Source organism: Amphibalanus amphitrite, unplaced genomic scaffold (genome assembly GCF_019059575.1).
Source record: "Amphibalanus amphitrite isolate SeventyFive unplaced genomic scaffold, NRLGWU_Aamphi_draft 000104F_arrow, whole genome shotgun sequence".
NCBI lineage: Eukaryota > Metazoa > Arthropoda > Thecostraca > Balanomorpha > Balanidae > Amphibalanus > Amphibalanus amphitrite.
In genome coordinates, this window is record NW_024881599.1 from 565,787 (window position 1) to 696,540 (window position 130,754).

Sequence of the window (130,754 nt, forward strand, 5' to 3'; positions counted from 1 at the left end):
ACCGGACAGCTGGCTAAGGAAGTAGCCGACAGCCGGCGGGCCGCCCGACTTTCCCGGCAAAGAAACAACCCACTCCGCGCCTCTAACAAATGAGTTGCCCCCGCGAGATCAAAGTTGGCCGCGCCGCCTCCCAGAGAACCGGGCAGCGTCGCGCTCCTCGTCTGCGGCTAATAAGACAGAGTGGCGACTATTTCGCAGATTGCCTCGGCTGCCTGAAGCCGTTTGATACTAATAGAACAAGCGTGTACAATTCCAGCGCTGTGCAACAAAAACGAAACAAGAAACAACGTCATAATTAAGTTTATCGTGCCACGATTTATCAAAAATGTATTAAGACATAATGCTATTTCATTATGACCATTGCAACACATGCACACACAGCAGCTTAAATTTACTTGACGCACACGTCGGGGATGCTGTCGTTAACGATTCGACAATAAACTGCAACCCTAGCTGCATCTTCCCAGCCGTATAACCCTCCCACCGGTCATATACGCTGCGCGCTCCCTGCACGGCGACTGTGCCCGTGACGTCGACACTTTGACGTTTGTGGGGCTGTAATGAGCACGACTGGCTCGGCGGTCCAATGCCAGGACCCCTCCCCCTCCCCTCTCTGCAGATATCCTGCTCGCACAGCTGATGCAAGGAGCCACGCCGAATCTCCCGGCGATACCCTGGGACGATTGGTGATAAAACTGAACACTGGTATGCCAAGAATGAGCGATAACCGGGCCTACCTGAGAAAGGCGGCGCCATTGCCCATCGGTAGGCAGAAGAACAATCCGATTACGTGGGGAGAATTGTGCCACTGCAGCGTTTTCTCAAGAAGTGAAGGAGATTTTGGTTTGCCAGCGGCGTTCTTGGGTTATGCCGAAGTCCATAAAATAGTTCCAGTTTAGAAAGATAGCAAGTTAATGTGATTAGCATAAAGTAATGAGATTTAGCGCTGCAAAATAGCATACACGCTTGACTTGCATGACGGCCACTGATAAGTTGTGGACAATTCTGGCAGCGCCGTTTTGCATAAAATGACGGGGAATGATGACGCAGGAGCCCACTGTTGGGTCAGAGTAAGACAGCCAGACGGTAATACATTTTCTTATTGGACTTTTATAACTGTATAATGACTGCGATAAGCCATTCTCTTTAGTTAGTAGATGGTTTTATCCTTTGCCTCTGAAGAATCGCCTACGATTTAACTTGCATAATTAACTGAAGCTAAGTAACTGAAGTTAGCTATATAAACATTTTCTTTTCGCTCGAATGGGACCGCTCCACTGTGAGCTTGACAAAGTCTCACATATATTTTGCAACGCACTTTTATGCATGATAGCGAAGTTTTTATTTGTTGCTGACGTTACCAAATTAAGCTCACAGGAACCAACTGTTGTTCCTAGCCCAGCATTCCAGGCATTCGTATACGTTGCCGGATAGAAGCAACATGCCTAAACTTGCCTATAAGTTGATCTACAACCACTCCTTAGTTCCCTATTGTGACCCTGAACTGCCCCTCCTCCCCCTCTCTGCGGCCTACCTTGACCAGGGCGGCCTCTTTGATCCTCACCTCGGTGACCTATGACCTTTGGCGACCCCCCCCCCCCCCCCCACCGCCGTCACCGCTCTCTAACGCCCTTCCCGATATACCACGGCAATTCACGAGAGATGGACCGGCGCGGCGGCCGGCCCAGAACCGGTCCTGAGGCAATGACTCGAGTAATGACTCAGTCAGAGTCGGCAGAGGGCCGGCAGAGTCACGAGTGTGTCTGAGTAGCTCAGGGCCGCGGGCTGGTGAGCAGCGTCCACCCCTGGTTCTGCGAGCTGCCCCGTGTCTCTGATCCAATTGGAAAGGCACTTTATGGCCACGGCCGATGCTGGAGACAAATTTACGTCAGCCTGGAGACGACCGTGTCACTTGAATGGTCTGAACTGGCAACTGCCGAGTCAGTTTCAGATCCGTTATATGACTTTCCAGTTTCCTTGTCCCTAAAAAAGGAGAATGGGAAGAAGGTACAGTTACAATGTTTGCGTGGCAATTGTCACGACAGGCTCGTAGTAATGTAGGACCATTAATGCTCCTATCTATCATATGTGCTAGCAAAAATGCATTCGACATATTGACATTCGGCGAATAAGCATTCGGCAAAATGCAGTTCGGCAAATTGTCCTGTAACCGTGCTAGCATTGACATGTATGGTGTTATAAAATTTAAAAAATCTAATTGCAATGTTCATGTTTGGTTTCAAACATCATAAGAATACTTGTACTACAGGGTGTCTCAAAACTTCGTTGGCAGGTACCAGCCATCCTTTTTCGTCAATAATTCCGAATCAACAAGAAATTATGTCGAAATTTTGCATGGGCATTGCTAAAGACCGTCCTTATTACGGAGCGAGCGAAGCGAGCGGAGTCTCATACTGAATTAAGGGAAAATCCTGAGTATGAGCGGCCGGCCGGCCGGCCGGCCGTGGGGACGCTCTTCAAAAGCTAATATCTTAGGAACGGGACATCCGATTGACAAGCGGTCTTCTTTACTGAATGTCACTTGGACGTAAAAGTTCTGTGGTGTGATGGCCATCATGCGTTCTTGCCAACCACCGCACGTGGCGCGTGGTAAAGTTGGACATTTTTTAAGAACCCCCAAAATTGCAACCTCAATAACGGCACAACGGTTGGGCCGATTGAATTGAAACTCGGTACACAGTTAGGTCTCCATCAGATAATTCATCTGCATGTGTTAAGGTTGGGGTGCTACAGCACGTGCGCACGTGCAGGGGGCGCTCCCAGATCTCGAGAACGGCTGGGCCGATTGCGCTCAAATTTGGTACACGGTTGGGGACCAGTTAGTAGGGTGCCGTGCAAAAGTCAGTTTGGACCCCGCTTGCACGTGCGCACGTGCAGTGTGCCGCTTCCAGATCTCGAGAACGGCTAGGCCGATTGCGCTGAAATTTGGCACATCGCTAAAGACCGGTTAGTAGGGTGCAGTGCACAAGTTAGTTGGAGGTACCCCCTCGCAATTTCGCACGTGCACGTCCTCTCGCTCGCTCCGTTGGTCGCCCCAAAAGGCGTTTTACTGGTTAAGCAGTGTCATTGTTTTCAAATGCATTCGACCCTTCATGAGCTCACAAAAAGGGTTCACCTCTGACCATGGGTCAGGCATAAAAATGGATGTCGCAAAATCGGGTCTGTTGTGAAACGCTCTGTTTCAGGAGTAATGGGAATGTATAAGTCAGAGCGAAAACATGGCAAAATGTCGAACAGGATGAGTACAACATGATGATCATTTAAAAAATGATGGCAAAAATTTTTGAAGGGCGAGACCATCCGAGACTAACAGCGTTTTGATCGACCCCCGTAGGGGAGAGAGGTCATATTGCGCCATGTTCTTAAATGCGCCACACCTTCCTCCTGTCCAAAATTCGATTCGAATGAAGGCTCGAATGTGTGCATTTACTTCACCACCAATAACTCGCTCTTATTCCGGTCCACGGGGGCAGGTGAGGTGTCTCAGCTTTCTCGCAGACCAATTTTTGTGATTTCCTCTATTTTCTTACGCGAAACAGTCTATTTCGACCTTTGCTAGTGTCATGGTTTATCTTAGAGATAGTGATTCAACTGATAATCATTGTTAATTGCTCGTTTAATGGTAGTTTTGAAAGTTTATCACCACCGTGGCTTCGCTGTCCTCGCCATATTTGAAGCTCATGAAAAATGTGTTCCATTCGTAATTGCGCCCACCCTATTTGCGCCCTATTCTTCAACCCAGAGAAACAGCATCTGGTGGTTGGGACACATTTCATTGAACACTTTGATTATTAGAGCGCTCACCTTACCATTACCTTAGTCTTCACAGCATAAATGGTTAATGGGCTGACACGTTCAAATAGGCTACTTAGTTAGGTATCAAACCGTTGTTTTTAATAGGGCGCTTTTACATGAGAGGCATGGGCAGAGGTGCACAAATAGCCCAGTCTGTCTCCTACACGGTCTCCGATGGCTCCGGTTTGTCTCACCGATCATCCTTAGGTATATCCCAACATATCTATACTTTCAAGTAAAGCTGGTTATTTACATTACAGTTATTAATATTTACAGGACGTAAACGCTATTCCTGAAGTGTTTTTATTTCTGAAGCTATCCGCAGATATATCGTCATTTTTTAAGAAGCCGACAGACATACGGTATGCGCTGATTTGGGCAAAGTGCGAGGCAGGACTTGGTACACCTCCACCTGAAATGCATACTGGTGGTGTATAAATAGACTAGAGTGAGGCGGTCTGGTTGTTGAATGTGTCTGGAAATACTGGAAAGTCAAGAACTACCCTCATAAAACCACCGGGACGCTCAATTAATTCCTCTCATCCAATGAGGGTTCAGTTCCACATGGACCAGACGGGCGTCCATCTGCCGTCCCATAGCGTCCCTCTCCCGTTTTGTGGGGCAGTTACTACTTGGCGGGCTGAAGGTGAAGTGACGTAACGCTGCAGTGTACGGTGCACATCAGTGTTTCTGTTTAGGAATATGAAACTTTAAGGAGTGTGTAACAAGTTTTTTCCTGGATCAACATTACTTCATTTAGGTAAGAAAACATTATTTGAGGACGATTTTGCAATATTTGCTAATGGGGCGAAGCCCATCAAATTGCTATGGAATACCTATCATATTGAGGACCACAAACGTTCAGAAAACGTTTTGACTGTAGGCTTTAAGAAGCGGCTTTAAATCCTTTTATAATCCATCGCTGACTACATCTATACTGCAATCTATACACATTTCACGTGCATCGCTAATCTCTTCGCTTATACAGATCCTGGTCTATTTTTCTTGCTTAGCAAACCTCAGCTGTCTTGTAAAATTTTCACGACGCATTCATACATTACAGTTTAGAGGCAGATAAATCCGATATTCCTGTTTTCTGCGTCGCTCTGTGAGGTCGGTCCCTGCCATGGATGGTGTGAGACCATCCATGCTGCCGATCGTTCGACGCGCTAGTTTTATTGGGGGTTATATGACCGAAGGACATCGACGGCCGACGAAACTGCCTCGCCTGGCGGGGTCACCAATGTGGAACACGCTGCCGGTTTTCCCGAAGTAAAACTGGAGATTTGCTAGACAAAGTTAGACTAAGTGAATTAATGTACTTAGCCATATGTAAGCAAATGTTTGACAGAAAGTAAGCGGCCATTTTGTCGCTGCTGGAGACAACTGCCGGAAAACTAACTGCATTCCCGCAACATCCAATTACTCATCGATACGTATCAAATGAAGCAGGGCAGATTACCATATTATTTTTCTTAGGATGTCGGAATATAACAACATGTTAAGATACCAAAAAGGTGCAATATCCTTGTTTATAACACAGCCTTTGTTCCGAGTCTGTGCCTTTGGATGGATCTCATGTGCTTAAAATCTTTAGAAAAATGCACTAAGTATCCATTTGAATTATTACTTATGCCAACATGAATGTTAGAAGAATAATCAATTGTAATTTGTTGTCAAGTCTAGATGTGTTTTCTCCACTGTCAATGACTGATTTCTTCTTGCTGAGTAATGTTTTGCAACCTATTAATTTCTATGCCAGTGGTGGCTCAAATATTGCTGTTATAGCTATGCAATGTGTAATCTTATATTGTTTAAATAAAGTTAGGCAAATTCAACTGAAATCATGACTGTAATATTTGAAATATGTCATCTGATTGACCTTCATCATACCAACATACCTATAGCCTGGGCAAGGATTATGTCAAAAATGGCAAGGCAAGAGGAAAATAGAACAAGTCAGATTGTATTGCCACTCCTTTAGTCAGAGAATGAGGACAAGTTATAAGCAAAAAGCACAGATCACCTTGAAATCTTGAAATCAATGTCAAAGCCTATACCTACCTGACAACTTGTATGGACTCCCTCTTTTTAAAGTAATGCAATGCATTAGGTAGGGACGTTGCTAGGTGTGAAATTTATGGAGAACTTCACAAACCCCATTACAAATCAGTTTTATAAGCATATGCTTCAAATTTCTAAGCTTCCCACACTAACTGAAAGGTTTTTGAGCAAAATCATGAGCAAACTCCATGCCAGCATATCTTGTTATTGAGTAAACATGTTGACTTCTTAACTGACCATTCCTTTTTCTATAATCATATTAATTACAATTCTACACAGACCTGTAGACAATTCGTGACACATTTTCCACCCACAAAATTATTATATACACAACTGAACACAAAGCCTATGTTTAAAATAATAACATATCTGTTGCATTTTTGCTGTATAGGTACCTGTCTATAAAACATGAATAATTTGATGTTGTGAGCCTTGTGCCCAGATGAATGTTTGTGGTATTGGTGTTACAACAAGGAAATTGAAAATTTGTCATGCAGTTTAGGGAAGTTATACCTAGGTAATGTTCAAAATGAAGTGAGATGCCTTCAATTACTAATCTCCAGTACATTGAAGAGCCATAATATATTCTTTTGAAGGAAATTATTAGGTACCTATTTACATTAGAGCTAGGTAGGTAGTTACCTGCATGTTAGCATCTTTCAATGTTGTTCTTTATCAATCAAAATGAATGGAAAATTTAAAAAAATAAGTAGAAGTGATCAGATAGGATAGGTAAAGCAATTTCACAATTCATTTGACTTTCAGTTTCAGTTCTCATCAAGCCAATTAGGTTGGGTACCTACCTACTCGCTCCCCAAAATGCCCCCTGCCACGAACCTCTTATGAAGACTTTATAGAAGTGCAGGCTGCAGATTTCCGGCCCATGCAGAGTTTTCATTTCTTTGGCAATTCCTTAACTCCACTTGGAGCTCACAACCTTCTATTACCACACCATCACATCACAAAATATAATGTGAAAGTCCTTATACACTTTGCTTACACTGCACAAGACACACATCCACAGCACAGTACAGCAACTGAAGCGAGCTGTTCACTGTTACAATTATCTTTCAAATTCAACTGACACCGATAGCTGGTTACCACGCAACGCGCTAGCAAATGGCGTCAGCTTGTCCCACGAATTGCGGTTGCTATGGAAACCAGCTGACGAAACTTTACCAGAGCCCATTTTCGAACAGGAGTTTTGTTAAGGCGCCCCAAGAATTTGTGCGCCGTTTTTTGAAACATGCCCACCACTTTCGCAGTTTTTCATCCTACATTTTACCTACACGGTGTCTCATGAGACACAATGTTAATCCAATGGGAACTGTCTCGTGGGTGTCTCATGGAGGAGATTTGTAGGAACTGTTTTTGAAGACACGTAAAGAAATGTAATGACCAAATGCCGTTGACAGCTGATTGTACCGACCAATTGCTACCAGTTAGCTGTTTTTATAGTCATTTTTGTACAGAAAACACAAACTGAAATCTGTCTCGCGGCTACCCTCTTCGGCTCTTTCCTGTCTCCTACATTGTAGGCAAGTAGGAAGGTTTGTGCACCTCTGGGCATGGGCGCTTTTTGATGGGGTAGTCCGTAAATGCGCCCTTTGCAGGTGTGTCGGAAAACTTTTCTCTTGTTAATTTTTATGGGTGTGATACAAATTAGGAGTTGTAATTTGATGCCAAAATAACTGAGGTACAATTTGAGATATCATCAAGCATGACAGCTGGTCAAATTTAGCCGCAATAGGCCGATATCCTTAACGTGGCGCAATATGACCTCTCTCCCCTACGTCAGCTAGGCTCGTGTACCAAAAAGCAGCCGAAAATGCGGTTATAACTATTGAGAACTGGCAAGAAGCTCACAAGTAAAGGCTACCCAGTATCAAAAATAGTAGGTCATCGTAAAATAAAGACAAAGCATCGTTTAAAATTCTTCATAATATCTAAAATGCCAAAATTTTTGGGAAAATAACACGAAAATCGTTAATGTCGAGGACACTTGGCCCCCAAAAAAGTTAAATAAATGTAAAGCTTGATCCTAGGAAGTTTCATGAGGCAGATCTGGAGCGAATAGCTTTCTTTCAGACACGAAAACCCGACAAAACCACATGATAGACAGGCTTGGGCCGTTTACAAAGCAAAAGCTCTCTTGAGGAAAACGCTCCGCAACCCAGCGAATGTTTTGGCATGGGGAATGTTGAACGTTTGGAATTTGCAAAATTTGAACGGCGTGTCTCAGAAACAGATGGCCAACACATTCTGCTACGATATTATGCAAAAAATTTACCCCTGGCAATTCCCGTTTGTTCAGGAATGGGGGCGTTTTGAAAAGGGAAATGGTGCTTTGGATGTCGGCGCCAGCCTTCGTGAAGGAGTTGGCGCCAGAGGATACCTACAAAATACTCATGAATGGTGTCGATGCAAGCTGTCGGCTTTCAGGGAGAAGCAAATGTGGCCGGGGAGCTCGTTAACCCTCGCATGTGTGTGGCGTTTGCCAGCTTCTAATGTGTAGGGGGGGGGGGGGGGGGTCGGTTGGACCCCCCCCTTGCCGTTTGGCCCCTGATCGAGCTAGAGCTTCGCGGAAAAAACGAGCGTGTTGCCCGTGACACGAGGAAGCCGATGATACCCAATTTTAAGGTCCTAGGTCATTGGTTGACCTTCCAGGTCAGGTCAATGACCCAAAGTCGGGAAAATCGGGACCTATTAGAAAGTCCTTAAGGGTGGCTGCTAAGGGGTTTTTCGGGGTGCTGATCACGAATATCGTGTTAGTTTTTCACAGATGATGTCTTGAAGCATTTAGACCAGGTCGGGTCAGGTCAGGTCAGGTCAACCAGTAGGCGTCGTGACGGGTATTCGTAGTACGTGTCAACCGCCTCTGACAGCTTCGTAACATGTTACGAAGGCACCAAAACTACTTCGTAAATGTTCAAATGGTTGCTAAATTCGAATTCAGCTCCAAAAGCTAGCCTAGAAACATGTAAAACTCGAAAAAGTGAACCGAGGTCACCAAAGGTCAATGGCCTGACCTGACCTTCAGGGGACTTTGACACCCACCCTAATGCATGGGAGCAACATCAAATCACATGTTTGAACTTTTGAAACCACGAAAAGCTTGCAAACGCGCGACTAATGCGAGCCGACATACGCGGAATCGCGATTCCGGCCAAACATGTTCTCGGAAAAGAGGTCACAGGTCAAAGGTCATTCGGGTCAGGGTCATTAAATTTTCAGGGTAGGTGTAAAATTGATCAATGCGAGGGTACTGAAGGTTTCGTCGCGATCGGCCGCTTTTTACGCGAGTTATTTGCGAAAAACCATGGGGGGTCCATCCGACCCCCCCCCCCCTACACATGCGAGGGTTAAACCTAAATTCGACGAAGAAATTGCAAGGGCTTTCTCAGCAAGAGCTTGAAAGCAGGCCACCTTTTATCAGCCTCTGGCAGCTGACGGAGCGACGAAAATCGGTACCGGCAAATATTTTTGGAGCTACAGCAAAGGGTTTGGTTTCAAACATACCAAATTCGTTGTCAAAGCACGTGCATTTGTCTAGTGCACACATAGGCATCAAAACCTTATATTTTTGGCTTGTTCTTATATGCTTTATCAGGGGCGCGGGAACTACTTTCCGACTGGGGGGGGGGGGGGGGGGGCACATCATAATAGAGATCAACCTAGGGTACCCCCAAATCTAGTTTTCTTACCGGTTTTAGGCCACTTGTTTTTCATCCCTCGGCTTTTTCAACAAAAAAGAAAACATTTGCAAAAAAGTGTGGTATTTCGTCTCAAAGCTGTGGGGGCACCGCCCCCACGGCCCCAGAGTTGGGGGGGGGGGGGGGGCAAGCTGCCCCCACTGCCCCCCCGGCTCACGCGCCTATGTGCTTTATTGGCACTGAAAATGTGTCAACGAACTTTTGAGACACCCTGTACTGTTTGTCTTAATGCTTATCCATTCATAAGCAACATAAAAGCAGTATCGCTGCTCATCCAGGGGCGTCGCCGACGGGGGGGGGTCGCGGAGGTCGCGACCCCCCCCCCCACTCATGAGAACCGGGGGGGTCGACCCCCCCACTTTTGGCGATGCTGAGTATGCCTTTTTGAGCTATCTTGTCATTGAAGTTGGCGTCAGCAACATCACCAAATAGAACGTCAGATTCAGAATCACGCTTCAAGAGCTCCCTAGTCCCTATATTGCTTACAGTTCAATAAGCTGTGGGGGTTGAACATCAGCATGACAATATTTTAAAGTAGCCACTATTCTAGTCCCTTTTTATCCCTCAAAGGAATGGGCGCGCCAAAACTGACCCAAGCGTTCGTCTGAACTCTGATTGTCAAAATAATGGTTGCAGTCGATTCGTCGGATGACGTATCAGCAACTACGAGGTACCTACCTTAACCTAGCCTCAGCCCTGGCTACCCTCCGACCTGACTGCATAGAAGGAAGGGGGTCAGATGGTGGACCCCTCTCGGGCTTTCCCAATAAGACGCGCAAAATGAGCCTATTGCAACGAAACTTCCAGTGACCTCGAGTTAATCAATTTTACACATATTCTAAAATTTATTGGCCCTGATTCGAATATAGATAACCTTGGTTTACTTTTTCGAGTTTTATTTGCTTCCACTTACAAGTGCAGTTTTTGGAGCTGATTTCGAGTTAAGCACCCGTTTGAACATAAGAAGTAGGTTTGATAAATGGTGGTTATTACGGAGCGAGCGAAGCGAGCTGAGTCTCATACTGAATTAAGGGAAAATCCTGAGTATGAGCGGCCGGCCGGCCGGCCGGCCGGCCGTGGGGACGCTCTTCAAAAGCTAATATCTTAGGAACGGAACATCCGATTGACAAGCGGTCTTCTTTACTGAATGTCACTTGGACGTAAAAGTTCTGTGGTGTGATGGCCACCATGCGTTCTTGCCAACCACCGCACGTGGCGCGTGGTAAAGTTGGACATTTTTTAAGAACCCCCAAAATTGCAACCTCAATAACGGCACAACGGTCGGGCCGATTGAATTGAAACTCGGTACACAGTTAGGTCTCCATCAGATAATTCATCTGCATGTGTTAAGGTTGGGGTGCTACAGCACGTGCGCACGTGCAGGGGGCGCTCCCAGATCTCGAGAACGGCTGGGCCGATTGCGCTCAAATTTGGTACACGGTTGGGGGCCAGTTAGTAGGGTGCCGTGCAAAAGTCAGTTTGGACCCCGCTTGCACGTGCGCACGTGCAGTGTGCCGCTTCCAGATCTCGAGAACGGCTAGGCCGATTGCGCTGAAATTTGGCACATCGCTAAAGACCGGTTAGTAGGGTGCAGTGCACAAGTTAGTTGGAGGTACCCCCTCGCAATTTCGCACGTGCAAGGCCCATCCTCTCGCTCGCTCCGTTGGTCGCCCAAAAGGCGTTTTACTGGTGTAACATGTTACGAAGCTATCGGTGGTGGTTGTCACCCACTCTCGATGGCCGGCAGGAAGCCTGATGGTCGGCCTGACCTGACGCGACCCGATCTACCCCAAATGCATGGAGTCATCATCTTTGTTCAAAACTAACATCGAAATCGTACTCGGGACCCGATATCAGCTACGGCTCACAAAGTTCTAGCAGGTCCCGATTTTCCCTACTTTTGGGCGTTGACGTAAGATGACCCGGCCAAGACCTTGAAATTGGGCATCATCGGCTTTCTCTCATCACGGGCAGCATTCTCGCTTTTCGGCAAAGCTCTACCTCGATCAGGGGCCGAAAGTATGCCTTAGCGTTACGTTGGTAAACGTTTTACCTTAGCGACCCGTAAAACACGAATAAAGGCTGAAACAGACTCTTTCCGCGTTCAGGAAATCGCATGCGAGAGCCTATTCAAATACATTGTAATTCTTCTCGCATCAATCGCTTGCGGAGGTGCGTGCGATTGATGCGAGCGTGCTTCCATGTATTTGAATAGGCTCCCGCATGCGATTTCCTGACTGCGGAAAGAGTCTGTTTCAGGCTTAACCCTCGCCGGCCGAGGGGGGGGGGCGGGTGCCGCCCCTCCCCATAGGGTTTTTTCGCAATAGCTCCGAACACGCTGGCGATAGAGAGCTGAAACTTGGCATACCTGACCTTTGATTCAAGCCGGATCTTTTGACATCAACCGCATTTTTGGGTCAGGTCAGGTCACTGACCTATGACGTCATAAGTGAACCTCTGCACGGTCTTCAGATGTCGCAACTTCGCAACGCCCTCACTGCCAGAGGAGATGTCACAGGGAAATGAAACTTGCAGGATCTAGTATCCATTATGAGTCTCACAACTTGTGTATCTCGGATTTTTCCTAAAGGTCATATGAGGTCAGGTCATTTTCGTGACCTCACCATTATAAGTCAATGGGGAAAAATGAAAACTGCTATTCTGGCGCCGGGAACGATCTCCAACTATCTCAAGCACACAGAATCGTGATTTGATGCACTTCTTGCAAGGTTAGATGCGTCACTTTTGCAATGTTGACCTTGCGTGACGTCATTTATGACGTCATCAAGGTCATATTCGTTTTTCGTCAATAACTCTTGATCAAATTGAGCTAGCGAGTCGGGAAAGCCACCAATGGACTCAGGAAGACCTGCCGAATCGAATGATATGCGACATGACCTCTTTCGACCAACTTCGTGACCTGGGGGTGCTGACCTGACCTTGACCTGAGGTCAAAACCCTAAGTTGACCTGACCCGAACAAAAAGTATATCATTCGACGCGCCTGAGCGAGGCAAACACGATGCTGCCAAAATCGCGGCTCTGCGGCCCTTTTTTGCGAAGTTATTCACCAAAAACTGAACCGTACCTTTGGGCACTTGACCTGACCTCAGAGGTCACCGGTTGACCTAGGACCTTAAAATTTGGTATCAATCTCTGCGTCTCGTAACGGCGCACACGCTCGTTTTTTCCGCGACGCGCTAGCTCCACCAGGGGCGAAACGGCGAGGGGGGGGGGTTCGTACCCGCCCCCCCCTCCCTCGGCCGGCGCGTATGTAGAAAACCAATAGGTCCGGCGAGGGTTAAGAGCTACAGCGGAACATACAGCGTATTCGATAGCTTTTTTAAAGCTCTTTCGCCAACTTCGCCTCAGATTTGACTTCGGGTCTATGGCTTGTGTACCACAGAGGCCAAACAGATAAGCGGACGGATTTTGCCGAAACATTTGTTCTGTGACAATCTATGATTCAAAGAATGTGTAGGTATGATATTCATGTTATCACCATTTACCATCGTGTTTGTTTCGTCGAAACGCGTCGCATGGCTTACAATTTGAACTTAAAAACTTAACTATAAAATTTGACACCAGGTAAAGGTCATGTCGACCTGACCGGAAAAGAACCTGCTGCATATGGATCGATCTGTGTTGCTGAGCTGAACACACTCCAGGCAACCTGTCATCGCTCTACAGCGTCTCCATCAAAAGTTGTCGAAAATGTGTTAGATGACCAAATGACTGACCATTCGAGTCATCATTTTTGTCCCCCTTGTCGCTAAAATGAGCAGAGGTGCCATGGCTATAAAAGTATCGAGCTTTTTTAGCATATTTATTCGTTCAAAACAAAGGGCATTCGTGCTTCATCCCATATCTTATCATGATGATTGGTGAGGTCACATATTTGACCTGACTTCACTTCTCAGATGTAAAATCCCAGAGTCATGAACTGTTGGCACTTATAATCCCATTCATTACACCAAATTCAGACTTATAGGAGATAATCTATAGGAATGACAAGATTGCAGTTTTTAGAGGCATTAAAACTGAACTTGACATGACATTGTGACCTGACTTCAGGTGACCTGTGCTTTATTTTTATTTCCGATGCAAAATTGATATGCAATAAGATATACCGCTGTTTTCGTGGCGCTCCGCGCCGAGGTTTTTCTCAACACACGAAAAAAAAACGGGAGTGTGGCTAAAAACACCCCTACCCATCAAGACGAAGACCGGGAACCCGACCCCCCACTCAAAAATCCGTGGCGACGCCCCTGTGCTCATCCATGGCCATGGTGCCGATTCTTCAGAGGCAAATGTGAATAAATTGGCAACAAGCTGGCACGGCTCGATTTACCGTGTGAGAAACTACCAGCATCACTTTACGGCAGGGTGATGATAGGCTCAAAGTGGTGGACTGCCTGCTTTACTGATGCATGTCTGCCGAGCTGGATATTTAAGGAGACAACCTTAATTGGAGGGATCAGCTCGTCTCAAAATGAATTCCTCATAAATCTGGCCGGATTCCCCGGGGCACATCGATCAGTATCAGAACTAATGGCGTCATACATAACCCGCGATCCGGCGTAATATTTTAGCTCGTTTGACACACGTTTGAAATGTAATCCCGATCAACTATCCGATACAAATAAATATCGGAACAATTTAAAAAAGACCGACCACAGCCCAAATCGAGATGATACTTCGAATTCAGCACATAAAGACCTATCGTTGGGACATCTTGATAGCATATGATTGAATTCAGAGAACCCCAATTTTGACAAAGCTACGGCCGCCACACATGGTGTTCTGATCAGGTATCGACAGGAGACTGCCAGTCTCCACCGTTTAAGGTCGGGTTATATGACGCAGATGAGATTCGGTCGTCAGGTTTACAGATGTGAGCCGGCTCGATGGCCATCACCCGATCTCTGGCTGACAGGAGGGTCGATCCCTCCCCCCCCCGTCCCCCTTCGATGGCCTCCCCCAGCGCGGACGCAGCCTGCATGCGAGAGCGGGCGAGTGGCCGAAGTGAGATATCTCGGATAGGATTTGTTGGACATTTGGCGGGCGATGGTCGGGCGCGACACGCATCTCAGATACTGCCGCCTTTGTCCTTGTGTCGCTGCGAGAATGCGCTATCCCTCGACCTGTACACGAGTCGAATTTATTTGTGAACAAAGTTGATGCCAAGTATGTGACAATGTGAAACAAACAAAGCGATTAAAATATATGAAATTGTTAAAAAAACATTTGGATTTTATGCCAAGACTATATATACATTATACATAAAATGTTCTTCAGGATGCTACGAATAAATTCACTGTATGCCAATAGAAAATATGCGCGTCAGTGGCACGGGCTAATAATTTTCCATTCTCGTTATCGTATCACTAGTTATATATTTGTCTTTGACTCTGACTCTTTTTTTGGCAATTAAACGATGAAAGGAATAATATCGACTGAAATAACAATGACGTCCTCAAAGCAATTTGAGCGCCACCATTCGTGATAGTAGAAAATGATTAGGTATTCTCAGCCAATAAATGTAGTTATAAGCTGCGTGGTAACGTAACTGTCTTTTTGCATGCGCCATCATTCATAATACCTTCCCGATTGCACACTAAATCTCTTGCGTTGCCACAGACACTTGCGTTGGACATTAACAATCCAATAACAATCCGGTATATCTCAATTAGCTTTTTAGTGCGCACCTCTGCACTTTCACCCCATTGTTTTGTGACGCGGGTGCACAATTAAGTGTGCTCGTTTACGTACAAACAACAGCGCACCGCCATCCAGCCTTAATTAGCTTTACGAAGTTCCGGTCGTCGAAAACCTGAGGGAGGGATTCTCCGCCAGCGGGTCCTCTATCACTTCTGCTCTCTCCCTCTCTCTCCCTCTCTCTCCCTCTCTTCCCTCAACTCTCACACTTTTTTCTCTCTTCCTCTCTCTTCCCCTCTCTTTTCCTCTTTCTCACTCCCTCTTTCTTTCCCTCTCTCTCAACTCTCTCTCCCTCGTCCATCTCTCACTGGCCAGTGTTTATTTGGCCAATGACAGCGGAGCGCTTGTGTTACTTGGCAAACCTTTGATATGCAGATGGTGCAATCACTAGCGCTTAGCAATTTCCATGTGTATCGTTCCCGTAATCAGTTTCTGCCGGCGTCACTTTTCAGTTTGGCTCTCTCACAGCTTGGGCCGCCGTCTGGGGCGCTAATATGGTCCGATCAATGGCAGACGCGCTCACGATACCCGCCAGCTGTCACTGGGACCCTTTGTTTAACGGCCAATGGTAAGCGATCAACGACTCTCCCGCTGTTGCGTTTGCAATTCAATTGCCCACCAATTCAGGCTGGGATAATACCGTCGTTTTGTTGCTCGCCACTCTAGGTGATTATGGGCCCCAGCGATTCTCGATTGCGATGGCACTGGTAAAATCCGTCACAAGCTCCCACGGGGTAGAGAGGCGTCGTAAAGCGTATTGTAAGCGGCTAGCGCTCCCCGGCCGGCGGATGGCAGATGAGGTCTACCCACATGGTGACGCCTCATATACGTCATCGCTGGACGAGATGGGGTCACCTGGGGCGTCGGCTGCCATCACCGAGTCCGTCCTCATCGGTCACACAGCGGGGGTACTATCGGTCTCACTAGACCGACCGGTCTCGGCGCGCGGCCTTCGCGTGAATAGACGAGTCGTCCCCTGCTGAGTCGCTGACGATGACTCTGTTAGCGACTCAGCACCCGCCGTTCGACACATCCGCAGTGGCTGCCGGTATTTTTCGATGTCCGTCATCGAGTTAGTTAACCGAGCGGCGATGTCTCGCGCCGCTGCGCCACTTTAGCAGCACATAAGATCGATGGCTAGCCAGACAGCGGTGAGCAGCAAACATCAGTGTCTTTTCTGTGCCCCTGTCCGCCACCATGTCGCCATTGTTTGACCTCATGTCCGGGCGCGCTGAATAATGTTTGGTGCGAATAAGGCCGGGACAATAACGCCGTCACATCAACGAGGCTGGCACAAAACAAGAATCCATTAGCTTCCGCCGTAAAAAAACCGCAGGAACGATACAAATGAAGAGCACAAAAAGCAATGCGTTTTCGTGTCATTGCACTGGCGGCAAGGCAATCTTTACCCAGTCTTCAAAAAACCTTTATTGTATCAAAATCTCGGTTAGTAGCAAACGACAAACAAAAACAAACAAACGGCAGATCAAAGTTTCGAAACCTTCTTTTGAAGCAACCTGGAAAATTCGCATGGAATGTGCGTGAATATTAATGCAAAATTGAACATCATATTCTTTTCTTTCTTTGCGGTGTAAGCAACTTCCACAACATCTTATGAGGCAGCGGGTACAGAGGATGTTTACAGGAACTGTGTTATCGATGCATTACAGAACCGCGGTATTTCCGGCACCTTTATCCATCGGCCCCTGCCACAGTGTTCTCCTATCGGGTGGTGCAGGCGGCGGGCGGCGCCCCTCCCCTGCTCTCCCTCTCCTCCCCTGCTCTCCCCAGCCGGGAGGGTGCTCACTCAGGCACACGGGAGCCGCAATCTGGTTTGACAGGCGCTCAACGGGCTCACACCGCGCTGCCGCGTTTGCCGCTTCACTGGCTGTAGGCGTAGCGGGATTTAACACTGGCGACGACATCATGGGAGGGGGAACATATACAAACAGACGTAGCATGGAAAATGAAATAGCGGTATTACCAAAGAGGGGATAATTTGCATACCAGACCCCGAGACTTGTCCGGTGAAGTGTTGTGAGGCGCGGGAGGAAGGCAAAGTGATTTGAGAATTACGGAAAATGTGGAGTGGGTTACCGGCGCAAAAGCAAAGCCGCTGGTACTTGAACACTTGAAACTGCGAAGGGCCAGGGTGTTTTGGCTTTTGGTTTTCAGGTGTTGTGGGTGTTATGGAGCGTTAGCTGACTCAATAACTGATGTTAATTTGCCGCAGTGAGATGGAATTGTAAAACAAACACCCTTTTAGTGGTCTCTTCATCTAACTATACGTCGACCGGGAGCGTGCGAAGCTGACTGCGTAACGCTACATTTTTTCTCTCATGCTGAAGCCTGTAGCATGATAAATCTAATTGCCAATTAATAACGCGCTTTTTATCAGGTTTACGACTGTTTTCGTGTAATATCTTTTGTAATCTTAAAAAGAATAGCTGATTTTGATTAAAAATGGATGTAAGAGAAAATTATGACTACAATTCTGGTTATCTCTGTCATGTATAATTTATTTTACGAGTTCCGGGGTCCTCTGCGCGCACTATCATTGCAGACGGTGACGAAAAAAGGCAGTTAGACCTCACTGGTCTAACAATGCCCGGATCGGTACCGTACAATCGTGGCACAATCTGCACATCGGAGGCACTATCAGCCGTGGAATCGCCAGGCCGGGCAGGCGCGACGCGCAGGAAAACCGCGGCTCTGCCGCACGGCCCACGCAACTTTCACCATAAGGTGCTGGTGTGAAACGATGCTGCTTATTCAACTTTTAGCAGCAGCAGGACAACTTATTTAGCGGTACTCAGCCGCGGGGATGATTCATACTGTGCTTTTCCTGGGAAGTTGTCATTGTCATATAACTCGTTTATCAAAATACGCCAAGTTGTAGTAACACAACACTACTCACAAATTTACGGAGTGTCGAAGTTTTAATTGTTCGATGATGCGTCCAATACCACAGCCTGCGTAAGTTTGTGAGCGTGTCATCATATCCGTGACTGATCAAGTTCAAATGGCATGTGGTGATAAAATATCAGATGGATTATGCTCACTTGTCTTAGGTAATATGAGTAAAATGAATGTAACTAACATGCCTACGGGATTTGTTAACACGTTTCTACCCCTTTATCGATAGATCATTTCCTGGAGGGAGTGCCAATTTCTAAACATCATCATGCCATGTGCGCTCGCTGAATTGATGTCAGATACGACAGCGCCGCCGACGCCGGCGCCAGTCATCCAGCCGTCTGTCACCCATGTCGGATGTGTGTCAGATGTGTCAGACGCGTGTCAGATGTGTCGAATGTGTCAGGGGCCGTCGTCGGCGCGTTCGGCCGCCGCCCAGCCCACCATTGTTCGTGTGTCTCCTGAAGAGACTGCCGTCCCGTCGCTGTCCCTCGCTGGATCTGATCTGATCGTGGCGGCGCGGGCTGTCTGTCTGTCTGTCTGTCTGTCTGTCTGTCTGTCCAGGTGTATGTATGTGCACGTGCCAGTGAGACCGAGATCCTATCGGCGGCACGGAGCAGCCAGCCCCCTCTCTGCCGTTCGACCTCGGGACAGTGCCGCTCGCCTGGGCCTCAGACTCCGCGGAGGCCTCCATTACAACCCTACAGCTTCCTTCTGCCACGCTCACCCCTAACCCCGTCCATCCCAGCACCTGTTCCCCAGCCCATCAGCCCAGAGAGCCGGTCCAAGGTCAGAGGTCAACCTCGGCGTCGGTCAGGCCATCGGCAGATCATCGATCGTCTCGACATTTGGCCTTTCCGCTGAGAAAAATCAAAACTGATGAGAGAAGCTAAAAAAACAGCTATTACACAGGGCCGCGGCGGGATGAAATGAATGGTTTTATGGGGGCGGTGCCGGCATGGGGCGAGGACCGGGGCTTCTTATGCACCTGTAATTGGGGGTGGGTGGGTAATTTTAGCACGCGTGGGCAGCACGCAGCCAGACATATCACGATAGAGCTGCAACGGGAGGGAGGAGACTGGGAGGGGAGCGGAAGTCGTAATGAAAATGTAATGGATAGATAATGAAAACAGACATTGGCCTTCGTTATTAGGAAACGTAATAGACAATATGGCTACATTTTGCTATTTTATATTGAAAGGAAGCCATTATGTTTTTCTCTTATTCCAGTAGGTTTGTCTATGCAGATTGTACATATACCTACCTATGGAGAAGGTATAGGTATCCCGCATCAGGTCGTTTTACTAATTACAAATGAGGAAAAATCCATATGTCGCTCCATGGAAACTGAAATCGATAACAATATCAACAGAATTAGGGAAAATAAATCTGAGCTGGTGCATATTCCTATAGGACATGTTGCGATATAAACATGTCTTTAAGATTAACCCTAGAACGCCTAGGGGGGGGGGGTTGTATCAACCCCCCCCTGAGGTTTTTTCGAAGTGCACGCTAAACGGCTTGTCGTAGCGGGCTGAAATTTTCAATACCCTCTGGGGCAACCTTTGCGCATCTTTTGCCGAAAAAAAATTGATCGGGTCATGTCAGGTCACGGAGTTATGACGTCATAAGAGGTACAGCCTCCGGCCGACAGTTACCAAACGTGTGCGCCGAATCCCTAGGTTTTCTGCCGGTGATACCCACATTGTTTGATGGATCATGATGAAACTTCCCATGCATGTTGGGGCAAGCATTGGCTATCGTGTGGTGCAAGAAAATTGACCGGGTCAGGTCAGGTCACGGAGTTATGACGTCATAAGAGGAACAGCGTCCGGTACTATTTTTGAAAAGCGCCCGAACCACTATTTTGCTAATTCTTGTCACCTCAATGGGAATATGCAGCAATATTAGCTTCTATAGGGAGCAAATGGACCTCCCAAATCCGAAAATACAATCAGATTTCAAAAATTTAAATTTTGATTTTTCGAATTTCTGCCGCCGACTGTGACCTTGCCGACTTCCGGCGCTCCCAACGCGCCATTTTTAGAGCTAGGGAAACGAAATACATACCAAACGATAGAGAATTGATCAAGGAACACGATAGTGAAGGTTTCAAGTCGATATCTCTCACCGTCTTGCCGCAATCACCGCGGAAAGTTGAAAAAGTCTATTTTTCCGAAAATTTGACCTTTGACCGGTCAAAAGTAGGTCGAATGTTGACCTAGGACCAAAAAATATACCACTAATCGCGAGATCTCGTTGAGAGCAATCCGTTGGTTTTTTCCGCTAAGCTCTACGACCTTCCGTTTCGAAACGCCAGGGGGGGGGGGGTCGTAACAACCCCCCCCCCCCTGGTCGTTCGTGTTATGAGAAATGGCCTGGTCGTGCGAGGGTTAACATCACCACCCAGGAAGCAAGTAAAACAGGACAGTGAACTGAAATAATGCGCCATTAAAATGTCCCAATCCAGCTTATCACTGCTTCAAATGAGGTATTTCATGACCCTGTAGCTGTAAACGTGCCATATTCACACTATTTAGGTGATTTGCAGCCTTCTTATAACACTTATAAGTAGCGCCAACGCTTTGGAGGCACCTCCAAATGCGCCGATCGGATTTCAGCATTTTGTCCGCTGTTTTGCAGTGTGTTTTTATCGAATGCTTCTCATGTGACACGCCATTTCTGTTTTGTTCCAGGTAAGCAAAACAACAGATCGCGGCCTGCCGCAGCGCATTGTCTACGCTGAATCACTCTCTAATCAGGTACCGTCGTGAACGATTGTTGATTCGCCCGTGGCTATTAGAGAGGTCGGAGGTAGAAAGGTCACAGCTCCACGCAGGCGCTAACTCATAATGACCTGTGGGCTGGACCGGGTTCCCATTAGTGTATGTATTCACAGGTCACCGTGCTAACGTTATGGGTGAGGCAGGATGCTCTTGGATGTGCATACCAAATACAGGTACCTACAGCTGTTGGACATCCTTCAAATTTCTAGCTCCACTTCTGTGGCTATGGATTGCTAAAGGAGTTTTTCATGGTGAGGCCGCTGGATATTGATAACGCGGTCACCCGGATCGCTGCTAAATGGAGCGGTTTAGTCGTTGTTACGTGGTAAAAGAATGATAAGTTCTAATCACCTTACTAAAGCACATAAAATAAATCGCTAATTTCAAGGAATTGACTGCTAATTTGCAATGAATAACACCTTTCCAATGAAATTGGTGTGCCGTACGTCTCCCACCGAGCTCTTTGCTATTCGTGCATAATGAAGTTATTTCCTCTCACCTTCATTATTAGCTAATGTCATTCAAACTGGTCTTGGGCATGATCACATGGCCATTTCAATCATGAGCTCTTGTAATACCCCACGAAACCATTCCACATTCTACAATAACGGCGTCACAATTATCGCACAGCTACTTAAAGCGGAAATTCGGCTCATTTTCAAATCACTCTCGGTGACAAGTCATCACCACCCTCAGTGAGTGTCAATTACGCTCTAAATTCAGCTCTCACCGATCCGTATTATCGGCGCCAGAGGCGTGTCGCTGACAAGGCCGACACACAGCCCCGGGCGGCCCACCGCGGCGGCAGCGCCGCGCGGCTCTGCCCCGACCGCCCACCTCGAGCCGCGCTGTGAGTGGTGTGCCGACGACCCGCGCCTGTCAGCAGCTATTTCGGACGAATCTCTCATTGCTGATGGCCAGGTCTGCTCTCAGCTATTTGAAAAGCCGCCCCTCGGCGCCGCTCTGCCATTACTACCCCGGCCGACACCCCATCGATCGATCAGGTCATGGTCAGGGGTCAGGGGTCAGCTCGGCACGCGACCCCTGATACCGGGTTCGTACATTCGCTCCACGCAACCACACGGGGTTCTTGTTCATCCGCTTGGTGCATGCACTTGTCTGCTGGTGCCCTGAGGGGCATTTGATGGAAGGCAGCCGAGGGGGTGGTGGTGAGGGAGAGGGGGGACGCTGCGTGTACTCAGGTGTTACATTATACTGCAATTTGACGGCGTTTGAGCCGTGAAACACGCGATCTAACGCAGATCGGCCCATAAAACGCCTGTAACGGTGTCTGCGCCGTGTCGGCCCCATTTTTAACCGGTATCTACGAGACATATGTCCACCCGTCAAATGGAGATGGACACGCCAGCCGAACATGTGTTTTCAATTCGCTTTTTGCCTCGTTCATTGCAATACGGCGTAGCAGCTGTGCGGATTACAGCTCAGTGACACGCTTTCAATTTCCCGCTTCATTTGAAATGGGCGATGAATGTACCGCCGCTGTAGTTCTGCTCAGCTCGAGGGCGACGCTGGTGGCTTTGAAGACCGGTGCGGGTAGCATTGCGTCAGGATCCTCGGAGGGTGATAGCGTGACAATTACATACATACCCGGAGCGCCGGACGTTTTCAGTGAGAATGGCAATCAGCCAGTGTAAACCCAGACCCGCACGCAATATAAGGACGTTGGCATTACATTCGAACTCGTGGACTGTTAATTAAAGCTGAGGTGCTGAATGACATGCCCACACGCCAAGCACTCGTGTCAGTGGCTTGAGTCGCTGTTAAACAGCTACTAAGCCGCTACATGCCTACGTAATGCCCTCTCATTGATCTGAGGGGTGCTGTCGGGCCGACCTGGCTGATAGTACTCCGTTCGCTGGCAGTTCATTCGCCACACCTTACTACTGCCGTCATGGTCAAACTTCCCAGCCGTTCGTCACCCTCTGAATGACTCGGGGAGCGAGATAGTCTTAGTTGAGCTGTAGCTAGGAGGCTGCCAATAACAACTCAGGAGTTGAATTAGCAGCGGGAGAAGCTCAGAAGTTGAGTTGATAGCGTGTAGTGATGTCAATTTCAGAAATTTTGGAAACCAATACCAAACCGATACCGACCAAAACCACTGAGAGTATACCAAAACCGAACCGATTTGCAGAAATAGGGTGAAATACCGACCAGGTACCGAATTCAGGGAATCATCAAACAAATGCTTCAAACTTTTTCAAAACAAATGATAAGCATTGAAAGGTAATACTTTAAAATAAGGCAACCAAAACAAGTCAGGAAATCTCTAAATTATTTGCACTGCAAAAAAATATAACTGAATTGTGTAACTATGAACAAATATTCAGGTCAGTAACTTAACTAGGATGTGGATTCAAGTCATCTGCATGAGGTGATATAGGACAAGAACTTGAACCCTGAATCTCATCCCTGCCTGAACCATCAAACGCCCTTTCAATTCAAGTCAATCAATTCAAGTCCAGTCAAGACAGGGTTACGTGTGTTATCATGATCCAAAAATGGTAACCAAATGACAATGATGGGCTGGGCTATACCACTAATGTAAACAAAATCCATGATACCTAGGTACAGTTCAACTCAAGTAGCGATGGTGACGATAGTGACGCAGCCAATTTTTCATCATAAGCAAATGTTTAACACAACAAATCTTGATAAATAATTACTTACGAGGCACACTGATAGATAGCAGACACCACTGTAATGATATCGCGATGAAAGCTAAGTAAAATGTCCATAATTTTACGGAATCATTCACACGTGTCACGTGGCATCTCTTCCACAATGGCAACCTTGCAGGCGGCGGCCATTTGCATTTAAGCAGGAAACGCACGGAACTGCATAAAACAATGTTTTTTCTTTTTTGCTTAAGAACACTTAAGTTATAAATATGATGTTCATATTTTGGCATTTTAAAATTAATTCAAGAAAGATTGTAGGCTATTATTGATAAAAAATGAAGAACCAGAAAAACAAAGTTGCTTAATTATTTTTAATTAGTTCTTGAGATACATCGGGTTTTGGCGCAGCTCTGACATTAAAAGTTCTTAGTTGTGTTCAGTTTTTGAACTGCTATTTGCGAATCAAGCCAAGACCCAATTATATTTTAGGAATGCTTTTGATTACATTGTTAGCGATTTCTATCTGTTGAGGAGAGCAGGAAAGAGAACACTAATTAAAGAAAATAAATTATCCACAGGATCTCTTTGAAGTTGAGCGAAGTTGAGAATTTGTGGGGTGATGATAAAGTGATAAATGCTGCCTTCAATATTAGATGATAATGGTGAAGCTACTGCTATAAAAAACAGGGTTTTGACTTTTGGATAACAATAATGTAACTGCATTGCAGTGAAATGGAGAGCAAGACAAGGTCAAGATCAATCACAGACTCATCAAAACAGTCAAATTTGTTACTAATGAATGCTTGGGAAATTTTGAGTAAGGTAGTTAAAGTATGTTTTCCAGTATACAGTGAGTTAAACATTGATACATGTTTATGTCTTGCACATTAGTTTTGTAAGATAATTATCCTCATGGTATTGGAATTTGCTAGCACTGATAAGTTGCCATTTAACATTGGTAGACTGATGTGTTTGATGTTACAGTTAACGTGTTTGCCCATTTCTTATGACATCATGCATTTGGGAGAAATGTGTCATGATTGTCCTTTTTCTTCATCCAATGTCATTTAGCCAATCAAATTTGAGTTCAGAAGGTTTATAAAAAATGTTTTCAAATTTTTTTTTTATGACAGTAGTTGACTTTCATAATACCGACAAAATACCAAATGCTTTTGGTATAAAATACCGAATACCGAATCGGTATTGGTTCGGTATCGGTATACCGAAATTTTGGTAACCGATTGACACCACTAATAGCGTGCCAGGTGCGGGGCTCTCTCCGGCCGGCAGAAAATGCACGCGCCTGGCCCAGCGGGGGTCTGATGGCGACTCGCGGTCTCTGACAGACACTCGTCTGATCGGCTGTCGAAGCTGTCGATGGAGCCACCTGACTCAGCAGGGCCACTCACGACACGGAGCAGGAGGGGGAGCAGACAGGAAGGAAGCCAGAAGGCCGCCGTAACGGGACATTGGCCTTGATACCAGGCTGCAAGACACGCCCGAGCTGAATACTTGCGCTGATCGGTGTATAATGTAGGTCACTGTAAATGACCGTCGGATCAATATTGTGTAAAACATGCCTGACATATTTAAGGGAGAAATAAAACTGAATGATATTCTCACTATCAACGTACCAATGTGAATCATTAGTAATTCAAAATTGCTTGAATATCGTGATGTGGATATGTTGTTTCGTTGTTTGTCGAATGTGGTCTTTGGGTTTTGCTCGCTTCATACGGCTAGTTTTACAATTTAGCTTCGAATTAAGTGGTAGACAGATAATCCCAGCAATTGGCGAGTTATATAAGCGCAATAAGCATACATATCCTCACAGCAGTTACTTACAGTGTCGACTGGGCGATGTGGATCGGCCGCCAAGTGGGGCCCACGCCTTTAAATGAGTTCCTGATGTAGACCCGAGGGCCCACGTGTCCGAACGTACGCCGATCGTGTCATGATTCTGGTGACCTGAATACAAAATGGAGCTATCTCCCCTCCTAACGAGCTGCTGGGGACGCCGACGAGCCTTTGCCCTACCAAATAAGTGTCCTTAAAGACAGGTGATAACCTGGACTTCACTCGAGTATAGGGATATAATTGGCGCATTGAATCACCGCGCAGCGTTTACATAAGTCAAACGTGGGACTTTGACCTCGCCTTAAATCTAGGTGGTAACAACTTCGATACTATTTTTTGAACTACTAAACTGGTCCAGAAAATTTTACTTTTAGCTGAAATGTTGTGGGCTTTCTTTGCGTCTGATTGATGGACTACATTAGGGCGCTGTACTATCACCATCCGATGCGCACCCGGCGACCACGCAACAGGCGGAGGTGTCGATTTTTCGCCTTCATACGTCAGCTGCACTGATGACCGTCGGGTCGAGGTGCGCCTGGGAACGGCCGGCGCCGTCAGTGCCCACTGCCGGCATGCAAATCAATGGGAGGTGTGCCGCCGCGGCCGGCCCACACATCATTCATTGCTGCCAAAATGGCAGGTCATTTGTTTGGCTTTGTGGTGCCACCATAAGGGGCCACCGCCGCGAATCATTCATGAATGCAACGTCCGCTCGCCGGCCGATCAGCGCGGAAGTGAGCACTCATCGTGCGTCTTTTCACTGGGGCCAAGGGTGGAGTGGGGAGCATGCATCAGTAGCCATAGGTACGCCACTAAGTGACGCGCCAGGCTCGAAGCTGGGCTTCTGGTTATCGATCATTCGAAACAGCTTGTGAGAGAAGACTCACTATTTTAGAGCGCTTTCGTTTGTTTTAGTGGGCTTCTCATGCTTTCTCCTTTGTCGCGGGAAGTTTTGCTTGCGATGGATGATCCTCCTCGCTGAGAAACGCAAACATGCAAGGTTTTTCTGGACTAAATGTGAGCACGGCTTATCAACAATCCCTGCTAAGCCCACTCCGCACCACTATCCCGCTGTGCCGCCGCGAAACTTGGAACATCGTCTGCAATTAAACACACGCTGCGAGCTGTATTAAGTCGGATTGCAATGATCAACTCAGCCATATATCGGGTAGTCTGCACGCGCAGTTACCAACTCATCTGTCCAGCTCGGCCAGACTTTGACAAACTCCGTATCCGTGTAAATCCAGTCCGTCGCCCGGTAAATAAACCCAGACAGCCCTGAAGCCATTTCCACCGTCTCACAAAGTCTCTTCATACGGCCTCGCAACAACACATCAGACCCCCGCTGACGGTTTAATTGGCCGCTCGATGTTGACACAGGGCTCTGCCATACCAACCCCCCCCCCGACCTTGGGGGGGGGGCTGACCGACATCGTCCACGACGTTCTCTATCGATGTCCGTCCGCACACATTGCTCAAGTACAGAACGAGGCCTAAATGACGCCTCATTACGCGTCAGCATTTATTACATGTTACCGGAACAAGGCCGGCCGGCCGCCGGGGACCTGCGCTGGAATTAATGACGTCAGATGGCGTTCGAATTAATGACGTCATCTATGTGGTGAGGCCGGTGGGAATATTTGCCACTCATCACCTGCCGCGGTCCTGATGAGCGATCTGCGGTGCCGTGGAAGTGGCGGCGCCCGGTGAACCGAAACAAAAGACGACGCGTGTTGGCCAACGGGCCATCGCGTACGGCGATATTTACGATAGCCATGCAGTGCGATGTAAATGAGTTCTTTCTTCGTCTCTATTATAATCAGCTGTTGGTTGTTGCTCTAATGGAAAGTAAATGTGCAGACGGCGTGTTTACAAAGGGTTTCGTATGAAGTATTGACGTATGTGTCATTAGTGCATAATAATTGCTTGTCTCAATGTGTCAATTAACGGCAATATCGAGTAACAGCGTCGATAAGTATCACATTTCTCGTCTTAAGTAATGATTATTTTAACAAAGACTTCCAAATACATCCAATATATTTACTTCAGTACACATTAACGGAGCAAAGCTCTGATGCCTTGGCATTGCATTTCCCCTAATCAATACATCTCTGCGCGTGTGTACCTAAAAGGTGACCATCACTTTTTTCTGTATTCGGCCTCATTACCCAATCGAGCGAGAGCCTACCGCTGATAAGACGGGATCGCTTTCTGCAATCATCGCCCAAGCACACACCGGCGTCTCGGGTTACTAATAGCTGTTTGTACTGTCCCGCGAGACCTCACCGGGGTCCAGTTTCATCCGCTTGCAGGTCGCCTGGGCTGACCGCAGACCAACAGACCTCCCGTAGAGATCAGCACACCAGCAGACCAAAAAGACTTACAGGCAACGGAGGAACAGACTATTAAACCAATTTACCCACAGACTAATAGCATACCATCTACGGACCAGTAGATCACTCACCTAAAAGTTAACCCGCTCCCCGTTGGGCTCTGCCGAGCAACGTGCCCTGTTGGGGGGGGGGGGGGAATTTGCCCCCCCCCCCCCCCTAAGATCTCGAGAACCACGCAACCTAGCGACAAGCGGCAAACGGTGTTGGATAGCCCTATCAGGGAACTACCTTATGACCCAATTTTATTGACCTAGGCCAAACCGATGACGTCACAGGTCAGGTCAAAGGTCGAATTTTCACCGTTTACAGGCATTTCAAGAAATGCGTTGTACAATCGAGTAAAATGCATTTCATTGAAAATCATCGATGGGGAAGTGTTCTTCAAACACATATTTTGCTATTTGAGGTCACTGATACCAGGTCAGGTCACAGAGGTCAGGTCACTGGGGGGTCACAATATGAAAGTGTCGTGTACCTCATACATGTTTTATGGTCCATTTTACATGACAAATGCGATTATGTGGGTCAGGCAGCGTTTGGGGCCAGTTTAGGTCACGTTTTGGTCAAGGTCAGGTCAAGGTCAGGTCAAGGTCAGGTCAAATTAGGTCAAATTTTAAAGTTGATATGTTTGCATAAAATGGGTATCAATTCGATGCAGCTCGTCACGGGGAGTTCAATGGTGGTCTTTGTTTTGCCATACGTGGTCTAGAATCGCTAAAAATTGAGTTCAAAAATTTGACGTTATCATTTTTGAAGTTTTTTCGCTATAACTTGGCCAAAAAAACGAGATATCGATCTGAAATTTGGTATGTATATAGACGAGCGCAGGGGCTATCACATCTACTAGACCATATAAAGAACTTTGAAATTGCTTGGTAACTGTACATTTGGTGAGCGTTTTAAGATTGAATGTTTTTTGCTAATTTTTGGTCGAACATGACCTCAGTTTGACCTCAATAACTCTTGACCTAAGGTGACCTAAGACTTGAAATTTGGTTTGAAGGTGTCAAATTGATGCCCGGTAAGGTACTGAAAATTTGGCGGCGCTGCACGTCGCCGTTTTCTTGCTATTCAGGAAAAACCACAGGGGGGGGGGGGCAAATTGTCTCCCCCCGACGCACGGTAGGCGATCGGGCCGGTCTAGCCTCGCGAAACCTCAAAGACACTTTTTTCCGAAAATTGGAAAACAACGCATACTAGTCGACAGAAAAATCGTCAAAGATTACGATTAGTGCACTTGCATGGCTCAGGAGACATTTTTTCGTAGACAAAAGTATCGTTAAAGACAGCGTTCCGTAACACTTCATAAAGGGGATAATCACAGCCGATTTTTACGCTCTTTGAATATTTTGCGGAACGATGAAATTGCTAGGTGTTGAGCGTCCATTTTGCATGGAAAGTGAAATTTAGGTGTTTAGACGATTCCGCCATAGAAAGCAAGTAGACAAAATCAGTTCAAAATGTCTTATAATTAGGTTAACTTTTTATATTTTTTCTACCACTGAACATTACGTTCACTGAATTAACCAAGCCCAGCAAAAAAAGTTTTACGAGGATGAACTGAAAATAATGCTGTATCGCATGCACTAAGACATTATCTCTTAGGGGAGCCAGTGAAAATTTGCAGCCACTTGCAGCCCTGGCATCCAGACACTTTTTTCTTCTAAGGGTTGGCCGTGGCTTGGTGCACTTGAGCACAAGTGGTAAATGCGCCAAAGGGTGTTTTCGCGATAGCTCAAAACACCCAGGCAATAGAGAGCTGCAACCTGGCATACCTGACCTTTGATGCACGCTGGATCTTGTGACACCAACCGCACTTTCAAGTCAGGTCAGGTCACTGACCTATGACGTCATAAATGAACCTCTGCACGATCCTCATATGTCGCAACCTTGCAACGCTCTCAGTGCCAGATTTTCCTAAATGTCACATAAAGTCAGGTTGGTCACGTGACCTCACCTATAAGTCAATGGAGAAATATGAAAACTGTTATTTTGGCGCCAGGAATGATATTCAATGGTCTCAAATACATGGAATCGTTACTTCATGCACTCCTTGCAAGAACTGATGCTGCATTTTTGCATTGTTGACCTTGCATGACGTCATTTATGACGTCACTAGGGTCATACGAGTTTTTCGTCAATAACTCCCAATCAAATTGAGCTAGAGAGAGTCGACAAGGTCACCAATGGACTCCGCAAGACCCGCCAAATCGAATGATATGCGATATGACCTCCTTCGACCAACTTCGTGATTTGAAGACCTCTGACCTGACCTTGACTCGAGGTCAAGGTCAGGTTGACCTTACGGTGGCCTCACCTAAACAAAAGTATACCATTCGACGCGCCTGAGCAAGGCGAACACGATGATGTCAAAATCGTGGTTCTGCGGCCATTTTTTGCGAAGTTATTTACCAAAAACCAAACCCGCTGCTTGGGTCACGTTATGAAATCGGGCCTTGCCGGGCGAGATTTACGCTGTTTCATGATATGTACAAATTGGTAGGGCATGATCGTTTGAATAAAAAATTGGTTTGGAAGCAATTTTCTATGGAGGTACACACCATTTCAATGTCCTACCCAGCTCATATCGTCATAAATTTCGACCTACCCTCAAAAGTATTCATGCGTTATTCGAGCAGCAATTAGGCAAATTGCAAGCTCGCCACAGACCACAAATCCTATAAGAGATAGTCCTTATTTAAAACATATGCTCATTGGATATTTAAGAAGGTTGCTTCTAAATATTGTGGTTCTAGCTTCAAAAACATGGATGTTATGAATGCCGATAGGTTTCGCGAGGCTACACCGGCCGGATCGCCCACTGTGCGACGGGGAGAGGGTTAACCCTATTAGTGGCAGGGGGGTTGTTTTCATCCACCCCTCAGGTTTTTCGGGAATATCTCCGAAACCGCTGAAGCTACGATGCTGAAATTTTCTGACTTTTCCTAAAACTAAATTGGGCACATTCCCTGAAAATTTCAAGTTCATACCTTTACCAGGGGCGGCTCCAGAGCACTGGGAATTGGGGGGTCCTATTCGTGAAGCGAGTCATTTGGGCGAAGATCACGATGCTGATGTATTATATAACTGTATGCACCAGTTTTACGAACAGTGAATGAAAGGTATCATGTGATAACATATACAAAGTTATTGTGCATCCTCTTTTGACACGTTTTTGCTATAATAGGCGGATCCAGGCGTCCAAAAAGGGGGGTTATGTTTTACCTCCCAACATAGGTGCCCTGACACCGCCTATGCATGACCAATACAATTGTAGTCGTTCTCTCATAAGAAAATTGTAACATAACAAGACCATTACCACCCTTTTTAGAAACAGCACCAACAAAAACCTTATTTACTATACTTTTTGTGTACCCCCAATCTCAATGATCTGTATCCGCCTATGATTTTTGAAAATGCATATTTTTTTAGGATCCATGTGAATTCCTGGTTCATTCTCTATCGATCGGCAAAAGTTGCGTTAATGCCTGAAACAGACTCTTTCCGCAGCCAGGAAATCGCATGCGAGAGCCTATTCAAATACATGGAAGCACGCTCGCATCAATCGCACGCACCTCCCGCAAGCGATTGATGCGAAAAGAATTACAATGTATTTGAATAGGCTCTCGCATGCGATTTCCTGAACGCGGAAAGAGTCTGTTTCAGCCTTAAGATTGGTTCAGAAACCTGGCCGTGATAAACAGTCTAAAATGTATCTGCAATTTGCCCGTTTTTACCCCCCTCTACCCCCCTATTGACATTTTTTAATTTTTATTTTTTAGAAATGTAGATCACGTTGAGCGAAATCGAATGCCGTTTGAATTTTGAAAATCGGCCCGTTAGATCTCGAGATATCAGGGGGGGGGGTCGTAAACAGCCCCCCCCCCTGCCACTAATAGGGGTAGCCAGGAGCCTGCCACTAATAGGGTTAAGCCATCTAACCAGCCAGCAGCCTATCTGTGGACCAATAGACCATCCGCCGTTTCAGGATTCCGACGATCATGGCCGGGGACTGTCACGTAATGTTTTCAGTAACCACAGAACATTATCATATACTACAGAATAATGCACTTTGCGCTGATAGAGCGGACACACCGGTACCAGGGAAAATTTGCATGTCATGTGTAGAAATGTGCCGGGGACAAGTTTTTAACTTACTGACGGGCACAAAACGCCAGTCTGCGTATGAATAAATTTACATGCGCAAAACTTATGTACGCTATTCTGCGTATGTAAGCTTGCAACTTGGATTCATGTGCTCAAGTGAGCAGAATTCTACAGGATGTTCTTCATGATTTCAGTGCGTGTCTTTAGTACATACATGCGCAAATCAGCAACACGCAGAACGTTTTTCAATTGGGATATTCCCTTTCTATGACCTTTTAACCCGCGCCGGGCCGGGGGAGGGTGTTTGAACACACACCCCTGCGGTTTTTCACCGCTATCTCAAAAACGCTGTTTGTGCATCTTTTCCGCACGTGTTGTGAAAATTTCAGACCCAGGTCGCTCAAGGTCAGGTCACCAGGTCACGCCAAGTGACCTCACCTCAGATAAAATTAGAATACTCGCCATAGCTACACCGACTGAACGATTGCCTTAACCCGCGCACCGACGGGGGGGGGGGGCGGATATCCGCCCCCCCTGAGGTTTTTCGCGAATAGCGGGAAAACCGCGGCGCTACGAAATTTGGTACGACTATTCCCTCATCAATTTTACACATGGTGTGCAAGTTTGAACCTCCTACCTTTTAAGGTCAGGTCACCAGGTCACTTTGAATGACCCAACCTCAAGTCACTTTTTTGCAACTTTGTCACCGTGCCAGAGTTACAGTAGATGTCGGAGGCCTTTGAAAGTCGCAGGATGTTATAAGGTCATTAGTAGCTACAATTTGTATATCTCAGAATTTTGATATCGGTGACCTAAGGTCAGGTCAATTTCGCGACCTCCCCATTATAAGTCAATGGGGGAAAAATCAACTCCCTATTTTTACCACTAAAACGGGTCGGAATGGCCCCATATACCATACATGACTTCATATACGATCAACCTTCACTACCTGGAGGTCTGTTTTGCTGTTGGGCAGCTGTGAGGTCATGTGACGTCATCAAAGGTCACCAAAGGTTTTTGGCCAATAACTCCGTACAGGAACAAGATACAGCCGCGTGGATGGTCTCATTGTGTTCAGCTCGTCAAGACGCATCGAATGATATACATGATGACCTCGAGGTCACGTGACCTGAGTTCAACCTTTGACCTTGACCTTTCGAGGTCAACATATATCATTCGATGCGGATTGACGAGAGGATCACGATGATGCCCTTAGTTTACTCCTATATTGACTAATTCGAAAGTTATTCGAGAACAACTCTCTCCATATCTAGCGCCGCCATTTTGAATTTTTCGACCCCTGTGACGTCATCTTTGACCTGACCTGAAAATGACCTTAATAAAAAGTGTAGATCTTGACCGTGCGTATCCGATGCCGTTTACCGCTTGTCGCTATCTTGCTTCGTTCTCGAGATCTCAGGGGGGGCGGTCATCCGCCCCCCCCCGTCGGTGCGAAGTTGGCGCAGACCCCCGTCGGTGCGCGGGTTAAAACTTTCAGCGATTGACAAGAGTAACAGTATCTATAAAACGCATATCTCGGAATTTTGATATCGGTGACCTAAGGTCAGGTCAATTTCAAACATCGGAATGCAGGTAAACTTGACACACTGAACCAGAAAATGGCACCTGTGACCCCTCGTTATGTCCAGGAGGTCACCTCAGGTCACAAATGGTATCTAACAGTTTTTCGCGAATAACTTCTGATAGAGGCATGATAGAGTGATGAAAACGCCTTAGATGTGTTCGGCTGGACGATGCGGATCGACTGATACGCAGTATGACCTTTTCCGGTCAGGTCATGACCTTGACCTGAGGTCAAATTTTCAAGTTGACCGTTCAAGGTCAAATTATAGTTCATTCGACGCGTCTTGACGAAAGAAACACGATGCTGGCAAAAGTAATGTCGTGGCTCTTTTGAGTCAAAAGTTATTGCCGAAAAAACACTTTTCGGCAAAAACGGCTATTTTTGGAGTTTTTGCCCTCTGGACGCTAAACCGTTGACCTGAGGTTAAATCTGAGACATGTCGGCGAAAAAACCTTAAAGGAGCTATCGAATGCGCTTTTTCGCGGCGCTGTAGCTCTATCGGTTCCCGAGTTAGTCGTTCGCAGTTTCCAAAATGTTGAAATAGCCAACATTTTACCTTCGGTGACCTCTGGTGACCTGACCTTTGACCTGAACCAAAAAATGGCCGAGTGTTTTCGTCCTTATTTTGGACGTTCTTTCGATTGCCGCTTACCGCATGACGCTACGTGGTCCATGAGCCGAGTTAGAAGGGGGGGGGGTGTTCAGACCCCCGGCCCGGCGCGAAAGTCGCGGAGCACCGGCCCGGCGTGGGTTCACTTGAAGCTGCTCTCTTTTCATTCCCTTCTTATTCGTCTTTAATTGTTTTTCTTAAACTTTTATTCTAAGTTACATAAAAAAGCTTCCAAGCTTGTCAGCAAACGATCATAGAGGAGAAAACAGTCCCAACAAAACAACTTTACGGATTGTTACTGAATATGAACTTTTTCCCATTTTGCTGGTTTGCCTCACTTGGGCTATTTTGATTCGGCAATTAGATTGTTGTTGAAAAAAAACAACAACAGAAGACATTGGTCATGCAGTCAATATGTAGCATTGCATGCATTTGGTTGTCTTTTTCTGTAATTAATTTCCTATCATCCTTTGCATCGACCGCAGCTATACGCTGCGCTTCATTTGAAGTCGCCATTTTTCGCTCAGACTTATCAGTTGTTGTGATTTCTCGTAGCGATTGGATATCACATGCTTGAAATAGACCACTGAATCAGTTAACTCGTGACAAAAGGGAAAAGGACATACCGGTTTTCTCGAATTCCTATGGTTTCTTCTAGAGCAATGTATTGTAATGTATTGTATTGTAATGATAACCATCAAAGTTTCAAAGCGCTTCGCCTCGCTCATGTGTCCCCCATTCACATGACTCAAATGTCTCCTCCATGAGACTGGGAGTTCGGGGGCTAATAGTCCTGCACGTCTTGAAGAAATGACAGATAAAATCCAGTTCATTACCTAATTGTTTTATGAGTGGGTTGGCGGGAACGTCGACCAGTTCAGTAATGCTTATTTAGGTATAATATGTTTTCTGCATGGATAAAGCGGATATCGCTGGACTTTTGCGTCTGCTGGTTTGTGTCCATTTCGTGTTTGCTTTCCTTAGATAACGGCTCATCAATTGTTCGCACATCTTGTAATTGGTCTTGATTATTTGATATGAGATGCTGACCCTGGATGCTAACAAGCCGGGTGTGTCACATGTGGGCTGGTAAAAGAGACGTGGGCGTCAATTAGACACGTCTCCGCCCTCTAGGAGTCTTCTGAAAAGCATGTCCATCGTTTTTATGTGTGGTGACATCCGTCTGAGGTTTTAACAGAGCTGAGTTTAGACTTGTGAACTAGTCTGCTGTGAAAATATGGCTACTGCGTAGCTAAAGCTGCTTAGCCGAGTGATTAACCCGCGCCGGGCCGGTGCTCTGAGATTCCGCGCCGGGCCGGGGGGGGGGGGGGGTGTCTGAACACCCCCCCTTCTAACTCGGCTCCTGGGCCACGTAGCGACACGCGGTAAGCGGCAATCGAAAGAACGTCCAAAATAAGGACGAAAACACTTCGGTCATTTTTTGGGTCAGGTCAAAGGTCAGGTCACCAGAGGTCACCAAAGGTCAAATGTTCACTATTTCAACATTTTGGAAACTGCCAACGGCTATCTCGGGAACCGATAGAGCTACAGCGCCGCGGAAAAGCGAATTCGATAGCCCTTTTACAGACCTTTCTGAATAATGTTCTCAGATTTGACCTCAGGTCAACGGTTTAGCCTCCAGAGGGCAAAAACTCCAAAAATAGCCGTTTTTACGAAAAACGTTTTTTCGGCAATAACTTTTGACTCAAAAGAGCCATGACATTACTTTTGCCACCATCGTGTTCCTCTCGTCGAGACGCGTCGAATGAACTATAATTTGACCTTGAAAGGTCAACTTGAAAATTTGACCTCAGGTCAAGGTCATGACCTGACCGGAAAAGGTCATGTTGCATATCAGTCGATCCGCAACGTCGAGCCGAACACATCTAAGGCATTTTCAGCGCTCTAGCACGTCTCTATCAGAAGTTATTAGCGAAAAACTGTTAGATTCTGTTCGTGACCTGAGATGACCTCGGGGACATAACGAGGGGTCACAGTTGCCACTTTCCGGTTCAGTGTGTCCATTTTATCTACATCTCGATGTTTGAGAGTGTCTAGAATAGCGTTCGTGCAAAACAGACGCTTTTCAATTTTCTCCCATTGACTTATAATGGAGAGGTCGCAAAATTGACCTGACCTTAGGTCACCGATATCAAAATTCCGAGATATACATATTATAGATAATGTTGCTCTGATCAATCGCTGAAAGTTTCAAGGCAATCGATCAATCGGTGTAGCTATGACGAGCATTCTTATTTTTTTCTGAGGTGAGGTCACTTGGCGTGACCTGGTGACCTGACCTAAGGCGACCTGGGTCTGAAATTTTTACAACATGTGCGGAAAAGATGCACGAACAGGTGTGCCAAAAACGGCGGCGCTCCGCGCCGCCGTTTTTGAGATATCTGCGAAAAACCGCAGGGGGGGTGTTCAAACACCCCCCCCCGGCCCGGCGCGGGTTAAGGCTGTTTTGATTAGCAAAACTTCATGTTAGCTCGTCTGCTGGATGGGAGCCAAAGCTACGAAGAAGAAAAAAATCAAACATCAACGGAAGGTACTCTTTAATTAAGGTGTTATGCACCCTTAAGGTGCTATGCACCCGCGGCATAAATTAACTGTGTTGCACTTTGACCTTCACTGAAATTAGTTGCCCTTCGGTCAATACTGATGCATCATTCAGCCGATGCTTCAAGGAAAGCTGAATGGCGAACACCGGTAAGGGTCTACATTGGGCTCGTAATTGGACTGTAAGAATGTACTTCACCTAATGTCTTGGATTGGAGGTGGAAATTGTTCCAAATGCTGGAAGTGCTATTTTTTTTTTTTTGCTCGATGAAAAGTGAAAAACAAAAGCTCTGGTATAGTTGATCTAAATCGGTACAGAATTGGCCAAGCTGTTTTTTTTTACAACAGCCTAATTTTACTCACCCGCAATCCACATAGTACGACATTACTTATAAAATGTCGACATCAGTTTACCGATAATGCAATGTAGAGTCACTCCTGATATTCCATCCATGTTCCATAGATTATTCTCTATAACCAGCATCGATGAGATGCTGCAGCTTATGTAAATGCCATGCAAGAAATCGTTCAATTAATGTATTAAAATGTACGAAACAAACCTGACCCAGCCACCATAAAAGACTATTAGATCGTTTCATTCTAACAGGCGTTGCTGTCTTAGTTCGGCATTGCGAACACCGTGATCACACGTAGCTGCTGCATAGCTTCGACATGGGCCGTCTTGGGTGGTCTTCCATTCACGACATTCAAAGCGTGCTTCCCGTCGAGACATGCATGCTAAATGTCCATTGCATGACAGGCGTGAAGGAGCAATGACAATATAATTATGACTCATGATATCCCATTACGGCACAGCGGCGCTCACAATTCCTGGTTAAGCTGCTGAGCGAAACGCCCGTTGCATTTATCGTCGCGTTTGTCCGTCTCATTCCTCACTGCACGCAGTTTGTCGTCAGAAGTTCTCCAGCCAGTAACCACGATCGTTTAATGTTGTCGGCATGCTATACAAAATAATGTTATTGTAAGCGAGCTGAATAGAAGACCAAAACAATAATTCAGAGGCATAATGTATAAGCCCGCCGGGTAACTGTTCAAGTTGGCCAGCTGAAGTCTTTAGCCTGCAACTTTCCCGAGTAACGAAAAGTTCTGGCTTGATGGCGAGATGCCGACGCCTTACTTGACGATGTCGCCCATCAGACAAGTCCTCCATTGGACATGCCATGTGAAAAGTCTTCCTTACAGTCGCTAGGCCACAGACTCGGGAGATGCCGACCACGTTAGCCACAAGTTTTCCAGAGATACCACTGTCTCGGCGTATCTCGGCCCGTTGGCCGAGCGACAGAGGCAGCGGAAGTCCCGTGCTCAGGTCACCAGAACCGTTCCCCTCGCGCCGATCCGCCCCATTCCCCTAATAATCCCTGCGTCGCGAGCAGAATCTCAACTGGATCGGGAGCTTGGGAGGAACTTTGGCAAACATTGGCTCAGCCTATGATATTACCGGTTATTTCTGGCGAGAAACTGGCCAAATTGACCCAAAGTCAAGACTCAAGAGGTCCACCGCGCGGGGCTGGACAACGCCCTTCAGCTGTCGATTAGATCACGTCACGTTCTCCAATAAAGCCGGATAAGCCAGAACAGGATGTCTGCATGAAGACCACGCTAGGCGCCCTGAGGTCACGAGAGGCTGGTGCGCCCGACGCCCGCTCTTTAATTTAGCCGTTTGTCCTGTCGGCAGAGCTGACACTGTGCCCTTGAACTGCCTTGAAGATGTCAGTGAGCCCGGATACATATGGTCGTTACGGCGACGGCTGTACGTACTTACATGCATGCTTTTTCGCTACACAGAAGACAAAACTGTCTTGTAGGCTAGGTCTTGAAGTAGCGACGTACAAAGCTTCACCACAGAATAGTTAGTTACTTCATCATTCAAAAGACTGATGTAGAGATGTTGAAAGAACTTCTGAAGAGCTGCTCCTCGAGGAAGGTTCGTGGACAAATGTCGTTGATTAGACATGCCCATTGCCTCAGCAAAGCTGACCATGTCATGACGCTGGACCGTTATTGCCACTCACCGTCTAACTCGAGCACTTTGTTGTTAGCGGGATTCCCACCGCTGCAGTCTCATTACCAAACGCCCTGCATCACGCCAGGGCGATTAGCGTTCCGGCGACTTTCTGAGGCGGATCTCGGCCCGCCGGTCCCGTTTGACTCCAACACTGTGTCACCCGGCCCGATCACTGGTCCGCTGCTCTGCAACCATCACAGATCTATCGCGCCTCCTCGGAGGACGACAGGTGACTGTGAAACGTGCAGAGCGTCCGCGTGCACTGCATACCGAAAAGGACCACTCCGTGACGCCCGGCCGCGCCGTGCCGCTTAATTGACCGTCTGCATAATTGAGCTGGGTCACCCGAGCTCCCCTATTGGGAGCGACAGCATCTGAGTCCGATGAAATCCCCAGAGAATTGCCAGGTCGACAACCTTTCTCATAAAGGTCGGACTTAAAGGCCACTGTGGACGGCGATTGTGTTATATAGGGTTCGTGGAGACACTGCCCACCGGTGGTCCTGCCATCGGTTACTCCGGACGCTCGCCGGACCCTAGTCAATAGGGAATGCACTGGTTAATTCGTGTCAAACCCGAATCCATCATAATGGCAACATCTTGATCCCTGGGCTAAAAAAAAAAACAGCAAGCGTATCCTTGGCTCAAAAGTCAAACCCCTAGCAATTGTTGTCCACTAATGACTTACTGGCACGCAGCGATAAGAGATAGCTAGCTCTGTACTCTCACACATGGACCATCACAGCTTAATTTTCATACATGAGTTATACCACTTTACCATGACACCAACATCACAGCACATTTAGCATTCAGGCCTATGTTCTGCCCATCAAATAATCATCATTCAGTGTCCGGTGCATGTGAAGCATCATATCGATGACATCGCTCACACCGCCGCCGGCTCACACCACATCAGGAAGTCATCGGCAGCCAACGTTCCTTGATATTTTAACCCGCTCAATGCTGTTACCCTCATCCGGCCGGTGACGCCTAGTCGCATCGATTCCGCCGAATATCGACAGTTACCATCGTAACTGTCTTCCGGGCTTTCAAACCATCTCAAAGGTCACCAGACAGGGTTCGTCATCCGCCAGACAAGCTTTCACACCTCTGGAGACTGCCTGCTTGCCTGAGCATCGACGAACTCCTGGAGCTGCCTCAGAAGCCGCTATCGGTCAGCAGCGCGGCGCTTGGAAACCGGGCCAACTTCTGGCCGGTCCACTTTAATAGCTGATTCAGGAGTCCCCGGTGGCGCGGTGGCGATCGAACCGGCAGAGGGTCCCGCTCTGGGAGTGGGCTGCACTCGAGGCGGCTCGAGGTTTACCGGCCGCCGCTCGGCTGACCGCTCAGGAGACCGCTCAGGAGACCGTTGCGGTGCTGACCGCTCAGGTGACCGCTCAGGAGACCGTTGCGGTGCTGACCGCTCAGGTGACCGATCGACTGACCACTCCGCTGGTCGCTCGAGTGACCACTAAGATGACCCCTGTACCAAGCTCAGGCGACCTGTCGATTATCCGTTCAGGCTCTGCCGCTCAGGTGACCGCATGTGACCGCTCAGGTCAGGTGATCACTCGACTGGGCACTTACTATGCATTTCAGACCCCATGAGACCCTGTTTTTCAGCGATAATTTCTTCAATTTTTGTCTAATTAGCTTGAAATTTTGGCAGACAATGTTTCAGCTCAAGCGCCAATTTTTGTCAATATGGTCTCTTAACAAAATATCAAAATTTAGAGCACTTGTCGTTGCCTCGTAATGTTAAAATCGGCTCCGTAAATCCGTCAGTGGAGTAGAGGCTATCCGTACGTAGGCGTGACGTCAAAAACACGTGACCATTAAGCTCCGCCCTCCCGGCGGACGGGGCGGTGACCTTGGCCGGTCAGTCGGCTGCGTGGAGCGGGCGGGGCAGTAGCTGCCGCACCGGGGCGGCTCGCATGGAACGTAGCTCTGCCGTGCAGTTGTCGTTGCTGCCGTAACTTCGTCGAGCGAGCTAAATAGCGCGCATAAGTAACGCATTAGCTGAAGCCCTCGACTTTGTATTTATCATAAATGTACGTACACCTTGTTCAGTCACAAAAAAATGTATACCTATTTCCACACAAGATTCGGGGCTTGTGAAAAAACGCACCTAAAAGACGCTGTTGATTTCAAATGCTTGCGTAAAATTATGTATCACGTCAGACTACGTCCAATTTGCAAAATAGAATCACCATTAATAGGTTGCAGTTTATGTGTTTGATATATGAAATTTGATTAGAAATGTATGCCGGCGTGATCGATTTATATCATCCCGGTGCAGCATAAGCATTGAACACCTTCAGGACTAACCCATGTTATCATTGACTTAGGTTGAGGAGGTCGCCGGACTAACCTTACCCCCAGATCTTGTGTGTTGAAATGCAAGCATGAAAAGTAAAAGCCTATAGATAGTTACCTCACCATTGAGGGCATACCTACTGTTACCTTAAGTTTTACAAAAAGATACGTGTTTCTTGATGATCGTTCTCGTGTAGTGCACAACGTCCGCCTGCCACATTCCTATTTCTTTCTGTGCACGTCTTAACAATATAACACACACATGACATTCTACCATACGACACATTACGCTTCTGCCCCACCCGGCGCCCCGCACCGCTTCACGAATCACGAATACGGTCGTCTCGCTGGAGCGATGCCCCAGGCAATCGGCCGTGCCCGAGACTCTTCATCCTACTTTGTTGCTTTCTGCGCCTTCCTCAGAAACATTTATTGACGCTGCCAAATATATCAATATTTTTAGGTCATGCAGAGGCTTACGCATGATCTTATAGGTAATCGGGTAGTGACCTGACCCAGCCTGACGATGAGATAGGTGCAACTCCGGCTTAAATAAGTGTTCAGAGTCCAAGAGTTCATCTATCTTTCCTTCTACGGCCGGTTCCGTTCCAATAGATCCTACCTTGATTCTGATAATTCTAAATATTCTGAGCTGGTTCGACGTTTAAATACCAAAAGAAGGAAAAGACTAAGAGGACATCAAATGCCCTCGAACGGATAATTTTTTGGCTTTCGTCCCGAAGCAACTTTGCCAGCTTCACTTGTCTCCAGTATGTGGTCCCGCTGCGACCTCTCCGCGGTGCTGACACCGACTGAAGCGGCATAGACCCATCGCGGTCACGGCCAGTGGGCGGAGTCAACTTGAGCTCGGCGTAACGTGATTGGCCAGCGCTCCTATCCAATCCGGTGCGGTAGCGAGCGAGCCTCTATCCGGGTGCAAAAACTGATTAACATTACGAGCCAACGACAAGTGCTCTAAATTTTGATAATTTGTTAAGAGACCATATTGACAAAAATTGGCGCTTGAGCTGAAACATCGTCTGCCAAAATTTCAAGCTAATTGGACAAAAATTGAAGAAATTATCGCCGAAAAACAGGGTCTCATGGGGTCTGAAATGCATAGTAGGTGACCTGTCGACTCAGCTGTTCAAGCTCGACTCGATTGACCACTCGATTGACCGAACTGACTGACCGATCGGTGCGCCCGTTGGGTTCCGGTCCAGGGAGCTTAGGAGTGGTCCGTCGCCTCGTGGAGTTCCCGCATCGTCACTGCTCGTGCGGGGGCGGGAGGTGAGTGGGAGGTGCCCGCCGCACCGCCGCTGAGCAGCAGTCCGGTTTGTGCAGACATCATGATGCGTCACGGCGAATTCTTTGCACGCCGGACGTTGACAAGTGGGCGTTGCGTCGCCACCTTCCGTTACTCGATGTTCCGGTTGGGTCAAGAACGAACGCCCACGCCTTCTGATTCTATAACGGGCTGGCCATCAGCCTGACCAATATCGCTCTGCGCACGGGCAATCAGCCGAAACCACCTCCCGCAACTGAAAGTTGAGGCAGCTGTGTCCCTGGTGGGCCCTACGGCCACTCTCCTGTCCCTTATCTGAACACTTGATCACCAAACCCTCGACGATCGTCGTTCCGGGACGCGTGGCGATGTTTGCGGGGTCAGAAAACGCATCGGTCTCGGGCACATCGGTCAAACGTCACCAGATGGAGGCTGGTGCGAGGCGCAGCGACCCGATCGGGTTTGATCGGGAGTGACCTCGACGTGCCGCGCGCACCATGAGGAGGCCAGTGCCGCGCTGATGGCATTGGTGTGGGGAAGGGAGGGGTTTACCAGGTCGGCGCGTCGCTGGGGCTCCCACGACCTGCGGGTGGTCTTAGTGTGAGCTGCGCTGGGTCAGTGTGGTCTGTCTTTAGTGATTGATGGGTCTAAATTGATGTGATCACATGAGCGAGCAATCAACATGAGTTGATCTGTGACTTAAATTTACCCGATTGGTATTTGCCAGTGTTTAAAGTTCACTAGCCGAAATGAGTGAAATGGATCGTCTGTGGACCGTAGCGCCTTGTTGAGCTCCGTGTGCTGAGTGGTCAGTTGGCGGTTAGGTTATTAATTTTCACTGTTGTCTTTTTACTGGTCAATGCCAATTTTCATATGACCAACGACCAGTTCGTATTGACCAATGACCATTGAGTGGCGACCATTTACCGGCGACTTGTGATCCAGTGACCATTTTCGGAACCTCTGTATCAGCTAGAAGTGATCGGTGATAAGCAAATGGGATTTCAGGCACCTTATTCCTAACGAACGTTTCGGCACATACTGCCAACAATACTCCTTACTCCTTCACCCAACAAACTTGTGTTATTCATTCATTCCTTTCTGGCACTGCTTTCTGTGCCATATGCCGCGCTGTTAGCGGCAATACAATGAGGAGCCCGACTCTCAAAATAGGTCCGACAGGCAGCGTATTGCGTGCACTTATCACTTGAATAATCCTGTCACAACGAATTTTGGATATGAGTGATGAGTCACAACATACTGTGCCGTTTGCACGCGAGGGCGACTGCATTCAGCGAGTGTATGGTCAGGGCGGACTGCACAGTGAACACTGAGGCCTCTTGCACCAAAATCCTCTTGCACCAATGCTCGGATTATTTTGCATCGTATGCCCAGTCCGAGTCTCAAATGTAACAATTAACGTGCAAAATTTAGCAAGCACATGTAGGATTATGTATTGGGCTATTGCAAACAAATTTACCACCGTTAGATTAGCTTATTCTGAAACCGTTTTTTTATTTTACCTGGCTAGGTAGTTTGGTGCAAGAGGCCTCTGCACAGACTATCAGAAAGGAGGTCTGCGAGTGCGTTTCGCACACGGGTGAGAATGGTTTGGGGATCTGAAAGCACGGTAGTATGGGACCTTTTAAATGAAAACCCCAGTTTTTTTTTTAGAAAGTAAAGAATCTCCTTCATTTGGCCTGAACAAAAATAATATTTGACTACTTAAACCATAGGTATCCATAAGAACAGGCACCAAAATGTTCGCTGAGTTTATTGCTTTCGCTGCAGGCAAATGATAAATAAATATAGGCACCTCGATAAGGTCAGCCTAATGCACACAACAATTAGAGGCAAATAGAACATTCATAAAGCTGGAGCCTAAGAAGGAGGAGATTGACGAAGTGTCACAATATTACAACCAATAGTTTACAACTGCGATTCAGTCAAATGCGAAGACGCTGGAACAGCATTTCAACGTTATCAAGCAGCATCCCCGAGTTAATTTTTGACGTCCTTTATAACGTTCCCGGTCATCTGTTTCTGCCGGCGACCCGTGGCAGCCCGAGGGAGCTGGTCCAAATCGGACCCGAGCTCGCATGCATACCAAACGGCACATCACGGCTCCGGACGAGTCGGCTCCTCTAAAGGGTAGCCGGACACGATGGATGGCCCCGTGGCCGGCGGCACTCTGTCAGTATCCCGTTACCGTCTCCGCTACCTCAGGGCTGCCTTCTGGCATCCGGCGAGCGCCCACCGACGTCCAACAGCCACCGGCGGGCGCCGCGCCGTCCTCCCGGACACCCGATAGCACCCGGCCGGCTGTCTGTCTGTCTGTCTGTCTGTCTGTCTGTCTGTCTGTCTGTCTGTCTGTCTGTCTGTCTGTCTGTCTGTCTGTCTGTCTGTCTGTCTGTCTGTCTGTCTGTCTGTCTGTCTGTCTGTCTGTCTGTCGGTCTGATTCTCTCTCTCTCTCTCTCTCTCTCTCTCTCTCTCTCTCTCTCTCTCTCTCTCTCTCTCTCTCTCTCTCTCTCTCTCTCTCTCACTCACTCACTCACTCACTCACTCACTCACTCACTCACTCACTCACTCACTCACTCACTCACTCACTCACTCACTCACTCACTCACTCACTCACTCACACTCACTCACTCACTCACTCACTCACTCACTCAATCAATCACTCTCTTTCTCTCTCCCTCTCCCTCTCTCTCTCTCTCTCTCTTCTCCCTCCCTCCTTCTTCCCGGTCCCGTCCCTTGTCTCTCTTTCTCTATCTTTTTGTCATGTCTCTCTATATCATTTTCTCTCTCCGTCTCGTTCTCCGTCTTGGTATCATACATCTCTGCGTCTATACATCTGTTTTCGTCTCTCTCTCTCTCTCTCTCTCTCTCTCTCTCTCTCTCTCTCTCTCTCGCTCTCTCTCTCCCTCTCTCTTTTCTATCTTTCTCCGTCTCTGTCGTTTCTGTCCTAGACAAACTGCGTCCGTGCCCGTCCCGTGCTTGCTCACACCGTCCCATAATCCTAACTTCTGCTCTGCTCTACGGCGTACTTAAGCTCATCTGTTGAGGAAGTTTCGTGTCCCGGAAGCGTATACCGCGGTGCGGGCTTAGCCGAAGAGCTGGTGAGATGTGGCGCGGTAGCGTGCGTTTGTGATGATGCCTGCGGCCTAAAGCACCTGTGGTCGCAGCTGAGAGCAGCCGCCGGCTCAGAAGCTAGAGCGGAATTTAATTTTGCCTGTTCGTCGAAATATTGTGTGGGAAAGCGTCAGCATGAGAGGGAAGGGGAACATGCTGTGAGCTGGGGAAGTGGGGCATGAATATTGATAGCTGGTTAGAGGCTAGTTAGTTCTTTGCTCCCTTGTGTTTCTTGAGATGTTGGTATTGGTTGGATGTTTGCGAAGTTAATCATTTACGTTCCCATAGCATTAATGAATTGCAAGTTTGAATTTTTTAAGCGTTAACAATACCTACGACTGAATGGTTGCGTAATACACAGCTGATATACATATTTGCAGCTGGGCAGGAGACTGCTTTCAATTAACCATAAAAAGGTGCACCAATTACCTCAACCATTTGAAGAATTTTATAGTTATGAAGTCTTTGTTTTTAGAAATAGGATCAGAGTGCTAGGTGCATCGGAATGCGATTCTAACCATTTGATATTTCTGTCATGTGAATCTTTACTGTTTTTCTTCAAGACACGGTAACAAGAGATTACGGCGGATTATGCGCTCATCACTAACATCATCTCACGCTAATCTACCTCACTAGGAAATTAGTCTTTTGCCTACTTAATTATTATAAAATTTTGCTTCTTTGCTTATCTGTTTTGCTGCGTGAGTGTTTGTGAGAATAAGAGACTCGGCAAAAGTTGTTATATACGACGTCTACGTGTTGGGGACACCGGTTTGATCGGACTGGCTGATACACCTTGGATACACCTATTAGTTTCCATTATTACATGGCTCGTATGTAAACTGGGCGTGTGATAATTTCGACTGTTGACCGCAATTTTACTCGTAAACTTTGATTTCCTTTTGAGGGATGACATATTTTTGTTACTGACAACATGACAACTGGCAATAGTAAACCACGCGTGTCTATTTTTTCAATTTTCTTCTAACCGGCTACATATTTAACAACATGTATTAGCATTTTGATAGGCAGCACTTACATATATCCTGGCCTTTTCTAGCAACGGGCAACATCTAAGCAAAGTAATTGTGCCTTCACATGAAAGTGTTATGCTGAAGCCACAATCGGTACAGTCATATAGACAGACGCGTCTTCAGACATTGATCGCGGAACTGCCAAGCCCACTTTGTCGGCTCCTAATGAAGGCAATTGACCGTGTCCTTTAGATAGCTTACACAAAGGACGGTGACGTCTGTTTTGTCCTCAGATCTCCGAAAAGGTTAGTCTCTTTGGTCATAGCCAACACGATGTTCCCGTGCTATTCAAATTCAGAAAGTAAATGAATTACGAGATGCTATTATGATGCTATGAGAGCAATGTTACTCTATCGTTTATTGCATTATAGTATCATTATGTTATATAATTGCACCTTCCCTGTTTTCTGACCGTGCCTGCGCCAGGAGGCTCAACATGTGAAATGATGCAATTTTCCGCGAATCCCTCCCCACCCGTTTCATTATCCTAAGCGCCGATCATCCTCCAGGAACTCAAGTGACGGCGCCTTTTGAAAAGCCTCCGGTTGATGAGCATGAAACACATCCCATGCGTTTCGCGGAGATGAGTCATCCTCCGTTCATTCTTGAGTCATTCTCGGGTCGTTCTTGAGTCATTCTCGGGCCATTCTTGACTCATTCTGGGGCCGTCTCTCTGGGAGGTGACATACCGCTACAGCCGACCTTCTTGCCTCAGCCACATTTCACCAAAACTCAGTGCCTAGCTTCTCCAGACCCAGGGAGCAGTCAACCCTGCGTCACACCGAGCTGAAAACACCCACTTGCGGTCGACTCAGATGCACCCGTGCACCCAGACGTAATGCCGCATCATTCCATATGATTGTAAGGCACCTAACTATTGTTTGTAGACCATTGTGGCGCTCACTCGTATTAATTTGGCGCAATTTCCGGCGCGGGACGTTGAAGGATATCGTGCCGCGTTTCTCGAGATGCGAATGGTGTGGGAGGGACGGGTGGGCGGGCACGGGGGCTTGCATCAGAACGTGCAGAGCGAGAGGGGCGGGGAGGGAGGGGAGGGGCCGATTCAGAAGCCGGCGGGAAGGCGGACAGCCCGCCGTCATTAGCTGTTGCCGGCTGCAGCCGAGGTGGCGGCCTGACCTTGCTCTGCGGCCTGACCCTGACCTTGTCCAGACATCAGCCCGGCGTGGCACGAGCACCCCTCCCCCTGCACTGCTCCGCCCCTCCCCGCGAGTCTGAGCGACTGGGCTCCAAACGAGCCGCCGTTTAATTATCGCAGTGCCGCCTTCCGCCCCACTGGCAGGCGTGAAATGATTCCCGTCCTATCTGATCAGACGCAACGCCAGCCTAAGTGGTTTCCCATTGCCAAGGGCGTGTTGACGAGGCATATTTGTGGGCGTTCAAATTCGTTGGTATGTTGAAGCTTTATGCAATGAGAGATACTATTGAAAAATGCGTTGCGAGTGAGTTTGGGATCACTACCTGTAGGAAGTGGCCCAAAGGCGAATCTGAAATGAGCGAAAAAATTGTGATGATCATAAAGGAAATGATGGAACGTTATCTCTGATAGCTGAACTTATATTTTTATCTATTTTCTGATTTTTATTCTTTATTTATTTACCTGTGATACTTAATGAAATTTTTTCTAACTGCCTGAAAATGAAGAACTCATTTTACGCAATCATCTCATGCGATACTTGGGTATTTAATCCTAGGCGTGCCCGACGAACATTTATGTATATTGAAAATTAGGAGTTTGCCAACTGTCTGGCAGAACTGGGCCGCCAAGACGTTACTTACCGATTCAGTCAATAGGTCACATGATTGACTACCCACATTAACATCTGAAACATTTTGAGACCTATGCTAACGGGCTTGCGCGCGTAAAGCGTTCCTTGTTGCCGATTGATATGCTGATTTGGCCCTCAGCAGAGGTGTGACTCACGCGAGTTTTAACTTTTAACTGGATGTGAGATGACCTCACGCTTTGAAAGCGTTTCGAGATGCCACTACAATTTACTCCTCAAACAACGGAACTGCTTATTCAATTTCTCATCCAAGTGTCGAAATATTCTAAGTCTGAAAGCGTCTCGCAGAAATGTGAACAGATTAGGTCCAAGTTTCGCTCGAGCCGTTGCGATATTGCGCCGACACGTGACACTTTGATATACAGCTTCATATATTTTCACTGGCTATGTTGATGATAGGTGCCACCTTCAGAGCCGAGGCTGGGTCAGCGGATTGCGGCCGAAAGGTGCCGCAAGAGTGATCTTCCGGATCGCATTGCGAGAGCTTAGGCAAAATGATAGAACTTACAACATTTAAGTATTTACAGGTTTCTGAAAATTGTAACAAGCCGGAAGCATTGAAATTTAGGCCTGCCGTGGGTTAGGCGCCAATAGACTCACTGCAGTGATGGGTTGTAACGTGCTACCATCAGTCAGTGAATCCACAGCTCCGGCCGGCACGATGTCGTTTATTAGGCGCGGCTCGTTCAGCTCAGCGCGCTTATTATTCCGCGCCTGCACTGCGTAGCGCGCGCGTGGCATAATAAACGGATGCATGACATGACAACCGTGTTTACATAGGGTTCCCTTAATCTTCCCCTATTTGTCTCTTAAATGTCCCTTATAAAGGAATCCTCTGTCTCCTTTACCTCGCTTCACTACAAATACGGCGCAACTAAGTCATTCTAGAAGCAGTTTGCAATTGTTACTTACCTTTAGGGCTCTCCCAAATAGCTCCCAGACTAGACACTGAGGTAAAAGTGATAGAACATGAAAGCTCAAAGCAAGAAAAATCAGAAAACTATCTGGCATTTAACATACTTTAAACGGCTGAGCTATTATTCAAGTAGGTGTTATATAATACTGAACGAGGCCGGTGTAGATAAATTTTCAAGACCGAGGTACTTTCTTGATTTTTGACCGAGCCCGAAGGGCGAGGTCAAAAATCAAGAAAGTACCGAGGTCTTGAAAATTTATCACCGGCTGAGTTTGGTATGATTTTTACTGTATGCCTGCACGATGGATAGGTCAGTGCCAGGACGTGCTGTCCCAAACTTTGATTTTGGATTTGACTTCGGTGATGATGAATTTAATGATATCGAAGAGAGAACGAAGAATTTCGTAGATTCCATGAAAAGTGCGGAAACAAAACGTAAATCAAGCATGTGGATCAACAAGCTAAAAGATCATAAAGAGCAGTTGGGCATCAAATCACCAATGCTTGCCCTGAGCAAACAGGTGATGAACAATATTATCTGTTCGTTCTTCATCGATGCGAGAAAGGAGGATGGAGGGCATTTTGAAACCTCTAGCATGAACAACTTCTTCTCTGTCGTGAAGGCATATCTCAAGGAAAATCGTGGGTGGGACCTCGAAAGTGAAGCTGAATTCCAAGGGTCCAGGGACGTGAAAAAGGCGAAATTAAAGCTTCTCAAAACCGAGGGCAAGGGAAATCGTCCAAATCGAGCAGAAGCTTTGACATTTGAGGAGGAAGAAGCGCTATTTGAGAGCGGAGAGTTCGGATTCTCCAACCCGACTTCTCTTCAGAGAACCGTATGGTACCTGACCACCTTGTACTTCGGCCATCGTGGCCGAGATGAATCCAGGCAACTCAAGTGGCGAGATATCGAACTCAAGAAAGATGACAAAGATGAAGAGTATCTCGAGTATCACGAGAGAACAACGAAGACTCGCACCGGCGAAGAGGCTGGCGGATCGAGGGCTTTTGCACCCAAAGCCTTCAAGAACCATTCCGACGACAAACGCTGTCCGGTGAGAGCATACAAGGAATTCTCCGCGCGACGACCGGATGACATGAAGAATCCAGATAGCCCATTCTACCTGGCAGTAAATAACAAGAGAAAGAATGATGACGGAAAGTGGTACATGAGTGCGCCACTGGGGAAAAACACAATCGGCCAGTTCATCAAGAAATCATGTGGTGCTGCCGGCATAACTGGACGCAAGACGAACCACTCGGTTCGTAAAACGTGCGTCAAGCGGGCCCTGGACTCTGGCTGCCCCAGAGAGTATGTGGCTCAGCTTACTGGGCACAAGTCGGTGAACAGCCTTGAAAACTATGCCGATGCCGATGTACACATTCAGAAGGCGATGGCGATGTCTGTTTCAACAGGAGCCAGCTACGCGAAGACGATGGAGAGCACGAAACATACATCTGCAACATCTGCTACAACAGGCTCCACGATCATCTTCAACATCAGTGGGTGCCAGAATGTAAACATAACCAATCAGCACTGATCAGAGAACTCTCAGTGACGATGTCAGTGATCTCAGTGCTCTCAGGACTCAGGGCCCATGTTAGCTTTGTCAGTACATATTGTCGTTGTCCACATGTGTTTGTGCAATTGAATAAGCGGATTACTGGATAATGAGAAGCTGATTGAAATATACGAAGCTGGATTGCCAAAGTCAAGTATTTTCTGTGTGTAGATAAATTTTCCAGACTGAGGTACTTTCTTGATTTTTGACCGAGCCCGAAGATTTTTGACCGAGCCCGACTGGTGTAAGATTTTTGACCGTGGTCAAATTGTTACACCAGATCATTACCACACCTCTGCGACTAATGTTATTGAATAGCCCAGGCATACAGTAAAATCACATCCACGGCAATATCAGAACACCGCACCTGTCGAATTTCCGCCTTGACTTTCTGCCGTTTATGCGTTAATGCCACTTAAAAATCCTCAGTCGGCGCACGTGCGCTTGTCGAGTCGGGGACCACCAGTCGGACGATTCGGAACTGCCGGCCAATCAGCACGCCGCTTTTGTGATGTGGTAGTTTGAGAACCACTGGATATGGTAGCGTAGCAGCTTTTGGAAAGGCGCTACGCTACCAAATCCTCCCCTATTTGTCGCTTAAAGAGGGAATTGAAGGGCAGGATAAAATTACTTCAAAATATGAATTGTTGAATTTCGAGTAGTAAATAAGCCCAATTTATATTGTTTACAGCATAAACGATGCTTAGTATGCTTCTAACAATAATAGCGTCCATAGCAACGTTACACGCGAGCGCTATGATGCCCAAAATTCGATCTGAAAATAGGGGAGAAATAGGGGAAGATTAAGGGAACCCTATGTAAACACGACTACTCCTGTCTCAGAAGCTCGTCCCTTTACCGCCGAAAATGTGTTATAACACACGCATAGCTCATTGACCCTGATCACGTGACTGTGGCGTCGTCATCCATAGCTAAAATCGATCCTCATCTATGCCATTAAATGACCGCGAAGGGTTCAGTGTTCACGCACTAAGCACCGAAGCGCGATTATACCTGGCGTTGATAGCTGTGCTCCGCGCTATGGCCGGGAGCATAGCGGCACGATTTTCCCATTTTATGAGCCTGTCGGACGGAGTCGCGGCAGACGCAGCGCTGTCGGAGCGACGCGGCCCGACGTGGCGCCTTTGTCAGAGTGTCACGTGTGACCTGATTAGTCGTCGTAGTCGACGCGACAATATCCGCCGGCGACGCGGAACGGCCGGCTTCATTCGGCGGTGTCGACGCGCCCCCATAGACTCGACGGCCGGCCGAGTGGCCCGCCTGATGGACCGCCGGTGCCGATGGTCGTCCGGTGACCGCCGGGCCGACGGACCGACGGGCCAGGTCACGTGCCGCCACTATAGGCCGGCGATGGCACCCGGCCCGCCCCCGGACAGGGTCATCACCGGGGCTGTATTCAGCGCGCTGCATGGCCTCGTTGGTCGTCGCGGTGGACCCCCTCGGGTAGTCCGCTCGGTCACGAGTCGGCATTGGGCTCGCCCCGCGGCTGTCTGGGGATGTCTGAGGTACTGTCTGTTGTCTGGGTCTATGTCTGGATATCTGGGGTACTGTCTGGATCTGTGTATGGATGTCTGGGGTACTGTCTGGTGTCTGGATCTGTGTCTGAATGTCTGGGGTTCTGTCTGGTTGCGGGACGCCGTGCCGGAGCGGCGGCTTCCCGGTACCCTGGTCTGTAGTCACGTCTGCCCTTTTTCCAACTCCTAGGACGTGGTGAGTTAGTGACTAGCCAATCCTCACGGACATCTCATTTTCCAGGTTTCTGCCTTCGTTTCTAGCTTATTTTGTTTTAATCATACCTAATCTGTCCGCTTCTGCTCTCTTCTCTCTTCTCTGTCTTTAATTCTGTCTTCTGCACCCAGCACATTCGGTGAGCGGCATTTCACTTTTTTCGGCAGGGTCATTTTTTATTCGTAACCGTCTTATTTCGGCCCCCATTTGTCTAAATCGCTGCCTCGCATAGCCTATCCATTTTGCCATCTTTTCCCATCCCTCCTCCCTGGCTTCTTGGTTCCATCCCCCTGCCCCCCTCGGCGTACCCCTCCCCCTCGGCCCCTTCCCCGGGCGGGTCATTGGTAGTCATATGACGGCGCCGGGCCGAAGCCGGCCAGTCCGGTGCTCCCATGGATCACTTCATGCCACGCCGGCGGCGTCTGAAGCGCCTCATCGTCCTCCCCGCCGGCACCGGGGCAGCGCGGCAGCCATGGGTATCAGGGCAACGCGGCAGCCAGGTTACAGGTTTTTTTTTTTTAATTCAGACTGCCAGCAAGTTCTGGTGTGACGACGTATTTCCTGAGCTGATTTAGGAACGTGGTCAACAGAAGGTCTCGGGGCCGTGATGTGGAGGGCAGAACGTCGAAGAATTGTGATTGGCAATGTTCGTTGTTGTTTCGCTTGAACTGTGAGAGGAAAAATATACGTCCGTTGCTGCGGGTTTTTAAACCTCATCAGAAGAAAATATATTCCAAACGGACCTAAAGACCGTAGACATCCAGTAGACTGTAGACGGAACCCACCATTTGAGGCCCTCGGACCACGGTCTATAGATAAACCGCTAACTCTGAGAAGAAAGACAACCACCCTCCGGAGACAGATGAACCGTCATTCGAGGTCCACGGTCCATGCTCTTGAAGATGGGGGAACCACCATCATAGGTAGACGGCCACCCTCCTCAAGACGTAGGAACCACCCTGTGGGGCGGTGGCAGCCTCCCTGACGTATGGGCTGGGAGCCGAGGGGACGCCACTCCCCTTCACCGCATAAGGCGGTGCCCTGCAGCGGAGCAGTAGGCCATTCCAATGAGGCAAAACATTCCAATAAAAAAAAAAATACTACCGCTGAGAGTAACAGCGGTAGTATTTAGTAGTTTGATGTCTAATTCAAGGGAAGCTGATTTTGTCCATGATACCCCGTGATACATGGAAATAAATATCCATAAAATGGCACGTTCAAAGCACTTTTTCTATGTCGTCATTCACCAGATATATCAGTCATGCCTACCTACTTCCTACTCACTGCATTGTTACTCACTACATTTTCAACAAAATATCTTGAATCATCCACGCATAATGTATGTGGTAGGCATGCCGTTTGGTCACATCATTTACGTCATTTTCGATGACAAATGAAGTCCATTTTACACTGCGCCATCTAGACGCCTTTTTCACCCCGAGCGTAAACGCCACCGTTGAACGATTTTCAGTCCGTCGGCACTCGGCAGCTCAACAGCCCCAGGAGTCAACTGCTGCGTACGTGTCCGTATTGCGAGGTCTCGCCGTGAACTACAAGTTCGGTGGCATTACCGAAGACATGATCAGGGACATGATCGTCGAGAAGACGATCCACCTTCGTCTCAGAGAGAAGCTTCTCCAGAGGTTACAGGTATCAGGGCAGCGCAGCAGGCGGATATCAGGGCAGCGCGGCAGAGGTATTAGGGCAGCGCAGCAGGCAGATATTAAGGCATCTCGGCAGAGATAGGGCAGCCAGGTATTCGGGCAGCGCGGCAGAGATATTAGGGCAGCGCGGCAGAAGAATTAGGGCAGCGCGGCAGCTAAGCAGTAGGGCAGCGTGGCAGAGGTAGTAGGACAGCAGCTAGGCATTAGGGCGGAGCGGCAGTGGAGCAGTGAGGGCAACATGGGCAGCGCGGTAGAGGTATTGGGGCAGCAGCTAGGCATTAGGGCAGAGCGGCAGGGGAGCAGTGAGGGCAACATGGGCACTGAAGCGCGGCAGAGGTATTGAGGCATCGCGGTAGGAGAGCAGGGGCACCGGTGCAGCGCGATAGGGGCACGAGAGAAGCGTTTGTCGGTGACGCGAGATGCAAGCTCCTTGCTGTCACTCCTATTTTAGCTACTCAAGACGACACCGTGTTCGGTTTACATTCTCAGCCTCTCACAACCGCAGACTGTGGCCAGGAGCAGGTAGCAGCGGGCCGGGCCGCAGCAATTATCATGCTGAGGAATGCTGAGATAACATTTTTACCATGATAACAACGCGCATAATCCGCGATCCAATCCATGAATTTCGAATATGCGGTCTGCTGAGGCTGTCAGCATTTGTCTCAGGCTTTGTGTGCTGTTTTCACAACATGCATCAGAAGCCTGCCCGGTGTAAAAACTGCAGAACAGGTTCTGAGGTTTTTGCTGCCTGTTCCGCCTCCGCAGGGGGATTCTCCCAGCCTGATCACTGACTCGGAGCTGTGGCAAAACCACAGAAATGCTACCGCCTACGATTCTCCAGCTACGTATTAAACCGTCTTTGTTGCAACGCGATCGTGACGTTTGCTGCGCGCCGGTGACGCTATCGATGCGTGGTGACGATTATCGCGCCGTCCTGCGCCGCCAGTGCCGCACACGGCCGCTTACGCGGCAATTAAGCCGGCGCGTTCGGCGGTGAGTGTCGTGCACAGGCTCTCGGCTCGGTGATTGGTCGGCTGCGCGGGCGGCGGAGATGGCGCTCCCCGGGATGATTAGGTGGCAGGCGGCAGCCGAGCGGAAGGTATGTCGCAGACTGAATGTGAATTGCTCCTTGGATTGAAGTAAGTGGTCTGTTTTGGAAAACTGGCCGTGGCTGGGAATGCCTGCTACATCGACAGTGGGTTTAATCAGTCAAGTGCCTGCCACTGATACCAGTTTCATTGGACACTCGGTTTTACCCTGGACGAATTCCTGCACTGATTGATTGCCCAACTGGCTTTGCGTTATATTGCCTCGAAACGCTCTTAACCGTTTTACTTCTCGGCTTCTACATCATTTATTTCCTTTGAACTTCTGTCGAATCCCACGCAGCATTTCATGGGCACGATTTCTTCGAATCCTACTCGCTGCTTAGTGCTAAGCTTGGTTTATTGCGCGTGGCGAGCTCCCCCCTCCCCTTCCCCCGACTCGGTGGCAGAAATTCAGCTCGCCGCCGCACGTGCCCGCCGCACGAGGCGAGTCGCAGGAGCGTCTGACCTCCCGGTCGCTCTTTGACCTTATCTGCTCATGGGAGGGTGCCGAGGGAGGCGGCTGGCGACCTAGTCGCAGGCAACTAGTCTCTTGCCGGCGCTCGGATCCAATCAGGCTCGTCCCGGGCCGTGACGAGAGCAAATGGGAATCGCGCTGAGTGGCTCCGACAGGAGGCTTACAGAATGGCTGAATTATTAAAGCACCTAAGTTGCGTGGGAAGTGGCTGCATGGTTTGTTTGCTTCGGCATTAGAAAATAAAACACCATGAGGAGAGTTTGTTTCGACAATTATACGTTAAATTCATTATTGAATCGTCCTTGAAGTGATGGTGACTACTTTTAGCAAAGCCCGTAGTCTTTTTTTTTCTCAATACAATTCATTGCATTTTAAAAGTGCTGTTTATTTGTTTGTCATGGTGACGTCATTATGAACACAATTCCACTTAAACTGAACTGAAACATCTGTGAGGAAATGACACGGCTATGTCAATATCTGTCTCGTCTCATTGTCTGTAGTTGGCAGCTTCTTTCGCCAACAGTTCCCGCCAGACAGCTGAATCAGGAACCGGATTACAATGGCTGACATCATTAAGAACGTCTGGCTAGGCCCAGAGTTGAGATGTTCTGTTTGCAGGATCGATTTTATCTAGATCCGGGGCGGGGCTCTTATGTAAGTGCCTACACCACTCTGCCATAATGAGTACTGTCATTTGTAGGCTTTATTGGACTTTTTCTATTACCTTTATGCTTGTTCAATGTTTATTGCAGTTTTTACCTATCAGAAAGGTACAATTACATACATAAATTAATGAAAATGACTGCTGCGTGACGTGCGGCCGTTCCTGCGTATAATGCCAAATACTTCAGCTGTTTTTTTTCCTTAATGCAGGGGGAGGGGGTGTTCTTGTAGACATATTGGCTGTGCCATGCATTTATGTTCAACAAAAAAATAGCCAAATACCTACTTTTTCGTCATCAAAATAATTATGACATATAGCTGATAGATTCAGTATCCATTGCAGGGCGAGATGTGCACTTGCCACCTACCAAATTTGTCGATGCAGTTTAACGATCGGATGAAATTGGGCCGCACCATGCTTTTGCGGTGTACTGTTGTCAGGACATAATAAAAAATAACTACAACGGCACTTTTGAAGTTAAGCATTAAACTGAGCTTTAAAGTGACGGATAACTGAGCCAACCCTGCCCACTTACCTTTTACAAAGTCTTTAAAATAACCGGTTATATGCTGTGTGCATTCAAAACTATCGAATGAAAATATATTTATTTTGCTTGGGTCATTGCTTCAAATCCAGGGGTGGAGACTTCCACTGGCGTCCGACTGGTGTCTAACATAGCAGACGTCCAAGTGGCGTCTAACTTGGCGTCTAACACTGTTGGACTGAGACTTCCAAGTTAGACGCGTCTAAAGTTAGCTGTCGCCAGCTAGACGCAGCCGCCGTCCAGCTAGACGCGTCTAAGACTTAGGCGCGTCTAGCTAGACGCGAAATAGAAGACCATAGATGTTTTAACAAAATAACAATAATTAATGATGAGATACCTTTCACGAAATCTGGCCCAACCGCATAAGTTGGAGAAATATGCTTCTACATGATGTTGCATAGCGGATGAAACACTTTACGAACTTCGAAAAATACACACTTAAGTAAACGCCGCTAAAGTAAGAGGGAAAACGCATATCATCTCGCGTACATTAACAATCGTATATTAGTCAATCGATCCATCTTCCCGAATAGCTTAGAACTGAATCCGACTTCCAAAGAGAGGCGGCATCGATCACAGAAACAGCTGCGGCTCTACATATGGATCGGGTCGATCCGGTTCGCCTCCTCCTTCGGTCGGTGTGGGGGCGTCAGACATAAGTGTGGTCTCAGACGCCCGGGCGGAGAGGTGCGCTCTGACCCGCGGTCCTTTTACGGTCCACCGGAACCCATGTCGGCCCAGTCGCAACCCGAAACGGACTGGGAGTGCGAGATTACATATCACCTCTCATTGTTCTTCGTTCACAATCGCTCCTCACGCTTGTCCTCGCCATTTATGTTCCATTCAGCGTGATACGCTATGGATGCATCGATCATCATCATATTTTTATAAAAGCTGACTAATTCTAAACAATCATTGCTCTTTTTCACTTCGTTCGTCTTTTGCCGTCACTAAAAACAGCAATTGCTTTCGCAGTGATGCTCAGTGCATATAGCACTCTGGTTTCACACTCTTGCTTACTTTTATTTTGCCGGTGTTTCCAATGCAAAACCGATCTATGCGTGCAACACAAAGGCCGTCTTTTAGTTATCTTGCAATGGCCGTCTATTTTAGTTCGTTGCAGAACCTTATTTCACAAAGCGGTCGGTAGACCCTCAATTAATTTCATCACCATTGGCTTATCCCTTTCCTTTCCCACCGTATGTCACAGTCGTTAAATAGTATCTATTCATGCCCGTAATCTGAGACGTCAGTTATCATGTATCGGACCGGGGATCTCACATGCTTGAGCTGGCTGAGATTTTCGACTTGCTCGATTCTGAGCGCACTGCTCGCGGCGACCTTCTTATATGAGGCCGGGTCTTATGTTACGCCCCGACCGGAATTGGTTCGCTGCCGTTCTGGCATGCCGAGTGTTTGAGTATTTTGTGACAGCCGGGTTTTTATCGTCTTATCTACATTCCCATCACGCCGCGGTGCCGTCGGCTCGTTGTTAGGTTCGATAAAGACCGGCTCATGTCAGCACTGGCGGTCGAACGATGCCCCGCTCGTCGCAGTGGTCACTGGGAAGTGGAGCGGCGCCACTCCACTGGACGTGGGTGTGTGACTTTAGCGTGACTTGCAGTGTCGTGACATGAACGGGGCAGGGCGCGTTTTGTCTCGCGCAGAGTCGTGCCTTGCACCGGCATAATTATCATGCTCAATGCTTCTGTTTATTTCGCACCGCCCACTGCCGTCCGTGCGTGTCCGGCCTTGCCATTCGTTAGCTGCACTGTCATCGGGCGGCTGAATTCGCGGAACGGAGCTGGTCGAAAGTTGTTAATAGCCCATCGCTTTGGTGTGAACGCGGTCGCCGAGCGCGGCTCGTACAGTGCTGAGCGCTGCGGGCACAAACGCTCAGCGCTGCGGGCTCGCTCCAAACTGCAGGGTCGACGGGAACTCCACACGGCGACCGGCCGCGCCGGCCCCGGGCACGGTCAATCAGCACGAGCGCAAATTGTAAATGCAGATCGCGGAAAGGCGATATGGTGACTGGCGCGCTACCAGTGCCGCCGGCCTGTTCCCATTCGCCACGCTACGCTTCCAGTTCGCTTGCATGACCAATCTCGATGGAAGGCCATTTGAGAGATTGCAAGGTCCGGCTACGACAGCTGGCAAACGTTCGTCGCCTTTCGAGACGCGACGGACGCTCGCTCCGGCACCATGGGTTGCTGAGAAACGTCGTCGCCTCTGGGCTGTTTCTGACACGGTTGTCGCACCGTGTCGTTCCCGCTGCTCTCTGCCGCTGCAGGCCGTCTCGTCGGCTCGGCTCGGCGTCCTGTGGGCGGGGTGTGCGCGTCATCTGTTGGTTCACACCTGCGTGTAACATCCATGTAAGGAGCCGGAAGAGGTATGTCTTCCGTGTGCGACGTACCACGCAATAGCCAGCTAGATAGGAGCGTCGTCGGAGAGCCTCCCGGATGGCCGGACGGGGTCTGATGGGAACTGCAGCGCCGTGGTGGTAACGTGAGATTTTTTTTTTTTGAATTTTGCTCCCGACAGGCCGAGGCCGGGAGGGGAGGGGGGGGGGGGGGTCACACAGAACGCACCGTGCTGAAAGCTCCATTCTGCTCCACTCCACCGCGCTACTCTGCGCTATTCGACCTAACAGAGGGTGAATGCGGGAGGATGGCGGGAGGAAGGTGGGTGCGGTATAATGATGGCAACCGATGAATAATAGCCACCCGCAGAGTTTGCCGAGTTTGCTGACACGGAAACAAGATGACATATGTATTGCATCAAGCGGCGATAAAAGGGGTTTCAGGCGTTACATCGGCGAATAATTTGTAATCGAAACGGATGCCTTTCTCTTTTATTTCGAATGGGATGCAAATGCTAGTTTCTTACAAGGCATGCCGCATGCCAATTACGAGTTTTGACTCATGCTATTTTAGTGTTACGGCGAGCTGCACATGTCCAGCTTATTTCCAAAGTCGATTAATTTCACCGCCAACGTATTTTGTCACACGCGCGCATTAGCATTCGGCAGCGCTTTTGGCAGCGAGACTGAGCACTCCTGAGGGTCCAGTAGCGGAAAGTGTCATCTCCGGACCACGTCCAGGACTCGTGTGCGCTTCAGGTACTCAGCATTCTACGGGCCTGCGACCGCGACCTCCGTGGAATGAGATGACATTTGACGATAAAGCACCACGGCGGTCGCGGGCCGACCCGCAGCGCAGATCCTGCGTTTCCCGAAACGAGCGACAGAATGTGGGTATTTGTAATCCGGTGACAGTTTTCTCCTGGCGCATGGAGCTCGCATGTACGGACGGCCGAAATCGTCCGGAATCCGGATGGTTGGAATTGTGCCTAAGTCAAATCAAAGCGTGGGAGTGGTCCTTTGTTTTGTATGATTGATAACTCCAGCATTATTAGACTCGAGGATTTGCTTGCGGTATTTTCGGCTCAATTTTCATCAACTTTACCGGCGGAGAAAGTTGTGAAATTGTGCATTATGTATTCTGTGTTGCAACAGAATACATTCACTTCAGCTGCCGGTTCCGTTTGGCGTTTACCCTATATCGCTAAGCCTTCTGTTTCGTTCGTAATAGATAATAAAATCATAACGTGAGGTGTTGTGTTGCCATTCATCAAGTGGCCAGACGTGTTATGTTTAGAGACGGGTTCATCTGTTTACATTTCACATGCAAATCACGCTCGTGACGCCCTCCACAGCCCGGCTAACTGTTTTTCACCGACCTCCCAATGGTATGACGTCATCGACCACCCTGACGGCGGCGGCAGTCGACCAGAAGCCGAACACCTCCTGGCGCGTGCTGTAGCAGAAATAAACTCACCCACGTAGACCGGGAGTCGCCGACTGTCGTCTGCCATGTACCCACACCCTAAGCGCCGTCCCAACCCTCAGTCAGTGTCGGAACTCAAACTAAACGAGCCACGTCACTGCCATGTCATCAGAGGCAGTTCTGGGAGATATCAGATGCCAGGGAGGTGCCTTGGAGTGTGGGCGGAGGAGCTCCGTGGTAGGGGATAATGACAGGGCGTGAGATGGGAGGTCACTGGAGCTGATGGTCATTGATCAATGATGGGCTCAAGACGTTTCGTGGCATGATGCTATGTTGATCGATTTGATGTCTTAAAAAAAGTTCTCTTACGTTTTTTTAAGTTGTGGAGGCAGCTTTACGGCAAAGAAGACGATGCAGATGGCATTATTTTGTCGAACTACCTCGATGTTCTCAAGCGGTTATCATTTGAGCTACATGCTAGTGATGTGGAAGAATGGTTTCGCCCTACTTGCAAAGAATCTGAGTGGAAGGTATCCGGTTCATAATGCGAGGAACTGAGCGGAAGTATGCCACGTTGAAATCTGAAGTCGATGGCTATTGCTCGTCAGGAAAAGACATAGGAAATGTTTTGACCACAGTGTATATAAATAGTTTTGACGACTGCTTTTATAGCAGACGGTGTAGAGACGGCCCTGTAAAGAATCAGTGAAAGACATTGTTCCCCATTCCAAGTGCAATTTCCATAACAGCAGCTCGCCGCGGCTTGCCGGCACGTTTAAAAGAATATTGGTATTCATATCAGACACATGCCAGGAGATTTACCTGCAGCTCTAACAATAGCAAAAACCCGTTTCATAGACAAATAACCACGTGCACAACATTACACAACGGTATTGTACACCACCGCCCTTTGCACATCTCGTTATTAAAACCAATCAGTATCCCGACCACCAGGTCAGCTAATTAACAATCAGTATGCAGCGACTGCTCTCTCGCGGCAGTGCGTCCGCCGCTACGGCGCCGTACCTGCAAAGAACACGGCGTTATCTGATCAGAAGCCACAGGCGGCTTTACAGTCGCTTTCATGGTCTTCTCCGGCATCATGAAACCAATCACTACCTGCGCAGAGGCGGGCGGGCATCGGCTAGGAGATCAGGGGGAGGGCGCGTGGTTGGGGTGGGGGGGGGGGATGATCGATCAAAGACGCTGGACGGCGGTCCGATGAGCGAGGTGATGCATTGTTCTCAGGGCTGTGCCACTATGCCAGCGGTGGGGAAGGGGAGGGGGACAAGGAGGGGGAGGGGTGGGCACGAGCGCCGAGCAATCATTTGATAACAATCGCTCGCGACATGGCTGTGATTGTGTCCCTTGTTACACGAAGGGATTTCTTAGATTGTGTAAACCCTAAACTCAATTGGGAACTGGGAAGGAGATAGGAATTGGATAAATGGAACTACGCAGTACTTCAGTAATTGAACAAATCGACGAACCGAATGAACTTTTGTTTTTGAGGCAGAAATGTGCAGAGCATACGAGCATAGAAAGCAATGTAAAATATTGTGTTAAATGTTAATTTCCCATCCCCCATATTACCCCGTAGCGTTTCATCCCATTACGTCTCCTCATCTCCTGCCCACCATCCACTCCTTCCGTTACCCATCACCGACTCAGGTGTCCACCGCTCTGGAATTCGCTCCAAACAGTCCCACTGCCTCCAGGCCGTCCGTAGGCCCTGCCGTTAGACCGCCACTTTGCGGTTACCGGCGCCACGACGAGCCATGTCCAAGAGCTGCAGGGTCGTCTTCTCAGAAAGCGGCGTGGGGCGGCCGGAGGCGCCGCGCGCAGCACCGAAATGACACCAGTTTCGGCTGCGTGAGACAAGCGGGCACCCAAGGCGGTGGTCAGGTCGTGCAGATGGCACGGTGCATGTGGACGGGCACTGGTCGGTTCCCAGGCCGGCAGTGCACTGTGAGGTCGTCCCCAGGACCTTAGTTTAATGTGGATTGTGGAGACGGTGCGAGCAGCCCCGAGGTCATGCGCTGTCCCCGCGCAGTGGCGCTAATTGTTAATAAGCCTTTAGTTATTTCAGTAGTACGAGCTTGCTATATTTATTTTATACAAATCCGTATCACCCACCTCATTAATTTCTTCCTTTCTCCGCGCCCTCCTTTCTCTCCCCATAGTCCATACCTTTCCTTTTCTTTGTCCATTTAAAGTTTCCCATTTGAGTCCAATTTTAACTCCCGCTCATGCATTGCATACCATTTTCGGAACCTTTTTTGTTTTCTCCGGCTGTTTCTTTTCTTCTCATCCCCTCCCTTCCCTCCAGCCTCTCTTAGTCTTAACATACCTACTATTTTTAACCGTCGGGTTTCTTAGCTTCCTTTTCAGTCCCGCTCGGTACTTTATCCGTTCTCTCTATCTGATTCGACTGCGCTCTGTTCCATCCCGTTCCAAGTGGCCTGATGTGTCCGTTTGTTCTGTCTGTTTTCCATTCATCGTGCTCTTCACCTCTGCTCCAGTCAGCCGAGCCGCCCCAGCGCGCACCCAGCGGGCCGGCGCACGGTGTGTTTTTGTTGTGCCCGCCGCGCCATAGTCGGACGGTCGCCTCGAAACAGGGCCTGGGGGACGAATGAGCGTGTCCGTCCTCCGTTATTGCTCCGACTGCGCGGAACTAGGCTGCGGCGACCGCGTCAAGCCGTGTTACTTGCGGTAATGTGGTGATAGCTCCGGTTTTAATGACGGCGGTCCGTCAGAAACGCGTCCGACTCTGCGGGTGGCCAGGGGTGCGGGATTCATTGCGCACTTGTATAGAGCGATAATCCTAAATTGTGACAACAGTTGCACAGCACGCGGTCCGATAAACCTGATAAATAGTGGGGATGGACGATTGCTTTGGTCGTCATCGGTTGACCTGAGTCGATCATTAATGTTGAATAGATGAAGTGAGGTGCTGAGTTAATAGTTTATTCATTATTGTTTGGACACGGGTGGACGATGATGACGGCAGAGCTGTGAATAACTGCGATCGTAGCTGTTACTGTTGCATCAGTTGGCTTGGACCTCCTGTGATTATTTGCTGTGGGCTCCCAGCGATTAGGTATGGTCTGGTAAATGGTTTGTCTCGTCAGAAAGTCTTCTACAGAAACTACAGATAATTAACAGTCCTTTTATTCCCTGCTCAAAGTATGATAGAATACATTTTCAGGGCACTTACCGCAATATTTATAGTCGTTGGCGTTTAATTCCTCATATTCAAGGTAAGCAAACAATTTCATATTTCCGGAAAGTACGGAGAGCGCATCTGCGTGCCTCTCCGGTCTGATGCGGGGGTTGTCCTAGCTCACAACTATAGCGATGTCCTGAGGCACCACTTTGCTCCGCCGCGCGGCGGCCCGGCGCGTGCCCAAGAGCCGTCGGAGCGGCCCGTCGACACCGTCGAGCCCACCCGGACCTCCAGCGTCGCCGCCGACGCTATGCCATCCATCGTCGGCCGGAAGTGCATTGCCGCGTGTAAACTCCAGCTGCAAGACGGTACGAAAAATGCACCGATGACGATCTTTTTTGAGCCGGCCGAGCAAATATTTGGACTGCGCGTTTCGCCGGAATAAACATGGCTCAGACTCTGGACGGATGTGCGAGGGAAAACAGAGGCGATGCTGGATTGATCTCGGCGGCACAGTGTGCTCCCATCTCTATCGGGGCACGTGACGTCATCAAAATGACGTCACGTTGGCGGACTAATTGTTTACAGTTATTCAGAGGGTGGGATGGTAAGGAAGCCTCCGAAGGCCACTCAGATCATTCGACTTGTCTTCGACCGTCAATCATAGATAGTTCGGACTGAATAGATTACATAGCGCTCCGGCACAGCGGCCACATAACCACTGTGCATACTGACCACAGATGGGCTTTCTGAGCAATACATACATCCAGCCGCTCGGTCAAGTCCCTGCGCTTGTGCGGCCGGCGATCGCACTGATAATGTCAGACATTAAATCAGCCAGTGGTTTTTTTCTGGCCATCCGCCGCTCGCGGGCACCCGGCGCTGCCCTCTCTCCCAGTCGATAACAAGCTCAATGTGCGCTCGGCCGCGACAGCTTAATTGGGCCCGAAGAGCACCGGTCGGCAATCTTCGCGGGTGCCTCGGCGATCCCCGACAACAAAACTGCCTGCCGCGTCAAATTACGGCGGCCGTGCAACAAATTTACTCCTGATCAGTGCCGGCGTTATGATTGAGAGGCACGCAGCCTGAACGGGCCACGTGAGCTGTAAACAACGTTAAACGCCCATCGGCGGCCCTTGCATCGGCGGCCGTCACTGCGGAGCCTGCTTAAAGCCTGTATTATTGCTGATTTATGCTTTCGGTAAATCAATTCACGTCGAACGGCCGCCTTTTTGTGAGAACGGCGGCGCCGATATGGCAGCTTTATTCATCCGCGATTTTTAGTCGCCGCAAACTGTATTTATCTAGTCTGCATCTGCTTTGACTGGCGCCGTTGAAGCAGAAAGCTTTCCTAAAAATGGCAACGAAACTTGGTGACAAAGCTGTCTGAATATGGACAATTGCTTTCATGACATGCTACAATGTTTTTTCCTAGATATATCTTCTGACTTAGTACACGGCAAATCGCTCATTTGTCATCCCTTGCATTGCCCTTTTGAAATAACCTCAAAGCAATTTTGTTGCGAGGCGTTTAGAGCCGCAGTTCAAATAACTGCCACTCCTGTCTCTCTCCACCCATTCACCTCCTTCGTATTCAGTGAACTTTCCGTTCAACTTTTGTAATTATGAAGTCTCAAAGCATCTGACTCTTCACAAAATATAAATGTTGTTTGCTTCGCAGCAAACCTCGGCCCTAGAATTGGTTCCAATCGCCTTTCTTGGTTTGGGTCGGATGCTGTTTTTATTGAGCATCATACAGAACACTTTAGAGGCTTTGATAGTTTGTAAACGTCGTGTTTCGCACCCTCATGAAATCACATGACCCCGCACTGACCGGTCGCCTGTCTGCGCCCACAGGTCACGTGACCGAGGTGGTCGGGGTGATGGGTCGTCCAGCCGACCTGCCTTGCGACACGAGCTCCTCCGACCCGGCCGACCAGGCCACGCTCGTGCTCTGGTACAAGGACGGCGAGAGCATCCCCATGTACAGGTACGTCATTCGATTCAGCATGTTCACCTTCAGCGTGACATCGCTTTCATCTCGTCATGCAGTTCCCCATGTACAGAGCTTCAGTGAGAACCCTGTCTTTGAGGAAGAGTAAACGCTTTACATGTTGGTATGCAAAGAAAATTTCACTTACGCCCCATGCGCATTGTACATCGAACATCACCCCTGTCTTCATTTACATGTATCGACAACTCCGTCATCTATGCATAGATATACAATCTATCCCATCTTAATCCAAAAGCAACGTCGTCCACATTCTTGTGCTGGTTAACTCCTGCGCGACATTCAGTCTGTCCTTACACAACACACACACAGTTCCCATGATCAAGCCGAAGTGCATGCCTGCCATTTTCAGAACTCCTCTGTGTGACCACTGCCCAGGCTTACTTCCATCAGCTCGTGAACGATTGCAAACCCACGCGAATTGCAGAATTAACCAGTGCATTCCATGCGAGGACGACCACATTTACAGCCGGCCTTAGGCCCGACAGGCTTGCTTGCAGTTATGCCTTTAGCTCATGCCAAACCTTTCGCTGGTCACTGACTTCCTTATCTTCCCTAAATCAATATAAAATACTCACGCCATGCGAGACTGGACGTGAGGTGTTATTCAGCCCTCAGCAAAATGTAGCCGTTATCTTGGTACTCGCAATGTATGCATGTTCACCTGAGTAAGTACAACAGGGATAATTGGATAATTGCTCCGATAATTGAAGGACATGCGCTGGCCAAACTAACTGCGGAGAACACCACTTCGAGTCTGCCGGAACTCATGCATATGCATTATGGGCCCAGGGGGTGACTTCAGATGACACAGCGGTGCTGCAAAATTAGTTCCCTTGAAACCTCTTGAAAGTTGCGTGCAACGTGAAATACACAGCTATTGTTGAAGGGTGTCTGGGGAGTATTACATTTTTATTGTTATTCGGGCCATTTCGGGCCATTGTTAAAACGCACAGTTATTGCTGAAGTGGGTCTACGGAGCGTAATTAAGTGTTTTTATGTGCGTATTATTCCGGGGAAGTATCGCTTGGTATGTGCCACTGCACCATTAGAAGACATTGGCGTTTGACGATAGAAAACAGGCAGGAATAATGTCTGATGTAATTTGAAGGTGTCGAAAATGACTCGAGTGCAGCTCCGTCATGAACCTAGCGAGACTAATTAAAAAGTGGAAGATAATTGGTAACGTCAAATAATAAGGTAGGACAGCCATAGACACATATCCACTATTGAGCATTGTACTTAACCCTCGCGGGCCCGGGGGGGGGGGGCGTTTTTCGCCCCCCCTGGCGAATATTTGCGATAGCTCCCGAACGCTTAGGGATAGGAAGGCGAAACTTTCAGTACCTTTTTTCCCATCAATTTGACATCTTCTGAAGTAAAAAATTCGGACCTAGCCCCCTTGATGACGTCACAAGGTCCATTTTTCTAGACCCCCGCACGGCAAACTTTGGCGTCACAGACGCAAACTTCAAATAGCTGCTAAAAATAGAGTTTTAGAGATAAAGACAAATTACGAGCACGGTTGTGTAGCGTTTGACCTAGAGAAAAATAGAAAAATAGTTTTGGTGACCTGAGGTCAGAGGTCAGGTCAACGACCCCGAAATGTGGTTTTAGTTTTTCGCAAATAACTTCGACAAAAATGGTCCTAGAGCTACGGCAGTGGTACCATCGCATTCGCCTTGTCAAGCCGCGTCGAATGATATATATTTTGTTCGGAAAAGGTCAAATTTTATGTTGACCTCATGTGACCTCGAATGACCTCTGGTTGACCTTGACACATGAAAGGTCGTTTATGATGGATTTGTACCCGCTGATCACGAATCTGGCATCTATTTTCCTCTAAGCCTTCATTTAGAGCTTCCGGTGTGCAAAATTGTCTTATTTATTATTACTAACTTGAATCAGTGAAATAGCCTCTAGCAGGGATACTCTTCTGTGACCTTGACCTTTGAGCAGCCTTGTATCGTAAGATGAACCATAAATAGGGAACTGATAAGCCTCAAAACATTTCAAAACATCTTGGAAGTTAGCACGCAAGATATGCGAAAAAGTGCCAAGTTTGAGGTCAATTTTGAGCGTGACCTTGACCTTGACCTTTCACTTTGAGCACATTTTCAGAATTCTTAGATTCTCTTCTTTCGTTTGACAGCCAATTTTGCCGGTTTGATGCAGCCTGCCGTCCTCTAGAAGACTTACTTTGAGATCACTACACATGTGGCGGTTTTTGCCTTTGACCTTGACCTCTGACCTTGAAAATTGACCTGAGGTCAAAAATTTTAGGTGCATTAGAATCGTCTCGTAAGGACCTTTCGTTTGGTATCGCTTTTGTTTCCGTAGCTCCCTTATTTACGGAGTTAGACAGGGGGGGCGAAAAACGCCCCCCCCCCCCCCGGGGCTGCGGTGGTTGGGATTACCCCCCGGGCCCGGCCGGGTTAAACCTGTCAGCACAGAGTGTGTCGCGAATCTCACGCATCTTCCCCTGCATCTGAAACCTTCCACAGTTTAGCCAGATATGCGCATAAAATGTGTCAGTAACGTTGTCATAGTTAACCAGAGACGTAATCCGCTCATAGCGTCATCACTATCGTGTGTACAATCAACATCCTCTGCTTTACTTAAATACTAAAGCACATACTTACATTTACTTTGCATCCTCTTACTTTACTTCGCTTTAACCAAAACTGTCTGCATCCCCCACAGCAAACAGCAACAGTATTCATGGTGGCATACGTAAATGCAATGTTTCTTGCACTGCTCATTGCTCATGTCATCCTCAAGGCCCTGTCCAATTTATTTTGTCGTTGACTGACACTACGTCCAATTTGTTTAATTATTGAACTGCTCGCTTCGATGGATGATCGATGATTAGGATGTGTATTACCATTCAAGCAATGCTGCGAACATTGATTCTGTCGACCCAAACTTCGTTGTTTGAAGAGAGGAGCGCTGAGTATTGATTTTGAGCTCAACTGGTTTCAAATGGTGCAAATTCCTGTAGTCTTGGACTTTGGCGTCCGTCATCAAATGATGCACGTTAATTTCAAATCAAACGGCGTTACAATACTAATCCCTCTCCCTGGCAACGAGTTCAGTCCCTTCAGACCAACTGCTGTGATAAAAACCTGAAATGGCACCAGGCCAAGTGATTATTTAAGTGGATTGGATTAGGATATCTGAGCGCAGTTATGTCATTATCCCACCACGTCGGCCGATCCTCACGTACTTATCTCATTGACCCTGCCTCCTACGCATCACCCTACTCTGAGATAATGGCGACCAATTCTGTCACCGTGACCTGCGCGGTCACACGAGTGACCTCTTGACCTGCGCCCGACCCCTGACGCGTTGGTGTGACCCCTGACGCGCCGCCGTGACCCCTGTGTCTGCGTGTGTCGCCAGTTTTGACGGCCGCGGGGGCCGCCCGCTGGCGGACCGCACAGTGGGCGCTCCTCCGCCCCGTGATGTGCTATTCGTAACACACATGGAGCGGTCCGCTCTGCGGCTGGCGGCAGTGGCCGCTCACGACGAGGGCCAGTACCGGTGTCGGGTGGACTTCCGGAACAGCCAGACCCGAAACTACCGCATCAACCTGACCGTCATAGGTAGGTGAGGGGGAGGGGGTTCATGGCCTAGATAAAAGGTAACTCTCTTGGAAGCTAATTATTGTGTCCGTATTGTATGACGTATAAATGTTCGTTGATTTTTAATTACCTTCTTTCTTGTCTTTCTTCATGTTGTATGTTTATCAGCTTGTGATCTTGATGAGCTGGGTTGTTGTCCGTGAATGTGTTGCTATTCTGCAATCTGCATATTTATCTGTAAATCTCGTACTATACGTTCCGATGGCGTTGGTCTTTCCCCATACGGTAAAAAAGTGCTAGCATTAATGTACATTCAGTTGATCTATACGATTCAGCGCGTATTGCGTCAACTGCCTGAACTGCATGACACATTGTGCGGGCGTCCATTGTCCAAACGCCATGTTCCACTTAAGGCTCGACTCAGGCACATATGCAAAGTCCTGAACAAAAATGCCGGCTCGGGGTGGGCTCATTCATCATATAGCACGTATGGCGCCTGAGACGGCGATGGTCCTGCTATGAGGTCCTGCACAGAACGGTGGGCCCGTGCAGTTTATCTTACACACCTTCCTACTTGGATTGAAACGCGCCTATGGCTCTTATAAGGTGCGCTGTGTCAAGGCTAGTGCGAAACGCACTATGACCTTGACACGACTATGACCTTGACCTTGACCTTGTTCGCAGTTCCGCCGGAGAGGCCAATTATCTTATACAACACGAGGACGGTGACGGGAAGGATCGGGCCTCTGCAGGAAGACGAGCCCCTGGAGCTGGTCTGCCTATCTCAGGGAGGTCAGTCACTTCTCACCTATCTCTTTGGATGCATTTGCTGCTAGCCTACTGCCAGATGGATAGTGGTATCATGCACTAATAAGTGACCGGGAATATCGTAATGCAACTATGCTTATTTCCTGTGGACCTTTCTCGTGCTCAATGCGTTTTTAGCGTGTATACCAACAACTGAACATTGATAGTGAGTACCACAATGCAATGGCATAACTATGCTTGTAATTTTTGGCACGCATGCGACCAGAAACTTCTACTTCAGCGCGCACAATGCCACTTTGACCTAATGGCTGCCTGAGTTTCGCGCTGTCCATCTTCATATATTTTCACCGGCTGGGACCGTTTCCGAGCCCACCGGCACCATTTCCATGATGGATGAGAGAGTTGCGTGTCATGACGTTAAAGCCAACTCGTGTCCCGTTTCGCCGGAGTCTGTCTTTACTCCTTCCAGCCCTCCCACCTTCCCTAAATCACCACCGCCCACTCCTCCCCGCTTCCTCCCCCACTCCCCTCCTCCCCACTCGGTCATTTTGTCATTCTGTGGCCAGTACATCCTCCCACTTTGAGCTGAAGTGCAGTGGCCGCCCACACCCCCAGGTTGAGCGCCGCTCTCGATTCACGACCTCCCGGATACCGTCCGTCCCTCCCTCCGACCGGTAATGTGACGACACGTCTGGAGGCGCCCACGCCGCGCGGTTCGCCGGGGTGACCCGTATAGGTCGGCTGTATACCAGCCACCGTCTGAGGGATTCGCACCGCCGTCTAAGGCCACCCACTGCCCGCCGAGCCGAGAGCTGAGACCCGGCAATTTTGGCCGTTAAACGACACGGATCGATCCAAAGTGCGCCCCAAAGTGGCTCGGCGCTATATCCGGCGGAGGCCGGTGCCGCGCCGCAGTCAATTTCGGTTCGGTCACGGTAGGCTTCTGCGGAGCCGCGGCGCAAGTCAGCTGTTCATCGCGCGCTGTCGGTGCTAGCTCACCTGCAGTGACGTCACACAGGTCGAGTGACGTCATTAATTTGGGGTTAAACTGATCTGGGGCGGCGGACGCATGTATTTATTACTCGGCACCACTGGCGGTCGCAGCCGCTAGCAAAAGGGGGGGCCAAACTCACACTCGCGGGACATAACATTTATCCGTCACCGGAGGGGGGGGGGGGGTGTTCGGCTCATTTTTACGTCCACGAGGCGCCGCGCAGTTGGCCATACTTATGCTTCATCCATCTCATTCTTGCGTGGAATCTTTAAGCTCAATTTAAGGCAAAATCACCAGTTCCATTTCTCGTCCCACGGTGTTTCCACCGGTCGGGCCACTGCACCATGGCGACGGATCGGTGTAGCACTTATACTGGAAGGTCGGGCACGAGGATTCATGACCTTACCACTTAAAACAATTCGGAAAAGTACAGATACCTACCTCTTGCTTTGAACAAGCATGTGAAACCCAGAGAGCATTTTCAGACTATGACATTTACCCATATACGAGTAGTTGTGTGGCGGCGGGAGAGAGTAGGTAGGTACACCGTCCACCGACCTCTGGAGACCAAAGGTTCCTGGCTTTCAAAATTGGCATCTGAGGGCCGCGCGCGACTCCTGCGGGCTTCGCAACGGCTCTATTGGGGCTCACTCAAATGCCTAGGCCTCATGCTAAAAAGACTGGCCCTGAGCCCTGAGGACTTCATCAGTCTCTGCCAGCCCCAGGCCCCAGGACAACGGCTCATGGGGCCCCGACGTCGAAATATGAGTGAATCTACGCGGGACCATCAGGACGTAAAGTGATCTCGATCAGGACCAACGTAAGGCTGTGCAGGAGTCTGCGTAAGCCCTCTGATCTTCAGAAGCCCACCCATGTATGTTTTCACTTAGAGGCCAGTTTAGGGCGCTCAGAGACCAGTACAGGGCCTGCAAACTGCAAAGGCCAGTAGTTTGAGACCATCAGAGACCGAGTTGGGCTCTCAGAGGCTAATGTGGGTCCTTGCTCATTACAGGCCAACATGGGACCCTCAGAGGTCAGTGTGGGGCTCTAAAAGACCGGCATGAGCCGTCGTTGGACCCCAGAGGCCAGCAGAGGGCCCTCGAAGGCCAAGATGGGCCTTCCTCAGAGGTCAATGTAGGCCCTTAGAGGCCGGCATCAGGTCTTTAGCAGCCAGTGCGGGGCCCTCATTGGCACCTAAAGGTTCGTCTTGGGACACCAGAGACAGAAATAAGGCCACCAGAGACCGGTGTGAGACGCTCAGACGCCGGTTGGGGCCCCTGAGGCCGGTTAGGGGCCCTCATAGGCCAGATGTGGGGCTTCAGAGGTCGATGTGGGCTCTTAGCGGCCAACATGGGCGCTTGACCGCCACTGAAGTTCCCTCAGAGGTCAGTGTAGGACGCTCAAAGACCGGTGTGGGAGCTATATTAATAGCTGGGAGTGGGTTTTTTGAGCCTCGTGACGATCGAATAAGGGCCAGGGCCCCATACACCTATGGGGGCCCATCGGTTGTTTGAGAGGGAGGGGGGGGGGCAAATGATATGATGGCCCCCTTTATTGGCCTTTGGGGGGGGGTCATGGCTCTGATGTCCCCCCCCCCGCGACCGCCACTGTGTACACATTACACACAGGCCTCTGAGATTGCATACTTAGTAGCTCATGCAAACTCTATGCAGGCCCCGGAGGTCCCACGCTAATCCTTAAGAAACCAAGCCGGCATACGGCGTCACCACCGGGCTTCTGAGGTGCACAGCACCAACCCATGAGGTCTTACTTTAGTCACTGCCGAAGAGGGTCTCATGCCAGCCATTGCTGGGCCTACGAGAGCCTCAAGTAAACCCACGCTGATATTCCATATAAGATCCGGCCATACTCGTGAACCGGTGCCAGCGACGCTGACCGCCAAATTGACAGAATGCGAAACTGAGCCTACTCATGAGTGAAATTTACGTCCTTTGATGGCGCAAGAAAGAAAATGAAACACACAAAAAGCTTTCTAGGACTTTTGTTCGATCTGAAAGGTGGGGCCAAAAGATAGTATGGCCCTACCTTTCAGCACCAAAGGGGGGGGGGGCATCGCCCCCGTGCCCCCCCTGGGACCGCCTATGCTCGGCACATGCAAATTAGGGGCAGCAAATCGCCATCAAAAGCCATTCCAGTTATTTGATAATACGAAGCTGACAGACTTTGGTATTATCGGTCAACAGTAGGTATGCATTAAATGCGTATGTCTCGACTACTACACCTTTTTGCGTTAGCCTTTGACCATTGGGCAAAACATTTGTACACATTCGCCATATAGGTGGCGCTACAAATGGTCGGTTGGTCACAAAGAATCACCATTGTGCAAAACTATTCGGCGATCTTCCCCTATAACTCGACATTGGACAAATGGTTCAACATTGTGCAAAACAAATCGTCAATGGTCGAAACTATTCGTCATATGCCGAGCGAGCTCGCTCAATGCCGAATTCTGGCGAAGTGTTAAACTGTTTTGCGGATCGCTCATTTCAGTGTTCAATCTGTTTTGCTGAATGGCTGAAATGAAACACACCACGCCGGAATAGTTGTGCTCTATGCCGATTGTCGAAGTGGCTCCTCAAACAGTTATGACGAATGGTTGAATTCAAATGCAAAAAGGTGTATTGCCATAAATGGAATGGACAGGGAATAGAGTACCTAAGGCCTTGCTTTACATGAGTTATTTCTTACAGCCTAATGATAACCTTTACACATGCTGGTAATTGTTCCAGCGATCGGAAACGATTTAGAGTTCATTCTTATAAGACGTCACAGACAGCATCTTAGCGATGGCTTTTTAGCTAAGTCTGTAAATATGTTGCCTTGTTTCGGACACGCAAAATGTGCTGTTATTTTTGTAGTCCGAGCAGCCTGATTTACCTTTGGGTGAAATGGCTTACAACTTTTGAGTAACGAAAAATGTGGTTTGCATTGGAGCTTGACTGACAAGGTTACTTAGCGCTAATCCCATTAGGAGGCCATGATTTCTATGAAAATTACCTCTTCCATTATCAGTTTGGACGCCAAGAGATCATCAGGGTACAAAGTTCGGCAATTTCAGGAGTCGTTAAGCTGGCGTGGACATGCATGTTTCATGCGCTGCGAACAGCCTACCTTATTGGCTGAAAGGATAAACGTGGTGGCTGCTAGATGAACGATGAAACACTGAACAGACTGACGGGGATTACTTTAAAAAGCGCTGAAAGATTTGAGATGTTTTGCTTGTTTAGAAAAGGAAGAGCTATCACACATTCAGCTTTAAAATTCGAGACCAATAATGGAAAATTTCGTTTCCATTTCGAAATCAAGATAGTGCAAGGAAGAGTAATGATTTCGCAATGCTGTATTTCAAATCCTCTCATGTATTTTACAAAATTGCTACTTTTTCGTGCCGTTAAAACAGGCATCACATTTCCAGCACCAATCCGGTTTTTCGATATACAGCGCCCGGATCAACAAAACCGAGTGTCGGGTGTCGTGAGGCACGCGACCCGAGCGCGCACCACGCCTCCGCTCGACGCCCACTGTGCGGCGAGATGAAAGCGCCGAGCGCTCCGGTTCTCACGTACCTACTTAGAGGTGTGTCACCGAACAAATTACCGCGCCCTGCCGGAGAATCCAATAGTGCCGCGTCTGTGTCGAATGTCGCGGGGATGTTGTATCAACTGTAGACGGAGGCTCATGGATAATCCGTGCGATGGCGAAAGATGTCGCATTTGTTGTGATAGATCCTGGAAATTTAGAAACAAAACTCAAGGGTGTCTTTGAGTTGACATTGTTTATTTGACAGTGGGATATGGTAGGCATTCGTGACAAACATTGGAAATGCTCTATGAAACAACATCTGGCGAAAATGCTGAATGAATCTTCCGGGTGGGTCGAATGCTGTCGAGAAATTAATGAATATTTATTTAGAGCGTCTAGTTCAACACAGAAAAATAATAGAAACGACAGTGTGTACCAGGAGCAGCTGAGTGCACTGCAGCTGATAATTTGGATGGTAATATCAGATGACCCGGAACCCCCTGAGAGTGGACGGTAGGTATCTCTCGGAGTATATAGACATCTCCCTCTGTGCGCTAGCCTGCTCAGTGCGCACATCTCATCGAGCTGAATAATTCATGACATCGGCGGTGGTTCGGGTCGGCTCCGGTCGGGAGCTGCGGTCGGCTCCGGTCGGGAGCTGCGTCCGGCTCCGGTCGGGAGCTGCGTCCGGCTCCGGTCGGGAGCTGCGTCCGGCTCCCACGAACTGGGAAATGGCCGAGACTGTCGCGGAAGTGAACAACTCGAGCGTTCGGCAGAATCAATTTGCACCCGAATTGTGGAGAGTTGAGTTGTTGAGTAGACGTCTTGAGAAGTTTGCTGGGAAGAAACTATCAATCTTCGAATGAAAATGTTTTATCTTTGCAACCGAATGTGTTTGGAGCTAATGAAGCATACATCAGCCACATAAATAATTTATATGCGTATTTAGATTAGTGCTGTATTTTAGGCATTCATTACAGGATGATTCGATTTTGTATGGACATACCGCCGTTCGATTTTGTTTATGTTTTCCTGGTGCTTACCTATCCTGCCAAAAAAACTTCCACGTCTCCGGATTTTTTTAAAGCATGAAAATAAGCCCTCATGCTGTCATTTTATAGCAGGACAAATAAAGGATGGCTATCTATAAAAAACATACAGGTGCATAGTGACGAAATTGCATTTCTAGCCATGAAGATAGCATGAACGTTGACAACTGCTACATTCAACTGATAACGCCTTCATTGCGATTGGATGCGTAAATGATACCAGTGATGCTGCAAACTCCCAGAGCAAGGCGGCGTGTGATAAAAGATTTACGAGAGCGGCGGAACCATGGTGCCGGAAACTGCCGTGCGCCGCGTCGCGCGATCCGGTATGGGACACTGCATCTTGACGTGTCCAGCGGCGCGTCATGGCGCGACCAATTATATTTCCAAACTGCCTTTTGATGGAGAATAATCGCCTCTGATTGCAGACTTGCCGCCGTTAAATTGAGCCCATATATCTCATAGATCAAACGTCCCAGCTCAAAAGCAGACTGGCCAGGTCTAACAGCTGGCCGAAATGTTTATTCAATTTATTCAATTTCCGCTCGAATATGACATGCTTATTTTTGGTGCGTGGAGATAAGTTACTTGACTTGACGTGTTTTGCGATAGTGGTGTGGATCTTGTTGCTCACAGTCACGTGAAACGACAAAGCGAGGTGACGAGAACATTTCATTTGATTAAATTAGGGGTACTTAATGGTCACGCTATATTTGGGATTTGCTTCACATGGTCCGTGACAGCGACTATACTTCACAGCAATTTTGAAATTAGTGTAATGACTTATTATGATACATATTCAATGAAAATGAATGAAAATGAGGATAGCACATGCTGAACATTATGTGAAATAAAAATGTATGGCCACTTCTCACGCATTTAGGTGATCCACGAAAGTGGCGTATCCAGGATCTTGAAAAAGGGGAGGCCAAACCTGTTCAAGGGGCCCCACCCTTACCTTAGGGGCCCCAGCAGTGGCGTACTTAACCCACGCCCAGGTGCGGTTCTTTGCCACTTTCACCATGTAAGGGAGCCTTTTTAGGCACACTCGGCAATCTAAAAAGAAGAAAACGTGAAAAAGTCATCGATATCGATAGCTCTGTACGTAGTGTACAATTTATTTCAGCAGTAGGCATACAGTTTTTTTTTTTTGCTTTGGTCGTCGCCGGGACCACTAAAGATTATCAAAAGCAAAATGTTTCGTCAATTTTTTACGATTGTGATATTTTTCAAAGGGAAGATGTTAATCTCTTAGTGTCTTGCGCTGGTGCCTGGTTGAGGGCTGATACCCTTAACCCTCGCCCTGGCAGGGCATTTTTCATAACACGGCCTGGCAGGGGGGGTCGATGCGACCCCCCCCCCCTTCGCGATTGGCTCCTATGGCACCTAGAAACACCAAATTTGGTAGGTAGGTGGACCCTCTGGAGTTCTCGCCCCTGTGCAAATTTGGTTGCTCTAGGTCAGTATTTAGGGGGGTTTTGGGGGGTATAAATGTAAAAATTTCGCTAAAAACAGGTCAAAGGTTTTTCGCTTATAACTTTTGATCTAATTAAGATAGAGCAAAAAGAAAAGCACCAGTGAACTCATCACGTCAAGGCGCGTCGAATGATATACTTTTTAGCTTGCTTAAGTGTACTTAAAGTTTTTCTTTAATTTTAAGTAAACTTTAATTAATTAATTAAGTTCAGGTAAACCAAATTGCATCATATTGCAAATCTTTCGATTCGGCTGATCACCAGGAACACTATGATACCATTTTTAAAGCTCTAGCGTCATTATGTGCCAAGTTATTAGCAAAAACGTCATTTGACCTCAGTTGACCTCATTTGACCTGACCCATGGATAAGTAGGGGAGAGCGGGGCCAGTTGAAACACGGGGTCAGATGAAACATGGCTTTATTTTCAACAATATGCAACATATGGCGTTGCCGACACCACTGCGCATCCGCGCTCGACCACTCCCTTTGTCAACGGCGTTTGGGCGGCAAACGGACGGTAATTTTGATTTGACACTTGTTTTTGTGTTTTTGAGGGGCGTTTGGGAGAAATCGTTTTTATGAATATTTTGTGATATCTCATATACCTTTGTTTGCTGAAAGAAGAACTCTTGGCTCCGGAATAACACCTTATTTGGCCCTTCATTCAGCATGATGCCGTCCCTCCAGCTCGTTTGACATGTGCTTTACGGCGCGTGCGAGATGGCGGGAGCGGATGGGGTCAATTGAAACGCTTCTCTGAGGGTCAGTTGAAACAGGGCCACAGGCCGTTTCAATGGACCCCGGTGACCTTTGCAATGGTTATTGTTCAGGGGCTGTAAACATTAAAGGAAATAGTCCACCTTTGAAATGAGATTTTGAACTGAAATAGTACACTGAGAAAAAAATTATTCCCCTGGAACACCTTTAATGGTGTGTACCAAACTGCACCTCGCTGGGGTGTCAGACGGGTGTCACTTTTGACACCAATACAGGTGTCATTGGGAATGAAACACCGGGTGTCTGACACCCTTTAACCCGGCAGTTGCTGGGGTATTTCGCCACCCACCGTTTGCTGGGGGGGGGCGTTAAACGCCCCCAGCCGATAACTCGAGAACCAATAGGCGCAGCGAAACGCACGGGGCGGCAAACGAAAGAACGCGACGAGACGCTTCAGATGAGTACTTTAAAGTTGAATTTCGAGGTCACAGGTCAGGTCAAGGTCAGGTCAAACACCTGAAATCGGGCTTTCAGTAGCATGGACTTCAGGACTTCGCAATGGGCGCCTCTCGTCATAAACTCTGTCAAAACGGTGCACAATCCATCATATAAGGCCTACAAGAGTGTCAGCTCCATGCAGGGGTCAGTCAAGTATAGGTCAGGGTCAAGGTCAGGTCAACCGGGCAGGCACATATCCCCGAAAATAGAAACTGATATACGCAGCCTGTGACACATGTTTTATGGGTAATTTGGGGCGTAGAACACGATGGTGACATTCATTTTATCATATGTGTACGTGTTTGGCTAAAAAAGTTCAATTTAAGAAATTAATGTATCATGGTCGTGAAGTAGTCACGAGAAATTGCCAAGATTCAGTTCAAGATTTTGGAAAATGCGGATCCATAATCAATAATCGAAGATAGCCATTTGATTGTTCATGGTATTGGCAGTCTAATGGCGTTTACGGCATGTCTATATGTCTATTCTGTGATTTTATAAGATTTTTCGAACATATGCCGTTTTTGGTCGAAAACTCAGAAATCATGACGTCACTAAAACCTCGATATCGCAAAAAAATTTCCGACCGATTTTTTTGAAACTTTGTCACAATAAACTTCAATCAATTCCCTACAGGTACCCAAAATTTGGCGCGCCTGCGGCGCGCCGTTTTTATGCTATGGCCCGACGAAAAAAGTGGGGGCGTTTAACGCCCCCCCCAGCAACTCGCGGGTTAAGGTGTCTGACACCCTTTTGGGCGCACACCCAAAAGGGTGTCAGACACCCGGTGTTTGATTCCCAATGACACCTGTATTGGTGTCAAAAGTGACACCCGTCTGACACCCCAGCGAGGTGCAGTTTGGTACACACCCTTAAAGGTGTTACGAGAGTGTCCATTGGATGCCAAAAAAGGTGTCGACACATTCTTACATTTATTGGTTCAAACAGGCATATCGCATACATACATGGCATTCCTATCTTGTATACAGCAACAAACTATAAAGTACAAAAAATATGGGCTCTATATTTACGGAGAAATCCAATGAAAACTCACCGAAACACATCGGGTCCACTCATAGTGAGAAGTTGCTCGCATTTCAGCAATGATAATTAACCGTCGATTATCTCCAACCAGATGTTATTCCGCAGTTCACTTGCTTTCGTTTCCATGGTGCAATGCTGTGTTGTCATCCTCACTCCAGACTTCAAATTTCACCGAGTACCGCCCGCCTCCTCATTTGAATAAACACGGAGCAAGCTACAAATAAAAGCTAAACATTATCATTAACGCACAATCACTTGAAGAAGTACACTGCGAACAACGTTCGGCGCCACTATATCCACATAAATTCAAAAAAGCCCTGCCATCACTCACACCGCACACGCACCACGTGGCCACGCCGCCGCCAACTGAAATCTAACGGCTTTCCTGCAAGGTGGCGCTTTTTGATCTTCGCATATGGTTGACGCCGCGTGACCGGCACACAAATGACGTCACACAATGCAGCTTGCTGATTGGGTAATGATTCAAACCACTGGACCTGCTGTGGTTTCTAGCCAGTGCTACGGAGTCAGAGTCGGAGTCTGATGGAGTTGGCAGTTCTGGCCGGAATAGGAGTCCATTTTGGAAGACAGAGCGGGAGTCCGAGTCACTGAAAATCCGTTAGACACCGCATCCCTGGTTCCTAACACAAGTGACGTCAGAACAATTTATGTGATGATTTAGGTTCGAATACACGACAGCTTTCAAACATTTCATGACTCATGCTGGAATGTTCCTCAACAAATGACAACACACGTGAAGGTATCACAAGGGTATCAGATCCCTTTTAAGGAACATTTTTTTTACACCTTTTGAAGTGTTGATGGTTTAGGGTGTTTGACACCCGAATGGATGTTGGTGTAGGACACCCATTAATGTGTCTTTCTGAATCCCATTATGGTGTGTTTAAAAGCGCGTTGCACTTGAAGGTTGTCATCGTGGTGTTGTACACCTCCATGATTCCCAAAACAACATTTTTGACACCAATCTGGGCGTTATATATGACACTGCAATGATGTCCGACACCCGTGAGACACCCCATGGGAATATTTTTCCTCATTTTTTTCACGCTGTTTTTGGTGTCAAATCCTTTTGCAAGTGTCAATGTGACACCTCTAGCAGTGTCGGACACTCTTAACATTCCGCTTCAATAAATGGCAACACCTGTGAAGGCATCATAAGGGTGTCAGATGCTTTAAAAAAAAAATTGACACCTTTTAGGGTGTTTGATACCTTAGAGTGTTTGATACCCGGATGGGTGTGGGTGTCGGACACCTATTAAGGTGTCATGCTGAATCCCATTAAGGTATATATAAAACGCTCGCATGCGAACGAACACTTGAAAGGGTGTCATCGTGGTGTTGTACACCTTAATGATTCCCTAAACAGCATTTTTCAACACCAATCTGGGTGTTCGATGACACCTCCAATGGTGTCTGACACCCGTAAAACACCCCTGGGGAATAATTTTTTTTCTCAGTGTAGTTTAATAGAGCTCAATTTTTGACCCCTTTTTCTCCAGCCTTTTGCTTGAAAGCACACTATAGCCTGAGATATTTCTCATTTTTCTCATCCGCCCATTTTACCATAGTCTATGTACTTTATGTCACCTATTACGAGGAACTTTGCACTTTTAGCTTTCCAACGACCTATTGAATGTAGCATTTGGAAAAGTAAACCGGACAAAATATCTCCTTAAGAAAGTGGCCTTAAAGAGGAAAACATCCCATTGTTAAGGATAGGTGCAATTGACCCCATGGGCTGGTTCAATTGACCCTCGCATCGGAGTCATTTGAAACGGGCGTAGAGCTGTTTTATAAGCATGCGTTTGGCAGCAAAATATGTTTGAAACATAATTTTACATATCTTAAAATAAAGCCAAAAGAGCATATTTTTTCATGGCATTGTGCATTTTTCGATATGACAACTAGATCTCGCTGTGCATGTCAATATATAAAAAGTGGTTCAACTGGCCCCGCTCTCCCCTACACCAAACAAAGAAGCACCAAGTGACCTGCTGTTAAAAGGGACCCTCCCACCTTAACATTAGTTTTGGGTTGAGATAGCCAAGTTTGCGGCCAGGCTCAGAAACCACCATTTATCCTGGTCGCAACCCCCGCAGCTTTATGGTGTTCAAGAAATTTCTTCCCTTTACTTGCAGGGTGGGACCAGCGTGGTCCCTATCTCTTAACCATTACGGGAATCTGATGACGTCATCAGGCTTTCGAACGTCCGTTAAATGTTTGACTAAAACGTTTTGTAGCACGCGGTGGTATATGCTGCTTTGCGCGCAACAAATGCCGCACTTTCAAATAAAGTCGCTAGGAACAGCGGAGATCCCAAAAAGTAAACAAAAGTAAAAGTCTAATATCTTGAAAACCGGTGAATATTTTTCGGTGAAATTTGGTGGATATTCGTTTTTGCTCTTTCTGAACCGAGCGACATCACTTTCATGCCAATTCATTAACTTTTTTGAAGGTGGGAGGGTCCCTTTAAGTACTGTGGTTTCAAAGCACAAAAGTGATAGAACGAAGCGGATATCTCCAGTATTTTCCGAATTTATTATTTTCCCATAGGCTTAACATTACGACGTAATGACCTCTAACTGACCTCAGGTCAGTGACCTCAAAAAACCCGAACTATATGTTATACAACTCGGTGAACTTAGCACATCCTGAAAGTTTGCAGGAAATCAGTCCAAAACTGTGAGTTGGACAGGTGCAAAAAGAAAATTGAAATTTGACCATGACCTTGTACCGGTTTTTCTGACCTGGTGACCTGATCCAAGGTCACCCGGACCTGAAATTATCAGGTCATATGTAAAAAGGTTGCCCCATAGGCTGTGCCAAATTTGGCGGCGCGCACGCCGCCGTTTTTACGCTATCTTCGAAAAACCTTAGGGGGGGGGGGGGGTCGGGGGTCGCATCGACCCCCTCCCCTGCCAGGGCGAGGGTTAACTTTAGAAGGGCCCGACTCGGGTTGAGCTCTGATCTAGACTCTGATGGCTCTATGTCGCCCACATTGGCCTCACTCCGACCTCTGAAGGCCCATTCTGGCCTCTGAAAGCCCCCCACCGGCAACAGAGTGAACCACGCTGGCCTCCGGGCCCCATAATGGCCTCAGGAGACCCATGCTATGGCTGACCCCCCCCCCCCGCTGGCTCTTGGAAGTCTTTGAGTCAATCTGACGACCTTATGTCGCCTTCGAACCCACGCCGGTCTCTAGAAGCCCATGATGCCCCAGCTGAGGGTCCCACGCCGGCCTTTAAGGGCCACTCCTACCTCAGGGGGCCCAAACATGCATAAGATCTGAAAAGTAGCTGACGAGGCCCTCGAGGTGGCCTCTATTGGCCCGATGCCAGCCTATGAAGGCCCGCGCTGGCTTCTGAGGGCCCAGCACCAGCCTCCGAAAGTCTGAAGTCAAATGACAGATGGCCCCACGCTGGCCTCAGGGGGTTCACGCTGGTCACAGAGTGCCCCACACTGGCCTAAGAGGGCTCCACATTGTCTTTAAAGGGCCCCAAGCTAGTCTCGGTGGCCAATGGGCCTCAATCTGACCTAAGAAGGCCCCATGTCTGAGTCTCATGTCTGGGGCTTAAAAGACCCCACGCTGGACATAGACGTCTTAGAAGGCCCCACACTGGCCTTAGAAGACCCCAAAATGGCCTTAGAGGGGCCCCACGCTGGCCTTAGAGGGCTGAGCGCTGGCTCCTTAGGGCTCTACACCAGCGTCAAAGGATCCCACGCTCGAGTCTAAGCTTCTTTATGGCCGCCAAAGCGACATCTGAGGGCCCACGCTAGCCTCTGGGTGCGGCCATCAAATGACATTTTAAGATAGTTTGACGCAGTTTGACTTTATTTATGCTTGGGTCAGTACTTTGGATGAGGCCCTGAAGGTCGTTTCTCTTGGGACACTCAAGCAGGCACATACTCAGGATTTCGCCCAGGAGGGGGCCGCCTGCTCTCAAAGGGGCCCACGGATCACCCGGATGCCGCTGTCAACCCAGGCAGGGGCGTATCCAGAGCCTTTCGATGAGGGGATTGGGCACAGTGGGCCCGGTCCCCCTTGCAGACGGGCCCCTCTGTCCGTCTGTCTGTCTGTCTGTCTGTCTAAGCCCTGAGAAAATGTGCAAAATTGGCAGGTAAAAATATCTTCTTTTTTTTTGCTTGAGAAGAATGCATAAAATGCACGGTATTTTATGAGGAAGTGAAGCGAGCGAGCGCCTCAGAGTCACCTGTGTTAGTCCCTCAGAGGTGTCGTGAAAGGCCGTCAGATGCGCTGGTGTGGGGTCCTCGCAGGCGCCGTTGTGAGGGCCTTAGGGCTTAGAGACACTGGTGGGGGCCATCACTTAGGCGTTACCATTGAATCCGAGTGATCACGGCCCGTTCAGGTAACCAGGGGCGTCTCAGGTGACCAGGGACCTTTCAATTGACCAGGGCCTTTCAATTGACCAGGGGTTTTCAATTGACCAGGGGCCCACCAGGTGACCAGGGGACCCTCTGATAACCAGGGGACGGTTATACCAGGGGCTCTACGGGTAACTAAGGGCCTTTATGTGACTGCAGGGGCCCTTCATTTAACCAGGTACTCCCTGGGTAAACATGGGCCCTTCAGGTGACCAGGGTTTCTTCAGATCACTGGCCAGGGGTCACCCAGGGGATCAGGGGCCCTCAGGTAGCTAGGGGCCCCTTAGATAACTAGGGGCCCCTCAGGTAACCAGGGGCCCCTCAGATAACCAGGGGCCCTCATATACCAAGAGGCCCCACTGGTAACCAGGGGCCTCTCAGATAATCAGGGACTCTCAAGCAATCACGGGCCCCTTAGGTAATCAGGAGCCCCTCAGGTAAGCAGGGGCCTGTCAGGAAACCAGGGGCCCCTCAGGTAACCATGGACCCCTCAGATAACCAGGGCCCCTCAGGTAACCAGGGCCCCCGTAGCCAGGGGCCCCTCAGGTAACCAGGAGTCCTTCAGATAACCAGGGACCAATCAGGTAACCAGGGCCCCCTCAGATAACCAGGGGCCCCTAAGATAACCAGGGGCCTCTCAGATAACCAGGGGCCCCTCAGATAACCAGGGACCCCTCAGATAACCAGGGGCCCCACAGATAACCATGGGCCCCTCAGATAACCAGGGGCCACTCAGGTAACCAGGGGCCCATCAGATAACCAGGGACCCCTCAGGTGACCAGGGGGACCCTCAGGTCCCCCTGGTCACCAGGGCGCCCCTCAGGGCCCCCATGGCCCCCCTTGGGTACGTCACTGCACTCAAGTAACCCAAAGGGCCCACTTGCATGTTTGATGCCAAAGGGGGAGACCATGGCCTCTTGGCCTCCCCCCTGGATACGCCACTGATCCACGATGTAAATTGGGTAATCTTGAACCCTACAATCAAGATTATCTTCGTGCGTGTCTTTCAAGATCCCGTGTAATATTTTAGTTGACTGAACGTATTTCGTCTGAATCGACGCAAAACGAGACATCACTCAGCAGCTTACGCTCTATCGATTGGTGGTTTTCTCCGTTGAGCTACAAGCACAGATGAAATTACCGATCCCCACAGCCTGTGACGCTGTGCGTTTGACCCTACAGGTCGTCCGGCGCCGCGAGTGCGCTGGTTTCGCGGCAGTCGCCTGCTGGACGGCACTGACCGGTCAGCCGGGGCGGGTCAGGTCACCAACGAGCTGCGCCTGCCGCCGCTGGGCCGCTCCGACCTGGACACGCGACTGGTGTGCGCCGCCTCCAACAACAACATCAGCCAGCCGGCCGTCAACGACGTCCACCTGGACATCTACTGTGAGTGCAGGGACGTCGCCGCCAGTCGGCTGTGCTGGTGGGCGGGGCGTGCGAGATATGCAGGTGGGAAGGAAGGAATGGTACGCATAGTAAAGACTCTGAAGACATTCAATAATTTCATGCATGCATTTCTAAGACGTCTTATTGCCAAACATTGCTTATGGTTAATAATGTGCTTATTTATCATTTTATACATTCATATTTGCAACGTGTTGTTACTATTATGGTAGGTCCGTTCACTGTTCAGTGTTTCACTGCCCCCTGCACGCATTAGGTATTGCTACGTGTTGTTATCATCTATGCTCAGGCATAACTCGCGGTAGCTATTTGCTCAAGACTGGTATTGTGCGCTCTCAGATGCGATATCAAAGCCGCCAGACACCCAAAGCAGTCCCTCAAATTGACAGCTGAGCCGCTGATAAGGTATTCGATTCCTCTTGTTTGCGTACTCGCTAATTATTCGCATTGTTCCGCGCTCGTCAGTCGATCGTAACACAACACCCTGTCACAATCACTGTGAGGACCACCAGCCGCGATTTTCACAACGCCGATTTCTGTTTGCTTAAATGGGAACCGACAGCCGGCAAAGTTGAGTTAGCGTGTGATGGAAGCATGTTTAATCCAGCTCGGATACGAACCATCTTCGGTGCACTTATCGACTATTGGATGGCGGATAGCGAGTATCCGTGTTCGACTATATTCGTATAGTTAGCCAATTGAATAAACATCAAACAGCCTCCAGAACGTAAAACAAGGGGAAATAATTGGGTAGGAGTTCCGTCTCTGAGTTCAATCAGACTGTGTTTGATGTTGTGCAGCCCTGCATGTAATTGGTGCTTCAGCTATCTGCCTCTTTAACGATAATATGCTTTGAAGCTGGAAACAGCTTATGATAAATAGTGCAAACATTTTGCAGGCGGTGATCGACCTCACTGTTGTTGTTTAATTGTTTTTTATCTTTATTGAAGACCTCAAGATGCAACCCGTTACGATCTTAGAGCTTGCAGTTAATGTTTATTGGTTGATGCCCTGAAGCTTATATTTATCTATAAGAGGCCAATTTGTTCGTTTTAATTGAAGATCATGGTAAGGCGTAAATGACAGTTTGATTTGCTTTGGAATATCCCAGCAAGCTTGTAAACTTCATGACTAGAACACAGCAAGGGTCATTTTCCATTGTTATGGAAACGTCATTGCTTTATGCATACTGATTTTTAACACTGATTCGCAAACGTCATGATGGCTAATTTACTGGGTAGTGAACTTAAGCTGCCCAAACGGGCTTGCAGCTTACAAAATACACAGCTCGGTTCCATTTTCAGCAATATGTAAGGATCTGAGTTCACCCGTTATCACGGGAGTAGGATGTTCACCTGTTCCTTTGTATATAAAACTCGATGCTTTGTATCACCTTTGTTTTGTTACCACCTCGTACCCATCACCTCTCAATGAATGATGTATGTAGTTAGTAACGTGATAATAACGTCAGCACGCGCCGTCTGTTGGCAGTCCGTCCTCTGAGTGTGGAGATCCTGGGCTCGGCGGCGGCGGCGTTCTCGGCCGGCAAGACGTACCACCTGGTCTGTCGCACGTTCGGCTCTCGGCCGGCAGCCAACATCACCTGGTGGATCGGGAACCGGCAGCTCGGCGGCCACTCGCAGGCGGTGAGACCCGCGGGGCAAACTTGGCGCGCTGGTGTCGTTTGAAGGGATCGGTCCGGAGGTCGTGGCGGTAACTACAGAGAAAGTTTGTGAACAATGCGGCACGTGGCGGTATGCAGCCTTGGACTGGCAGACTTGGGAATGTCGTAAAGAAGCTGTTGTCTATGACTTAAGCATATAAGTTATATTGAAATTGTTCTTTCTCAGCATTATAGTGCAAGCTACAAAGCAATATATCGTTAGTGCTGTAGTTGGTGCCAAATTGTCGTAAATAATGATTGAGTGACGACGATCCATCTGCACTTGACCATTTGCCTATGGTACGTTTGGTATTCGCTGGAAGACTATCTTCACTATCCCGGCTGGCTGTGCTGTTGACAAGGTTGGCACGTGTTCTGTGACCATGATGATCTCAAACAACTCGCCACAGAAAGCGTCACACCCTTGTGGTCTTGTCCAGTCCATGATTTACCAGGACCTGCTCAGTGCCAAGTGGATTAAAAACCCCAATCCTTTTATCGCTGATACTATCTACAGTAGAAACTGCCTGCAAGCGTGCCTTCATTTATGAGAAGCAATAGCTTAGTTGCTTCAATAAAACAGTACTCATATATAATTACTGGAACAGCGCTTTGAGTTGGAGTATTGTAACACTAAATTTATCTACTACTAACACCTGGACAGGAAAAGAACAAAGAACGAGCACCGACTCTAGCAGACGTGCGGCTAGTTTCAAAGATTGGCTTACGTAATCCCGTTTTCCAGGCTGTTAGTCACGGAAGTCGCGTCATGGCGAGTTGTGGTCGGAACTAGACCATCAATAAAAATACCGTACATTTCGAGGCATTCGAAAACTGGTTTGTGTTTGCTTTTCTTTACGTTACTCATGTCACTGTTTTAAATTCACGTTTCACCAGAATTCTAAATACGGACGGAAAGGAAATTATGGCGATGAAAACGTCCATTGTATGCGTGACTCTGGTTTGGTTTTAAATTCAGAACTTACACTACGTCGGTCGTCGGCACAGACCCTGACCTATGCTCTATAAGACAGCCTTTGCCGGTAAGTACATTCATCATTCACTGCCTCACTAGCCTGTCGCGGGGTGTTGACACAGTCATAAGTCACGCGCTAAGGTGGGTGTCGACTGCATCCCCTCCCTTCATGACTCATCTCCGTAGTCGGTCATCAACGGGCCATTACAATGCATGGCCCATCCGCGGACTGTCCTGAATTGATGGGCGCACGTGACACGTTTCCGAGCACGACGGCGACGGTGTAAGGTGACGGACCGTCTCTGTGCCAGGTGTCCAACGGGGGCAACATCACCAGCAGCAAGCTGCCCTTCCAGCCGGCGGTCGAGGACGACGGCAAGCAGCTGACGTGCCGCGCCGAGAACGCAATGGTGTCCGCCGGGACGCTGGAAGATCAGCGCGCGCTCAACGTGAGATGTGAGTACCGAGTATATGCGACCATCATACGGTAATGTGCTTCAGTAGTGTCGCTTTGTAGTGTTGAGAGCATTACCATACTGAAGGACGGTGCTTCAAAACATCTTCCATTGTGCTGTATAGAACTCGTGCCAACTTTTACAAGCTCACATGTGGTCTTAACTGATGTGAATTTTACCAGCGAAGGATTGACCCATTGCATAGTAAAGACAAGCCATAAGACGGAAGGAACTCCTCGATCGTTTTACATTGAACAATACACACTAACACATCGTTACACGTTAAGATCGTTACACAGCTCACTATTTACCGGTATAGTACCAGGACCGGTACGCTTTCAAGCCTTCGGAAGCGCACGTTGGCCCGTGGTGGCTACACGTATGCGATACCGCCTCGGGTATTCAGCTCTCGTCATCTGGCGGCTCCTTTGGCGTGCCATTTCCGCTGGTTTGATAGCGGCCGCCGTGGCGAGGGGCCGGGAGAAGGCGGGAGGAATAGTAACAGCCCTCTCCGATACACGTAGCGCACGGCTTTAACAACATAACAACCGCTCCTCCGCAATCTACCGACCATAGCTAGTCGCCAAGATCACAGCAAATGTCGGACATAGACTGCACAATATGTAAATGTTCTCCTGTCTAGGTGACTGGTGTAATGGGGTGCATGGTTTATTTTATGTCAGTGGAGTCACGGCTAGCGTATAAGGTTGTCTGGTCGATTGGATGGTCCATTCACAACAATATACTTACGGGCCAAGCGCGAGTGCGCGTAATGAGCTTCGCGTAACTCATCGGGGAGGTGGGTCCCTAATAAATTATGCAGCTATGAGCGTAACTAAGTGGAGCCGGCTGGTCGCAATTTGTTCGCTACGTAGCCCCATGTCTTTGGCGCGGCTCCAAGTGTTGACAGCTCGAGGGTCGAAACTAAAGCGATGTGGTACATCCATCCGTACCTACCTATTTTGCTTGGGGAGGTTAGGGCTCGGGTGAAATATTGAAACAGCACAATGCATCACAGGTTAACCTATAACATGAAGATTGGAGTGGTTAGTATGAGCAATGTACTCGGTCCTGAAGATATCAGGTGCACACGACATCTTAAATTGTAGGTTAGGCAATGACATCGTTTGTGCATTAGAGTATTCGTCCGCCTATTCGACGCGCACGAAGTCGAGCAAATTGCAGGATTGTGATGTTCGTATTTCTTTATACCGCCCGTCGATTCCTTGTGGATTCTACGAATGCTAGACGAGCTTATATTCCACAGAATGTCTTCGATTGTTCTCCGAACCAATCTGTCACACAAGTCATTTCTTTCGATCGTTATCGGCTTGTGCCACGGGGGAGGTGACAAACGATTTCAGGTGGATGAATGGCTGACGAATGTGATCGTATAATTTGAGAGGATCGAAAAGTGATAAATTGAAGCACGTCCTCTTCCCTAATCACATAACTACCCAGGCATGAAGCCATGAACAGCCCATATTTTGCTCGAACTCTTTCTAATCATATGTCTCTCACAGTGAAACAGATTGTTGCATCCGTTCAAACATTAACCATTCAAAAATACCGAGCAAACACGTGCCTTCTTGGACGCAAACTAATGTCGTCTTCGTCACTGGAGACTTGGAACATATTTCTGAATGGAGTTCGCTGAATGCCTGACAGCTGTTCTGCATCTGAATCGGCCTGGCTCTTAGCTCCGGGCCTAATGTGAACCGGCGCGAGTATGTCACTGCCTGGACTGGCATGCTTTGCATGCAGGCCGTCATTTTGTGCAGACAATGCTGCCGGCGCCCCGGGCAAGATTCGTTAATCAGGCGAAATAGGATGGCAGTCTTGAAAGGCGCAATGGGACTTCCCTAAACTGATGTAGTGGAATGACTAATATGCCATGCTCATCGGATCGGAAGTTAAGGATATGCAGTCGAAATCAATTCTCAGCAGGCATCGGTAGGATTGTGATTGCAGGATTGCAAAATCCTGATTGCATTCCTTTTTGGTGGAATGCACCTGGATTTGAAATCCATTCCAAAAAACAGGATTTGATTGCGGATTGGATTGCATCATACTTCCAATTTTTGCAATCCAATCCGGATTGTGTTTGATTAGTGCTTTGAAATGGTTTGTTGCGATTGAAAATTATGAGATCGGCTTCATCGGCTTAATGTACTTTGCTATCAAGGGCTTTACATCGAAACTTGAAATAATTTAAACGCTTTTAATTTAAACGCTCAAAATAATATACGCTGATGAACTACATAGGAAGGGCAAAATTACGTATTTGAGGGCGAGTTTTAAAAATATAAAACACTGGTTGGGTAGAGGTTAAAATGTGGGGGTGTTTGAGGCAAAAAATATTTCCCATAAAATACCTGTGCCTTAGATAGGAATTGCTCGCAAGACTAGGTACCTACTAGAAATGGGTGATTTGGGGTTGGAGGCACGGCCATATGCCCCCCTCCCCTCCCTCCCCCAGATCCACTAGTGCACATAATAATACAACAGGATTGCAAAAAAGGATTGCGGATTTGATCATAATCCAAGTGAAAAAGGGGATTGCGGGTAGGAATGCAATCCACTTCGGCACTAGGAATGTGGATTGGGAATGCAATCCTTTCAAAAAGGATTTTACCGATGCCTGATTCTAAGGAGCCCGTATGGAAATTTGAAGGTCCTTCAAGCTTCCTATCGATTTCTGAAGGACCAAGGATTATTGTTGCTTGAGAAATATCTATTTATTTTTGCGCTAGGCGGTACTGCAATGGATGGTTTTTCATAAACTTGAATACACGAGCCTGATCTGAACCTGAAGTGGCGTAGGTAATCAAAGTAGCTAACAACCATTATTTTCGCACACAGTGAAAATGAAATGATAGTTAAAACACACGCTCAACTTTTCAGGTAATAATCGATTACGATACCTTTACTTCTTTCCTTGTACCCTAAGTGTTGCGCCATTCGCATTTTCCAACATTTTCCAAATATGCATTTGTGCATATTTACTGCACGAGTTTCCTGAACTAATGGGAAACATGTACTACAGCTGATGCCTGCCATATATCTCGTATCTTCCGAGATTCGACGTGCCCACCGGAACCCCCAGACGCTCTAGTGGTGACTCTTCGGTTGGGCTCGGCTCTGCGAGCTGATGACTGCGAATGGCCATATTTCTGGAATTGTTACAATGTAGTGTTTCCACCCACCCCCAGACGCTCCAGTGGTGACCCTGCAGTTGGGTTCGGCTCTGCGAGCTGATGACATCAAGGAGGGTGCCGACGTCTACTTCGACTGCTCCATCTCGGCCAACCCAGTGGTCTACAGCGTCATCTGGTACCACGATGTAAGTACTGAGGTGCTATGTGTCATATCCAGTGATCTAAGTACAGCGTCGTCTGTACCATGATGTAAGTAGAGGTAGAGCTCATCTCGCCGCGTTGTGAACTCAGCCGAAAGCGGAAGAGATGGTTATGCAATGGCCCATGGGGGCTTGATATTACGAGTCGCTAACGTTGCCCAGTTGATGCGATAAGACCATGCTGCTTGAAATGGCGTGCAGCAAAGTGGAAGGTGGGACAGAAAAGCATTTGTGGCATTTTGGAGAAGCGAACCGACTTCATTATCAAATCCTGAAATATGCATGGATAAAAAAGCAGTAATATCAAGATGATCTGTAGCTTTTTGTAAACATCAAATAAATCATACCTATAGCCTAGATTTAACATTAAGTGTTTATATGAGACAACGTTTCTTTGAGCATGATTGTAATAAGTAAAAATGGTAAAATTTACGTTATGCTCATAATATCGGAGAAATTCATTGATAAAAGGTCCAAACTCCAAATGAACCCTTTTCAATCATTTTGTCCGATATTATGAGCAAAATGTCAATTTCAAGAAAATGGAAAGGCCATCATTGGAAATCTTCTTCATCTTCATGGATCTTCATGGAAAGGTCAATTTTACCATTTTTATTCATTACATTTTTGCTTTATTTCCTCTCGTGATACAAAATCAATACATCATATGCATAATTAACGTGATATTAGATTGACATACGAGTAGTTGATCACATTTAACTAAAACTCCCTAAAAGTGGAAAGTTCAGTGGTTACAAACTGTCATAACTTAAACTTCGATCCCAAAATAAAAATATTGCACCGCCAAACGATTGGATTGGCTTACCGCTTCCCATGCTCAAGTGATTATGTGTCGTCTTGCCTTCATAAACTACCTACCTACTCACGTGGTACTCAACGCTAAATAGCTACATATTTTAATTTATGCGAAACTGGCGAGTTCCTCTTGTAGATGTGTTCATGCACATCTCAATCGCTTCTTTGCGACTGCGCTTTAGTTGAAAAGTTTCGGACACATCGATTTTGAGCTGCTACCCATGCCTGATGCCATGTGTTTGACCATACAGCCTTTGTCATGGTCAGAGAACGTGGTTGACGCACTTTGTTTTATGTTTCATTGTGAATGATGCTAGTCAATGCAGAGGGACGTCATCCATCTCGATAAGTTTCAAGTCTCAATAAAGGCGTGGTGCCACTTGAAAGATTCAATATGGCCTGAGACTGACACAAAGATTGCACTCCGCTTCGAAACATCGTCTACAAATTGACGTCAATGAAGTTGGGAAACACCTGTGGATCTTCTAAAGGTCATGGCCATTGGAGACGTTCGACATTATTGTTCTGCCGAAGTTGCAGCGCTGCAGGTTCAATAGCCTTTTGTGTTTTAGTTCGTAACTCAGCCTAATATAAGCAATTTTGTTTACTGGTGGCCTTGATTCTCCCAAGTTGCGGCCGAATGGTCTGCCCTTTGTGTGCACTGACTAATTCTGGTCAGAGGGGAGAGCCAGTTACTGAAAACAGCCTCGTTTCGTCCGATTATACGGAGTATAGCCCGCAGTATAAACAGCTCTTGCAACGCCAGTACCTTGTTATTACATTCACTTAAAGTTGCATGGTGAAATAAAAACTCATTTTGTATAGCAATGTGAGGCTTGATGAGGAAAACTAATTATTTTTGTTGTTAAATGTTGGATGAAGAAGCAAAACTAGATTAAGTTGTTTTCTTCCGGAAGCTGGTAAAAGCGGGCTAACTGCGTTTCACAAGCAGTTTAGCTAAGTCGCGGCTTTCCAGCGCTCCAACAGCGCTCGAGCCCCACCTGTCGCCCTTTGCACCTTCCGTATAGCCCGTATAAGACATCCAACTGAGTTTCGTACTCGGGAGCCGGAGTTCATTACATGTGTCCGTGGCTCCAGTCATCTTCTCTATTTCTACCTTTGGACATCGACCTGCAGTCCCTGCTCGGGGGTCGCAGGGGTTCAGTACATCTAATGCTCCGTACCTCAACTGCGATGCATCAGATGAGCCTCGGTTTACCGGAGTTCTGTGCCTCTAATGCTTATTATTTCGCAACCCTGCCGTATTGGATATCGACCTGAATATCCTGTAACCTACTCAGCAGCGTTCGCTGAAGCCCAGTACAGCTGACTCTGTATGTACTTACCTTTACTGCAAGGCATGCATCCGAGTCCCGGCTCGCAGGAGACTGGCAAGTGGCACCTCTAACGCTCTGTACGTCTGTACCGCAGTCCGCAGGGTATCCAGCTGAATCCCTGCCCGGAGAGCCGGTACCTCTAACGCCCTGTACCCCACCACAGGGTATCCAGCTGAGCCCCGGCTCTCAGGAGGCCGGCACCTCAGACCGCGTGGACACCAGTGACCGCAACCTGGTCATTCGCAACGTCAGTCGCCACTCGACCGGAGCGTATGTCTGCAAGGCGTCCAACCAGGAGGGGGACGGAGCCAGCCGCCCCGTGATGCTCAGCGTCAAATGTGAGTGCCCTGGGGCTGGCAGCCAGTGTGCAATGTGGGAGACACGGCCTGCGGTTTGGTCTATTCGTCTGCTGATTATCGTGTCTTATTCCTCCCCTGCGAGCGGAGCTGAGAGAAGGACATGTATGTGTAAGGCAAGACATTTATTGAACATCCGAACACTGTAATTTTGTAGGTGATCAATATGGCCACTGTGAAACTCAAATGACTTCGTTGTTCAAAACCAACATCAGACCGACTAAATAAGTTCCTGTATTTGGTACGCCTCTGCTTGACCGTTGCCAATATCAGATGCACATCACCACTATCCTAGGATGGCACTTCACGTTCTTTCTAAAAATATAGGAATTCGTAATTTGATTCATTTAAAATTGTTTTAACATGCGTTATAATATTGACAAAATGTTCTGATGACAATTTTCTACCCAACTCACACTAATACAAATATAACGTTGATGTTCGCGACAACCCTATCATTTGCGGCGCGCTGCAAAGCGTTAAATTTGTTTTCTATAGCCATCTTGCGGTTCTCGGAATAGTTTGACCTTTGCCACTAGAACACAGAGACATAAGATTGCCTCCGTTTTCCACCCACAAAGGCTTTTACAGATTGAGCTAAATGTAAGATGTGTGGGCGCCCTTCGAATGGAGGTTGAGATAAACGAGGACAGTGCTGGTCGACCGCAGACGAGTCCTAAAATGTGGCATCAAGCTGGGAGGAGAAGCCACGCCGCTGCCTGGCCAGGCGAGGGCTTGTCCTCATTTTTCAGATCATTTACCGCAGATACTGAGCCAGGAAATGTGTGTTACGAACGGATATTGTGTTGCCTATAGGCCGTAAGTCTATAGAGACACCATGTACACATTGCACAATTACTTTGCTTCTTTACCTGCGGAAATTAGCCGTGTTGTTTCCTTCTGAGAAACTAAACGGTCGATGCCGGGAACATTCAATCAGAAGCCAATCGAATGAAGCCGCCTTCTACTGTGCACGGTGTTTTCATAGCTTTTGGCCGCTAAGTAATGAGTTTGATCCACAAAAGGTCCGATTAAAATCGCCAGTACATTTCAAACAACTGTAATTAGTACGAAAGGTGATGTCCATGTCGGAATGGAAAGCTATCTTCCTTTTCGTTCTTTTTCACCGTTATAAAGCTGTACGGAGTTCCTCGTGATCCTCCCCTCCTCCATGCGCGGCCCATCCTCCCTCCTCTCCCTCCGTTCTCTCTTCACTTTTGCGGGGTCCTCCTCCTTCACGGACTCCTCTCAGCACCTCTTCACCGGCCGTCCAGCCGTGCTGTGTCGCTGAGACCCGCTCTGAAGACTCTCAGAGACGCGCCGTGAGGTGTGTTCCGGCATACCATCAGTGCAGCGCGGGGGATGAAGTGGTGGGACGCCGCCGCGGGTGTGGCCACTGTGCAGTCTGGAGGTGCGGAACGGGACAGTTGGTAATTGGTATATAGATCTGAATGGTTGCGGGCGACACTACGCATATATTCGATAGGTTATGTATAATATATGGACTTAATGTCCTCTAGTCCTATAAGTATAGGTATCTAATGTTCCAAAAAAAAAATTAAGAGGCACTTATTCAGCCCCCGTTCACGAGCTCCAGAATCCCTTTACCGTGACGTCACCACGGCGGTAGAATCTCCCTTCACCCATAGGCATGCATGCAAATGTCATCATCTTTCGAGCGAGCTGGAGAAAAAACAAGGATTATGTGTCATCAAAAGTTGTACTAATGTAACAATGAGTTCGCCTCATTACGACAAATGGGGCTGAAACTAAAAAATAGGACTATATCGAGCCCAAATGACCCCTTCATTTGAACGTGAAGGATTTCCTCTGATGACGTCACCACGGCGCCTTTATTTCCCTAGTGAACCAACCTGAGTAGTAAAGAAATCTTGGCACTAATTAACTATCAAAAAATTACCTACATAAACGTCTTACAAATAGAGCAGACTTCACTTATTAAAAAAAGTGTAGTGCAATCTTTGAAAGCATAAAACGACACTCATCGGCTTTTATATCAATTGACATATATCCGTTGCTTAATAGTTAAACCATGTTAAACCTTTCTTAGAAAGCACATGTTACCATCAATGCAACAAAAGCCTATTGATAAAATAAAACTAGCAGGAACTATAGTAAGAAAACGTACAGCAATTGCAAGGGAGCAATTGCAATTGCGACCTAACAATTACGACTGAACATTATCAAGGAGTGGCGGATCCCAACTGTCAGAGAAATAACAAAAATTGACGGGGAAAGACCCTCAACTGTTGGGGGAGGCACCCTGCAATGCCGGGCGTCGTCGGAAGTTATTTCCTTGCCGTCCAGTCGGTGAAGATGCCCCTGGACTATAATCAACCCGATTTGCACAGCCCGTATGCCCTAAATTAAACGTAAGCCCAAAGCAAAGCGCATTGTTGAACGTGCTGACGGGCAGAGTTGGAAAGCTGTTTTTTCATCGCCAAATCTGAATGCATTTCGCTAAGTAAATATTTATGAAATAAATCAAAAGGTGATGTATTTTTGTTGAAATAAGGTAGGTAATAGGTATTTTGAATACTAATAGAAACACGCTGCCTTTTCGCTGCGTGTTTGTTGGTTACATTATTACAATTTCTATCCCTTTTAGCCACCCATGTTGAGAAACGTATACCGCAAACGTACAGGTCCCGCGGGTTTTAAGCGTAGGTTTTGCCTTTCCGGCTATATCTTTTTCGTCTTCCGCTTTGTAGGCTTGAAGATGTGACCGATTTATTCGCATGGCTCCCTCCCATGAGCATGGAAAAAGGTTTGATCGTATGCCGGCTAGTTTCGGAGAAATTAAAAGAAAACCTCAAAATTCGCCGTTTGGGGCATTCTGACCGCGGCTTCCCTGCAGTCGCCTATGACTACAGTGGTGCCACCCAACGGGTAGGACGCTGAAACACAGAGGCATGAATGAATCCAGCGCGTGGTGAACGGTGGATAGAAGCGGGACTCGGCAGAGGCTATCACTGCGGCCCGCGCAGGGCGTCCTTGGACAGCGGGCGAGCCTTCGGGCAGTGAGGCCAGAGGTCACGACAGCCAGGCGCTGTTTGGCATGAACGGAGGGGAGGCGCTCGCCTTAGCCAGCCTCGCCTCAGCCAACTCAGCCGGTTTGATGGTAGTGGTGGTGGTGTGGGGGGGGGGGGGCAGGCGAGAGGGGCTAGAACGAACGGGATAAAATAGAATGGAAATTTCGTGCCATGGTCAACTTACAATATTGTTTACCTAATATGCATTTATTAACCTTACGAAAGAACTCACCATATTGAATTGAGAAACATACAGATGTTATTTATCGATGTTACCGTTTACTTTTAATGGAACCCCTACTTTTTATTAGGGGTGATAAAATGAATCCCTCTCCTTGGTTTTTCCTGAATAACTCGTGTAAATAGTGGCGGATAGCAGCGAAGCTTTCTGTGCCGTAAGTTAATTTTCTCCCCATAAGTAAATAAATGCTCATGCGGTCAGGAGTCAGGATAAGTTTGGACTTCAGGCCATCTGCAATTGAAAGCTCACACCTACCCTGAAAATTTCATGAACCTGACCAAAATGACCTCTGGTCTGTGACCAGTTTCTAGAGCCCATTATAGGCCAGAATTCGGCGTGTCATGTCTCATTAACCGTTCGTTTCTAGACTTAAGATTAGAAACGTTCCAACATGTGAAAATGTGTTTGGTCCAGGGCTGCGGAGTCGATGGATTTTCGGCGACTCCGACTCCGACTCCGACTCCGGCTTTCAAAAACCAGCTCCGACTCCGACTCCGACTCCGGGCAGAATTGTCGACTCCGACCGACTCCAACTCCCGACTCCGACTCCGCAGACCTAGCAGGACTGCGGAGTCGACAGATTTTCGGTGACTCCGACTCCGACTCCGGCTCGGGTTTCTAAAATCGACTCCGACTCCGACTCCGACTCCGGTCACAACTGTCGACTCCGACCGACTCCGACTCCGACTCCGACTCCGACTCCGCAGCCCTGGTTTGGTCCCTTGTGTCTTATTTGGCCGGGACCAGCGATGGAACTTGGCCGGTGCCTTCAGGGCTGCTTAACTACAAATTTGCCGATCTGCGGAGCGTATGGAGCCAATCTAGCCAGGTTTAAAAGCATCAAAACCACTAGGAATAGCATTGTAGCACAGCCAATCTTCAAGCTTTCCGCGCCCCTAGAATATCTGCTGTTTAGCTGCCGGTTTCCGTTCACATGGCCTAAAGGCGAGGTCACTAGCGATGGAAATGGAAACACGTTGGGCAGGCTAGCTGTGAGAAGGATTAACGTTCATTTTAAATCCGTGCATTGTCGCTTAATACCTATACCGACCGTTTTCTAAAAAGGCTAATTTCTCTCTCTCTCTCTCTCTCTCGCTCTCTCTCTCGCTCTCGCTCTCTCGCTCTCTGCGTCTCTCTGTCTCTGTCTATGTCTCTGTGTCTGTCTCGTCGGGAAGCCAGCTCTGGTCATCCTATGGAGCACTTCGCACATAGGCGGCGTAACGGAAACGGCACCGGGGCACCGTGCCCCCCCTTTGATTTTGGCATTTTAACATTAGCCCCATGGGCGTTGCATGGAAAGAATGGGACAAAAAGTCGGCAGTGCCCCCCCCCCCTCCCCAATTGAAGGTGTTCCGCCGCTACTGATTTCGCATAATCCCTCTCTCCCTCTCTCTCTCTCTCTCTCTCTCTCTCTCTCTCTTTCTCACTCTCTCTCTCTCTCTCTCTCTCTCTCTCTCTCTCTCTCTCTCTCTCTCTCGCTCACGACAAACGACAAAAACTTCTAGGCAGGTCTAGACCCTTCCGACTATTGGGTCATTAAACTGACTTGGAAGCAGGGCTGCGGAGTCGGAGTCGGAGTCGGAGTCGGAGTCGGTCGGAGTCGACAGTTGTGACCGGAGTCGGAGTCGGAGTCGGAGTCGATATTGGAAACCCCAGCCGGAGTCAGAGTCGGAGTCACCGAAAATCTGTCGACTCCACAGCCCTGCCAGGTGTGCGGAGTCGGAGTCGGGAGTTGGAGTCGATCGGAGTCGACATTTCTGCCCGGAGTCGGAGTCGGAGTTGGTTTTTGAAAGCCGGAGTCGGAGTCGGAGTCGCCGTAAATCCATTGACTCCGCAGCCCTGCTTGGAAGGTCAACGTATGACCTATGATCAACGATTGGCCTATATAATCTATAAATTGGGTATCATCGGCTTCCTCTCGTCACGTGCAACATGCTCCTTCTTTTCAAGAAACTCTGGTTTGATCAAAAGCCGATCAACTGTGAGGTCTGATCCATCCCCGCCCAAACGTTAGCGCTTGCGAAAACGACGATATGGGTGCGAGTTATGGCATATTCCTATATAAACAATGTTGTTTTGCTTTTTTAGTGGCTTACATCCATTTTGTTCTAAAAATAACGCAAAAAGATAAGCATACAGTGGTGTTACTTAAACTTTTACGCCTAGTTTCCTTTTTAATAATGCTGCGATTGCATTCATGCAACATATTTCTTGGTCAGTTTTGTGACAAAGTTTTGGAAATATAGTGCGGCAGAAAGCAAAACTTTGTTGTGAAACGACCTCCAGCCTCAGCAGGTCACGGTTGACCCTCGCCCCGTTGGAGGATGGGCAATATAGCCCCCTGTGTATTTTCCTGAATAGCAAGAAAACGGCGGCGCGCAGCCCCGCCAAATTTTCAATAGCTACCCGGGCATCAATTTGACACCTTCACACAAAACTTCAAGTCTTAGGTTACCCAAGGTCAGGGGTTATTGACGTCAAACTGAGGTCATGTTCGAGCAAAAATGAGCAAAGAAACATTAAATCTTGAAACGCTCACATGACAAAAGCTACAGTTAACAAGCAATTTCGAAGCTCTATATCTGGTCGTGTAGAGAAAAAAAAAACGGCGCTACAAAACCGCTATCTGGGATTTTAAAACTTTTGAGCTTTTGACCCCCAAATTGAAAAATTGGTGTTATAAAATTAAAAAAAGTTTTTTTTCGAGTTTAAAAAACGGAATATATATGATAGTCCCTGCTCTCGGTGATCTACATAACAAATTGTAGATCGATGCCTCCTTTTTTTGGCCAAGTTATAGCGAAAAGCTGTTCAAAATTGATGACGCCAATTTTTAACTCATTTTTTAACAATTCTAGACTACGTAGCGCAAAACAAAGACCACCAATAGACTCCCCGTGATGAGCTGCATCGAAACGATACCCTTTTTAAGCAAAAATGTCAAATTAGAAATTTGACCTGATTTGACCTGACCTTTACCTGACCTTCACCAGAACATAACCCAAACTGGCCCCCAAGGGTTGCCTGACCTACATAATCGCATTTGTCATGTAAAATGGACCAGACAACATGCATCACATAATAGTTATCTTCATATTGTGACTCTCAGTGACCTGTCCTCTGTGACCTGACCTGGTATCAGTGACCCCAAATAGCAAAATATGTGTTTGACGAACAATTCCCCATCGAAAATAATTGTTATTCGTCGATTCCTTATCGATGAATGCCATGCATTTTACTCGATTTTACAACACATTTCTTGAAATGCCTGTAAACGGTGAAAATTCGACATTTGACCTGAATTGTGACGTCATCGGTTTGACCTAGGTCAATGAAATTGAGCCAAAAGGTATTTTCTCGTTGGGGCCATCCAATACCGTTTGCTGCTTGTCGTTATTTTGCGTGGTTCTCGAGATCTTAGGGGGGGGGCAAAATGCTCCCCCCCATGGGACCGATGCTCGGGAGACCATAACGGGGCGCGGGTTAAATGACAGAACTGTTCCCAAGAAATAACATTACAGTCGTCTCCCGGCTTCCGCTAAAACTTTGGACGACTACCTATGAATCGGCACGCTGCCGGCTCACCCCGCCCGCTGGCTACGGGTGGCCTTGACCGTTCAATGCCGATTGGCCAACGGCCGAGGTCGTGCGCTGGTCAGCAGGCAGAGAGGACGGGACGCGGTACTGCACATTGTGAGTGACCTCTGACCTTTCCCCGTCCCCTGACGGCATGCCGTGTCGCCGGCCCAGGCGATAGAAACCGGTTTTAGCCTCTACGCAGGCTGCCACTCTAACCCTTCCCTCCCCACTTTACTATGTGCCGTAGTACGCGCTCGCGAGTAACTGGGCGGAGCAAATGGTCACCGATACAGAGGCGGAACTGGTTGCCCTCCCGCTCGCCGAGCGACCTACCGCTAAAACCCGCGAGACCTGTACAAAAGCTTCCAACTGTATGCGGCTTTGAAGCATAAATACTGAGAAAGCCTAACAATGACTTCAGTCTGTAGGTATGCACCGTGAAAATGTTCTTTGCTTTGCTCTAAATGAGTTGCTCTCAAGCTGAAAGGCGCTTTTACTATGACTGTATGTACAGGTCACCGCTAAAGTAATGTGGGGTTCTACTGTGATCGAACAAAACATAGCGCCATTCCTTGACGGTAAGATATATCGTCAAAAGCGAGGATCCCACAGCTTCGTATTTCAGATTGACAACTTTCTCTAATGTGTCACCATTCTACCTGCCACAGCATGCTCGTTATCATCGAAAAACTGAAATATCGAGCCCCTTGGAGCACCCCGGAGTCATGTTTCTGTGACCGCCACTGAACACAGAGTTGTAAACCTACGCGCGTGCGTACTACGCAATAGTAAAGAGTCATTGCTGGACCCTCCAGTAGAGAGTAGCCGCTGCCATTGATGATCCGGACACCAGCATCGGCCGATAGGAGCTGCTCTCTGACAGGCGAGGAGGGGGAGGGTCTGAGGTGGGGAGGGGTTGACCGCGGGGCTACTGGCCAGCGCAGTGGGAGAGGCTTGGTTGGCGGTAGGCTGACAGGGACACCAGCCTCAGGGCAACAGTGAGCTTTGACCCGAGGCGTGCGAGAGCGATGCCCGATGTCATTTTGTGAAGCAGCCAGCGTGTCACGGATTCACGTGGGAGCTTTGACTGAAATAACTATCAAGGCTACAGTTTTAAAGATAGAAAAAAGCAGCATTTGAGAGAAGATGTTCGTAATGAGCAGTTGTAACTTACTACAATATCAGATTTACCATTTATTTTATTTAAAATATTTGAATGAATTGATGTTTTGCATAACAATAGCCGATCAGAATACCTTAAATTTTAACCACCTGTATAGTCTAATTCTGTAAAATATTTGTGCATTAGCTTCGGTTGTCCGCCGAACTTTTTTGTTCATTGAGGGCCTCATCGACATGACCTGTATTACAAGATTTACGCTGTAGCAAAATCCTACGCTAGCTGTATGAGTAGAAATGCTGTATGACAAAGGCACGGGCGCCCGACAACTGGGTCGAGGCAGGTGGAGGCCGGCCAGAGGTCATGCTCGTATCAATCACCCTTGACCCCGTCCACCGCCCCCGGCGGATACTCAACAGTGCGCTCATTGGCTCATTGGTTTGTCTCAGTGAGCGCCAATCACAGTCAGTTCAGTGTGCGTGCTGCGTGTGAGATCACAGCGAAGCACGATACTGCCATAACCCTATACTTGGAAGAGGCCTTCTGGACGGCGTTGCCAGTTAATGGGGTGGGGGGAGAAATTCGACATACAAATAAGTTTCTAAAATAAAATGGTCAGTGGATGAATAGCATAACATTTCTTTCAACGTTCACTCGTTTTCATAAAAAAAGACGAAGAGAAGAAATAACGTTGAAGCATATGACTAATTGACTACTAAGCGAGCCAATACTTTTTTAAATTTATATTTATGGAAGGGTGCAATGTAATTGCAGTCACACTTGTATTTTTTTAGCGATTGCAACTTGAATTGGTGATCATTCCGTACACGGTCTGAAGCTATCGGGATAAATAATTGAAATACCTGGGTGAATTGCGCCACCCATGTGCCGATGAGTTTGAATTTTTCCGCTTTGCGATAAAAAAACAACTGTTTTGCAAGTAGGACGGCTTCCGTTGACCAAACGTTTATTGTCATCTCAAAGGGCGGCGACCACCTCCCCGTCCCTCCTCGACCCCTCCCCTTTATTTACAGGACGGAGTCCCGTCCCTCACCGCCGACTGGTCACGTGATTGGCTTCGCCCGAGGCCCAGCCGACTGACCCGGAGCGCGGTAGGCGTCATGCCATGCTGCTTTAATCACTCACCACATCGCGGCTACTGTTCAGAGAGCCTTGACACCAGAAACGTCGTGGCGGAGCGGTTAAGCGTTAGGCTATAGATCGCGGGGTCGCGGGTTCGGACCGCGCCGGGGTTGTCCGTTTTCCACAGACTGGTTCTGGCCGGCTCAGGCGAGATGGATATATCTTTTGAGGTTATGACCTCACGAGCACTATGAATACAATCGACATTCGTTGACTCTTGTTCGGTCATAAGATATTAGCCGATTATATGTTTGTGTATGGAAATATCTCTTTCCTAATTCGCAAAAAGTAGCCGACTCACTTTATCATCATATAACTCACTTGACGTCATTGCACTGGCAAGTGAGTTGCTAGAAATGTGACCTCGTCAGAACCATTTTGCAGGTTGTTAAAAGGACAGACAAGTCCATTGGCTGCGGTGACTATGCAACCTGCCCTGATCATGTAAACGGCATTGTGACTAGTTCAGCCACGAACACATCCGCATTTTCCTAGAAAGAACTATCGGCACGCTCGGTGCCGCGGAGCCGCAGTGTTGCCAGGTCTAGAGGTAAACCTCCAGATCTAGAGGTTTTAGGGGAGCGTTTCGGGGCTCCTGGAGGTTTTTGAAAAATGCCGGATTCTAGAGGGTTTTCTAGAGGTAATCTGAAAATGCGAGAAAGGACAATTAGCATCAAGGCCTCTTGAGAACTATTTAGGTACTTAATTTCATGTTATTATTGCAGTATTGCATGCTTAAACACACTTTTTACAGATTGATGGAAACGAAAAACCTACTTTTGGCTTGTTTACTATTGAGGCTCCGGCCACCGTCTGCAGCTAAAAGTTCTCGATATACCGTGGGCACCAAGGCTATGTAAACGTGGGCACCAAGGCTACTTGTTAACCTGGTGCCCACCGTGGGCGGACACCAAGTTATGTGGACAAATATGCGAAGGCATGCGAAGGATGAGTGAATTATCTTGATTGGGGATACAACCGGGTTTTTCAAAGCCCGCCGCCAGCTGCTGCCAGCGCGCTGACGTCACACTTTGGGTCTGTTCCAGTCGCACTTTCTAACAACTCTAAACTCCTCCAAGAGCAAGATAGAGGAGGTTGGAGCAGGGCTCTTTTGATTTGTAGGGGCTAGAGCTGACACTGGAACAGGGAAGCAATCTTGGAGGAGTTTAGAGGTGTTAGGAGGTGCGACTGGAACAGACCCAATTTGGTAGTGTTGGAGCAATGGGCTTGATGATGTCATCACGCGCTGGCAGCGGATGGCAGCGTGCTTTGAAACAGCGCCACGGTTTGTGATACGGAGGTAGGTATGGAGGTAATATACATCATAATCAGCGGCAATGGAACAGAGGTTTCTAGAGGTTTTCACAACATTTTCTGGAGGTATTGGCATCACTCGACCTGGCAACACTAACCCGGTTTACATAGCATATTTAACGAGGCTAAAACTCGTTAATTTGGCGATAATTTCGTTGCAGTTGTCTTCAAATATTTAGAGGGGATCATTTTGTAAATTGTTAAGCACCATTGGCATCTTTTGCAACATCACGGACGGAGATATAAGCTTGCAACAAACCCTATGTAAACCGGGTTACTGCGCGGAGGGTATGCCAACCTAACAGACCCGCACTGCCCAGCGCTCCGCTAGCCCGGAGGCGGTTGGCGAGGCTGACCCCACTGACCTCGCTCCGCGACCAGACTCTCGGTCACTCACGCCACAACCGAGAGGCGCCAGCCTCGACGCAGGGGCATCTGGCGCCATTCATGCTGCCTCCGAACACGGTGATTGGTTTGCTGCAGAGTCACGTGGTTGGGGCATCAGTGGCGTAATCAGGAATTTAGTTACCAATCTCACCAACAGATGGCTCTGACCGACGATTTTTAAATACGGAGTGATCTAAAGGTAGGTGACAATACGAGCCTACAGCTGCAATGATGATGGCACATGTAGGCTACATTCCAAGTTTCATGATAATCTGACAAATGGTTCCCAAGATACAGATGCAAACTCTAACCACTACGGATACCCCACATTAGGTACTTCAGCGGTGACCTGTACAATTGTAAGAACTGGGTAGCATGCGTGATAACCTGCATTCAGTTTACATTAGTCTCCAATATTTTTTTTTAGTTAAAACGAACCTTCATATTGCACGTAGGACAGGTCGATTTTAAAAGCTGCGTTTTCAATTACTCTCAAGTTTATCCCGACATCCTGGTTCGTTTATCTTCTCTAACAAGTCGTTCGAGACTTAACCCGCGAGTTGCTGGGGGGGGGGGGGGGGCGTTAAACGCCCCCACTTTTTTCGCCGGGAAATTGCGGCGCGCCAAATTTTGGGTACCTGTAGGGAATTGATTAAAGTGTATTGTGACAAAGTTAAAAAAAAATCGGTCGAAGGTTTTTGAGATATCGAGGTTTTAGTGACGTCATGATTTCTGAGTTTTCGACCAAAAACGGCATATGTTCAAAAAATCATATAAAATCACATAATAGACATACAGACATGCCGTAAACGCCATTCGACTGCCAATACCATGAACAATCAAATGGCTATCTTCGATTATTGATTGTCGTTCCGCATTTTCCAAAAGCTTGAACTGAATCTTGGCAATTTCTTGTGACTACTTCACGACCATGATACATGCATTTCTTAAATTGAACTTTTTGAGCCAAACACGTACACATATGATAAAATGAAGGTCACCATCGTGTTCTACGCCCCAAATTACACATAAAACATGTGTCACAGGCTGCGAATATCAGTTTTGATTTTCGGGGATATTTGCCTACCCGGTTGACCTGACCTTGACCCTGACCTATGCTTAACTGACCCCTACATGGAGCTGACACTCTTGTAGGCCTTATATGATGGATTGTGCACCGTTTTGACAGAGTTTATGACGAGAGGCGCCCATTGCGAGGTCCTGAAGTCCATGCTACTGAAAGCCCGATTTCAGGTGTTTGACCTGACCTTGACCCGACCTGTGACCTCAAAATTCAACTTTAATATACTCATCTGAAGCGTCTCGTCGCGTTCTTTCGTTTGCCGCCTCGTGCGTTTCGCTGCGCCTATTGGTTCTCGAGTTATCGGCTGGGGGCGTTTAACGCCCCCCCCCCCCTGCAGCAAACGGTGGGTGGCGAAATATCCCAGCAACTGCCGGGTTAATGTGAGAGCACTTAAAACGCAAATATACGTATTTGGTTAACGACGAAGTTTGACACACTAGTGAAGACATAACATTAGCCCCCATTTCTTATCTGTTTTAATGTTAATTCAAGCATTAGTAACGACCATCTTCAGCTCCACATTCCCTAAACAGCCTTGACATCGCTCACTCCCATCTTGACCCACACAATCCTACAAAGTGTCATCATTCGCTGCCTCTTTGTCTGATACTAATCCATTCACAGATTAACTGAATTCCCGATATTTTACGCATGACCTTGACCTTGGTCTGTGACCTTTTTCACAGACGCGCCCGTCTGCCTGCCCGGTCAGAAGATCCGCTACGGCGCGGCCAGAGGCGAGACTGCCCAGGTCATGTGCAAGGTGGACGCGAACCCACCCGATGTGGCCTACAAGTGGCAGTTCAACAACTCAATCAAAGTGTTCGACCTGTCCTACTCGCAGGTCAGTTGCACAGCTGTGTGACCCGTCCCATTGCACGTCAAACGGCGCTCCAATGACGTGGAAGCTCTGACGGAGGTTGCATCATGATTTGACGATGATAACTTTACGAATGTTTGGATCTGGTCAGTCGCGGCATCAGTAAGATCTATTCTCATGTTTGCGACTCAAATGTTTGGCATACAATCTTTAATTAAATTTGTACTTGTTAGCCAAGCCTACTGAGACAGAGGCAACGCCAGATAATGAAGAGATCAGCGATGAATGTTCTGAAGCAATCGGCAATTGGTGATCATCTTTCTGATAGTGGGACGTAATATTGACACAAGTATTGAATAACGTTTGAGCTCCACAATTCCAGTGGTGAGCTTAAAGTTGAACTTGTTGAGGATCATTGCTGTCTAACAGCAGATAAAATAAAGCCGTGCTGATTCTAAACAAGTGTATCCGGCATCGAAAGAAAAAACAATGCTTTAAGGTTTTCGGCTGAACTCAACTTGCCCTGACAATCATTACACAGACTAAAGCAGTGTTTTCTCAATGCAACAATTCTAGCTTTGATTCGGGGTCAATCAACCCTGACAAGTTGTCAATCTCCCCCGCTGCGCTCCTCAGGTACGCTCCCGTGGTATGGAGAGCCGGGCCAGCTACACCCCACGGACCGAGAACGACTACGGTACCCTGCTGTGTCGCGCCGACAACTCCATCGGCCGAATGGTGGAGCCGTGTGTGTTCGAACTGGTGGCTGCAGGTGAGTTCCGAGTGGAGGGAGTGGAGTTAATTGAGCTGAGTTTGCCGGTGAGTTCACTGCTGCAAATGAGGTGCGTGCTAGTTAGGTAACATTTCACGAAACGAGGCTTGCTATTTCATCGGATGGGTGGCTTCGAGGAAGTTTTACTCCAAGTTACTAACTGACTGGATGTGACTCGGGGATTCGTCGATTTCTCTGTATGCTCACGTTTAATTTCATGTGGAGTTTGACTGATGCTACTTGAAATGTTGAAGTGATTTAGTTCTGGCGTCTGCCAAATGACACACCAGCGATTCAAATCACGTCTTCCATAAATTGCATCTGCCAGTACACTCCACAGAAGCGTGATTGGTCCATTTCATCGTGCTCATGTCTGGCCTCCTCAATACACTGATGGGATATGTGCAATATTCATGAAGTTTCCATCTGCATACGGAGCTGAGCGACCACCCCCTGTGGCCGGGTCGGCAGGTCGGCCGGACCCGCTGCGAAACTGCAGCGTCATCAACCAGACGTCCCACTCACTGGAGGTCGAGTGTCGCGCCGGGTTCGACGGCGGCCTGCCGCAGTACTTCGTGGCCGAGCTGTTTGACCAGACGGGCCAGGAGCTGCTGCGGAACTTTACCCGTCCGTTTCCCGACTTTGCCGTGGCGGAGCTGCCGGCCGGCCTCGAGCTGCGTCTCGAGCTGTACGCGGCCAACAGTCGCGGCCGCAGCCGGGCCGTCACACTGCACGGCTTCACCCTCAAGATGCCCGAGAAGGGCGCGTCAATGGGAGATTCAGGTATGTGATGTATTAACCCGGCACCGCCTGGGCTATTTCCGTACCCACGACAGCCTGGGGGGGGGTCGGATCCGACCCCCCCTGTTATCTCGAGAACCAATGGTCGTATCGAGCCCCGCGAGGCGGCGTTCGAAAGGTCTCTACGAGACCTTCCCAAAGCACTCTTAAGATTTTAAGATTGAGGTCAACTTTCGGGTCAAGGTCAGGTCAAAGGTCAAATTCAGGGGTTTGCATGATTAGGCTTACGGACAGCAGAATCGATAGCTGCTGCTCGAAACTCACCAAAAATGACCTCAAAGGCCTAGTGAAGGTACCATGTGCGTATAGGGGTCATACTAAGTACGGGTCAAGGTCAGGTCAGGTCACGAAAGGTCACGGTTTTCACTATCTGCTACATAGGCGTGCGATACATGTTTTATGGCTTATTTTTCACGCCGAATCCGATGATAATGGTTATATGTGACCCCAAGTCACTGTGCTGGTGATAAGTGTGCATTGAAAGCATAGAAAATCGTTTATACCATACATAACTAAAGGAGGGCTGAGAAAAATGTCAATTTTTCAACTTTTTATTTTTGACATAAAAATGCACTTTTCTAGACGAGCTTTGTCCCAGGAATCTAGTGGTGCCATTTGTTTTCACATGCGATGTTCAGAAGTGCCTCTAATTCACGAAAATGCTTATGACGTCACCATGCCCTATGCATGTTGGAGCTATTTTTTACAATTTGGGGGTCAAAAATCAAGATAGAAAGTTGAAATTTGGGGCATCTAATGTTCTTATAGAGCTCTACAACATATATTCCGGTTTTTTTTGAAATTCCCAAAATTTTGGATTTTATTAGCTGTTTCCCAAAAAATATAGTTTTTTGAATTTTTAGGGGTGAAAAATGCATTTTATGGAAAATCCGAGATAGCCATTTTAAAGAACTTGTTGAGCTGCGTCTTTTCATGTCCTTAATTAGCAATTTGCTTTAAACCCTGATTTTTGGCGATTTTTTAAACATTTACCACTTTTTGACTAAAAACGCCATGTAGTAACATCACTAAAATCGATATATCTCAAAAAATTTTGGAAATTTTTTCTTAAAAATTGCACAGGAGACGTCAAATTGATGGGGGAGAAGGTATGCCAAGTTTCAAGTAGATAGCGAAAGTGGTTCATGAGTTATTCAAGAAAAACCGAGGGGGGGGTCGGATCCGACCCCCCCCAGGCGGTCGCGGGTAAGGCGAATTGTTTGTAATCGATGTGGCATTTGGTTTTGGCTCTGGACTCCGGGTAATTTAGTTAAGTAGTTTTTCTATCGGATATCAGTAACGTGTCAAAGCAAAATCAAAGCTGATATTGCAATATGTATGTATGTCATTTAATAACACGCCTGATATCGCCATTTTTTAAGAAAAATGGTTAGATATCAATCTTTTCATCAATCTTATCAATTTCATTTTAGTGAAATCAATCAATTTTGGTGAAAATGTGATACATGACCGGAGTATTGTACATTACGACGAGTTGCGATTACGGCTACACATACCGAATCTGGGTCAATGCCAATAAGCGCACCAGCGCTCCGGTAACTTCTGTACCGTAATGACTTGGTAAATGCTGAAAGTGTGCCAAACAATCCAAATAACTGAAGCTTCTTAATTTATGAACGGGTTATGCCGGACATTAGCCACATAATGCCCATAAAAGCACTAAGTTTCGACAATATGACTTCCGATTCTTTCTTTGTAATGCCTTTAAAGACTCGGAAACAGAATTTATCGCCTTACCTTGTCATCCATGCAAATTTAAGGCACCCGAATGACCACACTGATATGCCACTTAGCAGGCGAGAATACGAACAGCACATGCCACACACCTAACTTATACCTATCCATGTGGCGCATGAGGCTACCGTCATCTTATTTATCGCTGTGTCGTTTTCAGGCGCCACTGCCCAGCCACCGTTCGTGGTGACACCCATCCTGGGGGTGTTGATCGGACTGGTGGCGACGCTCATCATCCTAGCCATCGGAGCAGTCGCCTGCATCAGAAACAGAAGGTGGGTTTGACCCTAGCTGAGGGACAAGGGTGGGTGAGGGTGGGTATAAGTGCATGGTAAGAATCAATACAGCTGCGTCCGCATCTGCTTGCAATCGCTTTAAAGTCCGTTTATGAGGACGGTTGAGTGCCGCTGATGAAATAGAGGACCAGCTAACCTGTGAGCAGCGCTATTTATTTGAATGGTATCCGTTATTTGTGATAAGTGTTATTTACATTCTATAAAATCGGATATCGCATATATCCACGACAACGGCACCCTAAGCATTTTTATGCAATTATTGTTTATTTTTCAATGCTTGCTTTGCTCATCTGAACATCAAAATGGCAAATTCTCCCGGATTACGATATCAAAAGAATGTAGTCAATATGTTTGCGAGCTCATCCTTTTATCATCTCTATGGAAGCGTACCTACTGTCTTTGATCTTTTCCTTGTACGTTGGGCGAAGGTCTCTCTCAGCAAGACCGCCGCAGTTCTTACTTTTAGAACCTTAAAAAAAATGGAAGTAGGGATCTTTCTATGGGGCTCAGGCTTTCTCATCTTCCAACTCACTGAAACTATTTCGTGACCACATCAAAACCACTCCTGACCACCCTCGCCCGTTCTCCAGCGGTCGCTCGCGGAAGGCAGCCTCAGAGGCGGAGCGCAGCCCGGCGTGCTCGGCTCCGGTCAAGGCCGGGTCATGTCCCGGCTCGGAGGCGGATACCGAGCCGGACTCTGCGCAGCTGCGGCCGCTGGCCAACTCGCTCACCAAGGCGTTCGACGCGGACGAGCTGAACCCCGACGTCGTGCCCAGCGTACACGGTGAGAGAGGATGAGTGATGGTAAGAAATTAATATCAATTCAGGGTCCAGTGGCTTTATGTATTTGGTAAGACACTGGCATACATCATAAGACATATAGTTGTGAGGACTTGGTGTTTTTAGCAAGATTGAATTAGCAAACACGAGTGAGGAAGAACTGCTATTCAAACAATGAGTAAACAGAGAAGATGCGTTGAGATTCCATAATACGTTGTGAGAGGCCGTTATATCCCGTGAGAGCCCATTATATCCGGCTCAGAGCTCAGAGTACACAGATATGGGGTAGCTAACTCGTGTTGGATGACGGATGCGATGGCCCGTGCTTGTCACCTTAATGAGGTCCCTGAGGAGGTCCAGCTCGCCTACCCGGTGGCCCCACACACAGTGAAGTCAGACCCGCTGCAGTGAGACCGGTGAGGGGGACGGTCAGTGACCTCACAGTCTACATTGCTCTTTGCTTATAACGTCTATTTTTCTCCGCAGATCCCGGCTATGAAGTTACTGAAGGGACGATAATGTTGAATCATATTACCGACGATATAAAAAAGAACAACGCGCCGCCGCCCGTGCGACCAAAGCCGAAACCCATCAGGGCAAACATATATCAGGTGAGTGCTTCTGACTGACTTCGCTCAAGTCAAGCGTCTTGCTTTAATATGTAACTGGTTCTTTTTAGTAAGTTAGCAATGTTTTTCTGCCGTTGTCATTCCGCTATTTTTCTGCACTTTTATTGCTTTGCTATAATGAAATATGTTTATGACTGTCTAGTCAACATCCTTGAGGCGACACTCAGTATTCAACTCTTTGCACTTTTTCTCTAATATTTTCAGCGTCTCAGAACGGGACAAATCTAGTTAATCATCACATTAATCATAAAAATGATGGGAAGGCGCACTGATCACGGCTACCGAAATGATGACAGCCTTTCTTCCCCATCCCTCAGCGTCCATTGGGGAGATTGGTAAATCCCTAACGTTTTTCACTGTCACTGATCGCGCTCCTCTGTCAGTGATTGCACCGGATGGTTAATGGCTTCCAGTCTTCATAAGTGTCTCTGTGGCTGGAAAACCAATGAAAAATCATCTGCAGGCCTTTCTGTATGCTTGTTGATCAGAGGTGTTCAATATGGCTGTAACCCATTAGGTACTCATTGAAGACAAACTCGAGCTGCAGCTTCATTACATTGATAGCCAATGAAGCTCGCAACATGCAAGCAAACACACTGATGAAGCATTCAACTTAGGGTCGTTGCATGCTCTTCCGGTCACTCTAAAACACGAGACGGCTACTGAAGTACACAGGTCTGGAGGCGTTTGCATCAGTAATGGCGCTCCACAGAGCCCCTGAGAGCGGTGCCAGGGGCAAATGCCAGAGTCGATAGCCCCAGGAGCTGCATTCAAGTGTTCCTTAACCACAAACGAGCAGAGAGCAGAAAAGACGGTTATGCCAGCGTCTCTCTCTCTCTCTCTCTCTCTCTCTCTCTCTCTCTCTCTCTCTCTCTCTCTCTCTCTCTCTCTCTCTCTCTCTCTCTCTCTCTCCTCTCTCTCTCTCTCTCTCTCTCTCTCTCTTCTCTTTCTCTTTCTCTTTCTCTTTCTCTTTCTCTTTCTCTTTCTCTTTCTCTTTCTCTTTCTCTTTCTCTTTCTCTTTCTCTTTCTCTTTCTCTTTCTCTTTCTCTTTCTCTTTCTCTTTCTCTTTCTCTTTCTCTTTCTCTTTCTCTTTCTCTTTCTCTTTCTCTTTCTCTTTCTCTTTCTCTTTCTCTTTCTCTTTCTCTTTCTCTTTCTCTTTCTCTTTCTCTTTCTCTTTCTCTTTCTCTTTCTCTTTCTCTTTCTCTTTCTCTTTCTCTTTCTCTTTCTCTTTCTCTTTCTCTTTCTCTTTCTCTTTCTCTTTCTCTTTCTCTTTCTCTTTCTCTTTCTCTTCTCTCTCTCTCTCTCTCTCTCTCTCTCTTTCTCCCTCCACCCTTTTTTTCCTCCCTCCCCTTTGCAACACCGAAGATGGTTAGTGCATCGTACGAAATATGTAGCTCATAAACCAGTGCGATGTGTCCAGTGCTTGTCTTCTCTAGCAGTGTCGAATCAGCTATCAGTAAGCAACAATAATTGTCGCTCATTGTCCTTTGGATTGATCCTGAGTATGATCCCGTTTCCACACCGTAATCAGTACATCCCACTGCACTTTGCAACGCATGTCCTGCCTCAACCGATTTCCTTTGAATAGGACCTCTTGCATATGACCTCTGACATCTAACATCTGACCTCTGACTTCTGTCCTCTGACCTCTGACCCTTTGTCGGCAGGATGACGTGACGTACGCGGAGCTGACCCTGCCCCGGTCAGGTCAGCAGGGCAAGCAGTGTCGCCCGAGGGCCTCTCCGGCCTCAGGGGTCATCTACGCCTCCATAGACCACGGCAAATCCGTCAGTCTGGGGCCGCACACGGCGTCAGCGCGCAGCGTTCTGCTCAACAACCAGAACGAAACGGTCGTTTGATGACGCTCCTCCGTGGAAACGCGCGACCTAGTGGTGTGTCTGCGGCGTTACAGCTGTGTTGTGACGTGTTTTTGATGACGGCCGGGCGATTGTGTCGGCGCAGCGCGATGACGTCCATGACGTCGGGGTGTGATGACGTGTTTGGTGGCGTCAGTGACGCTGTGATGGAGAGGCTGTACGGCGGTGAGTTGGAAACCATGGTGAAGATCCGCTCTGCTGGAGGCGCCGCGTTTGATGTGATTGGCTTCCGCGAAAGACATCCGTCGAGTTGTGAGCGCCGGAGCGTTTGCATTGGTGCTGAGGTGATTGGCTGATTGATGTGCTGTTATTCTGGGATGTGAGTGGAATTGGTTTTCTGATCAGCGCCAGTAACACAGTATCAATTTTCGCCGCCGCGGCTGGAACAGATGCCATGGACGTAACACGGTGTCGACGGAACGGGAACGCTCTATCAATGACAGTGCTCAGTGCGGACATCGCTCACTTCTGGTTTCCCGGTGAACCCGGCGCCCCGATATGGGTTCCGGGAACGGAGCCGCCGTATCAGCCAAGTCCGGTTCCGCTGGTAATAGGTTATCCCGGCCGGCACGGGTGAACCGTTTTGTAGCCGGTACCTCGCACACGTGCTAAATTCTGGTCGAGGTTAAAAACGTTCACTCCATATTTGTGGGCTGAAAAGTCAGATCTGACTATAAATTCTATAATTCGACAAATATGACTGACTCTGGAAATGAGTCGTGGGCTGAAAACTCCTGAAAACGACGTAATTTGCTATCTGCAGCTCACCTTTTCGAGTCTGAAATACTAACTGCTTCAATTATTATATTGTGTTTAAGATTATATTGTTGTATATTTGATCGCCTTTAGGTGCTTACCTATGAGAAGCCGTAACAGTGAAATAATCGGCATACCTTTTTCTGTTTCAGTGACTTGCGTTAAAAGAAGAGTACCAAGTGATTTTCTCGGAGCCAAAAGTAATCTTTTGAGACCATACATCAGCCCACTAAACCAGCATAATGTTTGCTTGAAATGGTATTGTGCCTGGCTTTGTGGAACATTTCTAAAATATTGACATGAAAATCGATCGTGAGTTGCACATCGTATAAAAGGCAGTACAGAATTGCATGGCCTCTTGGAATCTAGCACAAGTGTAAACTCAAGTTCTCGTCCGTTTAAGCTGCATTAGGTACTCTTCCCGTCCCGAGGTTCATAATTGATTCATGATCTTCTTTTTATCAGGCGCTGACAAGTATGGTAAAAATCTCTCAGTCGCCACACAATAAAGCATTGGTTTATTTGTCATCAGGAATAAAATCCCCGCAATGCAACCAGTTTTAACCAGAGTGATGAAATGTTTTCCAGTCGTTGCAATCGTGCAATGGAACATGGGTTCTCAATTTTATGCAAAACTTCTCGTTTTTATCGGCATTTTTTTAAAATATTTTTAGTCCGAACCTTTTGAATGGAAGGATTCACAAGGACAGAGCCCCAGCTAAGTGAAGTGTGCTCTGGTGCAGAGCAATGTGTGCTCTGATGATCCGAAGTCCATTTCTGAGGCTGTATCGACGCACATTTGTTGAACTGAAATACACTAGTTAATACGCTGGACAATCAAACCTCGGCACAAATTTGCCAGCCTATTAAGACATCTTGCGGTTTACAAATAAAGCATAGTGGTATTTAGTGAACCGTCGATATCCTTTTTGCTCTCATATATCACTTCTAAACGGTTTATGTTATTTTTAGGGGTCGTGCAAAACAGTTCATTGAACAAGACGAAAGATCAGAGCGGGGCAAAATAGATGCTGGTACAATCTTTAAACATTATGTCCGCGACAATCAATTCCACTTCTCAGCTTCTTCTCATAGAAGTGCACAAAAATGATAGCGCTGAAAAACGCTCAAAACACTCGTAACTCGTTGCGCTGTGTGATGTTGGCTCGAACACTTTGCCAGCTGGTGTTGAATGAATGCCTCGCTGTGTTGTGCGCGTGTCTGGCGGCCTATACCGCCGTCGGCCGGATCGTCCATGTAACTTGTATCAAGTGTTGCCAGAACGTGTAGACCGTCTCCTTCTACTCAGCTATATCTGTGTCGATGTGAGCTGAACACTGCGGTTCCTCTCGCCGTGTGGGCTGAACACCACGGCTCATTCAGCTTTACCATGTTGTCTGCTCCGCGTTCCGGCGTAGACAGCCACCTCAGCTGGCAGTCCCGACTGCCGCAGATGTCTGTTTGGTGTTATTTTGTCAGCTATACGCTCGTCAGGAAGCCTATACCAGTATTCGCAGCCGAGGCGGTGTTGAAACGGGCACGTATTGTCCAGCGTAGTGGTGCCCCGTGTTGAAACTGTGGCCAGAAGTCGGTGGTTAGTCGTGTCGAGAGCTCCGCCGCCGATAACCGTATATCGTTGTTCGGAGAGAAATTTGCATTCCATTAGTGTCTTCCTGACAGTGAAATCATGCATGTACATACACTTTGTGCTGTTTTATACTGTAATACACTTGTCATCTGAATTCTGATTTGGTGTAAATTATCGTTGTGGCGCGTATAATTCAGCTAGAGATTCAGCTCGGCATAATCGTTCCAGACAACGAATAACCGTTGTGAAATGTTTTGATAGGCATTAGCAGCACCACAGATGGACTGTTACTCATCTATCAGACGCGCCGAAACCAACCACAACGATGACTGATAGGGATTTATCGTCGACAATTGCGGTCGCTCCGTCAGAGTCTCGTTATGGAATGTTGTACCGCGCAGAAAAACACAAGGACAAGAACACATTCCCATGCGCCCAGCGTCTCTAGCGTCTCTAGTCCTCTGAAAACAAAAGGCGCATCAGCTCAAACCTGCTTCTGCGCATGGCCTGCACGTGGTTGTGCCTGCCAATTTGTCATGTTAAGGGCTGCGTAATTGGATTGGAAACTCATCTAACTCGTATCCTAGCGCATGCATGCACTTATTTCAGATTTATGGACTCTAAATCCGCATAACTCTGGGGTTTACTTAACGCCACTGTCATGGAGATTCGTCCGACCTGCCAGATGCCATAAAGCGTCTTGTAAGCCGTCAGCAGACTGCAACCAAACTGTCTTCATTGTTCCCTTACTTTCGCAGCCCGAACGTTATTGCCGGGACGATAACTCAACACGATCAACTCACTGGTACGAACATTCATAAGCATACATTGCGGTATGTTCATCTAAAGAACGGTGAGCACTCAACCCCCATAAACTAACGGGACTCGCACATGTGCGTTTCAGCGTCGTTAGCCAGTTATAAGCACCCTCATCTGTGATCGTTGCGCTACAGTCGTGACGGTTTCGATACGATGTGGTCAATTCACTAAAGCAAACCAGACCAGCGATCAAATCACCCTATTGTTTGAGCTCTCGCGCCGCTCATAATTGGAGGTCAGCTACAACCTGCTGCATCCGGACAGTAAATTCTAAAAGTCATGGCTAACCACAGACAGATGCTTGAGATGACTTTTGGTGATACATTTCATTAAACCACAGCACGGTCATTTTGCTCTTCCAGCAAAAATTGAGGACAATCTGACATGTCTGATGTTATCGGTATTGTGGTGAGTTAGGTAAGACGGCTCCAAAATGGAATTGAATATAGGAGGTTGGATTGCTATCACGTAGTTTTTCTCGTCCCGCTCGTTCGAAAGAAAGAAAGTAATAAGCTAACTTGCTAAGATTTCTTAAAAATAGAGAAATATAAAATAGAAGAATCTGAATATTTTTTTGGCAGAAAAATGAAGCAGTTTTGTGACCAAAACGCGGAGAAGTGACGAATGTACAATGTACATGACTTTTACCCTGTGATAATGTTTACATTCACGGATGCTTACATTAAGAGGCTTTCAGCTTCACCAAAATGATTCCACACATCATTCAGTTTGATCGCGTCATGGTTAGACATTCGTGGTTATCTGTGTGCGTATCTGGATGTGTTTGTGCTTAATGTATGTTTTCTCCTGTTTGTATGTTTGGCAGAAATGCTAAACAGCGCATCCCAACGCGCGACACGTAACCTCGACTCGACCGTAACTTTTGCTAACCAACTTCGCTGACAGGAAACGGCGCCCAACTTTTGCCTATCTAGCAAATTGATTTTAATTGTGGTGGCGTGGCAGCTGCAGTTTGGCGACCGCCCCGAGCAGCGGCAGCTAATTAACGGCTGCTTTGCCTGCTGTCCGGGACGCTGCGGCGAGACACCCGGATCGATGGTGTTTGCGTGACTGCCGCCGCGTTTGATTTCGCACCGGGCAGCTCCAGCGGGGAGGCGCGTCTGTTCGGCAGCCACAGACGCCGCCCGGTGACAGTTCGGCTCGTTTCCATGGTGATCGGTGGTCTATGTTATGCACGTTAGAGGGCAATTGGCGAGCTGCTGGCGACATCACTGACGATAGTGTTTGGTGATGTACGGCGATCAAACAAACTAACGGCGATTATGGAATGAAATAGCTTACAGGATCGCAGTTACCGCCTGTATGATGTCTAGCGACTGTTACCATGGCCGAAACAAAATGTTACCCTATGTGCAGATTTCTACCAAAGTTACTCTAGTAATAAAGCAAACAGAAGCAAAAGGTCAGATACGCTCCTATCGATCATATCCCTACTTATACCGTAAAAAGACAAGTGACGCCAATAGAAGCAAAACATTCAGAATTAGATAAAAGAAACGCTAGAAATAGCTCGAGCAGCCGAAAGGTCAAACAATTTAATCGCGGTACCTAGTAGATGTTCGCTGTTTGCTGTCCACTGTGGACTGTGGACCTGTGGACTGGCTGCTTTTCGATGGATAAGTGGTTCGTATTAGCCCTTTTCCCGAGATAACATTGAACACCTATTCGATCTGTTTGATCCGTTTGCTACCTGAGAAACTCAAGTAATTGTTCACTCGGCGCGGGCGGGTTTCCGCCTTTCGAATGAAATGTTGATTGTCCTGCTTCTTTGTCTTCAAATTCAATCAAATAGGTACCCAATGTTCCGTGGTGGAACGGACTTGTGTCGCTGTCCGCTTCCAATGTTTCTTGTCACCAGTATACCTGTCAGAGCCATTCAAGCGAAGTTTTCGGACCATCACACCATCACATTGAATTCGATGGCGCCCGAGTGGCGGGGCACGCGCCCCTCATCTTGTGCCGCGGGCAATTGAACGCCCACGCCGGCGGCGCGCGGAGGCACATTTCGCAGAAGCGCGAGCACCTCAACACCGCACCGCGGCAATCGGCGCACAATCAGCCGGAGAGCGTCAGGAATTAATGACATGTTCCATGCTCCATTTACAAATGAAGCGAGCAGCGGCCGGGTGACGGCGCACGGCCCCCTGGACGCCCTAAATCAGGATATGTCACTTTAACGGATGAGCTCGCGACGAATTTGCAGCCTGATGTGACGTAAGGCGTGTCAAGTAGCTGCAGCGGCGGTGATTTGATGAAGGTCAATCGAATCAGAGTAGTAAACGATGTCCAGTGACGGTCCCGTATTTTTCGACATGGGTAATTGTTGGCTTATTGTTGAGTTAAAACATTGCTGGACTCATGAGTCATGCATGCCCAAAGCTGGGCGTGCGTAGTAGGCCAGTTGTTTGTGCCCAAACTAGGCCAGTCGCTACTCGCTACTGAGGTTATAAACAATTAATATCGGATGTCCACATGTAGTATAATTTTGTTGATAAAACTTTCAAAGCTGTAACGTAAAACGATGTCGTGTTCACAACTCAAAATCATAAATATGCGCTAATTGAATCTGATTGAAGAAGTCAAAATGAAGGTATGTGCACTTGATAGAAATAAATAAAGTCAGACTACCAATGCTTTTTCAGTGTTTTTTTTTAAGGTTACCTAGTGCCCGTTCACGAGCTTCAGAATTCCTTTACCGTGACGTCATCACGGCGCATGAATTTTCCTTCACCCATAGAAATGCATGCAAAGCATGGTGTGTTTCAGGCGGGCTAAGGAGAAATCTAAGGCCTACATGTGTTCAAAAGACGTACCACTAAGCCAATGGATTCGTCTCATTACGATAAATGGGGTTGAAATCGAAACATTCGGCCTATATTTATCTAAAATGGGCCAATCAAATGGTCCCTGCAACTCATAATGAAGGATTTCCTCTGCGTTGAAAAATTTGTTTCAAGTGTTTTTTATCAGCGACAGGGGGAATCCTTCATAGTTGCTACCAGATTACTACCATATTCCCTCGCATTTCTGTTGCGCATTGCCTCACAACTCAGAGTTTTGTGAAGTTTATACTAATTTAATTGTCATATTTTGACTGATTTTGGCGATTTTTAATTATTTCAACGCAGCATGGATCACGTAGCTCTCATAGTTTGCTGACGAATGTGGCTTTTGCTTGGTTATTATCAAGTTATGTGATTTGGTGCGTCGTGATCGTAGCATTATGTAAAATGCAAATTATTAAATCAATTTTTGAAATAAAGTTCACATGAAAACCAATAGTTCAAGCATAATAATGGTTTAAACATAAGGATGCAACAAGTGTCTCCGAGATGGAACTCATATTTCAAATGAAAACTGAAAATGGAAAACAGAAGATGGATCTGCGGAGTCACTGAGATCACAAAGTGCTCTTGATTGTTGGTAGTTGAAGATGTTGAGAGAACTTGTGAATCTGCATACCAGGTCCTGACTTGCTTGATTATTCAAAGCTATTTTAATTCTCATAATTGTGTGTAGTGACTGTGCACACTGCGTAGCACATAGAAATGTGCAGGTGGCTGGTGCCTGGTAGGTGGGTTAAACTTCGGAGGTGCGAATTTGGATGTCAGTTTAAAATTCATGGTTATGCCCTGTAGAGTAAGCTCTGCTGTTATTTTTGTCTTTTTATAGTTGTAGGTATATCTAATACAGCTGTTAGTTTCATTTTTATTAAAATGCTCAACCAGAATTTGCACATGTTTCATGCATGAATGGCTAAGTTTGGGGCGTTTATTCAACTCTGACTGCTAAAGTTTTTCAAAGGCACATATGGCACAGCACGACTTCGGGCTAGATCAGCTGGTACCTACCTGTTGACTTTTTTCTATTTTTGGTGGTGATGTGTTTGCTGTTTGTCTTTTGCACGGTGGTCAATGAAATAAAATAATGCATTATTTTGGAATGTTTCCTTAACAGAAGCCAGGGCCCAATCTTACCAATGCCGTGAATAGGATTTGGCAGCACTGGCCGGATTTTACGGCACTGATATCAAAGATGAGCTTTTTATTTACCTCCGGGTAATCTTGTCCAATGATTTTGATAGTGTGAATGATTATGAATGTCGCCAGAACGAATGAATGAGTGAGTGTGGAATAGTTCTGAATGTTACCAAATGCCGTGAATGCGCATTCACGGCATTTGGTAAGATTGGGCCCAGGAGCCGGATTGATGTGTGCTGGTGAATGAGATGGTTCAAAAGCATTATCTGATGTTTTTCAATGTGCACAAGCCATAACATTCCTTTCATATGCTGAACTTTTAAAGAGCTTCTCAGTCTCTGCCATTTTCCTGAAATATTGGTGTAGATAAGAAATATCAGTACCTACTCAGAAGTACCTGCCTTCTGCTGAATAAATATTTCATTGGTTGAACGAAATATGCAGGTAGCCTTATGATGATGTAATGTGAAATTTTATTTCTATAAAACTTAGAAAATGAAGTTCTAATTATCACTATGCAACAAAAAATGAAATATTTTCTGTTCCTGGAAAGCGACCAAATTTTTCTTATTCATTGGGTCCTATCATAACCGAAATGGGCATTTGTTTTGATCTGAAAATGCTTTTCCGGTTTTCAGAGACGATTTTCGATTTTTTGCCCCGAAATTCGGTTTTTGGCCCACCGTGTCCGGTGTAATTGAGTAATCGATTCGGTGTAACTTTCATCGCCTTTCCTATTCCACAAGCTTTCGAATGATATCCGGTTTTGCATATTTGCGTGTAAAAATAACGTCATAAATCTATGTTAAAGTATAAGTTAATGTTGAATTTTTTTAAAAATTTGACATTTTTTTCGATTTCATTTCAAAATAGAGAAAAAACTAAAGACCCTATCCAAATTCTGAGCCCAGTTCCTTAAAGAGCATTCAATTTCCGTTCGGAATGTACTTTTTTTAGTGCATTTTATCGGTTTCCTGTGGCGTCCAGATTGAGTTAACCTAAACACATGTCCTAGGTCACATCACATAGCATTAAAACCTGATAAGGTATGTTAACGCCATAAGGTCAACGAGGGGTCAACTGAGGTCATGTTGTTGACCCCTTGTGACCTTCACACGCAGGAACTTACTTTTAAGCAGTCCTGATGCTCAGAATCTTGATCTGTACCTCCATTTGTTAGAATGGTTCTTCATGCACTGAACACATAGGTTGTCATGGACATGGCTGGGGGCCCGTTTTTCCAGTGACTCAATCTGGACGCCACAGTAAACCGATAAAATGCACTAAAATAGTACCTTCCGAACGGAAATTGAATGCTCTTCAGGGAACTGGGCTCAGAATTTGGATAGCGTCTTTAGTTTTTTCTCTATTTTGAAATGAAATCGAAAAAAATGTCAAAATTTTACAAAATTTCAACATTTCCTTACTTCAACATAGATTTATGAGGTTATTTTTACACGCAAATATGCAAAACCGGATATCATTCGAAAGCTTGTGGCATAGGAAAGGCGATGAAAGTTACACCGAATCGATTATTACTCAATTACACCGGACACGGTGGGCCAAAAACCGAATTTCGGGGCCAAAAATCGAAAATCGTCTCTGAAAACCGGAAAAGCATTTTCAGATCAAAACAAATGCCCATTTCGGTTATAATGACACCCAATGAGTTCAAAAAAATCGGTCGTTACTCAGGAACAAAATGACTGTTGCATAGTGTTATGCATATATGCATACATTTTTCATGACTAAGAAAGTTTTCGACAAGAGAAGGTAATATGAGAAAGTCTATAACATGACACATTCTGAAGGCTCAATGCTGACAGAGTGTTGCCTCAAAGAAAAACTGACTTGCTGGGTTATGAATATTTCTTTATTTTAATTATTTAATGTAATGTACAATACATTGCAGTGAAATAACAAAATAGTGCAGCAAAATAGGATTGGTGACGATCAAACAACACGCGCCATTGATGTCTGCAAAAATTGCTACCAGATTGCTACCAACTCCGTGACGTAGCTACGGCGCCTTTATTTCCCTAGTGAACCAACCTGAGTAGTAAAGTAATCTTGACCTAGTGCACCGGAAATGAGCTAACGACTGCAGAATTAGCTTGACAACTTTGTGCTGTTGATGACAACAGGGGAATTTAATGGGGCCTTCAGCGTGAAATCAGTTCACCAAAGTCAAATTGCACCCACTCAAAGTATCACAAACTTCAAGAACTAACCAATTATACAAACTACTCACTACACTGAATTCATTTCCACCTCTAGTTTATATAATGGCCAATCATGAACATTCTTGCAAACATCTCAAAGTCCGCAAGTCTCCCGACATCCACCATCTCCGCAGAAGCCGTTTATCATCGATTCTGGGCTATGCTTGGCCATCAGGTACGCCTGAGGCCATTCAACTGCAGAAACTTTGGCCAAACCCGCCAGTAACTCCGCACAATAACCGGATATGCACCTATACACCGCCGGCTTCCAACAGCCTGGGGCGCCGCCAGCAGCTGCTGAATTCTACAGCGTGTGCTTCACGTGGCAGTCGACGTGAGCGAACCTCTCATCTCCGGGTCCGTCTCGCAGAGGGGACAGGTAATGGTCGCTTTCACCTCCGTGCCCGCCCGGCGGCCCTGTGTGTTCCCCAATCAGCCCATCTTCTGCTTGGAGCTGTGTGGAGAGTGCTGCACGCCTGTCACTCACGTGAGCCCCGGGTGGGTCCACACTCCACACTCACAGCGAGGCCGGTCGCATGGGAGCGGGGGAGGTCGTGGAGTACCGCGGGGTCACGAGAGAGGGGCATCAAGTGCCGTGGACATAGATAGTAGATAATTTACTGTTTATAAGCCCGTGGGACTGGCGAGGGAGGCCAATGGCATCGTAAGGATATGTTTCTACGGGACGTAAATAGGGACAGAATGCATTGGTTTTGGGCTTGTGTGGGAGATGGCAAAAATAGACCTCCGGGATGAGACATCAAAGGAGAGGAGATCTAACGCAGATGCAGGAAACTTAAGTTCCCGGCAGAGAAGCAACCTGGCAACAGACGTTTGGCCGTGGCATCTGGCTTCTAATCCACCAACTGCACTTCCAGAGGCCTTGATGGTCATGGTCGTCATGGTCTTCAATACGCACACGAGGCCAACTAGGACATCTGTCGAGTTGAGGAGAGCAAGCGGCCTTTGCAGAGTTTCTCAGAGTGACCAGTAGGTACGTGAAGTAATACGAGAACCTCGTAGAGGTTGCGATGTCTCGAGCCCTGACCACACAGCACACCATTCAATGTACGGTGGCTTTAAGCGCCTGGCGATGCATTCACCTTTAGAATAATCGTGGAATGGTGTAACTTACAAAATGTGTGACATTCTACTAGGTCAACGGAAACCCCTGCAGGCATTCCGCAGGGTCATTAATGCCTCAAAGTGGCCTTAAAGTGACCATCCCACCTTAACACTAGTTTTGAGTTGAGATAGCCAAATTGGTGGCCATGGCCTGCAAATACCGGTTTGGGCACTTACAACATCGAAAAATGCTTTAATTCCGAGATTTGAAATTTCAAACTTGCAGTTTTTGGATTCTAAGGGGCTAATGCATTGGAATACCCCCTTAGAATTTGTGACGTCAGCGGAGATCTAACGATTTTTAAATCTTAGATTGAAACCATCGTTAACACGCGGTAGTACATACATATACGCTGCTTTGCGCGCAACGTCTGCCGCACTTCAAGGCTGCCAAATCATTGCTTCCAAATAAAGTCGCTAGAAACAGGGGATGATCCCAAAAAGTAAACAAAAGTAAAAGTCTAATATCTTGAAAACCGGTGAATATTTTTCGTGAATTTTGGTAGATATTCGTTTTTGCTCTTTCTGAACCGAGCGACATCACTTTCATGCCAATTCATTAATTTTTTGAAGGTGGGAGGGTCCCTTTAACCCGGCAGTTGCTGGGGTATTTCGCCACCCACCGTTTGCTGGGGGGGGGGGGGGCGTTAAACGCCACCAGCCAATAACTCGAGAACCAATAGGCGCAGCGAAACGCACAAGGCGGCAAACGAAAGAACGCGAGGAAACGCTTCAGATTAGTACTTTAAAGTTGAATTTTGAGGTCACAGGTCGGGTCAAGGTCAGGTCAAACACCTGAAATCGGGCTTTCAGTAGCATGGACTTCAGGACTTCGCAATGGGCGCCTCTCGTCATAAACTCTGTCAAAACGGTGCACAATCCATCATATAAGGCCTACAAGAGTGTCAGCTCCATGTAGGGGTCAGTCAAGCATAGGTCAGGGTCAAGGTCAGGTCAACCGGGTAGGCACATATCCCCGAAAATCAAAACTGATATTCGCAGCCTGTGACACATGTTTTATGGGTAATTTGGATCGTAGAACACGATGGTGACATTCATTATATCATATGTGTACGTGTTTGGCTCAAAAAGTTCAATTTAAGAAATGCATGTATCATGGTCGTGAAGTAGTCACGAGAAATTGCCAAGATTCAGTTCAAGATTTTGGAAAATGCGGAACGATAATCAATAATCGAAGATAGCCATTTATTGTTCATGGTATTGGCAGCTAATGGCGTTTATGGCATGTCTGTATGTCTATTCTGTGATTTTATATGATTTTTTGAACATATGCCGTTTTTGGTCGAAAACTTAGAAATCATGACGTCACTTAAACCTCGATATCTCAAAAATTTTCCGACCGATTTTTTTTTAAACTTTGTCACAATAAACTTCAATCAATTCCCTACAGGTACCTAAAATTTGGCCCGCCTGCGGAGCGCCGTTTTTATGCTATGGCCCGGCGAAAAAAGTGGGGCGTTTAACGCCCCCTCCCCCCAGCAGCTCGCGGCTTAAGGGCTGGTGCAACGGTTGTAGTTGCAGAGCAATGGGTCCACGCTAGGACCGGTATGTTATGACATAATGTCTGCAAGGCAAACAACCCCATCGTCGTCGTTTGGAAGCGCGATGGCCTTTCCGGGCTCGTAGCACGAGTTGTACTTACCTTTCTCCCTAGTACCTAATGTCCGCTGTTGCCGGGTCTGCTGTGAGCCGATCTTTTTCTGCTGCAGCAGAACAGACAGCTAAAGTCGGACAGACATAGGCAATTTCTGCAGCGGGGAGGCACTGCGGCCCTTTCTTGGCTGCACTTTCTGGTAGAAGATGGGTTTCCCGAACATATTTGAGTACCACCTCAAACGGACACGCTGAGACGCAACAGCTTCCAACCATGTCGGCTGTGAAGGGTCAAGGTCAGGGCTCTGCGTTGAGACAATATTTCGTCTTGCCAGTTCTTTCAATGTAGCGTGACACCTAAAGGCACGACTCATCTATATTCTAAGCCATCTCCAGTGTTACGTATTTGTTTTCAAATTCAACTAATAACATTTCGCTAAACATGCTTCTCAGATTTCACCCTGAGCTCTTAGAAATAACGGTACATAATAATTGTTTACTTGCAATTTTAGCCAAACAACATAAGTGGTATCTTCTAAAGAAAACTTCATCACTGAAATTGCCGCAGAACTGTTCCAAATTGCACCAGGAGGCACACCAACATGTCCGGTAAGCGACACACAAACCCATTGCTGTGGCATTAGTGGCGGCCATTACAGGTCGATTGGCGGGATGTTTCGCCGAATTCGGCCCGGCTCCGCGGGCACTGTGGGGGCCCGGCGCCGCCGACTCGCGGCCCTCTGCTGGCCAGCCCGCGGCTGTGGCTGCCGCAGCTCTCTGTATTGAATGGAAGCCCCGCGGGAAATTCGCCGCGATATGATAATTGGTGCGGCGGTAGATACCCGTGTCGGGATATTCCGAGCCGGTCTAATGGATGACATAGCCCACGGGTGGGCGGTGGTATAACTACTGGTGGAGCTGGAATGTCGTGTTTCGCTGCGACAATTAAACCAATCGTCACATAAAGGTGTTTAAAATGGCACGGTAATGGTATTGGTCGGCGGCACGCCACTGCATCATGATATTGATGAGCACAGTGCTGCAAACAGCAAACACATGCTTTGTAGCCGTAACAAAACACCGAGAACTGTTCGTGTTATATAGGGTGTCCCGACCTACATACTTGCATTGTCGTTGTTGCAGCCGCAGCACATTGATACAAACTGCCGCTACATTGGACTCATTTGCGGGAGGGCCAAACAAACAAATCATTATCTTACCATGTGTCGCCAGCGCCCAAAGTCCTCCTCCGAAGACGGTCAGTGACACAGTCGGAAGTTGGACCAGTATGAATATTGAATACTTACATTATTTTGCGTAGTTTTATCGGCTCAATGCTGCAGTTGATTTGAGTGCTTTATTTACCTGAAAAGATTAATCACTCCAGATCCTGATAATGAAATACCTAATATCATGTAGGATAAGTAATATTTCAGCGCGTGTTATTTAATCTGTGAAAAAGATCGAGAGAGAGAGAGAGAGAGAGAGAGAGAGAGAGAGAGAGAGAGAGAGAGAGAGAGAGAGAGAGAGAGAGAGAGAGAGAGAGAAAGAGAGAGAGAGAGAGAGAGAGAGATAAAGAGAGAGAGCTGCGAACCGCCGGTCGTCACTAACGAGGCTCGAATCAAACTGCCATCACTGCAGGACGCCGGCCGGTGATATCTCCTCTGGCGCTGACGGGAGGCGTCACAAGGGTCACGTCACGTGGTCAGGGTCATTAATCATGCTGCAGTTTCTGCCGGTCATCGATGGCCATCTCAGTGCGCGACGCCGACCGTTTGAGCACCGTGGTTTGAGCCAGAGTATAATATGTATACTCTGATTCAAACATATTATGTTTGAGCCACGTCGAGCCGGATACCGGCGAATCCGCTGCATCGTATACCTACTTAGGGATTTGCTACATGCGTAATGCGGATTTACGAGGCAGATGTGAGTACTGGGAGTGAGGACCCAGGGAAGGCAGTGGGCCTTTGAGAAGGGTGGATAGGGGAAGCCGGGGGAAGCCCGGCATAGTAAGCTCTTTTTCATTTTTATTACATACCATACGTGCTGTATAAAATGTTGATATCCTGTTAGCTAGCTAAGTTCATTGGCCGTGTTTTCCCAAAAATTCGGTTTCGTGGAATAAGTATAAGGTTGAGAAAATATTTGGTATTTCAATCGTAATGTGTTAGGTATTTTGTTGGTATCATGAACCCTCACTAATGTATAAGAGGCTAAGAAATCGGTAAAAAGTTGGTATTCAGTTTCCCAAGTTGGTTTGGTTTCGGTATTTTCCCGTGGTTTTGGTTGGTATTTGGTTTGGTATTGGTATTCCGATTTTCCGTAATTGACATCACTAGCGCAGATCAATGGGGACAGATCACATACATCGCTCTTTTTGCCCGTAGGGTCCTCACGTCCCTTTCGTTACCTATACCGTGCCCCGGGCTCGACGGTCACCTGTAACCAGAATCGAAGTGGAGGAACTCCTAGCCCCTAAGGAGTTTGCTCTGAGAGTGACCCAGACCGCTAGCATGACCCGGTGACCTGTCTCTACAGACGGACTGAGCCAACTTTCAGGAAAGCTGTAGGAAACATTTTTTCCCATTCGGAGTGGAAGGTCGTAAGAAAATGCAGGGGGCATATTGAATGGTCGTACAAGCATTGAAAAGCATGGTCGTGCCTGCCACAGCAAAGTCTAGGATTGATATAAGCTAGGGCAAGCACAAATTATATTGCCTTTTTAGGTATGACTTATAGGTAAACATAGGTAACTTAAACCTTTCGTTTAAGCTGGGCAATAAGCACCAAGGTGTGAAAATGGATTCCGGTAATAAATCATTAACAGCAATGCCCACTGGTGCAGCTCATAATCCCAGAGTAATTAGCCAGATTTCTGTTCTGATAGCAACCATTCCGACAAAAAATGGCTGCACCGCCCTGACGCCTTCCGGAGGAATCTCGCCATTTAGCTTCCGTCCGCATCGCTCGGCCCATTGCCCGAGCCATTTCAATCACATCCGAGTGTTCCATCTCTGTCCAAGGCTCATTGCTCAGTGCCGAAATTGGGCGCCGCCGCTGCTTATTGGCCTCATGTCCATTAGTGCGATTAGTAGCCAGCTTTACAGCTTAGGTATCGCTTCCTCCCTTCTCCATCGCAATTTCGGTAGCATCGCGATTATGCGAGAACGGCAGCTCCCCTTCCGCGGCCTTTATAATGGCACTCTTATGAGTCGACAGTCACATTCGTCATGTTTGTTTGTACGTTTTGGTAATAAAGAACGTTTCTTTGTCAGTTTCTCCAGCGCCGACGGTATCTCGCGGTGAAAAATGACTCACGGTGTCGGTGGCATAATGGATGACGGGTAACTAACGACCTCAACATCTCTGGGAGCGGCGAACCGCGCGATTTGCATTTGTTACATTCAGTAAATATTTCCGCCTTGCATGCCAACGAACGCTCCTAAGTGTTATTGTTTTACGTTAAAAGGGCGCACCAATATCTTCGAGACTTCTTGGAAGACGGAATTCATCGTGTAAACAGTAGGGAGCCATCAGCCAATAAAACCAACACCTAAGTCCAAAACTAAACAGGCATGGCATGCTGATTGCTAATGCATACAGTACTGTGAAAACTCCGACTTTGCACAACAATCGTTTTCAGCACGAAACCTTCCGCGTATATACTCACATTCAGATATACCTACTGAATGACGGCAGAGGAAGAGGCATACCTACAGTGTGGTGCCGGCGAGATCAGTGATCTCCACGGTAAGATAAATGGCGCCACACGCTGTGTTCATTTGCAGGCCGTCTAATCCGTCATGCTAAGCGGGCCATCACCGGCTAACTAGCCAGGTGTCATCCGCCGCTGCCGGGATGTCCGGCTGATGTATGGAGCGCGCCGAGCTGGCGGCGGCCTGCAGGCGCGCTGGCCGCCGCTAAGCCGTCCGCTAGTCAAACGGTATCCGGCCCGAATGTGGGGCTGTCAATCACACAGAGATCTGATGGGCAGCCGGCGCGGCGGCGCGCGGCGGGAGGCGGTGATGAAGGCAGCGGGATGATCAGATTGAATCGAGAAAAATGACGAGGCCGTTTGCTGCCGCCACCTTCAAGTCATATAAGAGACTGACGACTGAGTGCTGAAACAGCCCCTGCTACAAAATGGGTAGCAACTGGCAAGAGCGTTGAACTTGCCGGATACTAGGCAATGGAAAAAGAACCAGAAGGGTAAGCAAGTAAGAAAGCAACGTTGCGGTTAATGCACGACTGATCGTTCAAGTTTCCTCGCAGTGCCTAGCCAGTTTTCGCTTTTGGACTTGAACTAGCAGGCTCTAGCTGTCTCTCTCGGTGTCTTATCTCAGTTGGTGCCATTGGAACATTGGGCAGGCATTTCTGGCACTTGCTTATAATTTGTCGCAAAGTGCGATTACAGATTGAACCAGTGTAAGCTATAGCAGTTGTCGATAACCTAGGGCTGGCGAGTGGCCATGACACAAATGTTTACTTGTCAGAGAATCGTCCATCCTCACTAAGCGCTTCTGCGAGGTGAAATACGGACAACAC

At 47.6% G+C, this 130,754-nt stretch overlaps 1 protein-coding gene across 1 annotated transcript; it reads left to right on the top strand.

The window, feature by feature from the left end:
- The first annotated feature begins 65,837 nt into the window (after positions 1–65,837).
- LOC122380685 (nephrin-like) lies at positions 65,838–116,582 on the top strand. Its single transcript, XM_043364060.1, has 15 exons — positions 65,838–65,965; positions 69,389–69,591; positions 70,255–70,362; positions 85,248–85,451; positions 86,961–87,115; positions 88,420–88,564; positions 91,776–91,906; positions 94,238–94,412; positions 107,038–107,195; positions 107,808–107,943; positions 108,415–108,726; positions 110,660–110,774; positions 111,386–111,579; positions 112,062–112,186; positions 113,872–116,582. Exons 1-15 carry the CDS (start codon positions 65,859–65,861, stop codon positions 114,061–114,063), a joined length of 2,460 nt encoding a protein of 819 aa, XP_043219995.1. The 5' UTR covers positions 65,838–65,858; the 3' UTR covers positions 114,064–116,582.
- Positions 116,583–130,754: the final 14,172 nt, after the last annotated feature.

Coding starts and splice junctions, on each gene's coding strand:
- LOC122380685 (XM_043364060.1), top strand. CDS start 65,859: ATGGGTCGTCCAGCCGACCTGCCTTGCGACACGAGCTCCTCCGACCCG. Junction 107,196..107,807: donor TCGACCTGTCCTACTCGCAG/GTCAGTTGCACA, acceptor TGCGCTCCTCAG/GTACGCTCCCGTGGTATGGA. Junction 110,775..111,385: donor GCCTGCATCAGAAACAGAAG/GTGGGTTTGACC, acceptor CCCGTTCTCCAG/CGGTCGCTCGCGGAAGGCAG.